Raw genomic sequence first — 137,500 nt, 5'->3', positions numbered from 1 at the left:
AGAAATGCAGACATATAACAACTAACATCTATTTTCTTAAAATGTTTTCTGTAAAAACAAAACAGAAAAATAAAGCATACTAACTAGTGTAATGTATAATCATTTCAGAATTAGGTAAGTAAAACATACAGTATCATTTAAAATCAATATAACAAGCACTTATATTATTTTTTAAATTTTATATATGTAGGCAAGTGCTTGAGGGAGGATGTTTGATCCAATTCAAACTCTCCTGTTTTTCCAGGAGTCTATACCCTCAATAGGCCTTCAACAAAATTGGATACTCACAGCACTAATATTTGCTGTGTTTTTAACCGTTAAAACAGATCTAGTAGATTATACCCTAGCCTAAGCAAGGTTTCATAACAATACTGTGTTTTTTAAAGGATGTGGCATGTAAGATCCGCCCAGAACTACAGAAGATTTTTACTTTCGATACTCCGCAGATGTTGAAAACAAGGATCGGCCAGTATATGAAGCTGCCCAAGAAGAAGTAGCGGAATAGACCACGTATGTGGTCTATATGATGGTAGTTGGGTGTCAGATTTTTCCCTTTTTTATTTTTTTTTCGAGATTATGCTTTAATAATGTAAACCGTTAAACGCAAAGCGGTGCTATGGATTTAAACGTCAGATGACGCCGAAGTGCTTCTTTTGCTTTGCTACAGTATGTGTACGACAGGTATTGCGCTAAATTTCTCTCTACAGTCTTCTGATTGAATGTATTTGATCGGTAACCAGCAATGTTTTGTAATAGTTTAAAGGAAACTGCAGTATTTTTTTTTTTTGGTAACCTTTAAGTTATAATGTGTTAGATTCTAGATATTGCACCTATAGCTTTAAATTGGTTGAAACGGTTTTGAACAGTTTCAACATAAGCAAAAATACAAATAAAAAAAAATAATTATAATAAAATAACCTATACATAATTTGGTCTGTAGTATTGGCTACCTTTGTAGCTGCTATTGACTACCTTGGTAGCTGCTGTATATCAGACCTATATTAGTCCTTATAAGTCCTTAACTAGCTAAAGTCCTTAAGTCCTTATATAGTCCTTAACTAGCTAAACATTTATTCTAGTTGACTATTTCTTCTCACTTGTCAGTTATTAATAATACATATGAAAACACGAGATATTTACCAGGAATTTTAACGAGCGCTTTACTGTTTAATTAAACTTACATTCGTAGCTGCATTCGAACTTATTTGGTGGTGAGAAAGATCTCGCGTTAGCTGCTTGGAACCAGTACTGACAGCTTGGTTTGATGATTATCAAATCCAGTTGTTCAAAATGCCCCCAAAAGCATGAAGCCCAAAACATTATGTGAAATTCAGCATTTTAATCGCAATATCGTAAATTAGATGTTGCATCCAAAATGAGAGTAACCGTTCACTTTTTTCCCCACTGAAAGACGTGTGAGACTGCACAGAATGCCTTATTCTAACGCCACTTTAAATTAACGTCTTCCACTTCAAAGGTCCTTGATAACTGTTTTTTTTTTCCAAATAAGTTTGATATATTTAATAAGAACTACCAAGTATCTATACCACTACAGACTAGAAGAAACATTCACACACTTGTGTACATATTATATACCATGCAAATAGCTTCGGTAATGTGTAGGCTACTTGTCCTCAACATGACAGATTAAAATGTTATTGTTTTGATGCTTTCTTGTGTTTTGAGAGACTCTACTATAGGTATGATTAAACATTTTTATGAATATTTTAAAACTCTGTCCAAGACCAAGCACATTTTTGTATAGCACAAGTCAATTTTATCTAGTCTAATCTAGAAACACTACTTGGACCAAGTGTAACTTTTTTATTTGTTCAAACCTTTTCTAGGGCATAGTCTTGCATCAGATAAATTTTGCAAGATTATTTTTTCAGTGTCAAGGCTGCTTTCGGCAATATGTAACCCATCTATGACACAGCCTTTTTTCCTTTACAGGGCTTATCAAGTTTCCTCAAACAAGCCCAGTATCTTTCCAAGGGCCCTCTTTGTGCCACTCCTGTCCATTCTTACCTTAATCCTCTACCTTATTAGCAAAATTGATCTCACAAGGGTTGCAAAGGTTTCACAACCCCAAAGATTTGCATAATTGAGCAGCTGTCAATAACATGCTGTATTTTATGTAATTTCCGAGACAATTTCATCTACAGCATTGTGTTTAAGACAACTTTTTTTAAATGCTTGACAGGGCTGAAGCAGTCTTCTAAGAAGCCGCAAAGGTGTGTGTGTGTGTTATGATTGGTATCAGCATTGTGGTCAGTTGCAGTCACAAACATCATAGAAAAGTATTTGTCTTATAGATGCTCCCCAAATGTCAAACATTTTACTAATGTTATATTTATTTATTACATTTGGTTTATGTAAACACAGATGGTACTCTCACTGGACAAACATGCCACTCAGGAATTGAAACTTTCTGTTCATGCACAAATAATGTGCATTTTACATATCTGCAAGGAGGTACAGAAATGCAGACATATAACAACTAACATCTATTTTCTTAAAATGTTTTCTGTAAAAACAAAACAGAAAAATAAAGCATACTAACTAGTGTAATGTATAATCATTTCAGAATTAGGTAAGTAAAACATACAGTATCATTTAAAATCAATATAACAAGCACTTATATTATTTTTTTAATTTTATATATGTAGGCAAGTGCTTGAGGGAGGATGTTTGATCCAATTCAAACTCTCCTGTTTTTCCAGGAGTCTATACCCTCAATAGGCCTTCAACAAAATTGGATACTCACAGCACTAATATTTGCTGTGTTTTTAACCGTTAAAACAGATCTAGTAGATTATACCCTAGCCTAAGCAAGGTTTCATAACAATACTGTGTTTTTTAAAGGATGTGGCATGTAAGATCCGCCCAGAACTACAGAAGATTTTTACTTTCGATACTCCGCAGATGTTGAAAACAAGGATCGGCCAGTATATGAAGCTGCCCAAGAAGAAGTAGCGGAATAGACCACGTATGTGGTCTATATGATGGTAGTTGGGTGTCAGATTTTTCCCTTTTTTATTTTTTTTTCGAGGTTATGCTTTAATAATGTAAACCGTTAAACGCAAAGCGGTGCTATGGATTTAAACGTCAGATGACGCCGAAGTGCTTCTTTTGCTGTGCTACAGTATGTGTACGACAGGTATTGCGCTAAATTTCTCTCTACAGTCTTCTGATTGAATGTATTTGATCGGTAACCAGCAATGTTTTGTAATAGTTTAAAGGAAACTGCAGTATTTTTTTTTTAGAACCTTTAAGTTATAATGTGTTAGATTCTAGATATTGCACCTATAGCTTTAAATTGGTTGAAAAGGTTTTGAACAGTTTCAACATAAGTAAAAATACAAATTAAAAAAAAATTATAATAAAATAACCTATACATAATTTGGTCTGTAGTATTGGCTACCTTTGTAGCTGCTATTGGCTACCTTGGTAGCTGCTGTATATCAGACTTATATTAGTCCTTATAAGTCCTTAACTAGCTAAAGTCCTTAAGTCCTTATATAGTCCTTAACTAGCTAAACATTTATTCTAGTTGACTATTTCTTCTCACTTGTCAGTTATTAATAATACATATGAAAACACGAGGTATTTACCAGGAATTTTAACGAGCGCTTTACTGTTTAATTAAACTTACATTCGTAGCTGCATTCGAACTTATTTGGTGGTGAGAAAGATCTCGCGTTAGCTGCTTGGAACCAGTACTGACAGCTTGATTTGATGATTATCAAATCCAGTTGTTCAAAATGCCCCCAAAAGCATGAAGCCCAAAACATTATGTGAAATTCAGCATTTTAATCGCAATATCGTAAATTAGATGTTGCATCCAAAATGAGAGTAACCGTTCACTTTTTTCCCCACTGAAAGACGTGTGAGACTGCAAAGAATGCCTTATTCTAACGCCACTTTAAATTAACGTCTTCCACTTCAAAGGTCCTTGATAACTGTTTTTTTTTCCCAAATAAGTTTGATATATTTAATAAGAACTACCAAGTATCTATACCACTACAGACTAAAAGAAACATTCACACACTTGTGTACATATTATATACCATGCAAATAGTTTCGGTAATGTGTAGGCTACTTGTCCTCAACATGACAGATTAAAATGTTATTATTTTGATGCTTTCTTGTGTTTTGAGAGACTCTACTATAGGTATGATTAAACATTTTTATGAATATTTTAAAATTCTGTCCAAGACCAAGCACATTTTTGTATAGCACAATTCAACCAAAAATAGTCAATTTTATCTAGTCTAATCTAGAAACACTACTTGGACCAAGTGTAACTTTTTTATTTGTTCAAACCTTTTCTAGGGCATAGTCTTGCATCAGATACATTTTGCAAGATTATTTTTTCAGTGTCAAGGCTGCTTTCGGCAATATGTAACCCATCTATGACACAGCCTTTTTTCCTTTACAGGGCTTATCAAGTTTCCTCAAACAAGCCCAGTATCTTTCCAAGGGCCCTGTAAAGACGTACAATTCCAAGGGCCCTCATTGTGCCACTCCTGTCCATTCTCACCATAATACCTTATTAAATTGATCTCATTATGGCTGCAAGGGTTTCACAACCCCAAAGATTTGCATAATTGAGCAGCTGTCAATAACATGCTGTATTTTATGTAATTTCAGAGACAGTTTCATCTACAACATTGTTTTTAAGACAACTTTTTTTAAATGCTTGACAGGGCTGAAGCAGTCTTCTAAGAAGACGCAAAGGACCTTTCAAAGGACCCATTTTCTGTGTCTCCTGTGTGCAGCTACCATCATTATCATCATTATTTGCGTATGTTTGAAAAATAACAAAACAGCACCAGCTAAGATTATTTACCCTAACATAAGAACTGATAAGAATACCAGAATTCCACAACACAATGATTATCTAAGCACAGGTAAACACTCAACCTTTAAAAATGGCATGAACAATAAGGTAAAAATAATTCAGCATCAGTATAACATAGCTAATAACATTACCACAACAGGGTCCAACGATTCTACCAACACAGATAAACCTTCAAATACTGAGCCACTATTAATGGTATGTGATGTGCCAGTGCAGAGTGGCCCAGTGATTAAAGTTGGTGAACACAAAACATATGTGATTGGCTCGTATGTGGAGCACCGCTTAGAGGTGAGAAAGATAAAAACAGTTGCAATAGTGCTTCGTAGTGAGAAATTGGATTATTACTGCTTGTTCTGCTGCGATGGGAAGAACATTTCTATACCTGCTGTATATGACATTCACTCTGATCACTTTAATTTTGAGTACGGCACAGCTGACATTGTCTGTGAAATGCCTACAACATGCAAAACACAATTGCATGTGGCTATTACTGCCAAATCGCAGGAAAAGTCTGAATCTGTTGATAATATACAATCCTTCCAACCGATTAGGAATCAACAGCCCAGGAAGATTTTTCCATACAACTTTACTGTTTGCATTTCTGTCATGTTTGACTGGAACAACGTGTTAGAGCTTGTTCAGACTATGGAGATGTTCAAAATACTTGATGTGCAGAAGGTGGCTGTTTACAAAACAAACTGCAGTTCTACTACACAGAAGATCCTGGATTACTATGTCAAAAAGGATTTTGTAGAGATCATCCCCTGGGCTGTGCCAGATCACATCAGAGTATCCAGAGGGTGGCAGAAGTGGGCCTCACCAGGGGAGCTGCATTATTTTGGGCAAATCGCTGCACTTAATGACTGTGTATATCGCTACATGTACCAGAGTGAGTATGTAGCTTTACAAGACTTGGATGAACTTATTATTCCTATGAATGGAATAACCTGGACAGAACTCCTGCCTCAACTCCAGAAAATATATAGTAATTATGCAGGTTTTGAGTTTGAGAGTAACGTGTTTCCTCTTTCGATCAAGCAGTGGGAACTGAACTTTCACCCAGATTTATGGAATAAAGTCCCGGGAGTTAACATATTACAACATGTCAAAAGGATGAGAAATGACCCCAGTAAGTTCAATGATTTCAAGATTATTGTGAATCCTCGATTAGTGTTCAAGGTTACAGTGCATGGCCTTCTGGAATCTTTGGGTGGTACTGTCAGGGTGGATCATAACATGACGCGTATGTACCACATGAGAAATGTTTCAAGTAGTGACTTGTCAGAGGGTTTACTCATAGAGGATACACATCTCTGGGACTTTGCAGACAGGTTGATTCCTGCTGTTTCTGAAGTGCTCCAACACGTGCTGAATATTCATTGAAGTGTCTATGCTTGAATGTTAGTATATGCTAGGCTAAGTTTATGAATGGTTCAGAATGGTTAGTGGTGAAATGAAAATAACATATTATTTTGAAAATATAACATCACATTTTCATTTTCTTTTCTTTCACAAATATAGATTGATTACATTAATAATACGGCATTCTTTTTACCATGCATGATTTAGCATGATGGTCCATTACTTGTGCGTCATAAGTAAAGATCACAAGTAGAGATGTCAAGACAATGAAGACTACATTTACCTGACAATTTTATCCAAAGCAACTTACAATTATGAATGAGAACAACTTGAGCAATTGAGGGTTAAGGGCCTTGTTCAGGGGCCCAACAGTTGTAGCTTAGCAGTGGGGGGGGGAGGCTAGCAACCATCCAATTACAAGTCAAGTACTCTAACTACTGAGTTACTAATGCCCTAGAGATACTCTCTCTCTCCCTCAAGACCAAGAATGTCTTAAGTTCTCATTGTGGTGGTGATGTACTTCAGGAAAGCCTCTCTCCCTTTGGAGCTCCTATTCTTATCTGACCAGGTGGAAGGTTAACCAGTACATGGTTAACCACCAAGGAAAAGAACAGATTTAAAGAACCGAAGGAGACCTGGTGTTTTCCCAGTAAGTACATGTTAAACTGCATCATATTAGAAAAACTGAAAGCTCAGAAAATTCCATAGTCAGAGCCTATGAACAGATATAGATAGCAGTAATTTCTCCATGGACATGCCCCAACATCAACTTGGTGTTTTCTTTAATTTATCTTACTGAACTTCACACGTTAACTGATAATCAAGCCAGAGTAGCAAAGCAGGGAATCCACTAGACTGCTTAACTGTGGATCGCCATGCTACTGACTCCACTCCACTTGCACCAAGAATGGTATTCTGTAATGGAACAGACAGTGGCAATGCCAAAATCATGTTATCTATGACAATCCAAGTCACTAGGCACTCACCATGAAGATGAAGATGGAAGCACAGCACCACAGCAGTGTGAGATAATATCCTGTCTTTCCAAACAGAAGCCCTGCCAGCACTCCTACTATCAACCTGAGGAAAAAGGAGGTAGGAATGACCCCATTAATAGAATAGATGTCCATTAAACACTTCAAGGACAGGTGCAAGAATAATCCCAAACCATGTGTCCTCAATTTCAGATTAATAATATGACAGTGCCAAACTCTGATCTAGAACTTGAACTTCCATTATGAAATTCTGAATGCAGAGCCCAATAATGATAGTTGCACATCCACAGGATTATAAACAATGATTATAATACTTGTTATAAAGGTTAATGTCCCTACTCTTTATAAAGCATAATGTGCCTTCCATCTTAGACTGCCCTGCTGAGGAGAAGAATTTCTGCTTGTACATTAACAATCTCTTATTATTTATTTAAATCAGTTGAAATGAGCATGATTTTAAGTGTATTTCCTTTACTATGTGCTCTTAAATTTTATTCTTATTTTTTAATATTATTCGTTATGCCTCTTTTTGATTGTTCTGCAATACTTCCTTTCCATAACTGCTATAATGCAGTATATCGAGTGCCTCTCCAAAATATGGTTCCAAATGTTTGTAGTGATTGCACTTTCTAAAAGTGATGTTTTGAGAAAGCAGAACATTCTTTCTTTAGTGATATGATAGAATATGTTATATTTTTCCCAGGGCCAAAGTAAACACTGCATTGGACACAGTGTTATCATTATGATTAGTGTCTAAAGTAGCCCTGTGGGTGGTCAGTTGAGGTCAAAAATGTAATGGAAAACTATTTATGGATTCCTCCCAGATGTCTAACATTTTATATGTTTCTTCTGAAACACCATACTATTTTAATGTATTTATTACATATGACTTAAACCAGATGGTGTGTTTTCATGCAGCTCAGGAAGTGAAAACTTCCTCTTCATGCACAAATAACTGTGACGTATCTGCTGGCCCGAGTGCCGAAGGGTGTGGAGTAGGACGCACAGACTCTCTCGATAATGTGAAACATTCATTAACACAACATACGAATAACAGTGCCAATAATGGCACTCACACACAACATTACCCACAGACATCATGTAAACATAGAACTAAACACCGACTACAATAACATGGAACAAAGACTACATACGTGTTTTTACATACAGTAGCAGACTAACAATAACCAACACAATACACACATTAACAGAGGTTTAATTAAACAATGAAACAGGACATTAAACCCTGTACAAGTGTGTGCAATCATGAAGTGCGTGGTTACACATGGGGTGAAACCCCCTGCACGTAGCAGGCCATACCACGTGACTTGTGGGAGGGGGGAACATCCTGTGAAAATAACATGCATTTTACATATCTGCAACGAAGAACAGAAATGCAGACATCTTTATACTAATGTCTCTGTTTTTCCTTAGAATATTTTTTGTAAAAACTAAACAGAAAAATTAAGTATGCTGGATATTGTAATGTATAATAATTTGAGCACTGTGTGAAAAAAAAAGCAACAGAAATTGTGTTTCTGTGGTTGCTGTAGTAAGACAGAAGTGCAGAGAGCTATGCTCAGTAAGTTAATGTATTTCTCAGTATAACAAGCACTGTTATTGTTTGTGTGTGTGTGTGTGTGTGTGTGTGTGTGTGTGTGTGTGTGTGTGTGTGTGTGCGCGCGTGCACGTGTGTGTGTGTGCGTGTGTGTGGTGGAAAGGACAGTTATTTGACTAAATACACCAACATGTTTTATGTTTGGTTTATACTAATGGTACAGGTTGTATCAGACTACTACATGAATAATTTAATTCTATATATGTAATGCTGTATGATAAATTGTAATTATATTAAAGTATATTGATTTATATGCATTTAGGCAATGAACAACAGTTCATTATAACCAAGGCAATGTCATAGTGATTAGAGCTACAGAAAAAATGCTCAATTTGCTGTTTCAGTACACTATACACTCATAGCAATCATGCAAGATTAGACATGTGCCATAGCTAAATTACACATTGTGGCACATGTTTATTTAAAGAAACCTGCCATAAACAATCACTAAAATTAAAGTTTCTGTAAGACCCAGAACCTCTGGCTTGGTATTATCATCCTACATCTGAGGTATCGGTTTTGGCATATTTAGATTCTTAATGGTTCCAGGATGATATTACACAGACAATGAAGATGATAAAGGCAAAATGTAGTGTTTACTATTAGTTTCCCTATGCATTTTACATCAGCTTCATTCTCTTCAGCCTTAGAAATTGTTTGTCTAGGCTACAAGAACTGTTAGAAGTTTGGTCTTTTTATTCCTCTCTCCACCTCTCTTGTAATCATTAAAAAAGATCTGATGGGCTGTACCCTAGCCTAAGCAAAGTTTCATAACTCTGATTCACCGTCTCCGTTGAGAAGACAATACTGTAGTTTATAGAAGAATGTCGAGCTTAAGATCCTCCTAGAGCTACAGAGAATACTCCTCGGGTGTTGAAAACAAGGCTTGGCCAGTATACAAAAAGCTGCCGAAAAGAAATAGAGGAAGTAAGCAGTCTATATACGATTGGTTTATATACGATTGGCTAGGTTAACCTTTTAGCCGCAATGGGATGTATGAGACCTATATTACATTTGTTATAGCTCTTAACTGCTATAAATTTTCTATTTAGCTGATCATTTCTTCGCTCTTGCCAGTAATTAATAGGACATTTCGCTAATGACAACACGATGTATTCACCAGGACTTTTAAGCTGTAACCAAATATGAATGATTTGGCACATGCGCTTTACCGAACTTACATTCGTATATACATAACTTTAGCTTATTTGGTGAGAAAGATCTCGCGTTTCAACCGTTCAAAATATGATCAGAGGCATAAAAACCGCCCAAACATTATGTATCAAGAACTGTCGAAATATAGCGTTTTAACCGTTATACTTTAAATGGCTTTTGCCTCAGAAAATGAAAGTAACCGTTCACTTTTTCTCTAAAGCAAAAGAATGCAGAAGAATGCAGTAGCAAAAGAATGCAGATAATGCCTTTTTCTAACACGATTAAATTTACCTCATCTAGTTACGAGTAAATTAACCTCTTCTACCGCATGTGGCTATTAACGTAACCAAGAAAACCCTGAATAGTAAGAATGACCTAGTTACACCGCAAAGTCCCAAACATCACCTTAGAGAGAGAGAGAGAGAGAGAGAGAGAGAGAGAGAGAGAGAGAGAGAGAGAGAGAGAGAGAGAGACTGACATGATTTCATATCACGAGAAAGCGAAATCAATTACTGTTGTTATAAACAGCGCCACAGAAGTTAATTTCTCAAACAGCGACAAACTGAAATAATAATAATATGAAAATAAAACATAGCATGGTACTGGCATTCATACCACAATGAAGGTTTAGCATGGTTCTGTCTGTAAATTAACAAATATACTAAAAAATCAAAAGTCCTCGACAAATGTTTTTTTTTCCCCAAAAAGTTTGACTTTGCCATTTTAATAAAAAAATGTCAAAGATCTGTCCAGAACAGGATGAAATAAAATACCAGTCATTGTTTTGAAAGACTCCATTATAGGTGAATGATTAAACAATTTAAGAATATTTTTAAAAATCTGCGTAAATCAACACATTTTTGTCATTAACACTCAAGGTCTTTAGGTAACCACAAGGGTTTTTACAGCCCCAAAGTTGTGCATCATAATATTTAGCATTTGAACAGATTTCAGTAGCATCCTGTATTTAAGCAATTTTGCAGACAGTTTCATCTATAGCTTTGTTTTTAAGACAACTTTTAAATACGTCACATGGCTTCAGCAATCTTCTTATAAGAAGACAATGATCTTCTTTGCATCCCCTCTGTGCAGTCATCATCATCTTCTTACATTTCAGCAATGACATGATCAATACATTCAAAACAGTTTTCCATGGGAGCATAACTGATAAGAATACCACAATAGAGTCCAACGATTATCCGAACACAGATAAACCTTCAAATCCTGAGCCACTCTTAAAGGTATGTGATGCGCCAGTGCAGAGCGGCCCAGTGATTAAAGTGGGTGATCACAAAACGTATGTGATTGGCTCGTATGTGGAGCACCGCTTAGAGGTGAGAAAGATAAAAACAGTTGCTATACTGCCTCGCAGTGAGGCATTGGATTATTACTGCTTGTTCTGCTGCGACGGCAAGAAGGTTTCTGTACCTGTTGTATGCAACATTCCCTCTGACCACTTTGATTTTGAGTACAGCACAGCTGACATTGTCCAAGAAGTCCGCAGAACATGCATAACGTAACTGTATGTGGCTGTTACTGCGAAATCACAAAGGTCTGAAGAATCCTTGCAGAATAACCAGTCCTTCCAACTGGTTGGGATTCAAGCACCCCCAAAAATCTTTCCATACAACTTTACAGTTTGCATTTCCGTCATATTTGACTCGAACAATGTGTTAGAGCTTGTGCAGACTATGGAGATGTTCAAAATGCTTGGTGTGCAGAAGGTGGCTGTTGACAAAACAAACTGCAGTTCTACAGCACAGAGGATCCTGGTTTATAATGTCAAAAAGGATTTTGTAGAGACATCTTACAACATGTCAAAAGGATAAGAAATGACTCCAGCAAGTTCAATAACCTCACGGTCACTGTGAATCCTGGATTAGTGTTCAATGTTACACTGCATAGTCTTCTGGATTCTATGGGTGGTACTGTCAGGGTCGACCCTAATGTGGTGTGCATGTACCACGTGAGAAATGCCGCAAGTAATGACTTGTCAGAGACTTTACTCATAGAGGATACATATATCTGGGACTATGCAAACAGGTTGATTCCTGCTGTTTCTGAAGTGCTCCAACAAATGTCGAATATGAAATGATGTGTTAATGCTTGATTGTTAGTATATGCTAGGCCTAGTTGATGGCTTAGTATTAGTTCAGAATGATTAGTGGTGAAATGAAAATAAAATGTAGCTAGATTTAGCCCTATTCCTCTGATTAAACAAATTGGTTGGGTGAGGCTGAGCTGTCTCACCTCCTGCCCATGGACAGGAACCAGGACTCCTGTGGCTCAAAATACCTAGCAACAGCCATCACAAAAAGGCACTACCTCAGGGCTTATCACCCCTGCCTGAACATATTACTTTTTGCTTTCTTTTACCAGGACATACTTGTTGTCATAATTCCACAAATTTAAATGCAGGAACCTTCTACCAGCCTGTTATATTGCTTGAACTCTAAATTCCATCTGACTTTCCAAGACAACCAAAATTTTCCATGCACATCCCTAGGAATAGGGACTTTCACATGGACTTTTGCAAGAGCTTGTACATTATTTTTTTCCCATTATTCATCACAATTATCGTCATTACATGTGAATCACAGAGCTACCACTGCCCACATAATAATGTGGTAATAAGGAAAATAAAGGGGGCAGTGGTGACTTAGTGGATAGGCCCCTTAGTGGATAGACCCCTTAGTGGATAGGCCCCTTAGTGGATAGGCCCTTGAGTGGATACATCCCTTAGTGGATAAGCCCTTGAGTGGATAGACCCCTTAGTGGATAGGCCCCTTAGTGGATAGGCCCTTGAGCTATCAGTCCGACGGTTGGAGATTTAAATACTGGTTCTGCCATGCCGCCACTTCAGCAAGGCTCATAACTCTCTCAGCTCCAGGGTTGCCGTGCACTCAGAGCCCAGCTCACAAAGAAGCTGGGATATCTAAAGCAAAATATTTTATTTCAGTGTATATGTAAATAAAGGCATTCCTAAATAAAGGCATTCCGTCTTAATCATAATTAATCAAATCTGATTCAAACATTCCATGCTACTTAACAAATTGAATAGGCTTTTATAAATAGGTTTGCTGTGTATCATGAGAAACAAGGAACTTTAACTCCTTTGATGATAATTCTATGCTTTTCCTTTTGGGGACAATTTCCAAAGGAAATCAAATCAGCAGACATAATGTAATCCTCTATATCTGAAAAATAACAGTTCTTTAAGCACTTCAAGAATGTGTTGAAAATGTGCTCAGGATGTTATGATGTGATAAGGTTTCACATTGTCATTGGTTTTTCCTGTGCAAATATACTGCTGTGATCCCCTAAAAATGTTAGAATCTGAAAAAAATTACTGTCACTTTATTTATTTACAGATACATACTGTATCCTAAACATCCTGTCACTTAAAACAGGATAATGTATAATTATGTTTTTGTTCTTCCTCCAATGACATTAAAATATGCACTGAAACAGACATACAGATAGAAGAGTAATTCTATGGTTAGATTCTATATTTTGTGTGGAGAATTCCTGCATCCACTGCAATTTAGTCTGATATCAATACATTATTTGCATGAGAAATGTTTGGCTTCAATGACAGTCTGACAATATAGTTCCAGACATCATGAAGTTTCAGCATGTTGCTACTGTGGGTTGGTGAGCCTTTATAAGTTCTGCTATAAATCATTTTTCCCTGGTGTGATGTGCTTTTCTCAGTGAGCAATCAAGTTCATCCAACTGGTGGAAGATCTGGTGACACTGGAGGCCAGACTAATTTCTGTTTCAGAGTGAAGTTCTATCCAGTTATTCTCGGTCTGGAATATCACTGCTTCTTTCCATAGATTTGGGATTTATAAATAGTTTAAAAGGGAAAACTAATATTTTTGTCTATATGTGAAATATAAAGATATAAAAATATAAAGATTGTGAGATTAAAAAAATGCATGCATGACTATGCTAATGCTTAATTCAAACTTTCCCAGATACATGGATGGAATATACTGCATACCAGAGAGAGAGAGAGAGAGAGAGAGAGAGTGAGAGAGAGAGAGAGAATTAAAATAGGTTGCATACATTGCATACGCTGTGCACAAATTGGCTGCTGCTACTCATCAGGTGTGTGTGAAAAAAAACAAAAAACAAAAAAAAACAATATTTGTAAAAAGCAACCTTGTTTGAGAAAGGTGCTATATAAATGCAACTAATAATAATAATAACAATAATAATAAAAATAATAATAATTTGTATTTAGATGATGAAACTACCTGGCAGAAAAATTAGGTTGTTTGCATTATTTATTAGACATTTAGGCCCATCTCTGTATGTTGAGTTCAGCAGTGTGGCACCCCTAATCCATTGGTTTTAAAATGCAAAAGCCAATCCTGTCCAAACTAATAAATTGTACTGGTAATTTCACAAGATAACACCATAGCAGTTTTCAAGCAATTACAATTCATTCTTCTTGATCATGTTTTCAATTAGGGATGACATGACTAATTATTGCTTTCACTGGTTTTAATAGCAAAGACAGGTCTTCTTTCACTTTCAGACTCCATTCTTAAAGCATTTAACAGAACAGGTACAAAACAAACATCTTGTTTAAAATCAGTTGTAGAGAAGAGTTTACATGTATACATATAGTCATGATACAGAGCCAGAAACAAAGTTATGGCAGGAATTTTGCATCAAACTAATTGGACACCATTCAGACTGGCTCAAAGACAGTTTGGGATATTAGACTTTTTTTAATACACATATTACACGTTCACATTGCTTTAAAATATTAAACAACTGCACTGTACATCATACAAAAACACAAATAGCAAATTGCCTTCTTGAGACATACATAAAAAAAAAAACAAGGTTTGCGATACAAAAGACAGCTTGGACAATTACATTTACTGCTGTGAGGCTTGCGATGCTTGTCCATTTTATTCTTTTATTACATTTGTGCAAATAGTTTCATCCCTCTCTCCCTCAAGACCAAGAGTGTCAAGTTCTCATTGTGGTGGTGATTTGCTTCAGGAAGGCCCCTCTCCCTTTGGAGCTCCTGTTCTTATCTGACCAGGTGGAAGGTTAACCAGTACATGAACACAGGCTGTGCAGCAGCGATGGCCATTGTTAGGTACATGCGTAGCTGATTCTTCGCTCCACGGACGATCATACCCTCCGCAGCTGCCTCAGACAGAATCTTTAACCTCAGTGTTCGGATCTACAGTGGGCAGGGGACATGCCAGTTAGGGTTTCGTTATCATGGAAGGTTGCTCAGGGTTCAGTACTCACTACACAGCTCAAATTGCTTCATTTGCTATAACCCAGCATTAAAACAGACTACCCTAATAATCATACTACAAATGCCATGTCCAACAGAAATTAAATTCCAAATTAACTTATTGCAGTAGTAAAAGGGAACCCAATTGGAATGTAAATCAAATTCATATACACTGTCTAAGGAAATGCATCATGATGTACTGCTGTGCTACATGTTCATGATTTTGTACAATGTGATAGGAAGTATGAAAAAACATTAATAAAATCTCAACCCCTCAGAATATGTATTCTGAAGAACAACACAAAATACCTTTGACTGAACATAATCAGAAGCAAATACATTTATAAATGAATATGTATAAAGGATCTACTGGAACAGAGGGCTTAACAATTCTCAGATTGCTACTTACTAAATAACCTCTACTGAACAGTCTGGGGGGAAAAAAAACCCTGACAGAGAATAGAAGGTTGAACCATAAATATTTTTGTTGTTCAGTGTAAATCCACCAAGGAAAAGAACAGATTTAACGAACTGAAAGGGACCTGGTCTTTTCCCAGTAAGTACATGTTAAACAGCATCATATTAGAAAAACTGAAAGCTCAGAAAATTCCATAGCCAGAGCCAGAGCCAAAGGCTGTAATTCCTCCATGAACAGGCCTCAACATCAACTTGGTGTTTTTTTTATTTTATTTATCCTACTGAACTTCGCATGTTAACTGATAAATCAAGCCAAAGTGGCAAAGCAGGGAATCCACTAATCTGCCTAACTGTGGCTCTCCATACTACTGACTCCACTGCCTTAAGAAAATGGCTTGCAGCAGGGTTGGTATCCTGTGATGGAACAAACAGTGGCAATGCCAAAATCCTATTATCTATGACAATCCAAGTCACTAAACACTCACCATGAAGACGAAGATAGAAGCACAGCACCACAGCAGTGCTAGATAATATCCCGTCTTTCCAAACAGAAGCCCTGCCAGCACTCCTACTATCATCCTGAGGGAAAAGGAATTAGGAATGACCTCATTAATGGAATAGGTGTTTATTAAATACTTCAAGGACAGGTGCAAGAATATTCCCCAAGCCACGTGTCCTTACTTTCAGATGAATACTGCAATGAATGTGCCAAACTCTGATGTACAACTTGCATTTCCATTCTGAAATTCTGAATGTAGAGCCCACTAATGATCTGAGGCCCCAAAAATCAAATAAAAAGTTTTGATTTTGTTTTAAAAGGAAAAGCCCTTTTACTTTCTATTAATGGTTGTGTACACAACATTCAAGCTTTCAGGAAGTAGTTGATAATTTTTTAACCATATGTAAACGAGGCTGAATGTGCTACCTTACCCAACATATTTGTATCCCGAGAATGCCACAAGGTCTATTGTGGTCAGGTCTGTGTTCACTGTGACCAGGTAAAGGCTCAGAAGTACAGCGAGCACTTCAATAATGAGCCAAACCAGAGCTGAGCTAGCCTGCATCCCCAAGAACTCTGGAGAAAACCTAGATGCACAGACAAACATACAGACAGAGAAACTGCAGATTCAATTGTATAACCTGCATTTCATTCAATTCAAAAAGCATGTGTGTTGCTCACTAGTTACACGGTTATACACTGCAAAGCTTCCCAGTTTTTCCATGGCTTATTAAACTATGGTACTAACCCACTGAGCCTATGAAGGTTAAACAGAGAACCACTGCATACAAAACTGGTACTGCTGTACTGCCAGGCCTTTACAAATACTACTTACATGAATGCTTTTTAAACACATAAATAAGATTATGCTTAAAAGGTTGGGTGTTGAATAAGAGTTTGAATTAAAAAGAAAGCTGTCTAAAAGAGGACCCAAGAACTAGAACAGTATAATAGTTCCCTAAAATAGAACCAACAGACTTAGAGTGTACAAAATCCTTTCATTTGGCTGTAAGAGCATACAGAGCACCCCTCTTACCGGTTCTGTGTGCCCAAGGCCAATCCTGCCACCAAAATATATGTGATAAATGCCATTGCTGAAAAGAAAATGAAAAGGGTTAAACAGCATAATGGGGCACATATCCTATGCATTACACTTGGTTAAGATAAATAAACTAATCTAAGCAATGCCAGAAAATAAAAAGTCAGTGTATGATGTTCACAGTTCACATCAAAAGGACTTACACAAACTGTTCTATTCTGACCACAAAGAATGTAATCCCAAATTAGCAGTAGCAGTCTCAAACTACAATTCTATTCACAATGAGAAATTACTTTGCATGTCATGATTTACCAGGAATGTACAGGTCTGGAGCATTGACATCAAAGCGTGGTGCTACTGGAGTATCCTGCTGGTAGCATACCTCCCAGTTCTGTGATGACGCATAAAAAAGTACAAATATAATACAAATATCAAACTGCCATTTTGTGAGGATTAAAACCATTTAGATATGTGTGTAACTTTTTTTTAAGGATTAGCATAGATTTAGTGTAAACATTAAAACACAACCAATAATTGATATTCACCACTAAAGCTTGTGTTGTTTCTAAAGCTGATTTTCAAAATCAAAATCAATTTTAAGTATAAACAGAGTATAAAGTATAAACAGAGTTCCCACCAAGTCAAATATCAAATTCCATGACTTTTCATTGACTAAAAAGATGTTGCCTTTGTTAAATGGGCATGTAAAGTAACCATAACAAACACTCACACAACATGGGAAACGCATGAAAACATAATATTTTGATATATGGCAAGTTAAAAGGTGTTACAAACAAAAGTTCCTGATATTCCATGACCTAACGAAATAACCAAATCCCCTGGCTTTCCATGTCTGGAAAAGACGTAGTAGGTGCAAGGATGACCTCAAGTTTGAATACCAGACATGTTACGGTATCTAGTAGAATATTCAGTCTTACCTCATGCATATAGGGGAATACAAGCAGTCCGAGCTTCTTGCCAACATAAAGGGTGTCCACAGCAAAATAATATTTCAGTTTGGAGACTGGGATAAAACGATCAAGCTGTGAATTAAACAAAAGAGATTTAGCACTGAGCAACCATGGGAAAAAAAAAAAAAAAAAAAAAAAAAAAAAAAAAGAATAATACATTATTTTGTGTCACTCTGTAATACATGAAAACTTGAATTGAAAAAGCAGAAAAATAAAGTGTGTTGTATCAGCAGCGCATGTGAACATTTGCAAACAAATATGCATAAAAAGCTTTTTCAAAGGAAGAGGTTATTTGACTAAGAAGCTTATAAAAACACATGTATTTGTGCCACAGTCTTGTGCATCCTAAAACGCACTAGTGTCTGCAGACGAGCCTTTCCTTATACATGATGTCACTTACATTTTTGTCCATCATTTCTTTACCCTGGCTGGCTAGACTACTCCCATAGGCCATGGCAAGGTTGGACATGGGGTCAGAGAGGACGGTCTGTCCTGTATAGGCCACTGGACCTTTGTCCAAGCCACTGTGTCCAGCGCCCTGTGGCCCAGCACTGGTACTGGTGTCATCAAAGAGCTGACCGGGCTCGCTGGAGTCCATGGCAGGGTTCCTCATCCTAACATTTGATTCTAAAATACAAATACCAAGCTAAAAGTCACAGCAAGAGTCATTCACTTTCTGTTAGAGTGTAGTTACTGAAGTCACAGTCTAGCAGAACAGGCTAACCTAACTAACAATCATCTACCTAGCCAGACCCTGTAACAATACTACATGAAAATATCAATCTAAACAACGTGAATAACATCAAGACTCCATAGTAACGTAACAGCTGAGCCATAAATAGATTGCTGCTGCTGCTATGTATTATTACATTCGCATACTACAGCTCTATTCTTAAGATGTTTATCGATAGCTAGCTAGGTAATTACATAGAGAAGTTATCAGAATATTGAGGTTTTTTTATTCTGACACTGGCCTACTCAGTCTATTTAAATTAGTGAGTTTTGGTGAGCAGTGCAGACAATTAACGGTACAAAATTTAAAAGGTTAGCTACCTAGCGTTAACTAGCTAACCTACGTATGCAGTATAAACTAGCTAACTAGCGAAATGGAATGCGTTTTCAAATACTTCAACAAGGTTAGCTTTAACCAACATAGTTAAAAAAGTAACGTCTTCTGCCTTGGTTATTACAACAAAAATACAACCGCAACCATCAGCTCAAAGACGCACACACGCAGCAATGAGCTAAAATAGCTAAGCTAGGTTAGCTAAACAGCTTGGCAGACAGCTATCCTATCCCTAGTAAGCTATTTCTGCACAACAGAAATCTTACCTAACTAGCTTCCTAGCTAGCCATTATTTAACACAGTAGGTTAGTTAATAACGTTAATACTTTAGGAATAATAATTTAAAACTGATGGCAATCTGCATCGTAATCACTGGCTAGGGACTGAAGAATGACTTCTGCTAGCAAGCTAGAAACTTAGCTATTTGGGATCAGTAGTACATATTCGGCATGGCTTTTGACAGGGTTTGGGTAGTTAGATACGCTGGCTGTTCAGTGCTAACTACCCAAACGTTACCTAGAATAGCGAGTTGCGTGCGTGGCTAATAGCTAGCTAGCTAATATATTAGCAGTAACTATAATGGATAATCAATTGGTTAGCAATGTGCTAGCTAGCTAGCTAGCGCTAGCTACATTTGCGAAAATGAAACTGTCCAAGGAACTCACAGTACAAATAACAATATGACGTACGTAACTTACGCTGTCTGAACCCAGTCTGGTTTATGTAATCCATCACTTCGAAATGTATGTGAAGTTCCTTGCTACTATCAATTGTATCAAACTTTAACTAACGCTAATACTGTAACACCAAATGTATGGGATTACTTTGATAAAGCCATTCATCTCCGAGCTACCGGCTTCGTTTACTCAAAGCAAAGGAGTTAGCTTTCGTATGGCTTACGTGAAGTAAACCATAAACGTAACCAAAAAGGGAGGTTCAAGTGAAATTCTAACCAATTAGAAAACGATACTTGAGGCTGAAGTAGCCGTGCAGCAGTGAAAACCCTTGTGCGCTATGGTGTGTCGGAGAAGTGGTTACACGCTTTTTGTTATCCCTTACAAACCACATTTGTGGCTATTATAAAATATACGATTATTGTCTCATATTAAGATCACTATAAATTTTCAAAACAATTAGAAAATGGTTTTGTGTCTAATTTGTTCATTCGTGGACATCGTTCCTGTCGGCTCAGACTGTGTGGGTGCCTTTCAAATTTGCTTTGGCTTAAACTGAGTGGGAGAACGAGTTTTCATTAATTTCTCTGGGCTTTTCTCCTCAGTTCTGTCTCTCACTGTGGTTATGCAAGTAACACGATTATATTTCTTGAGGTCTTTATTTACACTTTTCATTTTTACTATTAACAGAACTAATAATGCCCAGCATTTTTTATTATTCTATTTACTGAATATAAAACCCATTTCATGTTTGTTAGTATAATTAATTATAAACATCCAAAGAACACTTACAAAAAAATGTGTGTCATTCATGTGGCACTGCAAGTTGACCTTGGATACGGCTGACAAATTCCCTCAGCAAATTAATCATTGACAAACATCCAACTGTTTGACCACAGTTAGAGACTGATGAAAGGTACTTTGGAGGGTGGCTCCATAACCAAATTTTAACCAAATGTTGCGTTTAGTTTGTATAATCTTTCATAGATTTGTGAAATGAAAACTAAAAACCACAAACCTGTATAAATATTAGCTGACAGAGCTGTAGAACTGCTCTGTACTATATGCACATGAAGTATGTTCCAGAAGGTGAAAGATACATACAGACTTCACAGACAGTGATACAGGGCTCCTTGGCATACAGCTCTCTGTGTCTTATAGCCTTTCTCACATTAGGCCCTTTATGACCCCACCTGTTATTAGGTCACTATGTCAGGCAGGAGATAGTTTAACCATGTATGTTTCGGTAAAAAATGGTTGTTTTACAAATTGATCTAAAATGACAATCACTGTCAAAACTGAAACAACCTAGATTTAAATATTGTTAACATTTTGGGACCCTCTAAATATCTATAGGGTTTAAAAATCATCATGTGTGAAAATATATTTTATATACTGATCTTTAGGCTTTAACAAAAAAAAAACTAGTGTTGGATTATGGAAATAACTTCAAATAAAAATCATGTAGACCATTTCATTACACATTTTTAAGCATAAGAAACAAGTGATATGAGTGTGGAAAGTATATAAAGCATCCTTTGAGGCCTGTGTAAAGTTTACCAATGAATTTATGCCAGTGTGCAAAAAATGTTCTTTAATCTGCAGTGCCTACAAACCTATAGATATGTTATGTTATCTAAAGAGTTCAGAAGTGAAAAAGAACAACTTCCACTTGAAGACTGCCTTCTGAAAAAGCTAACTTACTTCAGTAAACCCAAAGTATTATACATCTGAGTATTATCTTAACCAGAGATGATCAACATCTCCTTTTAGAACTATGATCTAGAAATGTCTACCAAAAGCAATACTTGATTGTTATTCTTTATCATTATATCTCTCTTCAGTTAATTTAAATTACTTAAAAACTCAACACCTGTAACTTAACTCTGATCAAAGGCTAGTTTAACCTGAGATTGATGGCACTGAATTATTTCCCCAGTATGTTGTTATCTCTGCATCATAGATAAGTGAAGATTAACAAATTGACAGCAAAAATGGGCACTGACACATTTCTAATTCTGTCATTGTCCTCTGTTCTCCAGGCACGAAAAGATGGCTGGGGCAGAGTTGTCACTCCACACCATGCCCCCCGTAGCCGCACACAACCCCAACGTCCTCTGCGTGGGAGCAATTGTGTTTGCCTACTTTAGCATGTTTGCAGTGCAGCAGCGTCCTCTCCGTTCCTTCGCATTCGACATCATCCAGGAGGATGCTGAGATCACTGCCCCCCGAGCCAAGTTCAGCCCGTTTGACCACGCGCACAACCCTGGCAAAGCCCAATTGCCTGCACACCACTGCTGCGGCCTTGCTGTTGAAGAGGTCATCGCACACTGTTCCCCACTCACCTCGCACAAAGATTTCCACTCGTCCACGGTCTGGCCAGTTAATGGTGCTAACCAGCCTCACCTGCCCTTGCCGTAACCTCCTCTGACCTGCCTTGCCCTGGCGGTTCCTAATTTTTCTTCCCTTGCCCCTCTTATGAGGCTTGTTTGATGGCTGGTCAGACTTGCTCTTAGTGCCCTCCTGAGACTTCTCCTGAGGTTTAAGGAAGGTGAAGTTAGGTTGTGGTGTCTTTAGTGTGGGCTTAAAGGATGGAGACCAATATATTGGCATGGGAGTGGTCACAGAGGTGGTCCAATACTTCTTGGTATTGCTGCCAATGTGGGACCCTTGAGTGGATAAGCGTGATGCGTTTGGAGGTGCCCTGCGAGTTGTGGCTTGTGATACCAGGGGTCTGGCTGTGTGTGACCAAGCAGGAGCCTGGCCTGATCTCCCCACCAAAGTGGCAATATTTTCTGGCCTCACTGTAGTTACCTGGTCCAGAAAGGGATGCATGGTGACAGCTGGCATTTTCTGTGTTCTAAGAACATTAGGGTTTGTTGTTGCTGGCCTGAAGGTTGGCTTTGGAATTGGAATGTGGAAGTTTGGAGTGGGTGCTCTGGGCCTATGAGTCGGTGCAAGTGATTTTGACATTTGTGCAGGAATCCCTGGAGTTGCAGTGGGAGGTTTTTTTGTGGTTCTTGTCATGGTCCGAGATACGGTTAAACTGGCTTTAGGAGTTGCTTTGGTCTTAGGGGGAGCAGTTGTTTTAGGTTTTTTATTGATCACAAAATCTGTAAAAGGGAGGAAAGCAGATGAACTCCAGAGCATCCTCTATATTGTTAATTAAAGAAAAAAAGAGAGAAGCAGTGACATCAAGTTGCCTGTATGTAAAAGAAAATAGTTTGTGCTTGTCTCTTACCCTCCTTAGGGTGGAACTGGATCAGTTTGCCCTTTATATGAACTGGAGTGGGTTTAATGGTGCACTTGCCTGGAGGTGCCCTCCTAAAGGGTGTGAGATGAAAGCATCTAAGTCGGCTTACAAAATACACTTGTGGTTGCATCTCTGTAATGAAAAGAGGCTGAGAGCACCAAGGCACCACAGGGATGATCAGAGAAGATCAAATGGCTTGCTAATTAAAACTACTTCCACCCTCCTGGCTTTGGTGGAGCAGTAAGTGTCTGAAGTGAAGCACTAAGTGTTTGATGTAGTAAGTGTTTGAAATGCAAGTGCATGCTGCTGAGATACAGTTCACTGTTCTAAAGTTCATAGTGTTCTCTAAATGTGGATACCTGGATGGATCCACTATCTTATACACCAATCCTGCTCTGGCAGTTGCACTCGCCACTCCTGTTGCTAGAAAGTAGAGCTCACCTAAACAAAAGGGAAATAAATTAGGACAGAAAAGATGAAAAACTAAAGACAGGAAGTCAAACAGGAAAGAAACAAATGAGCCCGCCTCTTATTGTTTACAGGATCAAAAGTGTTCTCTCGCCACCCTGTCTTTCAGTTTATGACATTAAGCACAAGGGGATGTAACAACCAGTTAAGTGTCATGGCAACTTGATGCACATACCTGAAGCATAGTGGTATTTCTTTAAATCAACTCATCAGGAAAACAGCAGTATATACTTACATTTTTCATGACATTTTAAAAATAGTTTTAAAATAGACTCGAACTCACACTGACCAGTACAGATACAATGGAAATAACTATGTATGGTGAAATCTTCAGGATTTTCTCCAGTGGAAGTGGGAATGAGTCCCCCTCCCCATTGTGAAACTCATGTGTAACATTTCCACAAGGCAGTTCAGGGCAGCTCTTGTCAAATTCACAATAAAAGTCAGAGCAAGAGCATAATAAAGAGCTATGACAATAACTCCCTAAAGGTAAATTGCTGTAATAATGCTGCATCATTCAAGATGATATGAACCAAAGGTCATTAACTAACCTACGTGAGACAGAGAAGGTATAGAGAGACCTATTTTTCACCTTAAAAAGAAAAGTATAGTAGTAATTCAGTTGACGTGAGAATCCAGATCCTCTTAGCTCTTGTAATTATATAAGATGAGAAAACCCAGCTCTTGTTGGTTCCTATACACACTCAAACCTAGTGCTCAAGGTTACCTGCCTCATCTTCAGCAAAGGATATGATATACTTGTAGTAGCTGTTGATCAGTTTGGGAAAGCGACATGTCTTGTCTGTGCCCATACATAGCTCTGTGTAGTCCCATTTTCCAGTGCCTGGGTTCTCTTTTAGAGACATGAGCCGTCTAGGGTTATGAGGTCAGACAAAAGTTTTGATGTCAGTGCTTAAACATAAACATGATTAAACTGGTTCATAGTGATATTAAAATTATTTAGTATTGTTTGGAGAAGTGAATGTTTAAAATTTAGAAGCTTTTAGGGACCTTATACATGCTGTTAGATTTATTCTGCAGATAATGAAATGTAGTCATTTGTCAATTTGTTTATGAAGAAAATAGAAAACAAAAATAATAGCCACGGTACCCGCTCATAAAATCTCCAAAGATGTAGAGACCATTAAGATTTGGCATCTGACAGCCCCTGTAGATGTAGCCACCAGTTACTGATTTTCCCAGTTTATGTGGGTAAGCAAATATAGGGAGGATATCATCTGGAAAAATGGAGCAAAGAAATTATTTTCAAAATAATTTCTGAGCCACATAGAACCACACAAAATATAATTAAGGCAAATATGAAAATACATGCTTACCAAGGGAAGAGTTAAGACACAGTTTTTTGTCATAGCAGGAGAACCCCTCTTTTGCCCTCCATCCATAGTTGCCACCTTTTTCAATGAGATCCACTTCTTCAAATTTGTTCTGTCCAACATCTCCACAGAACATGCGGCCACGCCCCTTTCCTGTGATTTGGTCTCCTCTGTCAATGGAGCATCTCCACATGTTTCTCACTCCATAGGCATAGATCTCTGGTTTTGCATGTTTCTCTCTGATGAAAGGATTATCTGATGGGATACTGTAGGGGGCGCCATCATCATTGTTGTCTACATCAATTCGCAGAACCTTGCCTAGTAGAGTGGACCTGTAAAATATGCACAAGCTATACAACTCATCTTTGTTCCAGATGAAACTTTATACAACACTGAAAGGTTTTTCTCCCCCCTCTCCTTCTCTCTTGCTCACTCTCTCTTTCACACATATGCTTCCTTACATCAAACAGTGCCTGTCAGTATTAAATATGGCATGCATATGCACTCTCTCTCTCAAGATCTCCTTTAAACTCATATCTTGTGGCAGTTAGTAGCAACTACTACACTTATTGTAGTACTTATTCCTAATGATCTACTAATACAATTTCCTTTATATTCAACACCACACACCATAACAAACCTTAGAGGCAGAGTCTCTAAGACCCTGTAGCTATAATTTGCCAAAGGAAGACATTGTGACTTCAGTGCCTTGAAGTTCTCACTGTGCGCCACAATGAGACATTTAACATGTAGTCTCCATATTACAGCTTTGGATTTGATCCACTGTACTGGTTATTGACTTCTCAATCTTGGCACCGAGGTTCTAAAGCCATAGTCTACGCTGTATGGGTATGGAGGGGCTGTTACTAAAGGAAAACTATGGGCCATATTGTTGTTTCAGAGTGGTGCTATGCCACTGCAGACTCACTGGGTACTGCTAGGTTTGCCCCTGTCAGTACTGGAACAAAATGTGCTACAGCCAAGTCTAATATTTTGAGCCTGTGGGTAAATGTTTGCCAAACACCATGGAAGCTGAGGTAACATATAGCATTTTTCCCCTTCCAAAATCAAGGTCCGATTGACTTGCGCAGAGTATTTAGAGATGTTCTGATTGCATTTAAAATCGGTGAAGCTGCTTCGCACCTCAGCTTAACACATTAACTGAGATTATCATTATGTAGCAGCATCATTTTCTAAAACAATAAACAATGTGCTCTCTGCTTTATGGCAGCTGTTCACAGCTAATTTGTCTAATGAGTAATACAGATCTGTGTTAGATAACTGTGTGTGTGTGTGTGTGTGTGTGTGTGTGTGTGTGTGTGTGTGTGTGTGTGTGTGCTTAAGTACTTGTTTTGGGAATTTCCAAACTGGCCAAAGGGGTCTCCCGCTCTGCCTCCATCTCCTATGAAGATGTAAAGGTAGCCATCCAAACCAAACAGCAGCTGCCCTCCATTGTGGTTTGCTGCAGGTTCCACAACTTCCAAAAGAGTCCTGTCATCCAAAACAATCACCGAATTGCTGAACATCTCAGTGTACGACTATTCAGTGTAGATGCAGTTTGCTCCTAATTGGAATCATATCCCTGACAAATAGTATGGTGTCAGCAATGTTGCTGGGTAAAATATTGTATCATTAGTCACAAATCTGAATCTGACATTAATCTGCATGCATGCATGATAGATGCATTTATCTTGGTGCTTATTTTCACTACCAATCAAAAGTTTGAATACATCTCATTGCATTTTGTTTTTCATCACATTTTGTTCTAAAGACTTACATTTGATAAACTGTTGAATCTTATGGAATATGTGATTTTTTTCCAAAACAAAAATGTTACTATAAACATTTTTTCCCCAACCCCTCGCAAACAAATAGCTTTTGTTCTGTACTTCAGTCCCTTGGCTAACAAGTGTTCAACATATCTGGGAACAACTTCCAAAATTTGGAATACTGTGTGTCCAGACATTTGACTGTTAAGGCATGTGTCAAAATATGTGGCCACTGGAAACATTGTGAGCTGCACAGGACACTAGGGTCCCGTCTCATCACCTCTCAGACGAGTGATCCAGCATGTTCACATCCGTGTTGGACAGAGTGAACTCGCTGATCCGTATCCTCTCCTGCTTGTTCACAGACACTGAGTAGTAGACATATGCCTTTTTGACCACACTGAACCTGGGGTGAAAGGCGATACAGAGGAAGCCCCTCTCGTCTCCGGCCCAGGGCGACGTCAGCACGGCTTTGGTGAGATTCAGGAAGGGCCTGTCGAGCCTCGAGCCATCCGGCAGGTATGTCCACACGTAGCCCAGCTGTTCTGCTATGAAAAAGCGGTGCGTGCCGTCGTCGGCATGTACCATCGCCACCGGGTTGCGCAATCCGTTAGCCACTTCCTGCAGGCAAAGCTGAAGGCAGCCATTGGGCTCAGCCTTGACACTACCCAGGTTGGCATTCAGCTCGTCACTGGTGAGGACGTTCGGGTAGCAGTACTCTGGGTCCTTCAGCTCCAAGTAGTCGCAGAACTTTTTGCGGTCCTCCTCGATCGTGGCAGTGATGTTGTTGTTGGTCAGCAGGCTGAGAGTGTACCGGCACTGTAGCCAGAAATCAGTGCAGTAGCCACGGCACAGGCCTGGGAGGTCACGCATAGGGGTGTTTGCGTCCTCGGCATCATACAAATGCGCTGCATAAGGAGAACATTCCTATAGAACAGAAAAAAAAAACACAGTACTAGATGCTAATGGATATAATCAATATTAAAAGCAGCTTGAACGCAGGATCTATTTTGTCCTACCTTACTCACATACCTGGCCTCAGAGACTCAGCTGGTAAAAATACTTTATGAAATACATTTTCACCTCACAATGAAAAAAGTAGTGTTTAAGGTTTTATAAAGGTTGTGCTTTTGATATACTGGAAACTTTCCTACTTGCCTCATATCCCATATTTTATTCCCTCTCAATTTTTTCTCCCTCTCCCGTCTTCTTCCTAAAAGGCTTCAGTAAACGTGCTGTTCTGCACGTTCTCTTTTAAGTCAAGTTCCCAGCATTCAGTTCTGCTGATGGATACTTGTGCTATAAATATGTACAATCATACAGCAACTTATAGGCAAGTTGGCTGGCCCAGGCACTTATTACCTCTCATCCACAACTCTACATGCATCAGAGGGCTGTCCTTTACAACACCACATGCCTACAGCCCAAATGACTGCAATAACTTCAAACAAATAAAACAAATGAAGGCACTTTGGATTTGCTGTTACACAAAATTAGCAGTATTTCACAAAGTTGAATATATACGGACATAGCAGAATAGAGTTATTTGTTCTATTTTTGTTTGATTCTAATTCAAGCTAAGCATAAGCTTATCAAGAGGGTTATTTAAGGTGAAAGTAATGTTTTGTGCTTGTTAAAAGCAATGGAATTATAGAGTAACTTGGCTTTGGTATGCTTTAGTTAAAATCTTAAACAGCAGCCTGGTGTTAAAGTACACTGAAATAACAACTGTAATTCGCTTAACTGCAATAAACAGAAAAGAAGACTTAAAAGAAGGTGAAACGGGATCATTGTCCATTCCAACCAACATGCAAACCTCCACTTTTAAATTTGCCTCTGCTGTTTGGATGAGTAAACGTTTCATACTCTTGATGCCACATCTCTGTCTTTTCCTCTCCTCCTCTGTAGTCTCTGCCTGGCTTTGTGTCTCTTTGACCTTTCTGACCCCCGTATGGTTCCCCATCTACATATGATCCCCTCTCTCTTTGTGTTTGCCATTCCTAGGCAGTCTATAATTAGGAAACCAGCTCCGGATGTGATTGAGAGGTCCAATCTGTCACTTGGCTTTTGCTCAAATTGGAAACAGATGGTATCGAACTCTAAATTCTCTCCCACCAAGTTTGGTGCATTCCGCTGGGGTGCTTTAAACATCAGCCTCCCCATGTCACTGTGGGCTGACAGTGTTAATCATTCTGCCATGCTGACACGTGTAAAGCTGCATCAAAATATTAGCCTATGGGCATTAGACAAAAGAGGCACAGAGAGACATGGTTTGATGTTTTACACTTTATAGTCCGGCAAAATGCTATCATATTATTACACTCATAACTCCACAAGAAGGCATGTTAAATATAAACAAAACAATAGAGATATTTAACAATGATAACTGAATACATGTTTTCAGAACCTTTCATTAGGTAATCAGTTATGGTTAAGATAAGATAGGAAGTGATGATGAGGGTTTTTTTGTTGTTGTTCACTTGTTTGCTTGCTCAATTGCTTGTTATATTTCAAAATTAGCCTACAAGAAACTGCTTTGAAATTAAGGGAACATATAGCAAATTTAATATGTTGTAAAATCCTCAGTCATTTGCTAATTCCTTGGCTGAACTCACCTCCCCAGCCTGCTTCTCTCTCTCTCTTTCTCTCTCTCCATCCATAATCTCCATCCATAAAGTCCTTTGCCTCTGTCCCATCACTGCTCTTTCACCATCTCCATTGTCAATTTCTTAATACAACTAATTATTATATTCTTTTCTCCTCAGACTCTCCCTTTGGGAATATAAGAGATCCTGTGCCCTGGTCAGAGAGGAAACGGATGTTTTGCTTCTCCCTATGCCTCTGCTGTCACTGAAGCAGTTCCCTGAGCTCGTGGAGACATCCCGACAAAGGCCATCACTAAGCAAAGCTTTATCTTCAAATGCTCGAGTGAATCAGGCCTTTACTGTGTCACCTACACAATGTATGGCATTTCAGTGAATTTAAGTGAAATGGCATCATTTAAGTGGATTTGAAATCAAATGGATTTGAAATGACTGCAAATCTGATTTTCTTTTTCTCTGAAAGGAAATGATCACTGAAATGACTCTTGTGATCCTGCACAACTGGGGTCAAAGAAGTCTAACACCAGCAGACATGAAACATCTATGACTGAATTTAAAAAGAGCTTGCAATACTATAATGATATAGCAATATATCATTATGATATATTAGTGTTTCATTATAGTGTCACTTCTGTGCTATACTATTTACTCCCTTTGCCAACACAAAATGATTGCTGTAGAAACACTATCATGAGATTATAAGGGCAATGAAAAGAAATACTAGCAGCTATCCCATATCACAACTCTACTATGTATGCCTTCCTATTTAGTGTCTTTGTGTCTGAGGATTTTCTAATTTTCTAAAGTTACATCTCCTGGGACATTCTCTTCAGTTTTACACATGGCAGATTTTTGCTTTTGAGGAATAAGCCATAGGACTTGGTGTAAGACTCTTTCAGAGCCTGGCGGGATGAGTCATGTGCTGCTGTTTGGCACAGGCATGGGCGGCCCGGCTCCGAGCCTTACCTGGCACAGAACGCTGCGGATGTACTTCCCACACGCCATGAACCCGGACGAATCAAAATAGCCCATAATCTCATAGAATTGGCGGGAAATCTGGGTGTCTCTTTCCTGATCGCAGCAGCCAAACTTGGCATACTCCTTGCAGAAGGCTAGAGGTTCCTGAGGCTGGAAAGGCGGCTTGTAGTCGAGGCACTGTGGGTGGCCATGAGAATGCTGAAGCTGCATCATCAACAGCAGCAGCAGGCAGTGTGAGCACAGAGACCAGGCCCTCCAGATCCGCACTGTACTTATCACGGTGAAGAGAATGTGAGCAGGCGTCCCTGCCGGCCAAGGCCATCCCACGACATGTGTAAGGGGTGTCTTCAGGGCATGCATGCTCTGCCCTAGCCGCTTGGTCTGCAGGTGAGCTTGGATGGCGGTCAGCGTTTGCGGGTGTCGTACATGTGCTCCAATGTGGAGAAAGCAGACAGAATGAAGCTGGACAAGACCTTCTCATTCAACAGTCTGAGCAGCAGCCACACGTATACACACACACACACACACACACACTTACACAAACACACGTCACTTTGCCCTCCTCCTTGCTGCCTGTGTCTCCTCCTCTCTCCTCTTCTTGCACGCAACCTTTTCCCTGTCAGAGACATTCCTTCTTTCTGCGGCTGGCCTCTGTCACACACTTGCAGCCACCCTCCCCCATCGGCTGGACCTCTCTGTGCTCTCTTCCTCCTCACTTTCCTGCTTTCCCAGTCTCTCATTCATTCTCTGCCTCTTTCTCTCTAACTCTCGTTTATGCTCTTCATGCTGTTGACTTCTTCTTGACCAAACAAACAACACTGTGACCTATGCTTCTTCCCATAAATAATCATCAGTTTCAGTGTCAGCAAGTACATTTTTTAAAACCATGACAGTTACTAAACATTATGTTTTCTGAAATACTTCTCTGAACTCAACTTGTGGCTTTAATTTATATGCTGTGGTTTGAATTCAGCCACGTTTTGCTGGGGTGGATTGTACCACCACACTCAGAGGAGAACCATCTGCATCTCATTTCTGGGCTCATATGTATTAACACTTTCACTGCATGCTTATTCTTACACTCAGCCAATTCATTGTTTAGTGATGGAGTAAAGATTTAAGGGGGCACTATACCAGTCACTTTAAATAGAGCTAGCTAGGAAACCTAGAATTTGCTTTATGATATGTCATACAGGCAGCATCCTTAGATCAAGCTCTAAGACATAGAGACCACTACAGTAACTTGTGGCTAATGTCTGCAGTTTTTGTTGAGTAACTGAATACACATAAAACCCATCATTTATCTGAAATGTGGTGGTTTATGACAGAGGTTAGCAAAACACTGGTGAACACTAAATTTTAATGGATCTAGCAATAACCAGCTTTGTGTTCCATTAACAATATACTTACATTCAGAAATTTGTTTGCAATGTGCAAATTAATCTCAACCGAAATGGAGTTGGTAGATTCAAATCAAACTGCCAAAGAAAACAATTTCAGGCCCAACAAACATATTTTTTCTAAACTTGTACATATAATTTTTCATATTGTACATGTGGGTTAAATGTGCTTGAGCCACTCTGCACTTCTCATCGTAGCAGTGGTATTATAATCTGAGGCACAGCAAGAGAGCTTGAGAGACTCTTCTAGATACTTTCTAAGGAAGAACGCAGTGACTCACTGCTACACCATGTGGAGAACTTCTGGGAAAACTTTGAGTAATTTAATGAGTGCATTATAGGAGCCCATTTTTTTAAAAGTACTTCACACAGAGAGATAAAAATGCTGTTGGGCATATTGACAGAGTCTCAAAGGAACAGTTCTAATAGGAGGATCATTGGTGACAAGAGTTCAGTCATCTTAACTGCTTGCCTTACTCTTTTTTCATGTGCTGCCAGGGGCCTCAGTGAGAACACCAATTCTAAAAGCTTTTTGTAGCCACTGTCAAGTTTTGGGTTGTTTTTTTTTGGGGGGGGGGGGGGGGGGGGGTTGCATTTTTTATTTGGTCATTGTGTAGCAACATGGATTATCATAAATTTCGTATACAAAATGGTATGAACACTGTGTTAAAGAAAGCTTCAGGGATTAAATCAACCTCAGGAAAGACTGCCATGTCTTCTAGATGATTCAGAAGAAAGGTACGAGTTTAGCCCTGCTCTTATCACTCAGACTGGCAGGGATGGCTAAAGTTTAGAGACTGGCCATATATGTTAAACAAGAAGTAAAACTGCATCTGTTTGAGTCTATGGTTTGGATTATGGTCATGAATATGACTCGTGTATGAATAATCAAACTACAGCTGCTGATGAGATGTCAGCCATAAATGTAGCCTTGAGCAAAACAAAGAAGAATTGGGATAAGAAGAATACAGGGAAATTCCTATTTGCAGAGGAAGAATAGTACATTCTTGATTAATGAACTAAATATGCATATCCTTTTTTATGCATATTTTCAGAATTCTCCACAATTCGACTCCTTTTTTCTGTAAATAGTTCTCGTTCTCTCTCTCTCTCTCTCTCTCTCTCTCTCTTTAAGGTGATGTTTGGGACTTTGCGGTATAACTAGGTCATTCTTACTACTCTCTCTCTTGCTTTCATGGTGTCCTATGCTGTTTACTTTTAGATAGGTGCAAGGCTACGTAAAATGGTCTGGATTTTGTGTCTCATTCTAAACACCATGTTATATCATGGCTGAACATGTTGCATCTGCTATGTCATTTACATATTTCTGCTAACTCATCTGCTTTGCCATCTATATATTCTCGTGTATCTCTGAATGAGGTGTGCTTCTCAGCATCTCTGACTCTAGGTGTCCGAGAAACATGCCCCAGGTCCCTGAAGGTTGATCAGCCCCACACAAGGCGAGGCAGACGGTGGGACCACTAGGACAGAGTTAAGGAAAATAGAAAGATTTTCCTTGCTCATATGTACTTTATATTTTTCATGTATTTCATGCAACTACATATGCTTGAAAAAGGCTACATTTTTACTTCAGAGTCAGTGAACTGAATATGAATTTAAATAAATATTTTTATCTTGGTGTATATTGAATTTGTGTGTGTGTGTGTGTGTGTGTGTGTGTGTGTGTGTGTGTGTGTGTGGTTCAGCAACTGAATTTCATGAATCCATTCTCCTGCTTATTAGCAAATTCATGCAGCTGGATCAAAAGATATTCTGAAAAATATGGAAAAAAACAGTATTTCCAAAGTAATTGCTACTTACTTGTAACAAAACAAAGTGATGTATCCATACAAATGTAAGGAATACAAACATATTACCAACAAATCTATTTTTCTATACCACATGCTTAGAAATTAAATTAAAATAAAAATCATAAATAATCATTACATTTTATGCAATTCATATTATATAATATTCATGTGAGGGATATACAGAAACAATGGGCAATAGAATATTCAGTACAATTCTAAAAGAACAAATAAATACAAATGCTTAATGATATTAGCTCAAAACAGCTTTATATTTCACTTGTTTGCAATGAATATGAATCGTTAGCTTAAAAGAAATTGTTTCCAATAGAAAAAAAGAAAGAAAAACATGTCATATATCATATATCATCTAGCAGGACAGTGATCAACCTGCAACCTTCTCTAATTCCTTCCAAGTTTACTGCATATAAATCCTAAATATGAGAACAGGATAATAATCGTCTCATATCAGTTGTGCTTGTCATTAGATTTTATCAAACAAGATATTATTTTTATAAATCATTACAAATTTACCCCATATATGTTGTTACTACATACATATAATTCCAAGAACAACAGCTAAGGGGCTGTTTCTGGTAAACTAATTCTAGATGTGATCTTTCACTCATTTCAATCAGATTTACTGCCCTCAGTAAACCCAGTTCCTCTTTCAACATTACGACCTTCAAATATATATATATTGAACTTGTATTACCTTTGCATCTTATTTCTAATAGATAATAAGTGAATGATAAGGCAAATACTCCCAGTGTATTTCATTTCAAGAAGTGAAATCCTTTTAGCTTTGTGTCTTTGTCTCTTTTATGATGATGAAAAAATGAGCTACCAAAAAGTGTAATGGGTTTAAGGTGCAATAGGTGTGTTGTTTTCTTCATAAGTCATAGTCAAAGAAAACAAAGTCATGTGGTATTGTTGGCAGTCATCAAGCCCTACAACACTCACTTCCATCTGCCTTAGGCCTCCTCTCATTCACTGTGTTCCTCAGAGTCAACTCTTCAATCATCACAGAAGCTTCTTTAGTGATACTTTGCTTCAGGCTGTAGCATGCTCCTTGACAAGTATGACAAGTAGGTGTCTGCTAAGAAAAAAATCAATAGATAAAAATAAAAATATGTTAGAGACTGAAAACCTACTAAAGAATTCATGGTTCCAGGCACACAAACCCAAAAGTTCAGGTGTTTCAAATTAAGGATATCAAGTGTTTATACAAGTTTTGGCTTATACAAACGGCAGAAAAATCCCTGGATAATATAATTTTGGTCAGTGCTGAAACATGTTTTGTTGTCCTTTGGGTATGAAGCTTACTTCTGTATACAGACATTACTGAATGCTTCTCAGTTGTCTTAAAGGAATATATGCAGCATATAGTCAATTACTACATACCTATTGATCTCTTTCTCAACAATTGTTTTTTGTCAGTGGACGTTCCTAAGTGCTCAGAAACATGTAATAAATTGTCAGTTGTAAATGACCAAATACAACAGACATGTTAGTTGAAGATTAGGCTAAAAATATTGTACTAGTCTTTTAAATTAAGGTACTTGGATGTTGCCATGGCAGGCACCATGGTCCGGTGCCGTGGAAAGCAATGTGAGAATGGAACAACATTTCAGCTTTGTGTTGTGTGCTGAATTCGACATGCTGGGCCTAAATTCAATTCAAAAGAATTATCTTGCAGTTACTGTTGTCCATCAAGAGGAGAGCAGTCTGTGGGTGAGGCAAGAATGGAATCAAAATCAGTCAATAAATACAATCGGCTCACTACACATATCTTACCTGCACAGACAGATGAGGCTGTGGATATAAATTCCCACTGTGTTGCGACTCAGAGCTTCTGTGCCAGGCCAGTATAGGTTGGCAGCAATTTAAGGCACATTCTAAGGTATGTGTATGTAAGAGTTGTGAACTCTAGTGTGTGTGTATGTCGGAGTGATGGACACCTATGCCTCCATTGACTCTGGAGCCAAGCACACAGGCAAGCTAACGTGTGATGCAGGGCTCTGGCACACCTTTAAGGTGAAAGTGTTACCCAGAAAATGCCAGAACCCATTTTCCAACCCCCTGAAGGAACAACTGTGGAGAAGGTATAAAAGTATTCCATACCCCTTAGGCTTACCACAGAGTAAAGCTAAGGGAACAGTATTCCTACACACTTTGCAAGTGCTTACATACTTCATACATAAACAGACCCTAGATTTAATATACACTTAGTTTACTATGACAATTAAGTTTACTATGACAAAGCTAACAGTTTTACCAGTACCCAGACTATCGTAGTGCGACATTGCACAAACCTTTCCTGTCAGCTTGCCTGAATAAACTCCCAGTGTATTTCATTTCACAAAGTGAAATCTTTTCAGCTTTTGATTTTCTCTTTCTTGTCATGATGAAAAAAAAATGAACTAACAAAAGTGTAAGGGGTTTAAGGTGTAATAGGTATGTTTGTCTATTCAAAAGTCTTAGGTCTCGCCTCTATCAGTGTGCTACTCAGTGTCAGGTCTGCCTTTCCTCAGTCAGTGTGTTCCTCAGAGTCAGGTCTTCAAGCATCACAGAAGCTTCTTTAGTGACACTTTGCTTCAGTTTGTAGCATACTCCTTGTAATCTATAACAAGTAGAGCCCTTCACATAATAATTACAATTATGTGCCCTTCACATACTAATTACACCCTCCAAAAATAGCTTGGTTCAGCTTTGGAGTAGTCCTCATAACTGTTTTGATGGCCATTGCCAACAGGGAAACTAATACTAATATACTCTAATAGACTATTAAATAAATTATGTTAAAACACATATTTATTAAGACTAAAGGCAGCAGAAATGTAATCAAATCTTATCAAACAGAAAGCTTTAAAATGACAAAATTGCTGGATTCATTGTGTTAAGGATGTTTTCAGTTTAATTGTGCAAATTAAATTTACTTATTTAATTAAACTTATTTAATTAAACTGAACATTTTTAGTGACTGCAGTTCAGAAATGGGATGTAATATGCCTCCATCTATGAACAAAAATAAATAATTATGACTGTACTTCACCCTTGGAAAATAATATAAACTGTTAAACTGCGTAATATCACCTAAAACCCACTGAAGACGGTGACGTTTTGTTTATTTAAATGTACAATATCTATTTGAGACTCTGATGCTTCTATGAATGTGTATACTGAAAATTATTAAAAATATATTTCTAATATGTATTAAAAATGTAAATTTACAAAAATGGTCCTATTTAAAGTGAACAAAAGGTGTGCTATTGGAAAACCATGCAAAATGATGCAGTCTGAATGTCAAGGTCAAAAATAGCCAGAGAAATGGAGCTGGCTGTTAGAGCTTGGGCCAAGCAGAATCACCAGGAGGGGTTTGTCTGGAAGCCAGCTAACGCAGGGTGAATGTACAACCTCTCTGAACACACACCAACTGCCAACAATTTATTACACACACGCACACGCACACACACACAAACACACACACTAATGCACATACACACACTGCCAGGTTGGTCATGAAGCCATGTCACATTATTATGTCAGATATATGGTTTAGAAGTAGAAGGATCCATAATATGGGTACTTCATTTGGTTGACCTGCCCCGATATTACTTTTGTAAATGAGCTATCAGTTTATGTAAAATCTGCTTTTGTAAATGAATAAGCCTGTTTTTGATTACTACAGGTACAAAAATATATATATTCACATATTCACCTTTTCTGTTCTTTGCTTTTTCTACTTTTCATCATCAAGAAGATCAAAAGCTATGAATGAGATACACACAACAAATATGATGTTACAAACAGACCAGCCCATATTTTTCAGTTTCAATCAAATCCAATTCAGTTTAATCCAAAATGAAATGTATATGTATGTAAAATATCAAATGTATTAGGTGGACTAAGACCGCCCCATTTCCAATTTCCCATGCTTTACATTTAAAATAATGGACCCCAAATGGAATCTTTGGAAAAATAAAAAGATGTCCTCAGATGCTAATGGTCAGAATGATAAGAGAGAAAACTGTGAATTTAGGCTGTGTCCTTGCAGACTACAGAGTCTAAAAAGCACAGGCACACACCACTCCCACAACCACTATGTTGCCGATGGTTGCAATGACAGCCACCCACAGCCAGATGGCATCACTGGAGAATTTGCCTTCCTCCTCCTGTTCCTCAGGCTGGGAGAAGCTGGCACTGAGGTTAGAGGTAGAGGTCTGGAGGGATGTGTTTCCATTAGAGGGGGAATCCATGAAGGCTCCACTCACTGCAGGAAAATGCTATCAGAACACAGAAGAGAAAAGTTACCATCACTCCAAATAGCTACAGTGGCACCATGAAGCTAAAAATTCAAAACTTTAACATTTCTTTCAGCTTGAACTTGATTTGTGAAAAATTAATGAAGTAAAGAAGGTCTGCATCAGATATAATTTGTGTTAAATATGAATTAAACACATCAAAAGAGACAATAATTAACTAAAAATACATGATATTTTTAAAATAAAGCAAAGGTTTGGCTTAGAGTGATCTAGAATCATGTTCAAATTTAGTAGTACAAAGGCAGGATTTTTTATCTTTTACAAAACAAAACAAAAATTATAAAAATGTGTGCAGTACATGAATTTAGTCACTTCAAAATTGAGCAGTATTTCATCACTGTATCTTCAGCTGTTTCTTGTTTTTCTTTTCCTCTCAGGATCTGGGATAAGTTGACTTCTGTTTGCTACCAACACACTAATTACACAGTAAATGTAACTTTTATTACCAACAATAACTGTAGACTCTGAAGAAACCATTCACTGGGTTATTCTTGTTTACCACTATGGGAGAATGTTTCAGTTGGTGGTCAACTGTGAAACCAAGTGATACTTGAATCAGTCACACAGATGTACCTGACACTTGCACTTGGTGTATATAAAGTTATTTTTAACAATATAAAAATCTAAAAGTATCATGTTTTATTTATACGACAAACAAGGGAGATATCATAGTGCAGTCTTTCCACCCTCTTGCATGGGAGGTGAAGTGAGGCATGACTGGTCAAACTGCTCTGAGGGTAGCCAGGTTAATGAAGGAAACGTCTGGGCCTGAGCTGCTGCCTTCGCCCCTATACTCACACTCACACACACACACACACACACACACACACACACACACACCTACACCTTTCTTCAGAGAAGAATAGTGCTCACATAGTGACATAGTGCTCACCTAAATGATGTGAATATTCAGAAAAAGGTGTCTGCTTATGAAAATACATCTTGTCAGCAAACACCATTAGAGCTGTTTTAACTTTTAACTAAATATTAACTGGTTTAAGTAATCAGATTTTCATGCAGCATATATACATAGTTTCACTTCAGGAAATTATGGAGTGGCTAAATGGCTAAGAGTAGCTAAGTTGTTAAGATCAAGAAGGCAAAGATGCTGAGTAAGTTTTGCTGAATGCTTAATGAGAACATTGAACTGGAATAGAAATATGCTTAATGCAAAATATATGACAAAACATTTGTATTGAGGAAGGAAAGGTTTGACTTAAGTACGTATAAGTATAGCGATCCATGTTTAAGTAGGTTTATCACTCAATAGGCTACATTCTTTGCATATTTTTAGAAGTTAAATCATGCTGTCACAGGTATGTTGAAGCTCTTTATATGATTTTTTTAACCACAGTAATGGGCATGTTTACTTAAACATTTTCAAACACCATTATTGTTTTAGAGTTTGAGTAGTCAAGACTATGTATGGAAACACTAACAGGTATTTGAAGTATTACATATGCTATTCAAGGTGTTCAGGCCAGTCCTGGTTATGCTATGTATAGCATTCTGTTTAACAGAAATAGACGTTTAATGACTAAAACTAAAGCAGTAACCTACTTGATGCAGCGTCCCACTCCAGCATGCCTCTTTCTAGCTATAGAGATTTTGAAAGGCAAACAAACTTTTGAAAGGCAAACAAACTTTTCATTTCATGTGTTTCCATTCATCATTCAAATGTTGGATAGCTCCTGTTTGGGCCAAGCATAAGGTGACACCAGTTTTCAATTACAGGTGTGTTCTGGGTAATGCGGTCTGATTCACTTTGCTGCTTCTCTCCATCTCACTGCCTCCCTATTCCCACAGCAGGAGGTTCCATTCATCACACACAGACACACTCATGCTGGAATGTTCATCACCAAATTGCTCCTGGATCATTGGGAGAAGTTGCTCTTGGAGGATGTTTTGACACCATTCCTTATTCATGGCAGTGTTCTTAGTCACAATTTTGAGCAAACCCACTCCTTTGGATGAGAAGCAACCCCAAACATGAATGGATGCCTCACTGTTGGCATGTCACAGGACTCATGGTAGCACTCACCTAGGCAGTAAACTTTGTGAAACCCAAAATTTGTGTCAGTCTCAAAACGTTTGGCCACGACTGTACCATTACCAGGGAATACCAGTAAATTCACTATAATACCCATAATGTAATTATCTAAGACTAACACCGCTCCAGCACTCATATAAATGTTTAAGACCTCATGACTTTTTACTTACACATGTACATCGGATGCTACCCCTTTTTATTCTCAGAAAGGTATTTATTTATTGTCAGTTATGACTACACATAGCAAACAGTCCATACAGTCCATCTTTATGGCTCTAAATACATAGTAGTGAGTAGCACAGTGTTAGCAGAGTTGGTCCAAGGCCAAAAGGTCAATATTTCCAACACAGCAACCCTTCTATTATATGTTACTTCCTGGCTCAATTCCTTACATAGTCTCTGGCAACATTTTCACTTCTTAAATGTCTCAGGTCGCAACCATAAGGACCTCGCAGATTTTTAAACACTGCTAAGCAAAATTTTCTCTCCTATCTCTTTGGTATTTACAAAAGAACACTTATCTGAACAGCTTGAATGCTTTAATTCAGGTTCAAGTTATCTGTTCACAGTTCAAGAAACAATCCAGTCACCAACCCAGTCAGGCATTTTTTATATTTCTCAATCCATTATTGGCTTTCTGGTACTGTGCTACCCCCACTAGGCTGAAGTTCATCTGATGTTCCAAGACGCATGGAAACAGACATTGATGCATTAATAACATGACCTGCTCTGAAGAGACTGGATTGAGTTGAGAGTTATGGGACTTGACCTTGTGATGAACAACTTTTGCTTTCATTTTAGGATACTCTAACCAGTACACCAAATTACTCACTAGACCAAGGATGAAGTAAGGTCCCTCCTATGATGGGAGGAACTTTTTGATTTTGTTTCACACATGCTTTGTTCTTTTCACTAGGTGCCACTGCCACATCAACAATGTTGTAATGGGTCTTGGTGGCTTTCTTGTCATATTGTTTCTTTGCATGTTCCACAGACAGATCCAGTGCTTTTTTCATTACCTTGTGGGCAAGCTCCAATTTATCTTGAAGTTGTGTCACATACTCTGGAGAAGTTTTAGCAAGCTCATGGCATGAAATGTCTAGTGAACTCCACTATAGCGATTAGTTCTCTCCATGTAGTGAAATTATTCTGTTCAGTGGAGGATAATCATCAGCTGATATATGCTAGCACACACCCTGCATCATCTCACACTTGGGATGCTGGGACAGCACCGAGGGTAAAGTTGCTGGTGTCTGTACCAAGAATGAGATTTCCACTATTTCCACTATCATGTAGATAGCTTAGGATAGGTACTTTGATAACTTCCTGACATGCAGGTGTCCACCAGAAATGAACGTGCTTCTCAGTGAATTTGTGAAGTGGTTTTGGCACAGCGGCAAAATCCTTCATGATCCATGATAGTACTCCGGCAAGCTTACAAACTGAGAGACTTCTTACACAAAGGTGGGTTGGGAGATAGTTGGACCTTCTATACTTTTTGGGGATCTGTGAAGATACCTTGTGTGGAGATAATATGTCCCCAGTAAACTACCTTGTGATGGAAAAGGCCACATTTAGCTGCTTTTAGCTTTAGGTTGGATTGGTGTAGCCAGCTGAACACTGAAGAGTTCATTTTACCTGGCAATAGCCAGATACTAGGTCCATGTTGCTAAACCACCAGGAAAGTGTATGAGTGTGTTTCCTTTTCTGGTGCACCCTGGGGGAGGGAAATACAATTACAAGGGTTGCACATTTGGGTCCACTTGCAGTAATGTGGATTGACCTACAGTTCCCAGTGGCCTTACAAACTGCAATGTTGCATCCCTCCAAGTTTGAGGCCTCTTTCCAATAGCACCTGTTTGGACATAATATAACTAGATCACCACTCAGCTACCTACTGCTAAATACAGTTGCAAAGATGGATAAGCTATTTTACAATTTTAGTTCATCTAGTTAGATAGTCACTGATTTTAAAAATAAGGTATTAATGCAATTAGTTTTTTGAGTATTTTAATAGTGTTGGTAGTTATCACACACCCCTCTGTGGGATGATCAACAACTGCTGAGGTCACAGACAAGAATCATTTTGCATAGAGAAATAATTTGCACTTTTGCTTTTATTTACATTTTAATTGTTCTTTATTTTAGTTGCTTTGTAGTTTCCTGGCATTTTCTATAAAATTCTGTAGAGACTTTCTGGATTGTTTAAATTGGATAAACCTTATTTCTCTCATGCCAGCATATCTCAATCAGTTTATAAAGGACATAAACATGACTAGCAAGAAAAATTCAAGTTTCTTTCAATTGAAACATCATGAACATCTTATTCTAAACTTATTTGTTTATAATAAACTCTATTCTTATTTGTTGTGCAAAGCTCAAGGTTGGATGCCATAGCATCACCTCCATGTCTCACATGTTTCAGTTTCACTGAAATCTCTTTAAATAGGCTTGTGTGTCACCTAGCAGTGAAGACAATCTTATCACATGCATAAACACTTTGTGAAAGAAAAAAGATCCAGATCAAAGGTTTCCAACTTTGCAAACAAGCTGTTTCTAAATATAGCTTCATTCTTTGAGAGTTTGTAATGAGCCAGAATAAATAAATGGCACTGTAAGGCATTTATTCTCATGACCTTTTAGCTATGCGTGTTAGGTATTTCACCACTGTGCCATTGTTGTGGCTCAAGTGTCCATTGCAGTTAGGATCTGAGCACTGTGTAGGACACCACAGACTGCAAACATGGGAGATGAGTTGAATTTCAAAAAACATTTGAAATTCCTCATCAAACTGGTATGGCTAAACATCTGCTGTGGAATATAGGCTTTAAATGCACCTACAGCAATGGGATATTCTACTAATTTATACACATCAATCAATGAAAAACCCTGGCCAATTCAAATATTCAAATGAACAGCATACTTTATACATTCTAAAGCATTTTCAGAAACATTGATAAAGTGAATAAGTTATTGTGTGATAGAAGAGTGAAGTTATTAAAGCATGACATGCAGGCACACCACATGGGTAAATCTGACTGGATTTACTAGAGTTCATTGCAGATAGCGGGGAAACAGGAAAAAATGGCAGATACAGGATTTGTTGTGAGATTCAGGAAAGAATATCTAATGGTATATTAAAGCTGATTGGGTATATAGGAATTGATGGAAAAGGTTTTTAAAGTGTGTGAGAAAGATCTGTACCTCAGTTCCTGAGGAAAGTCATCTGTAGTGAGATTAGTGGCTTGATATATCAGTGTCTGGCTTTAGTAGAAGCACAGTGCAGCACACTGATTGGAGCAGTTTGTGTATTTGAGAGTATATGGCAATCTTGTTCTGGATGGATTGTCCCAAACAGATTAGAGTCAAGCTCTGATGATCTGCTGGCTTTTACTGGCTCTCAGAAACTGAGGCTTACAAACCACTCTCTCCCACTCCCACATACCTCTATCCCTTATCCTGTATATGTGTGTATGAGGGGGGTTGAGTTTGTGTGAGTATGTGTATTTGTGTGTGAAAGTGGGTGAGATAAAGACACACAAACATGACTTAGTCCATGGTGGCACATTTACTTACTAGACACATTTGTTTTAGACAGGTTGACAGTGAAAAAATCTTATGTAAGATGATGTGTCATAACACATGACATGTTATGATGTGAGACTGGGATATAAATATTAGACCTTGAGGTTTAAGATGTTTTTCTTCTTGTTTAGGTGAATTGGAGGGGTCTCTTTGGGAATCAAGTGTTTAAAGCTTAAGAGCAAAACTTTAAATACATAGCTGTCATTCAGGGAAAAAAGTATAGCAACCCTGTCTCCTATATCTTTCATCTTACTCAGCCGAAAGACATTCTACATAAGCAAACAGTGAAACTACCTCACTTGTATGAAAAGGACTAGCTAATGACAACAAATTACGAGGACAGGGACAACAAAGTTGACCGATCCTTAGTTTATAAAGATGCATATCTGATAAACATATTTAATCTGTCTTCCTGATAGTTTTTATGGTCCTCCAGAGAGTCAGTAGTCATACCACACAACAATGAAGAATCATCAGCCCATACACAAAGATAATTTCTTTGTATTTATTTAATATTAGTATTGGATTTTAATAAAATCATTTTTTTTAAACACCTCATTAACAAGACCTAGGCAACTAAGCTTTCTTTCCTGAGTTTATGTTTGTAAACTGATCATTCTCCTATCATTATAGATTAAGTTAGCACCTAAACATAGTCAATGTCATCAGATAATCATGCTTTATTATAATTGGACTGAGCATTCAAATAAAAAAGAACATTGAGTGCTGTTGGTCTTTGGAATTTTTTAAGGACTGCCAAGTCGTATTCCCATCATCTTAGTCCCATCATAAGAATAAATCTTAGTGCTCCCTCTGGGGAAAGGTTGTTTTTGGCTTCTGCCTCATCTGCCTCAGGATACACCAGCTGTCAGGCGGCAGCCCAACCTACGTTCTCGTCTAGCCCATACTGCTCCAGGTGAGAACCGCCCACTGAGTCTGGAGTAAGTTTAATGGCATGACAGTGCTTCTTATTGTCACTGCACTCAGAAGCTTACTGAATCCCTACCTTTGGAAAGCCTTGTACAAGCCCTGTATATAAGCCTCATCAAAATGCCATGCAGAACAAAAATCATTTTTATTCAAGGTAATTAAACGGTAGCTCAGACTATAACATGAGATAGCAAGAGAAGGTGCTTCCCTTGACAGAGGGTGCACCTGCCTCCAAAACATAAAAGAGTCTAATACATAAAAATATTTAAATACACAAATGCAGGCAAGATTTACATTGATATTAAACATGATCTGAAATATAATTAAAGTAAACTGAAAGTGGCATTACACATGTTCAACCTGATATAGGTCAAACATGTATGTATGTTTGTTTGTTTCTGAGGCATATTCATTCTTCTATCAGTGCAACACTGAAAAAGCAAAATGAATGTCATAAGCAATGTTGTTTTAAATGTCAAACCAAATGTGAATGGTTATTTTCTATGCTAGATATAAGTGTAAGTAGTCACCTCACTTTATCTCATTTTATTTATGGCTACAACAGTGCTGTCAAAGCAACAGATGTCAGCCAGGGCCCTACTTTAAGATCCTAATTAACATTCTGTTACTTCATAATGAAGCGGCTAAGAGAGGCTGGATTAAATAGCTGGTACCAGCTGCTTATCTCCAAGATTTACAGTCATCGTCATTCAGGTGTGGAATATTGAGCAAGAGAACTTACCAAATGGACTTACTTGGGTGTGAAATAGTAGTAAAAAAAATAAAATAAAATAAAATAAATAAATAAAAATAAATAAAACTCTCAATATCCCATAATTTCAACTTAATGTTTTTCCTCTAAAAAGATTATTAAAATACAACACCCAAAAGATCAGCAGTGCACTGGTGAGCCCGGTGATGGAGAGTACCAGTGACCAGTGACAATTCGACGGTAAACATTAGATAAATTAGAGTTCTAATTTATAAATGAGGGAAATAACTTTACTAAATAACCATCGAAGTAACCTGCGCTGTCTTCACGACAAATCATTTACTGCCACTGTAATGCTGTAAAACTTTCAAGAGAATGTCTGACCGTACCTTTTATCTTTATTGCAATCTTGCAGCACTCACAAATAACTGTTATTACACATGCACACGGACAATCATACACGTTATTTGATATACAATAGTAGTGTGTAATCCAGCAAGTATGCCAATATAATAAATATAATTTAAGGTTTTTCTCCTCCTAATCCCAGAAATCGGTAAGTGTTTTCAGTGCAGATATCCAGCACTAAAAGGTAAATAAAGGAACAGAGGTGATAAAGTAAAAGTCGTACCTGTGCCGCCATCAGCGATAATTCCATTAAGGCAATTTCAACCGCCCTGCGAACTTAAAGAAAATGCAGATCGATACACTTTCCAGAAGAAGCATGGAATGTGCGTGCAGAATAAGTAAAGGTATTCGGAGCTAATTCACTGTTAACGTTAGACGCTTGGTTGGTTGAAAGCAGAAGTGTTGGATCGTTTCATTCCAAATGGAGCTTCAGCGAGAACGTCTCTCTCGCATACCGCGGAAATTGAGCTCAGGTGCAGTTGAGAAAGTCAGCGTTACTGATGGTGTCTTTTGACAGTGAAACTCCTTGACATCTAAACAAGCTCTTCCCTCTTATTCTCAACAGGGAATTATTTTTGCTGTAATTAAGATTAGTCACAATAATACAGTAACTAACTCAAAGTATACTCACATTTTGAAAAAAAATAAAAATCAGTCAAGCTTTTCAGCACTGGTGGCTGGAACAGTGAATTTAAAATTATGGCAGCAAAGTTAGGAAGCTCAGAGAAAAAGGACTGATATTTAGTTTTTGTAATATAAACTGGTTCCTCCTTCTAGAACCTCACTACTCTAGGAGGTTCTAGGAGGAGGAACCAGTTTATAGTACATTATATTACAAATATAAACTATAAACTATAAACTCTATAATATATTTATATTGTAATATAAATTGGTTCCCTGGTTCCTCCTCCTAGAACCTCACTGCAATTATATATTACATTTATTTATATATTTATATATATGAACATCCTGTAGAGATTTTGGTCCATATTGACATGATAGCATCAGCTGCACGCCTGATGTGAATCTCCTATTCCACCACATCCCAATGGTGCTCTATCAGATTGTTATCTGGTGGCTGTGGAGGCCATTTGAAAACAGTGTCATCTTCAAGAAACCAGTTTGAGATTATCTGAGCTGTGTGACAAGGTGCATTATCATGCAATTCTCAGTTGGTATTAAGGGGCCCAAAGTGTGCCAAGAAAATTTCCCCCACACAATTATTACAGGAAAGGCATATGGGAGAAGGAGGCATCACGCAACAACAATGATCAGTGGTTAGAGAACCTGAGAGCAGACTCCAGCAACCTCCCTGAACAGAATCCAGTAATCATCATGCTAGCAGATATCCAAGAAGAAGAACCCTGACATGGTTCATGCCAACTGGCTGAAGAAGCTGACTGCATTCCATGAGCACCTAGCAGCGCAAATAAACCATCTTCTAATGGATGGAACCTAGCCTGAATGGTTAACTGAAGACCTGACAATCCTGATCCAGAAGGACCCCCAAAAAGGGATAGTTCCATCCAATTACCATCTGATAACCTGCCTCTGCACAACATTGAAGCTCCTGTCAGGCATCACTGCAGCTAAGATGAGTAGGCACATGGCTCAATACTGTGGAATACCTGCTGTTCTGCATAGGTCTGAACCCACTCAGTGAGATACTCACCAAGAGCAGCTACACATACCAGCTACATGTCAACCTTGATATAGCTTGTTGTCATCCTATACATGGATGACATCAAGCTGTAAGCCAGAAGTGAAAGAGAAATCAACTCACTAATCCATCTCATCAAGATATACATTGGAATGTCATGTGATTGTATGACATTCAATTCATGTGATTGGTTACAAGGAGAGGGAAGGTAGCTAGAACAGAGAGGATTGCACAACCAGAAGGCAACAGAACACAGTTCAGGGCAGCTACAAGTACCTTGGAATTCCACAGGCAAATAGGAGTCATGAAGAGGCCACATTGACAGCAACTACAGCCAAATACCTACAAAGAGTGAAGCAAGTTTTGAGAAGTCAGCTGAATGGGGGAAACAAGATCTGAGTTATCAACACCTATGCCCTGCCAGTCATCAGGTACCTCGCTGGTATAATAACATGGCCTAAGAGGGAGATACAATCCACTGACATTAAGACAAGGAAACTCCTCACAATGCATGTATTTCATCCCCAATCCAGCACTCACACACTGTACACTAAGTGGATGTGGGGGGGCTGAGGATTGGTGAGCATCAGAGCCACTATCCTGTATGAAACAACCAAGATCCAGGAGTACACCAGAATGATGACGCCCCAAGTGATGAAGTGCTTAGTTAGTACCTCAGACAGCATGGAAATAAGAAGGAACAGGGACCATCATGGGAGGATAAACCCGTGCATGGTATATACCACCGGCAAACAGGGAACGCCATAACCAAGTGGCTGGCATAGTATAGAGAAACATCTGTGTCGAGTATGGACTTCCACGCTCTAAGTGGGATACACCCACAAAGGTGGTTGGGAAAATTACCATGCTAATATCCTGTGGGACTTCCAGATACAGACAAACAAGATGATAATTGCTAACCATCCATATAAACAGCAGAAGAGGGCAGACGATCCTGAGGGAGCACAACATCAGGAACAAGGTACACAAAAAGCTTGAGATATACCAAGGGCTGAGAGAAGAGCTAGAAAAGGCAACTGTGGTTTCCATGGTAATCGCAGCACTAGAAGCTGTGACCACCAAACTGGGAGAATGGCTCCAACAGATCCCAAGATATTTAAGTGCTCATTGTCTCTGTGAAGATGCGTCTTGTATTTGTTTATAGGCTGCCAGTGTCTAAGAGGTTTCAGCCCTTGTCATTTGGAGTGCCCCTGGAATTCTCTAGTGTGACCCAACATCCTAACTTGGGGAAACATCACCCGTGATATATAGCACCTCTTTCTGAGATTTAGCTTCAGGCGATGAGCTGCCTTCCTTTATAAGATGTCTGCTGGCATGCCAATATATGAGCAGAAACGCAAATGCCAAAAGGTGGAAAGTAGAAAATCAGCTATCACCAACATAGTGGTGGTATGAATAATCATATAAGGATATGACCTTACCAAGAGAGTGAGTATAGAGGGAGAGCAAGCACGGTCTAAGCACTAAACCCAGTGGATGGTCTACATGGAGCAGGTGTGGATCCCCTGCATGTCTCCTGCCATGACCATTCCTCAAGGTGTGAAGCCTACCACCACCATGCTGTGCCACTAATTCCATGACTGTGCTCAGCAGAGATCATGTGTAGTACCCAATTGTCCAGTATTAGACAGAATGTAACTGAGTGCACTCAAATCTAATCTAATCTAAAAATGCCATCACAATTTTCCTTTATTAGTGCACTCCTGTTCATAACCCATACACTTAGTCATTCACTCATCCATAAGAAGCACGCCAAATCCAAAGCCGGCAACAACAGCCTGACGATTCACCATCACAGTGGATTTCATGGCAGTCTTGGCAGAGATAAAAGTGCTGTCATAAAAAGCCTTACATCCAAGTGAAGACAGACCCTTGGCTGATCTGATCGGCGTGTGATTATTTGTGGCCGAGGCAGTGTGTTTGATGGATGGAAAGGGGCCTGCCTCTTCCTGCTTCCCCATCTCCCTTTTATCTCTCCCTGTCTCAGATCACTGTGATTAGAGTTAATTAAAGATCACTCGTGTGTCTCTGCCTCTAGGGTCACAATTAGCTGTACTGATCAGATTTCCCAAATTTTGCCATTAGGTTCATGTGTCCTCTTGTGTTCTTTAGTCATGCTGATTATTTTCTCCCTTTTATTCTCAAGCTCTTTCATTTCTCTGGCTTTTCCTCACCTGTAGAAAGAGAAAGAGAGAGAGACACAGAGAGAGAAAGCAATGAGAACTGTGGAGTGCTGTGGTGTATACCAGGTGCATGTGTGGTCTTATTGGCAGTGTGCAGTGTGGATGTTCTGACAGATGTTTAAGCTTTCTCCTGTCAGCCATTCAATCCCTTCATATGTCCGCCGCACATCACCAGTCTTTTTGCATTACCATGGAGATCTCTGCCCTTCACAAACTACATTTTACACACACACAAATACACACAGACACATACACAAATACAGCAAACACAAGTACTGAACATTTTCTTTAGTAATGGACACTCTCTATCTCCAGGATGCAATCTAATCAATTACATTCCATCCCACAAAATGTGCCCAAATAGCTGTACAAACCTAGAACATTCCCTGAACTTGTGATGCTGAGTTCATGCATTATGTTATGCATGTCATGATGCGGAAAAAACTCCGCTCGGCAGGCCCAGCAGAGTGAAACTATCCTCTCGATGTGCACACTCCATCCACTAGGCGCAGTTAAGTACGGAGCAGCGGGATTCAAGCAATTACTTACTTTAATGCTTAGCAAAGAAGAAGCCCATGACTGCCAAACAGTTTAGCTCACCAGGGAGAATAGTATACCTCGGAGCTGACCTCTAACAACTGCTACAGACTGCCCGATGGGCAGCACTACACCACCAGGCCGTGCTGCTCATAGCACACACCAGCAACAGGGTGTACGTGATAATGCTCAAGGATATTGTTCGCTTTAGGAAAATAGATATTAAATTGTGTATTTTGGGTGAAATACTCCTCTACAAAATGTTGCAGTGGCATATGGATGGAATTACTGAGTGAATTCAGTTAGCTCAAAATGCATAAATATGATGTAATTTTTATGCTCAGATGAACATAATGCTACCATGATTTCTTCAAAATGCTATGCCTCATTTTTGTTTAACATGGCACATTACCATATTAGATTCTATGGAATTTATTGATAAATTGTAAGGATTTCATTTTAACACCACTGTAGTCAAGTGTTAAAAAAAAACAAAAAAAAAAAACATTCAGGTGAGACTTGGCAAAACTGTAGGTTGCCAGAATAAGACTTACAATGTTATAGTGAGAGTAGACTGATTTCTTATTTCACAGGTGAAATAAGAAATCAGTATACTCTCACTATACTCCTCTCACTCTCACTCTGCTCAATGAGGTGAAAGGAGAAATAGAAGTCTATTCTCACTATAACACTGTAGATTTGTACTTTTGTAGATTTATAAATCTGTTATTTCTGAAGCTTGTATTAAAATCTGACCCTGGAGCATTGGCTGCCCAGATACTATAAGCAAGAATAACTGACCTGACTTGAAAAATAAAGACACAGAGAGAGAAAGAGAGAGAACAAGACCAGAACTGTCTACATAGTTTTATCTATGGTGACAAGAGGAACTGGACCTGTGTGCTAACATAATACAGGCAATGCAGTTAGTCCTGAGGAGAAACAAATGTTCATTCCTCTTGTTTGTGATCTGTTCTAATTAAATGTATTCCTGTATGACAGTCCAATCTGAGGTTAAACAACCCACCTGTTCCTAGCTCTTCACTGTGGGGTGTGTGGGTCTTGTAGTCCCAAGGGAGTCAGAGATCTGCAGAACTGCAGTATTCACATGGGAAACCTATTTCTCCACAGCTGATCCCTGTAATGGCTACAGTGCTAATGTGATGTAATTAATAGCGCAGACATGATGATGAAGAGCACTTCTGCTCATTGGCTCGTCCATTCCTCTTCAAGTTTTCATTCTTCCATACACATTCCTTAACTTTGTATTAGATGGTGTGCCAGTAGAGGGTGCTGTGGTTAGTCTCAGCAGTCTCGATCATTACCAGTGCTGATTATCAGAGCTCAATCAGACAAATGCACAGTTAATCCACAGCTATACCAAGAGCATGTCTCACTCTAATACTGCAAGTTCACTACTGAAGCCTTAGTCTTCTGAAGCTGTGGTGTGACTGAGTGGATGTACTATGTCAGTGAACGGCAACCTTACTTCTGGAGATCTACCTGTCTACACTAATGTGTCTTACTAATGTGCCACTTTTAATCCAGACAGTTAGTGTCATTAGCAAAGCTTGATCAACTGTTTCAGATGGATTAAACTCTACATAAAGGAGGACTAGTTACCATGCTTCAATTTACATGGAAACAAGTTGATGGTGTGTACTAGTTATTTAGTTGAATATGTTTAATTAAGGTAATTTTAATACTAGATAAATCTGTTAGTATTTCACATGAATGAGAAGCAAACTCATTCATGTTTAGTTTCAATATTTAGAAAATATGATTATAGACATATATCACAGAAAAGCACCACAGAAAGATGACCATGCTTGCTTGGAATTTTATTTCCCTTCAACAGTTTATCTATGATTTTACTAATCTGATGCTTATTTTGACTGTTTTATTTGAGTATATTGATTAGGGAACAACACTCTCCTTGTGAAGGCTGTATGGGCTCTTGTTTAGCTTATTTTTAGCCTTTTCTTAATGCATTGTCATACATGAAGGAAAAGCATTTTTCGTTCTGAACAATAGAGGGGGCTAGACTATCACCTTAATGGACGTTGCAGTCATGTCTAGTCTATAATTATGCAAGTGCTGATTCTGAGGTTTCTAACCAGACTCCTAACCATGTAATCAAAACATCAAACATGCGCATCTACAGCTCTGCTGGAGGGTTACTGATGTGCTCCAGATAAATGATTGACTCAGTCATTTTTAGATTTTTGAGGGCTAAAACACAGGAAATGCACACAGGTAGTTTCTTTTCTCTTTGCACCATCTAAGATCTCAAGATGAAAAAAAAACCTCAATATATTATTCTATGATTCTAATGAAACTTAAAATCCTCATGTAAGTCACATGACATGGTGGTAGCATGTTGGTGGACTTTTGCTTATTTTCAGAGAGCCCAATAAACCATTAATAATGATCGATTATTACAAAGAGTTATTGAAACAATGTATTAATTGAATAGCCTATTAATGCAGCGTTTCTCTCTCTCTCTCACACACACACACACACACACACACACACAGAGAGAGAGAGAGAGAGAGAGAGAGAGAGAGAGAGAGAGAGAGAGAGAGAGACCAGTCTGTACATGGGCTTGACTCTGTTGTCTTACTTAATTACAGTTCCTCTACCAACCACAGGCTTTTCCTAGACCTCCGTGTAAGTCTGTTAGCTCACTAGCTGTACCCCAGTAGGACACTTGTATAGAGATATGTGCTGTCCATAGAGTACTGTGTGTGTGTATATTTCATAAGTCTCTCCTCAGTAGCTGTCCTGCCTTCACTGGTGCTCATCTCTAGCCTCTTACATGCCAGCAAGTCCTGACAGTACACGAACCCCTGTACAGGACGTGTTGGTTCTCTTCCAGGATGTTTACTAGCAAAGTGAAGAAATGTTTAAGGGTGCACTCCATTAAGGTCTTTTCCTGTGCGTGTGTGTGTGTCTATGTGTGTGTATGTGTGTGCATGTAAGTGTGTGTGTGTGTGTGTGTGTGTGAGTGTGTGTGCTGGACTGTGTGTGTGCGCGCGTGCGCCCATGTGTGTGTGAGCACATTCACATATTTTTCTTTGGCTTCTGAGGTTCTGAAAATTCTCCCACAAATGAATGCGAATCACCAGTGGTGTCAGAGAGAGCACTGTCTTCTCCCACACATACACACTTCCATTCCCTTCTACTTTGTTAGCCATGTTCTGTGGTTTACAAGGATTTTGACCAACTCCAAAAGAAATGAGCACAAACACATGTACTCTTAGCATCGTTACTCTTCCAAATCATGTGGCATCACCAATATCATGATACCAAAGAGAGCATTCCTTATTTAGGGTTCCTAACAATGCCAGTATGCAAACCAATTGTATCTACCTCAGAATAAAGTGGAATATACTCTTCATCACCCATGCAGTCACCTGACCATCTTAATAGAAGAATCTTTGCCAAAGCACACATTTTCTTTCTTTCATCATGGCTGAAGGGAGCACCTGCAACAGCAAAGGACTCAGCTGCTGTCACAGGCACCACATTAATGCCCCCAGCACATCCTGTTCTGCATTGCAGGAACTCTGAACACCTGGGACTTTTTCCTTTTCATAGTATAATCTGTATACTGTATAGTCCATGTTTCCTCATTGCATTTGCACGGTCTGGGCATTCTCTTTGATGTCCTAATGGTCCTTCTGGTTTCCTGTTTACTGTCCCCAATGTTTTGTTGCATTCGTTGCCATTGTTTTTTCCGTGGTCACATTAAATAAGGTCAGTTCAATCTGAATGCTTTTTGTTACATCAGTATAAAATATTTTTGCCTCAAATTCTTGTGTCTGTGGTAACATGGTCAACTTCTGCTTGTCAGTTTCCTCAGACTTTCCCACTGAGTCATTATGACTTTTGAAGAAAACCACAAGAAAAATTGTACTGCTCTTTATAAATGAGCTGAGGCTGCTTCACCTGCCATTATCAAGATAATTACAAAAGTTTCACAAACACCAAGTATGCCTCTGGACCTAGTTCACTCGTCATTATCAATTGTTACACCATGCCAACACAGGGATAAACCCTCAGCTAGATGACATTTAAATTCCCAAGAATGCTCACTCCTATTGGCCCAACATCACAGGTATGCCTCCAACAAATTAATGCATGCATCTCCCAACCACAGACACTAAGTTTCCCCTGAGTACTAACATGCAATACCTGTGACCACGTTCTCTGCACACATATAATCTCCACACACATATATCTACATACATTTTGTTCTTTCCATTCTAATGGTGTTCATTTGTTCAGTTTGTTAAATAAAGATCTCTTTTGATTAGGACTCACACTTTGCCTGTGATTCCTTGGAGATGTTACAGAACAGGTAGCTGACTGTAAGAAGTACAGCATGTCCAGGCATGCTGGAAGGGGTTCTCATGTTACAGGGCCAATACAGGGCAATAGGAACAGCTGTCTCAACAACAGGAGATAAAAGCTATGCAGTCCTCCTCAGATCACCTTGCTACCTGCTTGGTGGCCCTCACGGCACCATATTCTTCATGGTCATGATAGCCATTTGACAGGTTATGCAAAGCCAAGGGGAATTGCCCTTGTCACCACCCAGTCATACTTGACGTGGGATTACTGATCTTTCATAAATCAATAGTGCAAGGTGTTCACCCATCATAGGTGTGGTCGAGCCTTCCTCATGCTAAAACAGAACAGAATGGCTATGGACTATGACATTGAGTTCCATGTACTGGCCAATGCCAGCCAGTGAAATGAGGAGGCGCTGGTGGCGGTATCCATGGCGAAACTCAAGAAGGAGGTTCAGGCTGAACTAGCCTATGATGAGGAGCAGTAAAACTTGGATGAGGTGATTGACCAAGCCATAGCCTATGACCATCGACCACATTCTGGAGGAGAATACACACATCATATGTTCCCCAGCAGCTATGAAGCACAGTTTTCAGGATTTGACCATCTCCCTGAATACTACCAAACCCATGCACTTGGACAAACTGAGATCGTTTCCAGTCCCAGTTTGAAGCCAGTTTCTTCTTTCTTACAGAAGAAGGGCAATGAGCTGAGAGAGAAAAGGTAACTTTGGTCACTGAATGGTAGACTCCTGCTATACCCAAAGAGTTAAAGAGGTTACTGAGCTTTGCTAACCTCTATAGGCATTTTCTTCAGTTTGATGGATAAACCCATCAAAGATCTATTGTGTGGCAATTGCAATTGCTTTACTTGGACCAGCTCAGCTGTGCATGCATTCCAAGCCCCAAAACGCACATTAACCACCACACCAGTTTTTTTCACACTCAAAACAGCTTTGCTATTTGTGGTGGAGATGGATGTTTCAGATCTTATCACAGCATACTGGACAACTGCCCAAACTCCATCCTGTTCCCAACTTTGGCCAAAACCTTACCCCACTGAAGCTAATTATGGGATCTGACACAAAGGACTCCTGGTCATGAAATTGCCATTTGAGGAGTGACAGCATTAAGGTGCTTGAGGGGTCTTGATGCCAATTTGTTTAAATACAAAAACCTTCAGTACATGCACATGGCTGAAGTCTCATCAAGAATGAACTCTCAACAAGTCTGCTGGTCCCTCTTCTTTAACAGATCCAATTGCAGCACCTGCCATTCTCAGTGTCTTCCTGACAAGCTCTTCATCCTGCTCCAGGAGCATATCTGTGCACACACAGCCCTTGTCACTGGCCAACCTGGCTTCTCTAAAACCAATCAGCTCCTAACCATAGGGCACTTGTGGCATTCCATGCACATGGTCTCTTAGATAAACTCTTATTTGGTCTCTGCCACCAACAAAGTGCCTTATACACCACCTTCAAGGAAGTTGCTAGCATTATCCACTACCAAATACCCATGGTGCCATATAGCTATAGACTTTATTACCATTCTGCTGTCTGAGCGTAAAACTACAGTATTCACTGCGGTTGATCGTTTTTCTAAAATTATCTGCTTCATATTTCTAACTGCAATGCCCACAGCATTCTAAATGGCGGAGGAGTTGTTCCATCCACTTCCTGCAGTCTGATCTAGCCGAGGATATTGTTTTGATTGGAGAACACAGCTCAGTACAAAGGCTTCATGGACAAACTCAACATCACACTGAGCCTAATGTGAGGATGCCAACCACAAGCTCACAGACAAGTGTAGAGAGTAAAGCAGGAACCCAGAAAATTCCTGAGGTTTTGCCAGTAAATCCCTGAAACCTGGTGCCTGTGTTTGCCATGAACAGAATATGCGCAGAACTCACCCTGTCACTTCACTGATCTCACCCCCTTTGAGCGTGGCCTAGGGTTCCAACTGTGGAATTTTGTGGAATTCACTTGTCTCAGAGTGACTGTCGCTGCAGATCTGGTTCTGTACCAGCAAATGTGTCTGGGAAGCCACCCATCAGCACCTCTGGACCACACTAGGTGTCTTAAAAAGCAGGCAGACACATGCAGATCAGCTACAATGATACAATATAACACACACCTCTCCTCAATGCCAACTGGGTCCCAACTGCAGAGGTTCATACACAATGGGGATGCAGATTAAGGATCTCACATATAATGTTATCCTTCCTCAGGGTTATACTCATTCTCCTTCTTTCCATGTCTCCCATCTTAATGCTGCAGTTGGTGGGAGAGAAAGGATAGTGGACTTAACTTGAAAATTTGAACATCCAGGCCCCTCACCCTCCTTCTCTGCCCACAGTGGAGGCTGCTGTGCACATTGTGAAATGTCAACATTGCTGGCCAACAAACAAGCAGAAATAAATATTTTAGACATCATTAGAAAAGTAATCTATTGCAATATCTATCCAGTAACATACTCTTATTTCAGTGTTTGTTTGGTAACTATCATAAATAATGCTAAATGAGCAGTAAACCAGTTATGAGAACAATTCGCTGTAAGGGCAAATGCACACAAATATCATGACAAGCATCAAACTGAACAACTGCCTGGTCACTTCACAAAGACATTTTCAGCAATTTTCCAACAAAACAACACTAACCAGTGGCTTTAGCACTGGAAACAATCTGCAACATCATAGTAAAATTAGAAATGTGCTATGGATCATTTCTGCATTGTGCATGCACAAGCAATGACTGACATTCTGACAGACACTGCTCCAGGCTCTGATTGCTTGGTCTAATTTGGGCACAGTGAAGTCTTATAAATGGAATTAGGAGGACTAGGTGGAGCCAGGAGAGCCTGATTTTCCCACAGATTATCTGTCTCATGTACTCATTTTAGTAAATCTGACAAAAGGTTATACAGGTTATCTACTGCTGCTTCAGAGTCCGTTGCTCTGGGGCTGCTGTAAGACGTATTCCCTCCAGACTCACCTCCTTCTCCACTTGATATAGACAACAAGCCCAGCATATGCAGTCCATGCATAAGAAGAAAGAAAAGACCTGTACCTACATCTAGACAAAACTCCAAGAGCCCCCACACACTTCATCTATGTATACCTCCACGTTTTGTCTAGATGTAGCACCTCCCAATCAAACAGACACTACTCACCTTCCCCTGACTATTAACTGACTATACCTGTTACCACTTTGTCTGCATACATATAAACCTCACCTACATGCACTTTCAGTGCTTCATGTTAGCCTTAGATCTTGCCTTCTCAAAGCCAAGTATTTGCCATCGACGACTGTTACATTTTTCAGGACTTTGGCTCTGGTGTTCTTTGTTAAGTTAAGAGCCCTTATGATTTATACTCTTGCTTCACCTGTGATTCCTTGAAGATGTCACATCACCACAGACTCTGAAAAGCAAGGAGATCCACAAAGCTAATGAAGAGAATAAAGTTCTGAACTAGTCTCTCTTGTCCTTCCCTCTAGTGAAGTCCCTCTTCCAATTTACTTCCCAGCATTACTTTAAAAAAAAAATTATATTTATTTTAATTTCAGGAGCCTTCTCAGCAAGAATGACCTGAAAATGGTTTCAGATGCTGGAGAATCATCTCAAAGGAATATCAGAAGAATGCTGCAATGTTATGGAGTCTTGAGCTTAGTGAGGTTTTACACAGCATGAGGCAAAGGAGTCCAGAGCCTGTTTTTATTAGCTTAAAAAAGCCAAAATTACCTATTATCTTAAAAAATTACCAAAATTAAAAATGGTTGTAAATGAAAAAAGTTTTGTTTTGTTTTTTTTGTTTTTTTTTGGGGGGGGGGGGGGTTCACAGTGGGGGTAAGCCTTTACTGCTTAACACTGTGCTAATATGTATACAGGCATTCAGATATACAAAACTTTCTGTCACAAGTACATATTTCTCATTGTAAGGCACAGACAAATACACATTTATAAGGATTTAACAGGTTTACATCCTAGGCAATGCTCAGATAATGTGATGAAAGCATTAGAGATAGTGTTAGTATCAAGCATCCTCCTAGTTTAAAGTATTTCCTAGCACTTGCAAAGAGTTTTTTATCTTAAAGTTTTTATATAAGGCTTCACATGAACAGAGCACTTCAGGAAACTGGGATTACCTTCAAATAAAACTGTAAAATGTATTCAAGCACAGTAATATGGCCAGGCTGCACCGAGTGCAGAGGAAAGTGTGTTTTTGTATGCAGACAGGAAGAGTTCAGGGAGTATATGAGTAAGCTTCTGTCTGCCTGTTGTTGAGGAAACGCCAAGAAGAACAGTTTGAATATTTCATCAGCCTTCTCTCTAAAAATAAAAATAAAAGAGAATTAATAAAAATTGGACTGAATTTGGTTTGACCCCACCTCCTGTCTCACAGCTACCTTTTTACTGTTCCACTGTTCCCTCACTCATTTTTGTTCTGTCACTCCTGCACCATCCCTCACTCCATCTATTTTTCTTTCTGTCTCATCTCTCTTGTCTCTCTGTATCTCCCTGTTTCTCCTCTGCTCTTCACTCTGTCTGGCTCACATGTCTTCAGCAGGCTTGCTTGTGATGCAGCAAAGGTCTCCCTGGAGGCAGTTGCTAAGCAACTGGCTGCTGTTGGATTATGAGTTAGAGAAGGCAAAGAAATGCGACCATGCTAGATGGGGGGTGGGGAGAGGCTGTTGTTAGACAAAGGAGAGAGAGAGAGAGAGAGAGAGAGAGAGAGAGAGAGAGAGGGAGAGAGAGAGAGAGAGAGAGAGAGAGATACATAGAAGTAATGTTTGTGTGTGTTATGTGTGTCTGTGAGTCTGTACATATACAGCTATAAGTACTGTATATGCTTTACAGTAAAAGGAAACTACATCAAATTGTTTTGTGAAATGGAGGAAATTTATGAAAATTGCCTAACCAAATGCTTCATACCCTTCAAAACAGTGCCCACCCCACCTCCCAACACCTTTTCACACTGTTCCTAGGAGACAGCTGTCATGTCTGGTATAGATATAAATATAAAGTATAACTATATAAAAATCTAAACTAATATATTTTTTAAATTTTGTGTTAAAATGAAAATAAAGAGTGACTTCTGTTGTACCGGAGATCTTGCAAGAGACAGAGAGAGAGAGAGAGAAACTAAGAGACAGAGGCAAGCACATTTCTAACTGCGTAGTTCCCATCTAGTGGGTTGTATAGAAGCTATGCTCTTTCTCTTAGAGAAAAGGGTAGCAGTATGGCCAGCGCTGGAGGCTCAGGTCCTCCTGACATCTCCCCTTTCTCTGGAGGACTGTGGCTCCCTCAGGCTTGGGAGGGGGAGGTACAATGGTGCCACAGTACACAAATGACCTATTACCTACCTACCATACAAACAAGATCTCTGATTGCAAGGACCCCATACAGTCTCTGTTTAGAGTCAAGTGATGACAACACAAGATTAACACAGCAAGCTTCTATTAAAGACCACCTCTGATTGTCCCTAAAAGTGGTCTTTTGAAAGCGGTCCGGAGCCAGTAATATGAAAGAATTTTGCTGTCAGTCCTTAACTGCCTGCTGTTCTGGGAGCTTCCACATGGAGAAGAAGGGAGGGAGGGGGAAGCAAGAGAGAAGAATGGAGAGAGTGGGAGAGCAACACAGAGGAGGGAGGGAGAGGGCAACAACCAAAGAAGAGAGAGGGAAAGAGTGAGAGAGAGAAAAGGGGAGAAGAGCTCAGAGCTGTACTGAGCTGAGAGATAGGACCAGGAAAAGAAGAGCCAGATGAGAGAAGTGCAGAGGAAGAAGGGCTGAGAAGAGACGCACTTTGTTAAAAACCTGATGAATTTTAGCCATAACTAACTTACTCTTCTACCTGAAATCCTTTGGCAAAAGAAATCACACAGTAAAACAAGAGGAAGGAGAAAAGAACAAGAGAGGTGCTGTAGAGGAAAGTATATGGGGAATTCAAGCCATTGACAGAGACCACCATGGATCAACGTTATGGGAGGTGGTTGTGCTTGGTGTGTATGCAAGAGTCCACACTTCTGCTGGCACCTGCCTCCTCCTGGATCTCCACCTACTGCCACTGAAAGCCTCTCTCTCTGCTCAGGCCCTGTTGCTCGGATTCACCACCACCTGAGTTTTCTCTCAGCCTAAGCTTCTGGAAGTTTCTGCTGAGAGAGAAACAGAATGGGAGAGAGCTTCTGAGAGAGCACTCTTTACCTTAAGCCTCTAAATCTGCTCCACAGGCTCTGTATGAGTCTGGATTTGTAGGGTTCTGTGGAATATACACAAGACAGCATCAGCAATGTGGCCAAGGCAGTGGGATGGCGTGGGACGGAGTGGGACTGACTCTTGATGACGACAAAAAGACATTTTCTGACAGTGAGAACTTCATGAAGTGAGGACTGAAGTTTTGCGAGAGAACATGCTGTTCAGTGCCTCCCAATGCCACAGCTATAAACTATAACCCACTTCCAATGCAGACATCCTCTCATCCTCAGCTCACACACACACATCCATACACCCCCAACACACCAGCACGAAGGAGAGCAAAGGGGAGAGGATCACGATGTCTTTGAATGGACCTAAATGATTTAACTTGACTTTTGGCTGAATCTCAGGAAGGTACAATTTCTCAGAATCTTCAAAATCCTGAAACCACCTACTTGTAAACAAGCAGAGGAGTGTGCTGTGTGGGGAAAGGCTTTCACAGTACTGGGAACATCTCAAAGTCGTCTGGGAGCAGAAGGAAAACCGAGGGAACCAGCGACGGGGGCAGACAGTCAGAGCTGGCCCTGGCTGAAAGAGGGGCAGTGGGGGTACAGGCCCTAGAAGGATGGGGCTTCGCAGGCTTGTGTGAGGGGTTCAAGAAATGGATCCATCTCAGCTGCACTAAAGAGCAGCACAGGGAGTCTCTGCAGCCCCCCTGGTACAATGTGTGGTGAGTAAAATAATGGGCTTCTGAAGCATTAAGAAGAAAGACAAAATAAGAGTGTGTATGATCTCTGAAAATGAGAGGTACAGTTTTCATGTTTTGGATAGACAGAGACAGATAGTTTTATGCTTTTATGCTTTTCATAACCCACTGACCTTTTAAGTTCTTGATGGTGTTTTGTATATTCTGATTATCCACTTTCACATGGGCACAATATCCCATTTCCAGGTTGCCTACATACTATTTTTGATCCACTACCAAAATCTGACATTATTAACGTTTCCAAGATGGCTTCCTCTGCAATGGGTTAGACAAGAGGTCATAGTGGTCAAAGGTTATGTATTAAGCACACCATATAACCCTGACAGTTATTGACCAAGTACATAACAAAGAACAGGATGAGTGCAATAAATAATGTTTATCTTATGCATCATGTCCTGCAGTTTTTGTATCAAATGCTCAGGGTGTATAGCTATGTTCAGTCTGTATACTTTATGCCTCTAATACTAAAGACTGTAATACCAATTTATTATGTCTAATTTAATGGCTTCATCTTCATTTCTTAATTTTTTATTCATGTTATGTGTGTATATTTACTGCATGCCTGCAATTAGTGAGGAAAAAAAGTATACTTTAATTCTTCTGATATTGTTTGGGACTATTACCAAAGAACTCTCACAATATGGTAAGACATGCTGCTATGAAACCCAGTGTGAAGATGATAGTAGGAAGAGTATATGCTGTTGTTCTCATGTTGCTTTTGAATGAGATCAGCATCAGTGTTCAGAATTTGATACTGTTCATTTACAGATACATAATCAATTTATGAACTCCACGATACATCCATGTGACTTTCCAACTGAAATCATTCAAAAGAGCTAAATGGTTGTTTCTCCTATATTATCTACACTTACTACAGTCACTGTGACATGTAGGTTCTTTATTTTTAAATAATGTTACTATATTATCCCCTGCTCTAATTCCAGTGGCATCTGAGCACTGGCTCTTGTATGATTTGCCTTCTTTTGTCTAACAGTACTGGATGATTGTGTTCAAATATTAATGCTGTTCAATTGGTCTTTGGGGAACCAAAAAGAGATGTTTTACAAGTGTTACAATATGTTATCAGTTGACACCAGTCCTGCAACTTAAGGCTGCTCCCGATGGGACAGACTCCTCCTAATTTAAAAGAATGCCATTATTTTGATGCTTGAGTGGTAGTATACAGGTGTTAAGTCTATTTTGTCTTGCACCATTGCAAGGTGTCTGTTAGTTTAAAAGTTGGAAGTTTGATCCTTTCTAGCTCTGAACATGATGCCTTGTGACCTGGTTCTGTCAAATCAATCACTGCAAATTTGTTTAAAATTTATTTTTAAACTCATATCAAAGGTTATGAACCATTTAGAGGTAAGGTCAGAGATCATTCCTGCAAATTCATTGTCAGATCAGCTTGGTCCAAAAATGCTTGGGGCTAAAAGCAGCTCAGAGATGTTTTCCACATAAATTCCACTAGGAGCCTTCATAACATTACTGATATGTAGACACGCACACACACACACACACACACACACACACACACACACACACACACACACACACACACACACACACACACACACAATACAGGCATTTATTAGCTCTTCTTCTGCATGTTAGGTTAAGGGATGTACATTTACACATTCTCTTTGATTACTGTGGCCATCATGTTTGAAGAAAATTTTGTTTAATGGCTATTTGATAGATTTAGGACAAAACTGTACAATTGAGCTGAGAGAGAGAGGGCGAGAGAGAGATTCACCAGAAATGTGTCTGATAGGATTTGATTTGTATTGTACCACAGCTTCCTCCGTATAAACCAAACCATGACAGCCACCTCGGTCACTCTACAGTGACTCTGCCTCACTGAATCTTATATCTATCCCAGTCTAACAGCGCTAGCAGAAGCAGGCAGCGTTGGCAGGGTGAGTGGGTAGTCAGTACAGGCAGAGCTCACTACACACACGATCCCTCTCCCAGCCTGGTTGGATAGGAGAGCCAGGGGAGAGAGGGAATCTGACAAACTGGAGGTCCCATGCATCGCTGATGGCCCTTAAGTGAGACACGTCCTCTGCTATCCATCCAAATCCCTAAAGAGCCCCATTGTGTCTCTGTGTGTGGGTGTGTGTGTGTGTGTGTGTGTGTGTGTGCTTGAAAATGAATATGTACCCAGATGTGCATGTGTGTGTGAAGTTGGAATGTAAACAGGGCTCTAATAGCCAGTGTGTGTTGTCAGTAAAAGTTTTATTTCATGAATTTTGTATTGTTATTACTCTATGGTTAGCATACTCTATGTACTCTATGGTTAATGTACATATTGTACTCTATAGTTAACATACTCTATGTACTATGGTTAACATACTCTATGGTTAATGTATTATATGTTTTCTTAAAGTTGCTGTTCTTGTTAAGATCACAGGGGGGCTGGGATTTGACGGTCAACTCTTGAAATACATGCAAAAACATAAATTGCAAATACAGCATGTAAAACCTTTAATCTGTAATATGTAATAACTTTAAAACCTAATGAGCTGTGAGCTACAGTAACCATACAATACATAGAGTGCGTTAACCATAGAGTGCACAGAGTACATAGAGTGAGCTTTTTACTCAGGGAGCATCTCTGTAGACTTTTCTTGAAGTCTCTCTACCTACATTCTCTCCTTTCCTTTCCCCTCTCTCTCTCTCTCTCTCTCTCTCTCTCTCTCTATCTCTCTCTCTCATTTCTCAGCTCATCAAACCAAAAGTAATATCATTATTTACTATGTAATGTAATCATTTCCCCAACATCCCTCCTCAGTCAGTGACATTGTAGGTCTTCCTATATTACACAGCAATGCTGGCAGGACAAAGGCACTAGGCAGTACCATGTAAGGGGAAGCCAGCCATCCCTCTTCCCCAGAGAGAGCAGAGCCTTTTGCATGCCTGAGCTTTCTCCCTGGGGAGAATCCATACCCATTTTTAAGATCTGTGTCTGAGGACTGATGACATATTCTGAGCTACTTTGGGTGGCTTAACACCTGACACAAGACTTTTTAGCCTTGAATACCGATTGAACATCAATAGATTTAAATTGTCATTCAATACAATCTATGATCTAATACAGCTTGCAATAGGTCTTATATGCTTGCTTTCTCTAACCTAAACAAAACATGATGTATTTAATTATGCAACGCCTCACTCTCTATTCAGCTCTGAACTCAGTTCAGCACAATCACATTTAGTCACATTTAACACTATAGCTGAGAGGAAAGTGAAGAACTGAGTTGAGAATGTGTGGCCCATGTCTCTCTGTCCTTCCAGTATGCCATGGCTGAGGTGATGCTGGAGGCAGACAGAACTGAGCTGTAGACAGTCCATTAGGGAGCATGGTCGGCTATTTTCAGTGTTCATAGGCTGAAAGGTCTGCCTCCCAGACTAATAGCCTTTGCCGGCCCTCCAGGGGGAGATGCCACACAATCCTGAACAGGTAGCATGGTTTATCATGATGGACATTTACGCCTAACTTTGAGCAACATTTGCTAGCATGGTTGTTCAATTAAAACATTGTCATAAATGTAGGTTCAGCTCCTCTGACACTGCATACTTAACAATATTAGAGCTAAGATAGAATAAATTTTAAGTCAATATCAAATTTACCTATATAGAACTTTTTACAACATACGTTGTCACAAAGTAGCCTTATTAATGTCTGGGACCAGATCCCTAATGAGCGAGCCAGTGGCAACAGTGGCAATGAAAAACTCCCTGGGTGGAATTAAGGAAGGAACCTTGAGAGGACCAAGACCCAAGAGGGAGCCTATCCTGATCCTCCTTGGGCAGCCCATCTTACAACCAGTCTACGCTGTAATACATCATATATAGTACATGTAGCTAGTTCAGCATAGGTGTGAGCTTTTTCAATGGACACTTCAGACCCTTTAGACTGTTTTCACTTGCTTTTGTTGGGTTTTTTTTTTTTTTACATCAGTGGATTACAGTCCCACCCCTGGGGATCCTATGCACTGCAGATTTCTTAGAGCTCTGCTTGCTATAAAACAAGACTGATTCAACTCATCAGCTAATTATCAAGCTCTCCTCGAACTGAGCTGAGTCAGGTATGTTGGAGCAGGCAAGACATAAAATATATTGGAGTCATGAGACTTGTCATAAAACCACAGAGATTTGGGTTAATCTTGAATATCTGAGTTCCAGAGAGTTCTGGCTATTCAAACCCATGCCTTTGTCCCAGTATCTTTGCTATGCTATTTTTACTTTAGTGGTGGAAACTCACACAATCTCTGTGTAACTGGCCAGATAATGATACGTTTTCAGTATGTATAGACTGGTGGGGATTATTTCTAGAATGGATCATAATTCCACTAATTAGTTTGATTGATTAATGTGCTAACAAGTGTCTCTGAGTGCTCAGCAGCTTTCTAATTCACAATAACCTGAACTGATTGTTCATTGACACTGTTCCTCCAGTAATATAAATAAAGACATTGCAACGGGTTCCCTTAGGAACAGAGGTAGAATGCATGCGCAGGAAGGCAGTTTATTGAATTTAAACACAAAAGAACAAACCAGACTTACCAAAATAACTGACAACCTGGGAGCCAAAAGTACAGGGCTTAAATAACCAGGACCACTAGGCACTAAACAGCCTCGGGTGAACACAGTAACTGGGAGAACCAAAATACGGACTGGAATGACGGAACAGATGAAGGAAACTAAGCAGTGGTACTAGGGAGTACAGGAAAACAGACGACAGGGAAACCATGACAACAGGGATGCCAGGAGGGTGACCATTCGTGACAGATATGTGGAGTTATATTACTATAAATTAAGGTATATATTAGTGTAAAACTATTCTATTCTCTGTTTTTATTAAGTGAGACTACAGGTTTAGGATGCTTCCACACTAAAGCTTTTTTTCCGAAGCCAGGTCTGCTTGCTCCGTGACTTCATTATGTTTGTTCAAGTGTGAAGGTTGGTTTCGAGCTCAGGAGTGATCCAGAGCATCGATCTCTGGTCCTTCTGTAATCAGTGGTCTGCAGTTCGCTTCTGGTGCTGTCCATGGGAGAGTCTGAAAAGCTTAATATTGCTTAATGTGCTAAAACATCAACATAGGAATGCCAAACTTCTCTCATTTAATACTGATAATAAATACTCTCTACTGCTGAAATGAACCTGTGATCCAAAATGAAAGTAATCATTTTTACATTATGCTTTTTTTTCCTCCCCATTTCCCCACATAACCCATTATAAGAAAAAAAAGCTTAACATGGGTTCATGTACTAAAACAATGACCTAGGAACAGCAAACTTCACTCAATTATTACTGCTCATAAGTCTCTCTACAGCGGCTGTTGGTTTAGTTGTTGAAAAGTTGTTCTGCTCTGACAAACTTATAATCCATTGCTGACTGTCATTTTATTTCAGTATGACTTTTACGCAGATGAATATTTACTGTTGACAATGATGCTTTATTATTGTTTAAAAATTAAAAATGTGCCATTATATATTTAATTTAAGATCTAATTAGTTCCAAGTATGCATAATATACATTGTCTATAATGTAATGTTCACTTTAGCATTTTAAGTACTATTTATGATGTGTAATTGTATTTTTTTTTGCTTAGTATATTCTGTGTACTAAATAAAAACCATATTGATATGGTTAAGTGTTAATTGGCTGTGGGGGAATTTAATGTGTAATTAACAAGTAAGTGTTAACTGGCTGTTGGGGTATTTAGTGTGGAATTACAAGGTAAGTGATAATTGGTTGTGGGGGTATTTAGTTTATAAATAACAGGTGTTAATTGGCTGTGAGGGTATTTAGTGTTTAATTAAAGGGTAACTGAGATTGGTAACATCTTTATGTTTATTAAAGGGTAACATGCAGTAACTAAGATTAAATTATTATTATCATTATTATTACTATTATAAAGGAGTTAATAAAGTATAACTATAACCATAATCATATAAACAAAAATGTTTGCATTGTTATATGAAGATAAATCCAAATATTGTGACTGAGGTACAGGGAATAGATATTTTTATTTACTTACTTACTTTTATTTACTTTGGGTGGACATGAGAGACATCTGCTCTGCACTTCTCTCATTTTTTCCTCTTGTCACATCTTTCCTCTCAAACCCTCTCTCCTCCCCATCTCTGGTGCTATATTCTAATCTCCTTTCCAGTCAAAGCTTATTCTTCTCCCCTGCTCTCCAGTCATCTCTTCTCTCCTTTCTGTTACTCAGCTCTTCTCTTCTCTGTTCTCCAATCATCTTCACTCTGCACGTGGCGGGCTGTACCATGTGAGCAGTGAGAGAAGAGTGTTTCGTGACACTGTATTAGTCTTTGGTTGTTTCTTTTTTTCAGATTAGGGCTTTTCTTTACTATTCATATTTTTTTTTCAGCTATGTATTATTATTATTATTATTATTATTATTATTATTATTATTATTATTATTAGAGGGATATGTTATATTTAAATGTCTTAAATTACAAATATAAAGGCTAACAGGAATCTGTACATTAGGGTGACTGTTGTTATTATTTGGTCTTAACTATCAATATTTGCTCCTTTCCTCACTCACCTCCAAGCCAACTGCTCACTCTGACCTATCAGAATTCTGAATGAACTAGAGTGAACGTGAAAGAAATGCTATCAGTAATCAACTGGTATTTCTTGCCATGATGTTCAGGAATGAATTATTGACAATTACTTAATTATTACGAGAGGATACACTGACCTAACTCTTGTACAACTCTTTTCTATATATTATCTGACTAGTACTCATTTTCTCACAGCTTGCTTTTTTCTGATTGCCTCAAAAAACTGCCGTATGTCATTGCCATCCTTCCTCTTGCTCATGACTTACTCTGAATGAAAGCTGACTAATAAAAATCTGCTTTCATTTTAATCAAACACTAATCATTCCATTTATCATAAGCAAGTACAGAACAAGATACTGTACGAATATATAATAAATTAAAGCTGCTACACTACATGTTCCCATGCATCATCACAAAGCTTGACATCATACCAAGACTTCATGTGGGATTTCTAAAATAACAAAAGATAAAAACGCTAACGTTTGTTGAATATGCCCATGACCAGTGTTGGCTGCTGCATGAATGTGCTAATAAACTTTCCATTAATAAACTTTATTTCTACAATTACAGTTTGATGTCTTGACATTAACGCTACCATGTCCAGCAAGTCAGAGACGTTTGCTAGTGAGACGTTATCTAATATGGTGGTATGGTGTTAGAGTAATGATTATTACATCAACAACAGATGGGATTACTGGCAGATCCTAACAATGCGCAAAGATAGGGAGTGGAATATTTTAATTTTTTTTACCTCAGCATATTGGGGGGACATTTTGAGCATATCTGAATATTGGGTGTGTCCCTCCCAATATGAATTGTGGCAATGCTTTGACATATATACACACATATCTAGACTACCAAACTATAGGCAGATTTATGGATTTGATTTTGCTCCGGCCTGGAGCTCATTAACTCAGGTCAAGGTGAGTGGTAAGATAGCCAGACTCTTTGTCACACTACCTTACTGTGAATCTCTTGGCTGGAACCCAGTCATGACCTCTGAAGGTGCCTTCTTCTATTCAGGCAACTCCAGTCTCCAGTCCTCTTCTGCTTCCATAAGAGGACACTGTAATGAGAAGCCAAACACAGACTCCAAGATTTGTCTCCTCTACATATATATATATATATATATATTTTTTTTTTTTTTTTTTTTGGGGGGGGGGGGGGGGGGTATTTATTCTTTTTCTTTTTTTTTACATTTTTTTATATTTTTACCCAAGTGAAAAGTGAAAATTCTTGGGAATTTCCAGCCTTCAGAAGTACACAACTGCCACTTTGAGTAGATCATCTCATAAAACAATAAAATTATTCTCCTTCAGTCTGAGATGTCATGTCTGTTACATCTCTAATAAAGGCTAAAATTAGCCTCAGTGAACCCACTGCCTTGTTCTTTGAGCTCCCTTATGATATTAATCTTACAGAGTGAGTTTGTGTAACATCGGTTATGCTTGAAGGGCATGTCTAATGCATGCTTTGTAGACTGAATGGATTGAGCACCTTTAAGATTTCATTCATTTGAAAGTTTGCTTTTAGAGCAGCCTTCTGTCTTTGTAAGTTCCAGTTCAGTGTCTGCTCATAGCCCTATGATGTGGTTTTGATCTTCAAGAGCTTTTCTCAGAGCATTACTTATCGATCACAGTTATCGGTGCATCTCTTGGAAAGCTAAATGTCTAATAAGTGATATCATGTGACCAACCTATTTGTGTCAATGCACAGGATGAAAACATTCCAAAGCTAGCAAAATGCATAAACATTACATATCTTCTCATGTGTGCCCTGAGTACAGCCCCACAAATCCAGTATGTGTGTTGCTGTCATATGGCTAAGTATTATCAGACAAGGCTACTGCTTAGACTATAGGCAAATAAAGTGAAAAGATATGCCACCCACAGCTGTTTGGCATGATAGTGATTTTTATTCAATATTCTAAGAGAACGACACATTTGTGTGTTAGAATTATTCGACCTCTGTGAAGTGATTCTATATTTCTGAAACATTTGAATGGAAAATCAGGACAGGAAACAATTAATACAGCATTTATAACGTGATGCTACATCTTTGAACATTACAACTAATGGAATAAAAGAGAGAACATTCTTGTAGCAATAAATTATTATATTCGACTCAATTTATGTCTGTTGGCATTTTGTTCTGGGGGGGGGTCACATAGCTGTTTTGGATGTGAAGATGGTGAAGTTATTTTTGCTATTTCTGTTTTTTTTTGGATGGTTATCTCTGACATTGGTTTTAGGCTTTTAGTCTTACATACTTTGACTCAGAGCCCAATGTCTCTCTCTCTCTCTCTCTCTCTCTCTCTCTCTCTCTCTCTCTCTCTCTCTCTCTCTTTCTCTCTCTTCTTCTTCTTCTTCTTCTTGACTCTACTGACTCTACTTCACACACATTTTGTTATTTTTTGTCCCTCAGTCATTCTAAAACTGTTCAATAGCTCCAGATTTTTTGGGACTCATCAGGAGAAGTTTGTCAACTGCCTAGTATGATTTTTCAAATTGCTGTTTGTATTTGAGCTGTCAAACAAAGCAATTTGTCATGCCATTTGTCATTTGTCAGAATGTTAATGTTAGTGTATGAAAATGTGTACATGCACCAGAAATATTCTCTCATAATGCGTTCTGCAAAGAACACAGACAAAAATTGGATTTAAAATAATTGACATTTTGTGGTTCTTTTGTATATAGAAAAATAAGTGGACTCTTAAATGGGTCATAATTTATGTTGGATGTTAGAATTAAGGAGCCTTTAAAACCCGTTTACCTTAGCTTCATTTTATGAACCTTTATGTCATTCTAGAGGGTGCATGTGCTTATTTAAGAACATGGCCTCCAGTTAACAGTCCTTCCCTATATTCAGCACATGCTGACATGCTTTGAAAGCTAAAAGTAACTTTGAGTACCCTCACTAAGCTTTTAGCTTTAATATTCGGATGTTTAAAGAATATAAATAATTAAATCCATTTAAATTCCAAAATAATTTTCTTCAGAATTTTGAAAGATGAAGCCTAGATTGGACCTAGATTGGTGCTTAAGATGAGCTGATTCAACAGGTGCTGGGGTTGTTTCATACACTCTGTACTATATACAGATATATTCATATCAGCATACATGTCAGCAAATACAGAACACTAATGTTTACCCCTCCCACCCCCCTTTCTGCTCCCTCCCTCTGTAGCAGCTATAGCGCCCCCTGGAGGTGGGGATCAGTGATGTTAAACATGCTCCCCCATGGCCATCAGCATGGGTGCCAGGCCATCGTGGAGGAGCCAGAGGACGACAGAGAGGAGAGGATCCTGGCCGTGCTGGGGATTATCGGGACTGTTCTCAACCTGCTTGTGGTCATCTTCGTTTACATTTACACGACCATCTGAAGAGCAGAGCGGGACAGGAAGGCCAACCTGACCTACAACCTAGAGACCATGCATGAGAGGTGTGGATAGCTCAGACTTCTCCGGATTATGTCAGGAGGGGCAATGAGAGAATAACAGACAAACATTGCTTTTGTTTGCCAAGAAATAAATCCATTATGCAGTGCCTGGACCCACTACTATGTTACAAAATCCCATCAACATTTTTGTGGAGAAAATCTGAGTACTGTTTGAGTGCCTCTCATTTTAAGAGTTAAGCAAAAACTTAGAAATTGGATATTTCACTCACAGTTCAAAGTAGTTCATTTTTACCTATATGTTATTTACCCACCAAGTTATGTTGTATATACTTAACCATGAGTGCATGTTCTCCTATAATTCCCATATATAATATTTGTTGATTAAAGGATTACATTAATCTTACTTGCTATTGAAAAGTTTAGTTTTTGCCATCTTTAGCTGTAATACTTGCAACATGTAGCACAGCAGATAAAAGAGTCATGGGCTCATGAGAAAAAGGCATTTCCCAAAATTGTCTAAACCATGCACAAAGGACAACAGTCAGCTCCAACTGTTGTATTTACATTACCAGATGCTTAATCAAACACATCATATTCAAAATGTTTTTTTCAGATAGCATTTTAAAACCTGAGAAAACATGATAATGATTCCACACAGGTGAAGAGGTGGGCCAAGCATTGAAACAAAACAGCAGTCTTTGGTTTAGAATCAGCACTTAGTCCAAAATATGTGGCAAGAGTAACACAAAAATGAAAAACTCCATCTGTAGCAGCATAGTCTGCTTTGCCTCTGCAATGAGGATGGTTTCGTAACATATGGGTTTCCATGTAGCTCTAGCACTGAAATTAAGTTTACACACCTAAACTATTATAAGCAACTGGAATAAATTGAATGTATCAAAATATTTACATATTGTTTCAATGACTGTATTTCACAGACTACATTTCCTTAATTTCAGTAGTTTCTAATAAAGAGAAAGGTTTACATTCTAGTCTCAGATAAAAGAGATCATCTTTTCCTACTAAAGAAAGAAAATTAATAAATGAATCAAGCCCCAGTGCTCATTTAAGGGGTTTTTAGCATTACTCTGATAAAGCATTGAGGTTAGCATTTCCTGCATGTTTTCTTTTCTAGCTAAAAGACGCTGTCTTCCGCTCACAAGGAACATATTGCACAACCAAGACACCATCTGAAAGAATGAGAGCAGACGAAATGCAATTTCTCTTCCTCTCGTCTGCTTGTTCACAAACGAGGATGACAAGGAGGGGGACGGAAATGAGCAGAGTGGTGGAGATGAGACACCAAAAGGGATAAGAGAGCGTGGCACCATCTGCTCTCCTTGTAAAAGCTGACACCCCCACCACACACACACACACACACACACACACACACACACACACACACACACACACACACACAAAGCCCCTTGTTTGTGTGAAGCACATGTTTGTCTATAGTACTGCTCCATTTTATTCATACTTATCTTAGAACAGGTCTGTGGCCTTTATTATTGCGCTCTTCTTACTGATAAATGAGAGGGGACTATAGGGGCCTGATCAAAATAACCAGTTCGCACCTAGTGGGACACGTTTGACATTAACATGTTTCATTAGTATAATAATTAGAATAATTTGCGTCTGGTCACAATGCCAGAGCAATTCTTGCTTTTCCTTTTCCCTTTGATTCATCAAAGCCATAGTCTGATTAATTTTACTTTCTTTCTTTTTTAAATGGAATACTAATGTCTAGCTTTTGATTATAGCACTACATCTTTCAATAGAGGAGATGTGGAAAAATGCCATTGTCTTTCCTACACCCAGAAACTACATAACTGGATTACATCACACTGATGCGTCTGGTGCATGTTCACTTCGCAGCTTCTTAGAGGAGCGATGGGCTCAGAGTAAAATCAAAAACAGCACAGTCTGTTTGATGTCCCCAATAAATAAAAGTGATCCTGTGCTTTGAGACATCATTTCAGTAATATGGAACCTTGGAAAAACTAATGTGTTTGCTAGAAAACAGTGAGATGGAGACAAGACAAAAATAGATATGAGATTTAATTTAACCATATGAGAAAGATAGAGAGAGGGTCAGCATCTCCTCATGTCCTTAATTTGCATGTAAGCATGTTTCATTTAAATTCAATGGTTATGCCCCAAATTCTACAATGAAATTTAAATTGTGGTAAAACTGTTTCTGTGATGGAAAACATTAAAGTATGATGAATAAATTCAACAAAACCGAAAACTTTGACATAACAGTATCTATTATAGTAGAAAGGATGTGTTTTCCCTTACTTTTTAAAGATGTAATAAAATGAGTAAAAAATCTGAATAATTTCACTGCAGGATTTGACAGAATTCAATCCACCATATACAAAGGAGAATTATTTTGCTGAATCACAATAATTTTTCTCATTGTTCCACTCTTGCAGTCCTCGAACCTCAGCAATATCTGAGCCTATCAGATAGGTCCAAACAGCTGCTTTTTATTAACCACAGATACAAGGCCTTGGGAGCCAGGGTTTGTTGTTGTTGTTCTTGTTGTTGTTTTTGGTCGGGGGTGAGGTCTGAGAGACACGGTGACCCATGAACGGCCAACGCATCAGCTCTCCAGTCTTGAACTAGAGTCTTTAAGCTCACTTTGGTGCTTTTTTTCTAAAGGGCAGCTTAAGTATTAATGAAGCTTTATATATGTGTATACCAGTCTAGATTAATAGCTAATTATTTTTTCAAGTAAGAATTGGTACATGTCTGGAATTAAGGTCTTATTAGAAATTTGTAAAGTGTTCCACTGCATAGTATGGGAAGTCATTGTTTCTCATCCACAAAAGAACAGTTGACAGTGCTGTGATTCCTCAATCCATCCATTTAGACCTTTAGATACAAATGATCTGTGGATTTTAGTAGGATAGACTTTATTAAAGGGGCTGAAAAGATAATCTGTTGGGCCATGTGTGTACATAATATCAGAAAAGTGGCCTGTTTCTTCCCTTCGGTCCATTTCTCGCAACACCGTCTCCCTCCAGCTGTCTAGCACTCACGCTGACATGGGTACATTTGCACACAGATATGCAACCATGCACTCTTTATATGTCTTTCTTTCCCTCGCCGGTATATGCACACACAATCACCCACACCCACTCTTGCTGAGCACTTGGGGCCTCCTTTATTATAAAGGCAGGAACTTCCCAGAAGCCCAATGGCAATTCCTTTTGTGACTACACTATAAAAAGCACATTGAGGGAAAAAAAAGTCCAGGAGACAGCAAGGGGAAGGAATACAGGGAGAGAGTAAATAAGCCCTTCACTCAGAACAGAATCCGTGCATAATGCCAATGCTACATGTGTGCTATATACATTCATTCTAAAGATTCTAACCTATTTCCAGATGAGTTCAGTACTGTTTGAACAGATAGGGATGTTGTGATTCAGATTTAGAGTAAACAATTTATTTTGATGAGGATTCAATAAAAAAGCTGTTAGAAAGTGCTATTAATAATGATAAATAATAAGGTACAAATTGCGCAATTCATTTTACTTTCAGAGCAACATTAATGACAGTCTTCCTTAAGGTAGATGCCTTTGTGGATACTATTATTTGAAATGTAATATGTGATCAAGAAATTAATATTATGTAGTGAAAACATATAGTCTTCACTGGTGCCAAGCAGAGCCACATTACCTCCATCCAGAAGTATGAGAAGTGCCAAAATATTGTGTGTGACAATGGAAAGTTTGCTATAGATGGGGTAGAGATTAAGGTACAATTAGCCTTGAATATCCTTCTGATGCCACTCAGCCCTGTGCAGTCCATGTTTGCAGTTCTAACTTCTGCCAAACTTAGGAACACCTTCTATCCAAACGTCTTTCCAAATCATCTTTTTTTCAGTGATGACTAGCAGTATGTAAAGATATAAAGTGCAGTTTTCAAAATTTATATCAGCTTTGAATAATTTCCTATGAGAGAATGTCTATAGCTAAATTCAAGAAATGGTTTGCAGTACATTTATTAAGTGGTCTGACACTTTTTTTTTTCACTTTTTATTACTTTTATCCAAAGAGCCAGGTGAACTAAGAAGCATGTGATAGAAAGGGTGTGCTTTTTTTCCTAATGCAAAAAATGAAAAGGGCACAAACCACTTTAATTAACAATGTTAATTCGCCTAATTAATGACACTAACTATAAATATCCTTTAGTGTATGAGTGTTTAAAAGCATTCTCTAACCCTCCCACCATCTGCCCTCCCTCATTCAGTGAATATGGATTAATGTGATTATATGGGACCACTTGGCTTGGAAGCAGAGGCTTTCATAGTATGCAATTTGCCCTCTATAGACCTCTTGGGATTGTAGGTATAATCCCTAAAAAGGGGTGATGTGGTGTCATGATGTCAGCAGTTATGTGTCAACACATCCTTTATATTCCTATCTGCAACTTCTGTTCAAACCAAGAGCCAGAGATGGCCAAATAATAAACTGAGCAGCAACTCCTTGCAGGAGAGTGATGGAAAAGTGATGGAAGAAAACAAGAATCCTGAGTGCAGGGAAGGGTAATGCTTCCATTAGGGCTGACATACAGAGAAAAGAATGAGACGGTCAGTGAAGAAGGCCAATCATGGTGAAATAGGGCAATGACACATGAGGCTACTGGCCAGGTACAATTCTTAGATACAATTACAGCACATGTTAACTTTCACATGCTCATCTGACTCTTAAGGGTTTATGCAAGGATTTTCCCAATTATAAGTTAGCATGGGAAAACAAACATACCTGACTCAGGAAATTGTTGAGGTTCAGGACCAAATATATGGTACTTTATACCATATATTTATAAATATGTGTGGTGTATGTTTTTAATGTTTCATTATTATGTTATGTTGGAGATGTTATGTTGACATTATGTTGTTAAGTGAAGGCAGTTGAGAGATTGAGATTGAACCATACATCATAGGGAGTGCCTCTTGAACCTGGATATGAGAATTCCAAGAGCGTGCAAAGTTGTCAAGTAAGTGGTGGCTTTGAAGTACTTTGAAGAATCTAAAATCTAAGGCGGTCAATTTTAGTTTAAAATAGCATAATCACGTGTGATTTCATTATTTTAATACCTTGTAAATAGTGAAATAAAAGAAAGATTAGGTGTATACACACACACACACACCCACACACACACACACAGTTTGAGGGGTTGATTAACTGTTGTTTTGTGAGAAAACAAAATGGTGCATTTCTTCTGGTCTAAGCACTACTGCCATCTACTGATCAAAAAGGTTCATAAATAAGAAGTTATTGGAGAGTCATTTTTTTCCCATAGAGAGACACCTATTCAAGGTTCAAACACCTATTCTCATTCACACTGCTATTTCCACAAACACCAGAATGAAGATAAATGTTTTTCATGGTCTTCCTAATCATCTAATTCACTAAACCTCTTTGTACCTTTGTGTTAAGTTCTGAAGCACAAAGTATTGACGCACATGTAGCCCTTCATTCCTTAAAGATCTAGAATTTTTACACGTTGAAAACTAGTCCATTTAGTCTTGCACATTTCAGTCACTTTTGTAAACTATAGCTAACCTAAAAGTTTGGTCCTACTATTTATTAGATACATATTATGAATGGTTTCATTTTTTGTCCACCCCCAGCAAATGCTATGGTTGTACATTACCACACTCAACTGCAGTCCTGGTGAAAACACAGTACAGTGCAAAGCATCCAGGTCACAATTTTATCCCTGTTTGGGAAGGGGGCGTTAATAAACCTCCTACCCCTGGTTAAGAAGGGGGTGTTAATAAAACCTCCTACCTCTGGTTATTAAAGGGGGGCATTAATAAAACCTCCTACCTCATAGGGGGTCTGAATAAATGGTCCTACCCCTGGTTGAGAAAGCTGAGACTGGTCTAGTTTTAATAAATAGTGCACATATAACATCACTAAAGTAGGCTTCCTTAATCTTCTAAATGCTGCACAACTAAGAATCACAACATCCATACATCAGAGGTGGGGAAAGTAACCAAAAACTGTTCTCACACAAAGTCCTTAAAAATAACAATTACATAAACTTCTTAAATTAGTTCCTAAGAAAGTATCTAGTAAAAAAGACTACTCAGGTAATGAGTTACTTCATTGGATCTCATTTAATAACACTAGGCAACAAGTTTGTTTGTTTTTTGTGTGTGTGTGTTGATCCACAAACTAAAATAGGTTGACCTCACAGTACCTTTTAAGATGTATTACAATCTATATTTAGAATGTTTCTAAAGTTGGCAAAGCTTAAGTGACAGAGCAATTCTATTTATAAGTATATATCACATCATAAGGCTGTCATTACACTTAAACTATGTAGTATCATATTTCTAAAATGAACAAGCAAGGCTTAATTTAAGGGGGGGATGAGGGGAGGTGAGGGGATGTCATCCCCCCAGTAAAAAAAAAATTACAAAAACCATTGCCCTTGTAAATCTGCCATCGCCCCTTTGCATCTCCTTTTGATCAATTTTTAATATATGATGTAATTGTTTATTATCAGTATTATAATTCTATCTACAGGTGCTACATCCATTTTTGAATCCTGCCAACCATTACTGTATTATGTGTTTTCATACAAATGTTTTTCACCAAGCCAAACTGTTTCTGCTTTATGAGAATGTATTCCATTGGATACCACTTCAAAAATTGTCCTCCCTCCTTTGTCAAAACCTGCATGGGAATTACACATCAGAAAAAAAAAAAAAATGAAAATGAAAAGCTATCTTAATAGCCAGCACTTTTTTTCAGATCACAAAAGAAACAGAAAAGTGTTACCACAACTGGAAGGGAATTTTAAAGATTTTTTGATTACCTTTGTTACATTTGTGTAAGGTTAATGTTAAATAATGTCAAAATTCACATTATTCACATTATTTATTCACATTATTCATGCTTAAATGCAAAAATGGTAAAAATGGAATTATTAACGATACAAAAATTAAACATGACAATGAGCTCAATAATAAGCAGACATGTTCTCATATGGTAACTACTGAAGATGGCAGATGTTCTACATATGTGGAGGCTTTGGACTACTGTTAGGGAACAGTCAAGGAATGCTAATGTATAGTGAAGTTAGCTGTTAACTGCTTTCCTGTTTTGCCGTTTCTTTTATATATTAGCTCTGTCTTCAATGTTTAATTAAAGTTGTGCAAAGCTTAAATTCTCTAGTTAAGGATTTTTTAATTTTTTTTTTGCAACTCACAAAGCTCATCTGTTTTAGCTTTCAAAGACAACATGGTTCTACTGGCTTAGCACTAATGTCTGCATTTGGTGTGCTTTTGATTTTGAAAACCATAATCTTGGAGAGCTTCAAGCATTCCTTCCATATTCCTTTGGAACACAGCCGGTGTATTTGTAAGGCCAAATGGGATCTGCACAAACTCGTGCAGGCCCCATAGCTTGATGAAGGCTGTCAAATGACACAACCCCTCAGCCACGAACTCCTGGAGGTATGCTTTTCCCTGGTCGATAAATGAGAACCATAAATATTCCCCTAGAGGCTGGAAAACATCTTGACTCAATGGAAGAGGGTGTCAATCAGGTATGTTTTTTTTTATTCAGCAGATGGTATTCAATGCACAATCTAAGAGTGCCCTCTTTCTTCCCCCATACACAACAGGTGCAGAATACAGGGACTTAGATTTCACAGTCCAGCCATGTGCTAGCAGGTCTTGAATGCACTGTTTCACTTCCTGATGAAGTGGCTTTGGGATAGATGTGTATGAATGCTGGACACTGCATGGCATTCTTTAGTATGGAGTGCTATAAACTGGGAATGCACCCCATATCATTATCATCGCAAGTGAAAGCAAGAGACTCTAGAACATTTTCCTTACTACATTTAGCTATTCCTTGGTGAGAAGGCTAATGTCAATGGAAGGATTCCATCAACTCCTTTTGGTCAACTTGGGGAACCGGCTCAAATCTTAGTCTGCTCACCTCAGTAATTAGAAACTATTTGAATGTCTCTGGCTGGTCTGTGTGTATTATTCCAGCTAATGGCTGGATATATCCTAGTGCCGCTTGGCAGGGCAGGGTAACATCATATTTATTGTGAGCGCTCTATGTCACCCCATTAACCCATCTCTTATATCCAACTCTCTTGAGTTGGCTCAAACAGCATGACAGAGACAGAAGATTGAAGGATGTCTGGTAATTTACATTTGACATGTGCTACTTGGCCTGGCCAAATGACGTTCTGCTGACCCACTTTCACCAGGCCAGTGTCTACCCTGTCAACTCTCTGTGACTGAACAAAGTTCAGCAGTAATATGATCATAGTCCTTAGCCCGCATCAGTAGCCTGGCTGCTGAATTTTGTATGTGCTTAATTTTCCCGATTAGTTTATCTGGAAGACCAAACAAAAGACCATTACAATAATGGAGACAAAAAAGAATGCACAAGCATTTAAGCTTCTGGGGTACTTTTTAATTCAAGAAATGCTGTTTTGACAATATTATTTATATCTGTTGTTGAAAGAAGAGAACAGGATCAAGTATGACCCAGAGATTCCTAACCACACTAGCAGCACATAGAATGTATCCATCAAAGGACATACTGAATGGACTGACCTCAGAGAAGTAGCAGAGTCAAACAGCATTACCTCAGTCTTATCACTACTAAACTTGAGTAAGTTTTGAAGGCATGCTGACACCACTGGAGGTGAATGTTTTTCAGTAGGCTTTCAGTGGACATAAATGTAGGTATCATCTGGAAAGAAATTATAATTAAGGCTATGTTTACAAAGCATCTGTCTAAGAGGCAGCATATAGATGGAAAAAAGTATAGGTCCCAGCATTGATTACTGAGGGACACCTTGTGTTGTTGGAGCTCGGGCAAAACAGAATGAACCAACAGTAACATAATGCTGCCTGACTGAGAGGTGTTAATAAAACCACTTCAGAGCCATTTCCCTAACACCCACATATTTTTTAACATGAGCTAAAATAATATGTTAACATACTGTATCAAATGCTTTAGATAAATCCAATAAAATTAATTATATTTGTCTCAAGTCGGCAGCATTGAGTAAGTCATTTACAAATCCCCATCAATGCAGTCTCAGTATAAGGCCAAAAGCCAGACTGGAAAGGTTCAGACAGGTTGTTGGTCAACATATGCTGTTTAAGTTGCTATTGCTCATTCAAGGACTTTGGTCAAGAATTGTAACTTATATACTTTGCATTCTCATTTTCTTCATAATGAAAGGAGATCACTTCCTAAAAGTCATGTGACTCAAGACAACTGATTATGATTTCTGGGATTTTTTTCCCACTTGTAACAGGGTTGACAAGAAATTAAGAACAAGTTTACAATGGTACTTTTTGCACTGTTTATTTTTTCACTGTTTATGTATAAAACATGCTTAAAACACACACACACACACACACACACACACACGTGTATGTGTGTGTGTGTGTGTGTGTGTGTGTGTGTGTGTGTGTGTGTGTGTGTGTGTGTGTGTGTGTGTGTGTGTTTCTCTGCAAACTTTGTGTACTTCACTACAAACATTACAGACGTGGTTTGCACTACTAGGCCACCGTAGGTAATTTATTTTCATTTTTTTGTATTTGTTTTCACTCACTTTTATCTACCTAGCTAACGATTAACAGTAAAGCATGTAAGCATGTAATATTAACTTTTGTGAGTACATAATTTATAAGTTAGAGCTGCATTTTGAAGCATTCCGGGTTTTATCGTTAGATTGTGTGAGCTATGCTCATGCTATTTTAGAAAGCATCCACAGGCACTAATTCCATCCATTGCCAAGAGTTACGCTATGCTAGTTATGCTAAACTAGCTATGCTCTGTGACACATTGGATTCTATTTTAGTGGACAATGAAGGAATGAAATTACACTTATGTAGGAAGTAATATCGCCAGACCAAAATATATTGCACTCGAAATATTGTTGTTGTTGTTCACTATGAGGAGAATTAAACTGATTTTACATGATTGTGATATGACTAATCGTATAAATTATTGATTATATAATGTTCAATGCGTAATGACACGCGACCTGTCTGATTCACAATGAATAGTCACAATAGAATTGTTTTTCCTTACGAAAAAAATAATTAAATCACTTGTATTTAGTGAGTAATTGGGAGATGTAGTTTAGTGGGGTGATGTCAAATGGGATGGTCAAAATCCGTTAAGAAAAACTGGACACGTCTTTTTGTGACTGGTTGAAACGAGGAAAATAGCGTGTTTCACTTGAATTGGCGCTAAGAGCAGGATAGAAGAAGCAGTAGCTGCATCTCCTGAGACAGGAGATGTTTTCCGTCAATATATCTAAATGGACATTGAAATGCGCGTGCGCCGTACGAAATTATTCGGATTTAACGCCCCAGCGCAGTCACGAAATGTGAGCCGATTAAATGGACAGCGAAGGCTTGCTAGTGTACAAAACGTTTTACAAACGTCTACACCTTAAACATAATAATAATAATAATAATAATAATAATAATAATAATAATAATAATAATAATAAAAAACCAGGTACACAGTTTGTCAGGGAGCAGACCCATTGTACTGCCACCTAGTGGCTATTGTTTCCTGAGGAACATTTAGAATAGAGTTAGTTGTGGCAAAAGTATTTTTAATGCAACAAATGGAAAACATGAACATGTGGAGAGATCATTCACTTAATTAAGGAATAATTATTAATACTTAAAAAATAATTATACTTTGCTGTTTGAATACTACCATCAAATGCAGGTATAAGTGTAGATGAAGTGAAGCATAGGTATCCATGCATTTAGTTATGCGTATGTCCATAACAGAGTTCTAAAGTATATCTCCATTAAGGGGCTGCATGGAAGCTTCACATGTAAGTTTTCTTAAGGGGTGGGGAAGGTTGAATTGCTTTCCAATGAACTAGTGAAGGTCCGCAATTCTACAGTCTCTGGCAAACAAAATAAATTAGAGTTAGAAGATAATGGTACAGCATCTAGGTAAAGAGGCACAACATGACCACTCCTTCCTGTGTTTTGCAATTATACGGGAAGTGAATTGCATACTAAAGTTACTGTAAAGTTACATAGAAAAAGAGGACCTGAAAATATCCATGTAACCAGGGCAACAAGTAGGTCTGAATAATCACTCAGACAACATCAGCAATAAATAACAAATAAAACCCAGCTAACATGAACTTAGGATCCTGCAGTTGTCTTCCTGTTTTTATTGTTTGTTTGTTTAATTATTTTGCAAACTCCTCCTTCTCACATCCCATGGGCCTGAGCTCAAATGCTATACACATTCACAAGGCCCATTAATAGTATTGCCTTGTCGTGTTCTAATTTTTGCTGAAGAACAATGTTACACTGGTAACATGTGAACTGTGTAGTGTGCAATGTGTGAGACAATCTTCCACAGACAGATATGTATGCTTAGGTTTTAGCCAAAGCTTTATTACAGTTGCAGGGATTGTTTTTGTTGTTTTGATTTGTTTTGTTTTGTCTGTTTCATTTTGTTTTAGTGAGACTTTTACCACACACATCATTAGACCATTATGAAAGTCACTTGCTTTTGCTTTTCTTTTTTGAAGGGGGAGAGGCGGCATAGGTCCCATTAATAAAAGCCAGGATAAAGGAAAGTGTTTTAAAATAATAACTACTCTATGCAGTGAATGAGCTGCTAGATCTGTGGGTTTATTTCTCTGCTTTAAAGTTAAAATAATGAAATTCAAATTAGCTCATTTTTTCTTAAAGAAAGTAACGCCAAAGCATTGGAGGGAGCTGAACAGCCCTTAGACAGTGAAAATAAAAGCTACATTTAAACCGAATTGACATGCGGGACGCAGTTCAGAGAAGCAGCGGTGGATACATGCCCTCTCACATCTGAACGAACAGAGGCCCTGCACCAGTCCGGGTGAGCCTCCCACCTGTGTGTGAACACACATACACAAACACAAACACGCACACACACACACACACACACATACACACACAGAGACGCACGCACACACACACACATACACACACACACATACACACACACACACACACAGACACACACACACACACAAGCTGAGCCAGGGCCACAGGTTCCCACAGCATTCACGTGCACAGCCACACCAGGCCCTCCTATCAGCTCCTGTGTCCTCGCCTTTGGAACAAGGAAGCCTTTCAGCCAGCCATACAGCTGCACAAGACCCCGGCACACTGGCTCACTGTTAGCAGGGGGGATAAGGAAGGGACTAGGGGAGATGGGGGTGGAAAAGGGGTCCAAAAAAGAGACAAGGTGGAGTGCAAGAGAGGGGAAGCCCTGCAAGACAGCGCATGTATGAGGAGGCGCGGGGGGAGCGTGTGCCGGCAAGCCATGAGCTGCTCAAGGTGCCGAGGCAGTGCCGCTTGGAAACGGGCCGCATGGCTCTGCTCATCTACCTCTGTCCTCAGGGCAGGGAAAAAACCCAGCACACATTTGCTTAATCTAACCCATTCCCAGGAAGCGGACATGTGAGTGCCTCTCTTTCAGCACTGTCCCCTTCCTCTCCCCTCTACACTCTCCTATCCACGTCTTATTGTCATTTTTCAATGACGCTTAATTTGTATTGCTCACTCTCACGCGGTGTTGCACAAGAGCCCTCTCTCGCCTGCTCCCTTTTGTTGCTCTCACAGTCATGCCCTCCCTCTTTCACACACACATTCGCACACATGCATGCACACGAGCACACACACAAACACACACAGATGACAGTTCCCCTATCTCTCTGAGCCAGTGCCTCTGTTTCAAATAGGGACTTGTTTGTATTGACTGGTTTTGGTTTGCTGCTCATGCTAAAGAGCCCTTTTTCGCTACAACCAACATTTACTTTTTAATTTTTTTAATCACTTTTAACTTGTCTCTGTTGACAGGGAGGTTTCTTTCTCCCTTTTCTTGTGGTTAGTTTGTTTTCGTTGAGCTGGATACTTAATCAGGTGGAGGTGGAGGTGTGGCAGAAAGAGAGAGAGAGAGAGAGAGAGAGAGAGAGAGAGAGAGAGAGAGAGAGAGAGAAAGAGAGTGAGTGAGTGCGAGAGATCTGCAGTTGCTGATCAACAGGTCTTTCACTCTGGGCGTTGCTGGTGGTAAGCAGTGAACAGAGTGAATCCTTTCAGCTGGCGAGAGGCTGCTCTCCTTCGTTGCCTCACTTGTGGGGCAGGTGCTCAGCTCCAGGGGCGTGGGCGTCAGAGGAGCGACCACGCGCACAGCCCCATGGGACGCTAGGGCTCGGGGACTCCCACACGTGCAGATGCCCCTACGCATCCAGAGGGCCAACGGAGGAGGCCAGAAAGGAGGAGACCTTTCTTACGGCATGATCCGGAAAGAGGCCAAGAGGTACTGCCGCCGTGACGCGTGGGGCTTCCACCCTCCCCCCTCTGCACAATTAGCTTCTCTTTTGCTCTTCTGCTAGCTAACAGGGTTTCAAACTGGGTTATGTGTGAATGCATGAGCAGAGCATTATATGTGGTGCATGCTCACAAGGTCCGTTAGGGCTGTGAAAAGCAGCCTTTTGCAGTGCAATGCAAAGAAGCATGATAATTGTGGTTACATGACAAGGCTGTGGCTTCCCTTCGTGTTCTTTAGAACTTGCAGTTTAGTTTTCAATTCCCTGCAGCAGACGCAGCACCTCTGTTTCACAGATTGCTTACTACTTGTCCAGATGAGAACTGGAGGCCATTCAGGGGCCCAAAAGATGTCGGTTTGTTTTGGGTTTTCATACGTCTGCAGGTTTTGCTTTGAATCATCGGCACTGTTATCTTTGATCTCAGTGAGGGGATTTCTTGCCAGGCTGAAGAGACACTTTTGACCTTAAAATCTTGCTTCATTCACCTGCCGTGGAGAGCACAGCGTGCCCCAGGGCTCGATTTTGCCTTAGGGGAACATGTCATTTCGCGAGGACCTCCACAAAGCGAGGCAGAGAGCGTCATGCTACATCGCACGGCGGGCAGCCTCGTCTTGCGGACGGAGCAGCGTCGGCAAGGGCACCTCACAGTGAGTGACTCAAACGCTCAGTGACCGAAATGTCTTAGAAATCGCATGCAGAGAGAGGCCAGAGAGGTCGCTGATAGAGAAGCAGCACCTCAGTCTGTTATGATAGAAGTATGTGGGTCTTCTGGGGGGTTTTTTGTTTGTATTTTTTTTATGTTAACACCAAGGTCCTTATCTGATTGCTGGGAAATGACAACCAGAAGGATGATAATATCAACATCGGCCTGAGAGCAGCTGAGAGAAATTATTAGTATGGGCTGTCACTTGTACTGTCACTTGCCATGAGATAGATTACTCATGTTGTTGACTTTGGTTTAAGTGCAGTGTGTTTCCATGAAGCGGCTTCTTCCTAATCAACACAGTGATGGGACTGAGACTGGGAATAAATTACCTGCCTACTTTGAGAGTCCTTGTTCTTTCCTTCTTTCTCTCTTTCTCTTTCTTTCTTTTTTCTCCCTAAGAAATCAATTTATTATTTGTTATATTTGTCAAAGTTATGGGTCTTCTCTTGTGTAAAAACAATTATTTCAGCTTTTTACAACATTATTGGGGGACATAACTACAGTATTTTTATTTTTACTAAGGCTTTTTGTTTTGCATCAGAGTCCTGTAACCAGAGTGCTGTAACCAGATTCCGAAGTTGCATATAAATGGCATACTGGTTATGAGAGGCAAGAACTCCAGGGCCCCACAAACAAGGCCTCCAAACCTTTCTGCCATCAATTAATCAGTTAATGAGAGAAAGAGAGGAATTTGCATGTTCCCTGACTCTGTGTGTGTGCATGGAAATAGACAGACAGACAGAAAGAGAGATAGAGAGAGAGAGAGAGAGAGAGAGAGAGAGAGAGAGAGAGAGAGAGAGCAGAGGGTTGCTGGAGCCGGAGCCGGAGCCAGGAACTAGGACTAAAACACGGGTCACTGTGGCAGGGAAAGGATGGGGAGTGGGGGGGGGGGGGGGTTTCCAAAGAAAAAGGAGAAGTTGTTTTCTGAATGACCTGAATAGAACAAGGGAGCTGAAGGAGAGGAAGAGAGAGTGTGAGCGAGTAGATAACATGTAAGCCTGAAGCAGGCATGCGCGCGCACATGCACGTGCATGCGCATACAACCAGTTGCATCTAAAAAATATTTAAAAATACCTTAGTAATGTCAAATGGTACACCAAGTAAACAGAAGCAAGATGAAGTGAAACCATCACTGGGCTTACCGGGAAAGAATTATCGGATTCTATGACATTTTCATTTGCCTAAACATGTTTACAAATATGAATATATTTACATTTACAACACTCTGTGTGTGTGTGTGCGTGTGCACTTAAACACAATGTAGATTTATTACCTGTACCTTTGTTCTTTTATGCAATGAAACATGCCAATGCAAATAAGGGACATAAACATGCAAGAATGTATTTGCATGGTTTTTAGCTTATTCCCATTTTCATTTGATTGAAGACTAGTAAAGATAGTGTTAAAGAGTGTGTGTGTTGCTGAAAGAGGTTTTGGGATGTGAGAGTCTTTTGGTCTAAGCAGTGTCTAGTGACTGAAGGAGAATTGAAAATGAGCAACAGCTAATGGCCAGTGTGGGGCGGGGTGGGGGGTGTGCGTGTGTGTGTGGGGGGGAGGTTGGTCATTCTAAGAACTTGTCACCACTTCTTTGCAAACACATGCAAGCTTCCTGTTCATGTCATTTGTGTCATCACTTCAGCCAGGCAGCCTGACCACACTCATACTTGCTACCACTTGCAAAAAGACCCTGATGTTATATATGCCATAGCAAACAGCCAAGATTTCACATGGGTTTTACAGTTGAAGTGGTCAGTTTACTACTAGGAGAGTGAGCAAGAGAGACATGCATATCTGCCGGTGACATTGACAACATTGGCAAATGACATTGACAGCATAACAACCATAGAATTGTCGGTTTGCTGTGCCGACAGGCAGGTAATGGGACATGAAAGAGAACAACAAACAGTGGAGTGCTATGACCAAAACAGCCCTGCTGATATGTTCAGAACAAACACAGGACACTGCATAGTACATAAACACAAATGCACATTCCCTACCGGTACCTTTACTGGAACATGCTTACTGATAGGTCTTCCCTTTTCTCACTTTCTCACACACACACACACACACACACTCATACGTGCACACCCTTGCCGAGTGCAGACCCAGGAGGTGAACCCACAGCCATCAGATAGCTGAACGCTGCAAGCAGGCTTGTGTGTTTTAACTTGTGCAGGTCAGCACAGTTTCATCCTGCCGCACTGGCTCCCCCACTGCAGGAACCAGCGCCCCTCCTGGTTAAAAGAGTGTGGTGCAGGTCCATCACACCACAGCAAAGGCCAGCCTCAAACTGACCACACCCGCTGACCGCTGACCTCTACAGCATTAGTTATGCACCAATGACAAACAACAACAAAAAAGAAAAAAAATGCTGATTCATCTATTACTTTCCTTTGTTTCATTCTTTTGCTTTCATTCTTTTTTCATTCGGTGAAGTGTCACTAGTATGTAACATTGGTTTCCATGGTCACCTCTTTGTGAGGTGCCGGTGATGAGGGTTTTAATGGGAACATACCTGAATATCCAGCAGAGCTGTTTTTTCATCTTTATTTTTTTTTTTAAATCTTTTAGTCTTTCACAGCAATCGTGTTCTGCTAATATAGTGAACCCTGTGTTCTCTGTAAATAAGACTTCAATGCAGCAACAAAATAACACCCCTCACCACTCTCACTTTTGCATTTTCTTCACTCTTTCTACTTTTTCTTTTTCACCCTCTCTCTCTCTCTCTCTCTCTCTCGCTCTCTCTCTCGCTCTCTTGTTCCTGAAGCAGGAAGTCCCGTCAGGAAGGGGGCAGTGTGATGAAGAACCGGCGGGTAGTGCAGAGGAGGATGACCTGCCCAAGCCCACAGGAGATCAGCCGGGCACTGCAGAGCCCCACAGCTCCCCTGGTCACCCGCGCCGCCAGTCTAGATGAGCTCGTCCATCGCTGCCTGCACTACTTCGGTGTGCTCATCCATCTTCCTATCTGTCTCTCTCAAACACAGTCACATTCACTTTCTGCCAAACTGCATCTCTCAACCTCCACCTTTGCATGTCTTCGGACCCATTTTTAGATCCTACTTTAATGCATTCAACCTTATTGTCACAATGCATGTGCATTTAGACTGGATGGTCCTTGTGTTTTTAAATTGCACCGTCCATGTATAACCTATTTCTCTATCCCATGATACTCGAGGTATATATATCTGCCATGCATTCTATATATGGTAGAGGTCCATTCTTCCTTTCCTTCTCAATACCAGCACGGTGTTGCAGCTCCTAGCTCACTATAGTGCTGGCCATAGCTGTCTCACTCACACAATTCACACTAACACGTCAGCTCTGTGTGAGTAACACTGGGTGTGTTGGAGTAAAAAAGAATTGCGCATGGACCAGAGTACTGCATAGCTTGGCCTTCTGGGCCAGAATCTGCCCCTCCGTGGGCCTGCTGCCCAGGCTTTTGGGTATTCTCTTGTGCCAGCTGGATTATGTAAGTTTATAGAAGTGATGGATGAGGAGAAATAATGTAGTGCATGAAAAAGAGAGAAATGTGCAGAGGCCCTGGGAGAGAAATCTTTTTTGTTGTTGTTCTTCTGCAGTTTTTTTAGATCCTGCAAATGTCTTTGTTCTCTATTGCTAATGGCATAATGCCTGTTTATGTTCCCCCCACCTCCCCTTCATCTTCCCACTTATAAAATTATGCTAATGTATTTCTCCCTGTGTGCTGTCTGTATTGCACAGACTCTGATGGGAAGCTGGTCAGAGGGACGCAGCTGGTTAACATGATATTGATGATGCACAACTGGGTTGTTCCATCCCACACATTCGCCAAAAAACTGCTTTCTCTATATCCTCCACTCACTTATTTGTCCTGTGCTGGTTGCAATTTTGCAGAGAGTGCATTTGCCCCATTCCACTGCCTCTGTGTCAAATATTATCATTCTGCTTATTTTCATTCATGCATATTAGTGGATAAAGAGATCTCAGAAGATCCAAAAGTTCGGATGCAGATCAGATCAGATGCAACCAGACATCACTTGGTACCTAATTCCCACAACAGTGAAATAAGAGCTGCCCTGTTTTGGCTGAGGATATGTACCACACTGTGGGTAGACTGGTTTTTTCATGCAAGTGGGGGAGGAGGGATGTATGGGTGTGTGGAGGTGTGTGCGTGTGTTTCAGTTATTCTATAACTCTTCCTTAATGGGGGATTACCTACAAGGACTGTCCTGTGGAGAAGAGGCACCAGAAGCGGCCACAGATCTGCCACTTTATCAGGTTGGTGTGTAAAGTGCTCTGAGATATTCATAAAGCTGTGTAAAAGGTATGAGTAATAAAATGACATGCTATGTGGGATTAAACTCTTTCCCTTCTCCTTTCCCAGACATTGGATAACTCAGTTCCCTCTTGTGTTTGAGACTGACCCTTTGTTAGAGGAGGTGATGGGAGACCTGTGGGCCCTGGTGCAAGTGGAGAAGGATGAGCACCGCCAGCTTATCGACATTCCCTACCTGTGAGTGAGCACAGGGCTATAGCTGCACACCTTTACATTGTGTTAATATATGATTAGGTCAATCTTAGAGCAGTGGTAGATGTTTAGGTCTAGAACGTTCAGGAAGACTACAACACCCCCTAGGTCTCACTTTAAATGTCAGATCATGACAGGGAGTGTCTCTCCCCACAGAAATATGACCCACTTTCAACTTTGTTTTTTTTTTTTGTTTTACTCACTAAAGGTGTGGTACATTCTTTGGTTAAGGTGTGTTAATTTTATAACTCGTTCACTTAAAGTGTGAAAATGTTCAAACAAAATTGCCTTGGTCCATAATAATCACACACAGCTTTCGACCATTTCTTTAAGAACATCTTAACTCTGTTCAAATCAACTCGCTCCAGTCTCAGGGTGATCCACGATGAAGTTAAGATACTTTAATATTTTTGCATGTCCTTTTCCTTTGTCTTGAAACCAGCAATCTCCCAGTGAGCATCTCCCAAGCTCCCTCACCCCAGGTGAAGAAGAGGAAGGTGTCGCTGCTCTTTGACCATATGGAGGCCGACGAGATGGCAGAACACCTCAGCTACCTGGAGTTCAAGAACTTCTGCAGTGTTTCGGTGAGTCAGCAGACCTCAAGCATTCACCACACCTGGTCATGGCTCCCGAATTTCCTCCAGACACAGACTGCTACACACCACAAAATAAACACGTTGCCACATTGCCCTGGTAGGATGTAGCTTTTTCATTACTTACTCCCCTTTTAATCTAAAGGCATGAACATTGACTGCAAACTCATTTGTTGCGGTATGACTGGCTTCTTTCAGACAATGTTTCACTCAGTGGGCATTTAGCCGAGTTCATGCTTACTAAGTGTGCGCTCTTTACTTTGCTAGTTCCTGGACTACCACAGTTACGTGGTGCACGGATCTGTGAGGAACAACCCTGCACTGGAGCGCTCTGTGCTACTGTGTAACGGCGTCTCCCAGTGGGTCCAGCTTATGATCCTTAATAGACACACTCCACAGCAGAGAGCAGAGGTCTTCACAAAATTCATCCATGTAGCACAGGTATACCACACAAACACACACACACATACACACAATCTTTGAAATACCAGTGTTACAATAATGTAGAGGACACAATGTTGAAACAGTCTAATGCGTTTTCACCAGAAGATTGACGCAAAAAATGATGTTACACCCATGTGTCATCAGCACACTGAAGCCATTCTTAAGTGTACTGTAACTGGGTCTCAAAGCTATCACTGTGTTATATCACATGATTTCAGGGTGAGATATAAAATAATCCATTATATCATTTTGGGTTGTGTATTTTCTGATAGTGTTGAAACAAGTACTTATGATTCAGCAGCCAACACCCATTAAATTAATGCATACCTTAAGATGTTGTTGACTATGGCAGTGGTGTACTAAATCACAGGAAGTGATGTCATATTCTGCCCTTGAGCACTGTCTGTGCTTTACCACCCCAGCACAAGCTTGCAAACTTGAGTAAACATGTAGGAAATGGGCTAATGTGTCTCATGATGTGAGGGTTTAGTAGCTCTAATCATAGAGAGCCTTGTTAGGAAAGGATGTGGGAGAGCTCTTACATAACCTTCCTTAAAATGTTATGAACAGTTAGAGGAATCAGAATCTAGGGCAGCCCAAAGGAGAAGAATAGCTGACATACAGTGCATCTGGAAAGTATTCACAGTGCTTCACTTTTTCCACATTTTGTAATGTTATAGCCTCATTCCAAAATGGATAAAAATTCTTTTTTCCCCTCAAAATTTTACACACAATACCCCATAATGTCAAAGTGGAAAACGTTGTTTGGAATTGTTTCAAATGTATTAAAAATAAAAAACCCAGAAAAATCACATGTACATAACTATTCACAGCCTTTGCTAAATACTTTGTTGAAGCACCTTGGGCACCAATTACAGCCTCAAGTCTGTATTTTAGGGCAGTTTCTCCCATTCTTCTTTGCAGAACCTCTCACGCTCCATCAGGTTAGATGGGGAGCATCAGGACACAGCCATTTTCAGATCTCTCCAGAAATGTTTAATCGGGTTCAAGTCTGGGCTCTGGCTGGGCCACTCAAGAACATTCACAGAGTTGTTCCGAAGCCACTCCTTTGTTATCTTAGCTGTGTGCTTAGAGTCGATGTCCTGTTGGAAGAAGAACCTTTGCCCCAGTCTGAGGTCCAGAGTGCTCTGGAGCAGGCTTTCTTCATGGATGTCTCTGTACATTGCTGCATTTCTCTTTCCCTCGACCCTGACTAGTCTCCCAGTTCCTGCTGTGGAAAAACAACCCCACAGCATGATGCTGCCACCACCATGCTTCACTGTAGGGATGGTATTGGCCAGGTGATGAGTGATGCCTGGTTTCCTCCAGACATGACACTTAGCATTTAGGCCAAAGAGTTCAATCTTTATTTCATCAAACCAGAGAATTTTGTTTCTCATGGCCTGAGTGCAATTCAGGTGCCTTTTGGCAAACTCCAAGTGGGCTGTCTTGTGCCTGTTATTAAGGAGTGGCTTCTGTCTGGCCACTCTACCATACAGGCCTGATTGGTGGAGTGCTGCAGAAATGGTTGTCCTTCTGGAAGGTTTTCCTCTCTCCACAGAGCAATGCTGAACCTCTGTCAGAGTGACCCTTGGGTTCTTGGTCACCTCCCTGACTAAGGCCCTTCTAAGACCCGATCACTCAGCTTGGCCAGGCGGCCAGCTCTAGGAAGAGTCCTGTTGGTTCCAAACTTCTTCTATTTACAGATGATGGAGGCCACTGTGCTCATTGGGACCTTCAATGCTGCAGAGGTTTTTCTGTACCCTTCCCCTGATCTGTGCCTTGATACAATTTTGTCTCGGAGGTCTACAGACAATTCCTTGGAGTTTGGGCTCTGACATGTACTGTCAACTATGGGACCTTATATAGACAGGTGTGTACCTTTCCAAATCATGTCCAATCAACTGGATTTACCAAAGGTGGACTCCAATCAAGTTGTCGAAACAACTGAAGGATGATCAGTGGAAACAGGATGCACCTGAGCTCAAATTTGAGTATCATGGCAAAGGCTGTGAATATTTATGTACATGTGATTTTTTTGTTTTTTTTATTTTTAATAAATTTGAAAAAAATTCCAAACAAACTTTTTTCACTTTGTCATTATGGGGTATTGTGTGAAGAATTTTGAGGGAAAAAATTAATCTAATCATTTTCTCATACTCTCCCCCTTCATCTCTTCCTGCATGTGTGATTTTGCACCTGTTTGTCTTTGTGTGTGTGAACAGAAACTGAGATCTTTGCAGAATTTTAACACCCTCATGGCAGTGATTGGGGGTCTGTGTCACAGTTCCATCTCCAGACTCAAAGACACAGCCAGCCTGCTCTCCTCAGACGTCACAAAGGTTAGTACAATCTCACCCGATTACCCACAGATTATCCACCAGTGCTGAATCTCCCTGGCTGCTTCATCCACGTGGACCATGCCTCCTTTCTCCAGGCCTCAACTTGCCAGAGCAACCACCTGTTCATGTTTATTTGTTTATAGTCTTTTGTTATAAATTTTTTCTTATGGTTTTTAATAGAATTGAAATATCTGCGAAATACAGCTATTGCTGTTATTGTTGTGATCGTTGGCGTCTTTGACATGAGTGAAGACCCTTTGCCTTTTTCCGTCCATTTGCAGACGTTGAGTGAGCTGACAGAGCTACTCTCCTCCTACAGCAACTACACTAACTACCGCCGCGTGTACAGTGAGTGCAGTGGCTTCAAGGTGCCTATCCTGGGCGTCCACCTCAAGGACCTGGTTTCGCTCAACGAGGCCCTGCCTGACTACCTGGAGGACGACAAGATCAACCTGGGCAAGCTGCAGCATCTGTACAGCAACATCAGCGACCTGCTGGCCGTCCACAAGAGCAAGCCACCATTCGAGGCCAACAAGGACCTGCTGCACCTGCTCACGGTGAGGGTGGAGGGGAGTGGGGGGGGGGCCCATGAGAGCTGGCACTGGAGTGGGCAAACCAGAGGCTGGCGTGAGTCGGAATGGATTTGCAAGGCTTGTTTCGCTCGGAACGTTGTTTCTTGGAAGCGTTTGTTTTGAATCAGTCGGTGAACACTGGTGTTGTTATGAACACACCCGTCCGTTTGATGTCGCCGTCCATGGAATAACGACAGAAAACACGGGCGTGGCCTTGCTCACACACCTGCTCGTTTCGTTGCCCCAACAACACGTGAGCTTTATTTCTGCACCGTCGTGGCCCTTTCGCAGCTTGGTACGGCACTCTCTGAGCAGGGGTGCATCCACTACTCTATAATGTAAGACAAAACAGAGTGACACAAGCCTCCATTAATCCTACTTAAGTTGCAGCAGGGGTGTTGTACTCCATCCAAACCCTGGGGGCCGTGTGCACTGAATGCACTCGTTTCCCTGTGCCAGCATGCCAGCTAATCATTAAGCCCATCAGCGAAACATTCATGAGCTGGTATATTAGAACAGGCAGAACAGAGAAATGTGCAGGGCATGGGGATTCCCAGGACCACAGTTGAGAATTAAAGAATCAGAGAATGCAATTAAAATAAAAAGAATATTTCAACATACTTGTAAATACGTGTACTTCTTACCCAGCCAGGCTTGAGGGCCTAAAGTCTTGCTAACTTGAGTGTTTTTTTTTTTGTCTTTCCTGCAGCTCTCCCTGGACCTGTACTACACTGAGGATCAAATCTATGAGCTCTCTTATGCCAAGGAGCCCAAGAACCCCAAAATACAGGTACAACTACATGTTTATAAACAGTGCACTGATAACGTCTGTCGTTGGTGCTCAGGAGAGATCAGCAGCAGTGGTGTTAGAAGTGTCCATCTCTCTTTCTTTTGACTTAAGTGTACAGCCAAGTGTCCATGACCTGAGCTCAAGGGATTAATGCATATTCTTTTTGGCTACAAAGAGACTCAGAGGGTACTCCCAATGACAATTGTTCTGGTTGTGTTATGAATATGTTATTTTGTGTGTATACATTCTGTTTTACTGTAAACGGTTTGACCTTGTGTGTGGCCTGTTTATTGAAGGGGAGTATCCCTCTATGCTCTATGCATACAGGGAGCTGAGCATTCTTCTGAGTGCATGCATACTTCAAACAAAACCACAAAAAAGCCAGAACACTTACAGATGACAGATCGTTATCTGCTTCACTTTGATGATGGGCGTTATTACGTACAAAGTTTCTTATACCATCTTATGATGACTAACCTATGCGGCTTTTTTATGTAAACGAATAGCACATTTTGTTTGTCTGTGTGTGCTTTCCCCCACCAACTTTCACAAGTCATCTGATTTTGATGTTACAAAGAAGTTGCTGCTGGGGTCAAAATGAAACTCATTCCATCATTCCAAGTTCTAAACTTAACTCTCTCTCACTACCCACCCCCATCCCCCCGCTACCTAGCCTGTAGCTCCAATGAAGCCCCCTGTGATTGCAGAATGGGGATCAGGTGTGGCTCCCCGCCTTGATCCCGCTACCATCTCCAAACATGTCAAACAGATGGTGGATGTAAGTAAAAAGCATCCCCCCATCGACCCCATGGCAGCCAGTTCCTATCTGTTGTTTCACTTCCTTCATATACTCTAGAAGCCCTTCCGACCCAACATGAAACTGCCTGTGGAAACCTATTTGTGCATTTACATATACTCTATTACCCCCTGCAGTCTATAATGAAGAACTATGATCTGAACATGGATGGCTACATCTCTCTGGAGGACTTTGAAAAGATAGCTGCAAACTTTCCCTTTTCGTTCTGCACTCATGACAGCGACAGGTAAAAAGCAAAATGAAGATGATGATGAGGAGGACAAACATGAGGTTGTTAAGAATATTGGTTCTTAATAAATACATTTTAGTGCACAGTTTGTTACATTTTAATTCTTCTGTCTTCCAGAGAAGGAGAGATTAGTAGGGAGGAGATCACGTCCTATTTCATGCGAGGGATGTCCGTATGTGCTAAGCTTGGTTTCAATCTCCACAATCTGCACAACTTCCATGAAACCACATACAAAAGACCCACATTCTGTGACACATGTGGAGGTTTTGTGAGTACTTATAACTTCACTTTGAATTTTTTAATGTTTTTTTTTTAGTGATTACTTTTATACAGCAATCTGAGCTGCTGTTGACACTATAAAGTACTACATAGGTTTTACATAAATGCATTTTAGTAATAGTAACATTTTCACTACCACTTCTGCAATTGCTTAGTAGTACCCATCAAGAATAAAATATGTGATATTTGAGTGACTGTATACTTGTTTGTGTCCTTGTTTCGCTTCCCAGCTGTGGGGAGTCATAAAGCAAGGCTACCACTGTAAAGGTGAGACAATATACTTACAAATTTCTACACAAGGACACAATCATACACTCACACTCAATCTCAATCGCTCTCTCTCTCAATTTCAATCTCTCTCTCAATCTCTCTCTCTCTCAATCTCAATTTCAATCTCTCTCTCTCTCAATCTCAATTTCAATCTCTCTCTCTCTCAATCTCAATTTCAATCTCTCTCTCTTTCTCAATCTCTCTCTCTCTCTCAATCTCAATTTCAATCTCTCTCTCTCTCTCAGACTGTGGGGTGAATTGTCATAAGCACTGTAAAGACCTGGTGACAATGGAATGTATGAAGAGGTTCCAAGTCTCGGGAGGCTCCTGTCCCTGCACCCCAGGCCCAGGCTCTGGCCTCAGGGCAAAGGGTAACAGCTGGAGTGAGTCTCCTCTTCCAGTCAGACAGGGTGGATGCAGTTTAAAGTGTCCAGGTCACCTCAATGAAGATAGCTGTGAAGGTGATACTTGCTGGCAAAATTGCAGCCTTTAGTTTCCATGTCAGCAAAATGACATGCCCAACTACAAGCACATGCGTAGAAATAAAATTTAAAAAAATGCTGAATTACTTTTAAAAAGAAGTCTGACGTCATGAACTTATTAGTAGTTCAAAAAGGGAGAAAACCATCATTGTTATATGTAAGCTACATATAAGAAAAAAACAGCTAAACAGGTACCTGAATAAATATCCCATCCATGCAGTTATAAAGCCCATTCGTAACGTGCTAGTGTAGTCCATGAGCACCTATTATTTCCCCTCGTTTCTTTCATCCCACTCGATAAGGTTCAGAGGAAGACACATTTGTGTTTCCTCATGGAAACGGGTCAGAGCCCCTGAAGGGTCGCAGCACCCCAGACAGCGATGCGGAGGGGGCTATACTGTCAGACCGGTCCACTCAGACAGAGCCAGGTGTGTGGACACCTGAGACGGTGAATCGGAAAGAGCATCACCCATACAAACCACATTCACCTCTGGAAAAGGTATGGATAGAGAAGACCCAGCTTTGATAACATGGATTCTTCCTTTACTCACAGCTGTAGTTCTTTGACATTCTACAGATGGGATACACTGAGTGAAAGGAAAGAGCCATGATCCACCAGCATTACATAACAATAATTTAGTAATTAATGTAGATTCATATTAAGACAAAGCTGCAGGCCTGTTAATCAACACATTTATACCTAAAAAAGTAGAACTGCCAGGAGAAGTGAATTCTTACTAAAACCACCTTCCTTTCTTCATTGTCCTAGAGTGCCACCCTGCCAGCAAGAATGAGGGGTTCCTCTGCACCCAGTTCTTTCCTTCAAGAGAAAATGGAGGAGCTACAACTGAACAAAGACAAACGCAGAGAGCCAGACTGAATCCTGCTGTACAAGGCGCCTAAACAAACTTGACACAGATAATGACTGCAACTGGGATGAGGGAAGCACATTTTTTCTATTTAAGCACACTGGAATTACACATCAAACACACATTTCCTTACATTTTATATGGAACCATCATGTCCAAACTTCACCAGGTGACTCTTTACATGCATTAATGTAAAAATATCCTGAGTGCGTCAAACCACAATCATCTATTGTGATTTTGGCCATCCTGTCTTCAGAGCTTTATTGGATGTCAGGAGAATGTTATGATAAGCACCGGATTTATGATCACCAGCATGAATTCTCAAGGCACTAGCACATATTGATGGACTCCACATTTCTACAGGAACATCCAAGGGCAGACTACTATAGCACTGATCTCACCACTACTCCTGCTGTCTGTGAGAAAGACAAAACCTTCCTACATGCATTTACATGGATAGTTTCTGACTTCATCATGAAATCATTGAGAAAGGTTCTTACTGCCAAGCCTCTATTTATCAGTGAGTGAAAAGAAAAAAAAAAAAAAGTTTGGACCTGCCTATAGCATTTAATGTTCACACTGATGCTATGTGTGTTGTACTGTGAAATTCATTGTGAGATATGCGATGTCCACTGTACCTTTTGGGGCTGCTTGTGTGATTATGAATGTATATGTTCCAGCTTGCTAACAGATTAGAGGCCATGTTGTCCAATGGTGCCTCTTGGAGGACTTGATAATCCCATAAACCATCACTGTGCCTTATGCAATGAACAATTCACTCAGAGCAGGGAAGAAGGGTACTAAATATACACTGATTGACTGATGTAGAATGATAAAGATGAACACTGTGCACCTACAGGTGAATATTTTGATTTTTTTTGTTTTGTTTTGTTTTCCGACTTGAATGTCTGTCTTACTACATTCTGAACTTAGGCTGTAGATTTTTTTATTTATTGAAAATTCATGGATCTACAGTATTTTCCATCTTACAGCACTGCCTGAAGGCCATGACCTTGTTTTAAAAAATAAACTCTTCTGCTGAAGAGTTGTTTTTTTTGTGCATGTTGTTGTTGCAATGAATGCTGAGAGTTAACACAAGTCATGTTTAATGGAATACTAACTTGGAACTCAAACATGCTAGTTCACATTAGTTCATAGCAGTAACAGATAGTGAGAGGTGTTATGACAATTTATTTTCACTGGGAAACAAAGGATCCAAGACTGAACAAAGAGAGCCTGAAACATTTTTAAACAAAAAAAACAAAAAAAACAAAACAAAAAAAAACCCTCTCTCTCTCTCATATTTTATTTATATTTATATATATATATATATATATATATATATATATATATATATATATATATATATATATATATATATAGATTATATATATATATATAGATTATATATATATATATATATATATATATATATATATATATATATATATATATATATATATATATATATATATATATATATATATAAAAAGCAAGTCAGTCAGGATTATCAACATTTCTTAAAATCTGTTCCATTACATTCTATTACTGATCAACAAGGAGCACAATTAAAACCTGTGAAATCTACTCAAAAATAGATGTCATTTTGACTGCAGTTATAGAACATCTCTAGTAGTATGTGATAGGTAGTAACAAACTGAGAACACATGTTAAGGTGGGAGTAAAAACATACTTTTGGCTATGTCCTTTGTGAAGGAAGGCAGGACCCTGTCAGAGCAGTCACAATTATTGTCTTGCTAAATCAACATTTTATCCTGTAAAATTAAAATATCCATTTTCTGCAGCATTCTGCAGTGCATTCACTGAAACAGGCAAGGCCTACACCAACAGTACCAGAGTGGCATATGCCACTGCTGTTACTTTTCACATTCTTAAAGCCCGATTCAAAATAAAATACAACAGGAAGCTTCTCTGATCTTCTGACTGGAAATTAATTTCAGAAATGGAGCACTCGATCCGACTACAAAAGAATTTCAATGGCAGTGTGAGGACAGCTTGGCAGGCAAGCATGACTACATAAGAGGACCTGATATAAAGGGGAGACGTGACGGAGAATGAGGTGTGCAATAAAGCGCATAGTTGTGTGGGTGTGCGACTAGAGACGACTGTGATGGGGCGACACCTGTGTCTTCACTGGGAGCCCTGGGAGCCCTGGCTATTGCCCTGTTGGCCAGAGTAGTTACCATACTGGCTGTAATACTGGCTCCACTGACTCTGGTTTTGATAGTATTGCTGCCACTGCTGGGCATACTGGTGAGAGGGAGAGAGAAAGAGAGACAGCTCGTCAACGGTGGCACTGACAAACATTTTTAAAAATAAATAACGTTTTTGGGGGTTACCTGCTGGTACTGCTGATTGTAGCTCTGTTGCTGGTTGTATGACTGCCCAGAAGCCTGGGTATCACTGTATCCTTGTCCATATCCTGGATATTGGCTGTAGTTGCCGTAGTTGTAGCCTTGGTTATAACTACCTTGGTTATAGTTGCCCTGGCTGTAGCCTTGGTTATATCCCTGGTTGTATCCCTAGATAAACATAAACATATAAAACATATAAAAGAGATTTACGAGATACCATACATCAGACTCCGAAATCCTGGTTCACATGTTCATTGCCTCTAGATTAGGTTATTGCAATTCATTTCTCTATGGTTTACCTTCTAAATCTCTCCACTCCCCTTCAGCCTATACAAAATGCAGAAGCTAGAGTCTTGTTCCCCACAAAGAGCTAAGCACATATCACCCCCATCCTTCCAACAGTTAAACTGGTTACCAATAGATAAATAAAATTACTAAATTCTTCTGCTAACCTTCAAAGCACTCCATGGCCTTGCACCCTCTTATATTGCTAACTCGATCCACCCGTACATTCCATCCCGCTCAATAAGGTCCTCTGATTCACGTCTCCTCACAGGTTTGGGCTATTCACGATGGATGGCCGGTTGTTTTGTGCTGCAGCACCTTCCCTCTGAAACTCCTTTCCTACACCTATTCATCCCTGTTCCTCTCTCTCTAACTTTAAAACTCAGCTCAAACCTCTTTTCTCAGTATTTCCATTCACCATGTTTGTAAAGCCACCTTGAGTTTTTGTGAAAGGTGCTACATAAATTATTATTAATATTATTATTATTATTATTATTATTACCAATATCATTATTGTTGTAATAATCATCATCATCATCATCATCATCATCATACAAGCACATCATTTATAACCACTGACAGATATAATACTTGCCTGGCTGTATCCATCCTTGTTGTAGGAACCTTGGTGGTTACCATTGTAGCCCCCTCCGTAATGCTGGTTACGGTTGTATCCACCCCTTGAACTGTTGTCTCTGTAATTTCCACCCCAACGATTCTGATTGTAGCCACCACGGTTGTAACCTAGCCAAGAGACGCAGGAGTCCCCAGCTCCAATAAATACTGACATACAATTCCATATATTTAGCCTGTAATGCCTTCTTTGTTAAGAATCTCTTCACTAATGGCACATTTTAAAAACTCATGGGCACATTATCCCATGGACAACTTACACCAGGTGAAATATCTTACTTGGTGTTGGAATTACTGATCCATGTGTATGTGATTATCATTACTCAACTTCTTAAAACATAAAAAGAGTGATTAGTTACAAGTTTTTTACAAACCGTGGACATGGCCATTTTAATAAGAATTATCCAGGTTCCTTTGTATCCATGTTAACCACTAGATTTAAACTAAGGCCATTTGCTACACAGTGCTATGCACAGCACAGAGTATCCATCATCAAGCACACTATAGTGTCTAAGGACCTCTGTATCCTCCTCCTGAGCCACTGCGGTTCTGATAGCCTCCACGTGCGCCTCCACGGTTGTCATAGCGCTGGTAGCCACCACCGCTGCTGCTGCCACTGTGCCCACGGTAGCCCGACTGACGGTTGTCGAAGCGCTTTTCAGACACTGGCCCCGCCCTGCGGCCCTCCTCGTTGTACTGTTTCACCAATCTGTCTGCTTCGTCATGCTGCAGCTCCACGAAGATCACCTCATCCAGGAAGTCTCCAGGCTCGGGCAGCACAAAGTTAGCTTCAAGAACAAAAGATGCAGAAGAAGACAGAGACAAAGAGGGAGAAAAAAAAGAAGAGTAGAAGAGAGGGGAGGGAATGTGGTGGGACAGGTAGTCACACCAACAGAAGACAAATGAAGAAGCTTAATTAATGACATATACGAGACATTTCACACCACTAAAAACCACAAGAAACCCCAAGCAAAAAAAAAAAAAAAAAAGATGACATAGAACCATGTTGAGTAGATGAGTCAAAAACAATAATGCCTGGAGCAAACATGGCCTCCCAGATGACAGGGATTCGATATTTGCTCTAGTTCATTCTGCCAAGAAAAAGTGGAAACATTTGAATGATCCAGACAGGCAACTGTTTTAGCTTTTAAGGGGTAAGGGAAACGAACATTGCCGCTGCAAACCAAGTGCTGCCCCGATGTCGCAAACCACCTCCAAATATACTGAATTAGACCACATTCAAATCTGCTTAAGCTTTTACTTGCAATTTCAGTAAATGTCCCAGGCCAATGAACAGGGCTGACTAGGCTGCATTAAGTTTTTTTTCCCATGTTTATACTGCTCAGTTTGCAGTGCTTGGGTAGAATGGGGGAGATGGGGAGGTGGAAAGAAAAAATTAATCAAAAACCCAAACAAACTCGGTCCAAGGGCCGAACAGACAGAACTCCTATTTCAGGTACTCAACAATGGGGGGTGGATTGACGGGGGGGGGGGGGGACATCGTCCGAGTTTGAATACAAATTTTATATATATATATGTGAGAAATAATAGAATCATATAACTAGTTGAGCAGAGATCTTGAATCTGTTTTAAAGTGGTTTGCTTTTATCCACAGCATTCCTACCTTTCATTTCTAACACTGCATGATCGGGCACATCCTTCCCTTCCTCATCAGTTTGCTTTAACGTTCGATCTTTTAAATCCTCGTCCGTGGGACAAATTACAATAGCCTTGCGTTGAAACCCTTCAAAAGGACGCATTTTTCGTCTCTGGGCTGATCCATATACATTTGTCTAGCAATGGTGACAAGAAAGAAGTAGAAGCTGTTTGTTATTGTTACTTTGTGTTTTGGCTTGGCCGACTCGAAGCCTGCAATGATGAAGCAAGAGAGGTTCTCCCCTCCAGACCTACGGACAGCCTCTCAACCACACTTACCTTCAGCACCTGCCCGACCTCACCTACAACAAAGGGGTTAATGGGGACCCTTTCACACTAGCAGCCGGCTACTGCTAGGATCAATTATGAAATTGTAACCATGACCTCAGGATGGGATTTGTATATGCTTTTAATCATCTTAAAATGAAAAATGTAAGTACTTCCATTAAATATGACATACTTTCTTATAGAAGTTAAATGGTAAAATTATTCAAATTTTATTTATATGTGGTGTTCATTATCCTCATAAAACTTTTAAACACATTGAACAGCCATCATTTACACAAGCTCTTTAAAAGTCTTAATCTGTCTTTTGCGTTACCAAACATCAGCATCAGACTCTAGGATCAGAAACTGCACTTATTTGTGTTAAATAAAGTCACCAAAAACGTTAGCAAATCAAAATCTGACCAATATCCTGAAAGGGTCCCATAACTTACCTTTAATGACCTGTTTAGTATTGGAGCTTCAATTCCATAGACGTGGACACACACACACACACACACACACACACACACACACACACACACACACACATTACTTACCTGAGAGTACTCACAGTTTCCAAGGTTACATTGTGTCCATCTGACCTTACTTACCTTGCAAACCAGATGAGAAGGCCCTACAAAACTAAAAACATTAGTTCTCACTTACCTTGATGTTTTATTACATTAACACTCAACATTTCCACCTCTGTACATAATACTAAGGTCTCTTTAAAAGATACTATCAAGGTTACTTCTGTTATAACTACCATAGCAACAAAAGTTGTTTTTCTTACTCACCAAGTAGAGATTACTTGTCTCTCAACATCTTAACACTGTAACGGACTATGTGTACAATATTGGAGAGGTTCAGAAGACAATATACAATATATGAGAAATAATGGGACGCTCAAGATACTGACGAGAACAGCAGTGATAAGCACTTTCCTCTCATTTTACAAAATTAAAAAAAATACAACATTTCTTTAGAATACATGACAACAAAGCTCAAGAGAGAGGCTGATGCTTCTTCTACTCTATTATATTTTGGTTTCCTGAAAGATAAATAAATAATTCATTAGCGAAAGAGCACAAGAGGGCATCTGCAGATTTGTTCTTGTAGAGAATTATGTGAGTTGTAGGCTTCACCTGGTCAAGAATGTAGTTGCGTTTCTTGCGCGCGGCAATCTGGATCAGCCTGTTCAGACACTGTGTCGCCTGCTGAATCAGTATGTCCCAGCGACCTGCATAGTTCCTCTGACGACGCAGTCCCATCACCTATGGCCAACATAGGAAATCTTCCATATGTCCACACTTTAAAACAGAATAATGCCTATAATGCCCAGTTAAAATGACAAGCATTCTCAGAAGGGTCAAAAGGATCCTCAGATTATTGTGCTGGTTCTTGGCCATATTATTTATTTAGTAGCTGGCTTGGATCTTCAATTTCTTTCAGTTTTAAGAGGTTTATACATTGTATAACTCTATATGTAGAAAGAAACATAAAAAAGAATTCAATTTTTACCTCATATAGCTGTTAACACCATGTTAAAAACCTCAGATAACATTTGTGCAATACTTTAAAATATTACACTAGTGTTAATCTTTCATTCCTTAAAGAAATCCTGCTTAACTTTATTTATGCACACATTCTAACCCGACTGTAGCACAAATCCAAAATCAGCTACATCTTTAAACTTATTTCTGAATGTTAAATCAATAATGATCAGGTTTTGCTTTCCTGGTTTCAGTTTTGCTGAGAAATGCAGGTACCAATGCACAACTTTCAAACGAGAAAGTGGATCAAGAGTCATGCACAGTATTAAAAAAACCATTTTGCCATGAAATATTGAATTAATGTCTTGGAATAATTATAGAGCTGCTGCTGTGGTACTGACCAACTAGGTAAAATTTTTAAAAGTGCAGTAAACCTTTAAAAGTTCCTCTACATGCAAACAGATGGACTCATTTAATGTTTTTTTTTGTTTGTTTTGTTTTAATTACAGCCATATTTAGAGCTTTTACGCAACATGGCAAGACCATTTCACCATTTCTGAATGTCAGATGTGCTCTATAACTCAAATGCACTCATGTCACACATTACAAATTATATTTAAAAACAAAAACAAACAAACCAAAAAAGACCCATACATAAATGTATCGTTTACTCAGATATGGAATTGGAACAACTGACTTCTGGTGTGCCCTTAAGCACTCATTAACATGCTCTTTATCTGCGTGAGACATTAGGAAATCCGTCCTTTATGATCTTTTTCACAAAGTCTTGCACATTGCAGGGCACTCCCCATTTGCCCCATGAGCCATCCTAGTTGGTATGCATCATCTACTCCTCAGAGTTCCAGAGAAGTAATATTTCTGAAAAGCAGGGCCCCATAGCAGTCTGGCCTGTTCTTGCTCATCCACATTAGGATTTTATCGTTGATGGAAGTGATTTGCTGTAAAGTTACATCAGGAAGAATAGAAACCTCTCTAATCCAGCATCACCCCATTTCAAGCAAGGCAGAGAAGTCGGCCGTCTTTGCTCCATTCTGAAGTGGACAGGGTCGGCTTGTTACTCGTGAAAACTGTGACAGGGTCATTAGGAGTGGTTAAGGAAGCTGTTGTGCAGCACCCTGACTGTAGTTTCCCACTGCCATTTAAGCTCCTCCCTCATCCACTGACACGCCGCCTCCTTTTCTTCCAGCTGGGCCTTAAGCGCCTCTATTTGAGTCTCTTGCTCCTTCACCTGATATTTCATCACTGGCTTTTCCACATCTCATTGTGGAGGGTAATTTTCAGACATATCAGGTGGCTGAAATGTAAAGAACATGCATAACTACAATTGTGGACGGAGCGGTGATGCTTTTATGTTAAATGCTGATTTGTAAAGCATGCAGTCTGCTTCTTTTAAATTCTGCAGGTGTTTACCTCTTCTTTTATCACAGTGATAGGTTTTGGTCCCACAACTGGTTGTTGCAAACACTGAAAATTAAATTTTATACATATTAATTTATTTCTTTTTTATTTTACTTTATTTTATTAAAAAATTAAATGTAAAAAGGAAAGAAATTCATAAACACCTACTAACAGTCCTCTTTGATGGCAGAACAAGGATCTGGAAGCACAGTCTAAAAATACTGCTGTGTGTCAATCGCTGTTTCAGTGGAATGAGGAGTCTCGTTTAGCTAAAAGGCTCTATTTAAAAAGAATGCAACATCATGTAATCGCAGCCAGACAGTTCTTAAGTTAAAAGATTTACTGAACAAACTGAGACTGGGATCCACTTTTGGACATGGTGAAGCCCGTCACAAATCTCCATCTTCCAGGATACCAACCACACCTAACCTCTCATCATGAGGTCCGAGGTTAAAACACTGCTGGAATCACACCTACCAGCCATCCTGCTATATCAGAGGTATTCAAATCACAGTCATCAGGGTCCAAGTCCTACAGATTTTCTACCCTCCCTTATTTAAGAGTCAGGTGTGATGACAAAGTGGTCAACCAGTTACATGAATCATTTAATACCAATGTTCTAGGTCCACAAATGCCTTACAAAAGCCAAAAAACATTAGGAATTATTCTGCTCTTCATGTATTAATCCTGCAAGCAGAATGTGAGCTGCAAGATCCATGAGGTAAGGTCCAAAATTCCTTAAGCTAAAATTTGTAAGGTCCTCTTCACCCTCCATGCAAATTTAGTTTGAGCTGCAGTGTCTCATTACAGGAAGAACAAGTACAACATTTCCAGGGTTGTTTGTTAATTTATTTACATACATTTCCATCCCAAAAGTATCAAACAGGTAAAAGTAAACAGTAGAATAGAAACCAGTAGATATGGGGAAAAACATAAAAATCACCAGTTATGTTGATGTAGCACGAACATGTTGACCTTTGTACATCTTTTTACTTTGCAAACCTTATTCAGTAAGAAGTTATTAATTTCCCATAATCAGGACGCAATCGATATGGCAATTTTTCTAGTGTTAAATGAGCCCATTTGTATGGCATGATTATTAAGGGATTTTTACTTATAAACATAAAGCTGCTCAACCACTATATTGGTGTGATGCTTACCTTCATCTTCTCCATGATGGCATTGGTACCAAGGATGTTGTATTTCTTCTCAGGGTTCATCTCTGCATGCTTGGTGGCCCATGTGGTTTTTCCACATGCAGGCAGACCAACCATCATCAAGATCTGAGACAAAGGCACAGTGACTTTAAAAACGCACTCATGGCACTTTTTGTATTTAATGGTTGTGTTTTGCAAGTGAATACATGGCATCTAAAACAAATTCAGCTTTTTGCACCTTTATTTAACACTTCTTTAAAAAAATATATATGCAAGTCCGCTACTGCAACCCTGCAGTTTCATCTGGGATTAATTAATTAATGTATGAGCAAATGTATGCATTTATGTATGTGTGCTCACACAGGTTGCAAATGTGTAGAGGCAGTAAAAATGTGTGTAGTACAGAAGGTTTCCAGAGAAATAGGCAGTATTAGGCAGAAGTCCTTCATCAGCTGTGCCAGCAAAATTTTGCTGAATCCAAAAGGTAAAACGGGTTCAACCAGTGAAACCTTGCACAACCTATAAATGATTTCTGTCTGAAACATCCTGCTTCTCTGGAAAGATGTGTGCTACTTATTTGCAATTACATCAACCTAAAACAGTTTACCAAGTAGGCAAATTCATACAAAGAGGGATTTTGTAGTAATACTGACCTCACAATCAGCCTTGTTAGCTGGGCCTATGGTGCCTCTGGTCCTGTCCTCAATTCCCACAGCCTGGATGAATGTGTATTCCTCTGGTGAAGGGAAGTAGGACTCCCCCTTCTGGCCAAAGTTAAATTCCACAGCACAATTCTTGACCAGGACATGAGGAAAAAGCGTTCCACCTGCCAGCTCCTCTTTAGAGGCTTGGAACGCCACGCCAAGCCACTTCCCATTCTTGGAGAATGCAATTTCTACAGCCTCATTGCTGTCAAAATCCTAAAAGAAAAACTTTTTAGCTGCAGTTACTGAATGATATCTTGGACTGCAAATCACGAATTGACTTTAGTGCCAGTGCTACTCACAACGTAGCATCCAATGACATCATTTTCACCAAACTTCTCTCCATAGTCTTCAAATTTGCAGCTGGAAGATTTTTTGCCAGTTCCACCATATCCATAGGAGAAAGGCTCTTCTCCTATAGCACAAAAAAAAACACATCATGTAACGAAGGCAGTGGGTAAAAGTGATACAGTTCCATCTTTGTAAGATAGCTGTCATGCTGATCAAAGCTGTTTCGTCTGTGTCAAAAGTTCAGAACCTTTCAGTGCAATGTACAGCTGTGCGAAAAAACATTTCATTTACATACAACATTCTTACATACTCCTGGTGGTGAAAAACTGCAGTCTTGCTGGAGTAAGAAATTCTTTACACTACTTTACACTAATTCTTTACACATTGACAAAAACTGAATCCACACATCTTCCCCCCATTTTACACTATTAAGATATAGAAGTGCATGCATGGGTGTGCGTTTATTTTACCTAGCTGTGTACTGCAGGAATCCAGAGACCAGCCCACTCTTACCACATGAGGGTCAGGTTCACTGCTGGGAAGATGCTTAACTGAGATCTCTTCAGTTATCTGCCACAAAGTTCACATACAAAACATTTCATTGTTGAGGTTTTTTGGTCCCAACCCAAACCTGATGTAGTCCAATTTCAGCAAAAGCTCCAGCTGTATTGTCTTAATCTTAATTAGTCATAAATTATTACCTTCATCTCATAACAGACTCGGCCCTTGCTTACACCATAAGTGGCACGTGCTCCAGACCACAAGTAAGCAAAACCTTCAATGGTGAGAGGGTAGCCACTGTACCGGTCACGAGAGACTTTGAAGTGCAGGTCACAATTATCTATAAAAGTGTGAGTACACAGAGCCTTATATATTTTATTTTTTATTATAGACACATATAGCTATGCCCGTGATGGATAAATAGTATCATAATCAGACATGTGATAATTCATCTGATTGCCTTCTAATTAAGAAAGAGAGAACTGCACTGACAAGTATCGATGGCTACCAGCCTGTCATCAAAGTCCTCCTCTTCTTCCTCAGCTGGGGGCTGAGGTGAGCGAGACCTACAACACAAACAACGTCATAACTAACAAAAATGACAAACAATACCCAAACACAGCACATCATACGCTCATATTAACTAAACTGAACAACAACCACAATCCTCATGTTTCTGTAAAACAGGTTTTCCAAAAACATTGCCCATTTTACAGTCTTCCCTGCTCTACAACTGCAAAATACCAAAAGCCCTTGCTGATTAGCTTTCAGACAGAATTAGGTGTGCACAAGCTGACAGCCGTATTACGGGACTGCTCAGCTCCACTGTGCCATTACCTCTTGTCCTCTCGATGCTCATAATAGCCATAGCTGTGTCCCTCGTCGTAGTGTCTCTTGCGGCCATAGGTTGTGTGGCTGTCCTGCTGGTACTTGTAGTATACAGTCTGCTGAGCCTCCATCTCCTCCCACTCACTAATTGATTCCGTCTCTTCCTGCTCTGACTTTACGACAGCCTCCTTCTTCACCTCCACTTCTCCTTGTACATCTTGCTCTGTGGAAGCACTGCATTTTATCTCGTTTCATCACCCAGTGCACATTTTTATTATTCTTGCCAAGGAAAAGTTGTGTGAAGAAATGTGTTGTGTTTTAGTATATATGCTAAGCATTTATAACAACGTCACAATGATAGTTAAATCTATATTTCACATGCGTCATTGTACTCAATGCAACCTGACCTTCTTTGTAAAGAGGCTGTCTCTCAACTTCAGGTTTGACTTCATGTTCTTCTGCCATTTTGGTCATGTTAACCTCTGCAGAGCAGTCAGCAATACTGTGATCCACATCAGGGGTGGATTCTGCCTTATATTCCTCAGTCTGAGGGTTCTCATCTTCCTGCTGTCCATGTTGAGCCGCCTCTTCAGCACCTGTCATTGTACCGTATAATGATGTGTTAGGGTCCATCAAGCAATTGTCCTCACAAGGACACACAAAACAAGTGTCATTTAGCTCAAAGTAATAGGAAACCCATGTCGAAAATTGAATGGTTCATTAACTTACCCGCTTCAGCCTGCTGTAAGTCATCAGATGTAAACTCCTCACCAGCGCTTTCAGGTAGACTAGCTCTCGCTTCTGGAGCCTCGGTTTCCAGTGCAGCTCTCAGCCTATCAACCAGATCCGCCTTGAGCCCACGGGTGTCCAACCCTCTCTTTTGCAATTCCTCTTTCAACTCGTTGACTTTCAGTTTCTTTACGTCAATATCCATTGTGGGTAAAAGTATGTGCTCCGCTAGTCTTCCAAATCTGTGAAAGCATACGTGTAAGCCAAACACGGCGCCAAAAGGACTCGAGCACCAACAAGCAAGCCTGTTGCTGTCAAGCGTTTAGCTCGCCAGCTAAGGTTAGCTAGCTAGCATCCAGCTTGGCTCTACTTGTTAGGCAGCTGTCCACAAACTAATGTTACTCATCTACTCCAATACATAAAATACGACATAAACCGCGGGAAAAACATGCTAAGCTATACATTACTCAAATAATGATAATGATAATGATAATAAATGAGACAGCCAGTGTGAACCACCCTAGCGGATAGATAGCGGTAGATAGCGAGTAGCCCGTAGCTCGGCTATTTACCGATACATAGCTAACAACTAGCTAATAGCTGTTATGAGTCAATATATTCTGCGCATGCTGAGTCACTGGTATACCGACTACAAACAAAACTGCATTAACAGCACATACCTTTGCAGACCTCCTTCAAATTAAAGACTTTGTCCTCCAAAACAGGTGAAAAATCGCACTAGAGTGCAGCCACCGCCTGACAACAACTAGCTAACCAGCTAGCTAATATAGTAATGTCAACAAGCCTCGCAATACCCTCGATAATTCTGTACTGCCACCTACTGGACGGTAAGATACTACTATTTAAATGTGTGACTACTTAACGCTGCTCCTCTGCTGTGTTCCTTTGTCAATTGCAGTAATCCCATAATTCCACAGGTATGTTTTATCAATTCTAACGACCGAGAAATTGATTATACCAGTTATAGAACCACGTTACATTAATCTAGAACCACAAAATTATTCATACACAAACGCAATTAAAATACAAAACACCTTTATGTAGAATATTTTATTTTACAATAATAATATACATCACTATGCACAGGACATCCTGGAAGTGTTTAAAATCTTTTTATTTATGTAATATCGAGCTGTTTATTTTATGTAATTTACCATCATTATGATCAATGGAGCCAGCTCTTGTCCTAAGGTCCCACTGCTCTAACAAATCTGAGTTGTTAGCTAATTATCAAGCTCTTTGTAACCTGAAACAGGTTTGATCAAGCATAACCTTATTAACATATCTACAGAACTGCTGTACATCTAGTCACACTCCTCACCATGCAGAGACCTATTTTTTACATTCACAATGCAAAACATCACCATGGATCTAAAACAGCATCTGGAGGTTTTGGGAACTTATTTGTTTTGGAAGTTGGAAGTTTAAGGGAACTTATTTTTGTTCTTGTTCAAAAAGCTAACATTCCTTCAGAAAGAAACTCCAGGCACAGGCTGGAAAGCTAATTTGTTCCATTAAATGTAGTCTTAAGATGAATCTCAAGTACCTTTGGTTAAACCAGTTAGTTCAGAAATCTATGAAAGCTTTATATAAGGCTTCTCCCTATTAAAATGTCAAAGCTTTGAATTAAACATCTTGTTTTCAATCTGAAACATTTCCATGTCAACTGCAAACTGAAGTAATATGGAGAAACCTATTTAGACAGGGTTCTGATGTCCAGCATGACCAAGAGACACGGCTTGCTCTTCACATATACACTCACACGAGGGTTTTTGGCATGTACCACTCACAGTGTGAAACACAAATACTATTGTATTCTTAAATAGGACCAAAACACAGTGCGTGTGTGTGTGTGTGTGTGGTTGAAGTTCCACTAGCTTGTGTGTTCATATTTGCATGGCACTGCTAGTCTGTATTGTGGTACATTTACAGACTTAGTCCCTCAGTCCCATTCAGAGCCACACATCAATATTTAGTGTTATTTGTTGATGGGGCAGATGGAAAAGACAGTAGCAATCTATTTATCTCTCGGATCTGAGCATCTAGAGTCTCTGTGGCCAGAGTGAGCTCCCCGAGTTGTGTCTGAAGACTGCTGATGGTCTCTGTTAGCTCCTCTTCCTTACGCCTGGCATTTGCAGACTGCCGACTGTACTCAAGAACCATGCAGCCCCCGCCAACCAGGAAGATGATGGCCTCTCCTAGCAGCTCTGCCCCAAGTTCCGCAGCTGCCTCCTCGTTAAGTGGCTTGATGGTAGAACCGCGAAATCCCATGATCCTCATCTTCGCTCGCATTTCAACCCAGTGGTACACTTTGAATGGGGAAAGAAAACATCACAGGTGTCTTGCTCTTACAATAAGTAACTAATCTCGTCTTAGTACTGCAAGAATCAACTGTTGTACCCTGGTATGAAGTGAGTATAACTTAATATCTCAAGTAATATACAACAAAGTTACAAGGTCTACTAAAATCTTCAAGCATGTTGGGTTGAATAGACTACTTATTTTTAAATTATTTTACTATTCAGGGATTTACTATTCAGCATAGATTGTCCATAGCCTTCCAATTGTTGCGTGAATAAAACAATAATTCCACAATTTGATAACGCGTCACTTAACACAATATTATAACGATCAGAAAATTGCACGGTGGTTGTTAAACCGACATGAACGACTAATTTTTTTTTAAATGGAAAACTGAGCGATGTCAGTATTTGGTAGAAGGCACTTTCAAATGCTTACTGCACGCTCAATGACAGCGTGCTACCGCCCCCTCCAAATGAAAACTCGTATTGGTCTGTTTTGAACTTAAAGGGCACATCTATTGGTCTACTGGTAAATCTATCATTAGAAACGTTCAACAGTAATGGCTTGCCACTCAACCCATGTTCACGATTGGTTAAACAATGCTATGTGTAAAACACATGCTAAACCTTGTACTTCCATCAAGTGCTACTTCCGCCTATTGGCAGTCCTTGGCATACACATTTTATACTGTAGCAAATACAACTTACCTTGTGCCGGGGGAAGGCATATGTAATTTTTGAAGAATTCGCTTCTCCGTGCTCCTGCTTTCATTCTGTTAGCTATTGGTTTGCTTAATTGACGAACGCCCAAATAGAGCAGCTTTGCAATGGGAAAAGCACCTACAACCATCTTGACGGAAGCGCCTCAGTGAAGGGGGTTGGACAAAATGAGGTCAAATTACATGCGTCTAAGTACATGTGCTCTGCGTTTGCAAAGCGCAGGATTGGTGTGAACAATTTGAGCAACTGATCCAGTAATGATCTGCACAAAATTTGGGAAATTCTAATTATTCGTGACATTATTCCTTAAAAATGTGCGCTGATCCAGTAATGATCTGCACAAAATTTGGGAAATTCTAATTATTCGTGACATTATTCCTTAAAAATGTGCGCTGAGCATAAACGTAAACAAACAGGTATTTAAACGCAATATCTAAGGTCATGTAATACTTATGCAAATCAACTGTCAAAAAGATTCCAATTAAATAATCTTTCCCGGAAAATTTTGCATGCATGTCCTCAGAATAGTTCCTGCTCTAAGGCTTACTTCATATTCATGACATCCTGGAATATTTATTATCGTAATGTTCATATGACACGAAACAGGTCATTGAGATCCAATTCCCTAGACTATAAAATATTAACTCCACAAGCTATTGTTTTCTAGAGTGCAAAATGCATCTTTAAGTCTTCGAGATATTAAACGTTTAGCCGACATAAAATGTGCACTATAAACAGTTCATCTCATGATGTTTTAAAGCACAAACAGGCAGGCCAGTGTTCCTAACACAAGACTAAAACGTACCTACACCAGCTGTAATCTCAACACCTAGCTCAGGTTTCAGAGCGGAGCAGTGGGCTGGACTGAGAGCGAGCCATCAGAACTTCAGAAGCCAACGCCACTGTAGGCTGTTTTATTTTCATTTTCCCGAGAAGACATGCAAGAAAACAATTTAGCTCGACGGAATAACTATAGCTGTTAACAACGCCCAAGATTTATTGTAATTTCCGTCTGAAGGAAACAGCTGCTTGGGGTAAGATAATTTGATCGGCTCTGTTTAACCAGCCTCTGTTCGCATAAATTGTATGTTGAGGCTCATACGCAGCCTGGACAACCTTCGGAAATAAGAAAACTTCGTTGTGCCTAAACAATAATGTTCAGACATTCCTTTGAGCCTTTTGTGTAAGACGTGTAGGCTAAGGAGGAGTTGGTGCAGGCAGTTCTTGAAAGTTAATAGGAATCAGATGTTCTCAAACCTAAACCTTCAGTTAGAATGGGAGCAAGTACGGACGGAGTGGATGCGTTGGGAGCGCAGACTTACTCCACTTCCCACAAGAAAACTGAAAACGCTTATTTTAGATACCAGTTTTCTAGAACGAATTTGTTTTGTGGTTATGGATAGTTTTAGGATCAAAGGATAGCGGTTGGCGGTGATTGTAATTGCTTACAAATGTTCGAATTCACGCAATTCTTCATTCCCAGTCTCCACTTTGGTATCATCTTTATTGTCTGGGTACAATTATTATTATTATTGCCAATTTAGGTTTTACATCTTTGGAATGTGCAACAGATGCTACGCTTCTTTACGGTTGCCCCAGTTCCCGAAGGCTCTTGTACCCCTCCCAGTCGTCTTTGCATACTATATGTAGGTTTATCATCTTGTGAACAGTATGCTTTAGGATTCCAGAATAATGTTGATTATAGAGATGTGTATTCAAACTCACCAGTGTGACGCTCAGTGATCATTCACTTGCTGATATGAGTAAGAATATGTTGATGGGTATTGCCATTATGTCAGCGGCATGATTACAACCACAAGATTTCAGAAGAAAATGAGGACAGAGCAAAGGGCAGCTTTAACTTCCAAAATTCATAAACCCCAGAATGTCCAGCCTGTGTTATAAAGAACCACATTTAAAAGTTTGAAATGTTTGTGAACAATGGGAAACAAACAAACTTCTGTTTGGAAAATTGGCTATATGAGCTGTAAACTTTGAAAATTAACAGAAAGAAAACTTTCTGTGAAGGCCATGATTTTGAAGGCAAATGTGCACTGTAAGAATGTACCAAAAGGACACAGGTGTGAGATCCAGGCCGACAGCATAGCTGTGTTGCATCTCACCTGCTCAAACACGCTCATAACAATCATAATCACTGTAATCTCACACACACATTCACACACTAAGTCTAATGTCAAAATATTTTAGGTGTTCTAAATTGATTTTGATGAAAGAGATGCAAGAAAGTATAACAAGGTTGTTTAGAAAAGTTTTTTGTATGTTGTTATTTTATATAAAGTTATTTGTGGGGTTTTGTTTTGTTTTGTTTTTTGTGAAATTTTATTTATAATTTATTATGTCCAGTCAGTTGCTGTGGTCTGAAAAAAAGATGTTCCATTATCATGCCTACATCTTAAATCCAGGAAACTGTTTGGCATGCTACATTTTAAGAACATTGTTTCAAAAGAATCATTAGGAATTGGTTAATAGGTTAGAGAGCCTTGTTAGTGTGAGGTTATTGTGTGAGAGGATTGGATATCTCTTTGTATAACACAGCATTGCAGCATTGTCAGTACAGCAGCACAGAATTGTGTGGAATATCAGCATTTTCTGTTCTGCATTGCCATGCCGAGGCACCCGAATTCATAATGTGTTGGATAAAAGGAATGGCCTGCAATTGTGTGTTGATTCCTGCATTACAGCTGTGGTTGTGCAATACTGAAATCATGGTCAGCATTTCTGCCAAAATAAACTATGATGATTTAAATCAGTGATTCACACTTAAGGCTACTAGGAAAAAAGCTTTTCCTCTTCATAGACTAGTTTTGGGGTTAGTAGTTGTCCTGTTTAATAAGATTGTCATGTGAGGGCTAGTGATTGAAGTGAATGGACATACCTCATATGCATGAGAAAGCCACCAGTGAACTTTGAGTTCAGGTCACACAAACACTGACAAATAGCAAGTTCACAAACCATTAGCTTTTAGAAGTCTTGCACAATGATTGTTATGTAATATCACTTACAATAGAGGGTGACATAGAAATACACTACCTGATTGTGGAGCTTTGCTTATTGTGTTAGCTTTTCAGGTTGTCAGTAATGATTTACACAGTGTCTCTGCATGCCTCTAAATATTTTAAAGTGTTTGTTTTTATTAAAAGTACTTTTACATCTGTGGGGAAATAAAAATCAGAAATAAGGTCAGTAAGAGGCTAAATATCTCAAGGATTAAATGGAAAAATGTTGACAATCTTGTAAAATTAATATAAGATACTGTTAATCTTTTTAGGGGGTATCATTTGATTGGTTCAACTTGGAATTAACATTGATATGGTAGTGACATAACTGTGTTTGAGACACAAGTTTATGAGGCACACAATTATTGCTAGGGTTTTTGCATGTGTCAATATCACTGCTGGATTGAGAGTGGTCTGCTACCCAAACATTTCTAGCCAGCAGTGGTTCTGTGATAAGAAACTGATAATTGATCATGGAAGGTGGTTAGTACACATTGTACATGTTAACAGATGGCCTAATTCAACACCTGCAGTTTTGTTTTTTTGTAAAGTGGCTTGAGCCTTAATAATAAGAAGTAACCAGCCGGTGCTGTATATTTTGTCTCTGCTGCCTTTGTGTCCTGACTCCCTGACTTTGTGACTGCCTCTGAGCTTTGTTTATATGGGAGCTTCTCTGCTTTGTGTGTGCTCGTACATGGTTGTTAGATTGGTTCACGTTCCTGTGCTTTTGCATTTGCAGTGCACAGTGAGTTCCAGTTCCACTGGCAATTCAGCATGCTGAGTGGCTGTAGAGGAATGTCTGGCACTCTTCATTGTGAACACTTGAGAGATTCCTGAATCACAAGTTGCTCACAAGAACTTTGAGGGGACTTGGGGTGACAGTGCTATAATGTCACTCAGAGCCACTTATTGTGGTAGAGTGCCGCCAACGACAAAAAAGCAGATAGTTAAGCTAACGGAGCACTGTCATATTAAGAACGTTTAATTTAGTTATATACTCTGTATATAGTTTAGTTATATGCTTTTATTCTTATTACCCTTGCAGGCAAGTATAGCAGAATTACATCTATTACTCCTCCTATTGTTATGATGCTAGCTTGATCAGTGTTATGGAATGGTATTTGGTATCATGACTGTGTGACAAATCTAATGAGCAAACCGAACAATTTGCCAGGACAATACGAGTAAATATCTGATAGAAGGTCAAAGTGCATATATGTATGTGCTTATGTCTGTGCACACACGTATGGTTAATATGTTTGTATGTATGTATGTATGTCTGTCTGTCTCTGCCTGTCTATAGGTAGATTGATACATTACAATACAACAGGGTGTAAATAATTAGGCAAATGACAGTTTCTGTGTACTGTATTAACAAGTGTATCATGTTGTTACTGTTCATTTAATAACCAGTAGAAAGCCGCAGACTGTTGTTGTTGTTTTGTTTTGTTTTTTTGGTCAACTTTTAGTTTAGTATACTGTCAGGCAATTAAGCAAGTATGACCACAGGATGATTCCTAGTTGTGCAGACTGTATCGGTGGCCTAGTGGGTGGAGGATGGTGATATCAGGAGGAAAGCTAGACAGAACATCATCGCTGCTGCTGTAGTCATGAGCAACATGTTTTTATCAAAGCTGAAATAAAATGTGGTTTTGTTAATTATTATAAAGACTTTACAATATGTACATGAGCCTTAAAAAATAGGTTTTTGTTTTGTTTTTTCCATGTGCTATGAGCATTGTCACCAATCTCAGATCTTCACACTAGTGTTCCGTGAGAGTTTTGGTAACTTCACAGTCCAAACAAATTTTAATAATTTGGTTTAAAATGACAAAAGCCACTATATGTCATAACTGCAATACAGCAGTACTAATGTACTAATAGGGCAGTAGTAGCTCAGTGGTTAAGGTTCTTGACTTGTAATCGGGTGGTTGTTGGTTCAAGCCCCACCACTGCCAAGTTGCCACTGTTGGGCCCCTGAGCAAGGCTCTTAACTCTCAATTGCTCACGTTGTACTCAGTCATAATTGTAAGTTGCTTTGGATAAAAACGTCAGATAATTGCTGTAAATGTAAAATGGTAATAGTTACAAATCTTGTTGGCTGATTCCCTGGATTTCTTGCTTTTTTTCTTTCCTTCCCATCCTGTTCTTGTTCTCTTTCACACATTTATAAATAAATTCTTTGTCCTGGCGTGACCCAGATTCCCAGTCTCTTACAGTACCACTGAAATTAGGACACTTCTTCCACACCTTTGTCTTTCTGAGTATTTTGTAGATAAAAATAGTATCCACTTACTTTTTATTTTTATTTTCTTATGTGTTCTTGTATGAGCAGATAATCATGGGTGAGTTGTATCCATAATTTCATTTATAGTGTGAAAATGGAAATCAATAAAATGGTCGCCAAGGTAAGGAAATGTCAATTTTAGTATTTAGTAGGAAGACATCAGGTGATTTTTCTGTAAATTCTATTTATAAAATTAACTATATTGTCAAGTGAGTGCTGAACAGTTCCGAGAGTCGAGGATCTTTCCAGGATTTGCTTATTAGCTCAAGCAGCAGATAATAAATTAGTGAAATCAACTTGAAATCATCATGCCGAGGCTATTACATTTGGAATGTATTCACACCTCCCCAAAATGGCAGACTTTTTGTGATGTGAAACACAAACATATCCCATTCAAGCTAGACAACTGTCTGGGAAATTGCATTTCGTAACAATTACCTAACTTTGCAGACTTCCATCTGTACCTTACATGCAATAAATTCTGTGCCCTTAAATAGTCTATTATTGCCAAGCAGTGAAATAAAATAGTTTCACTTCTGAAAGGCAAGACAAGACAAGGCAAGTTTATTTGTATAGTAAGTAAAGAAAACCCAGGGTTTTGTTCCAGCCAAACAGACTTGCTATTTAGCTCAAGTTAGCAAGTAGATATAATCAGTGAAATTAACCTTGTGACACAAAGTCATGGCAGAACATTTATTTTTTTTAAACCTGAACTTGGATGCCTCTGATGCAATTACAGCTTTTCAGAGAATAAACAACCATACAGATATGGGGAGTGTGAGAGTGCTGCAGGTCTGTATTGCTACAAACCTGGAACAGGTCATAATTCACCAGACTTGCACTCTCTTGTGGGTGAGAACCCTGACTGAATTAGCACTTAAAAAATTAAACTGAAGTTCCCAGTTGGAAACTTAGTAGTGCCATTAACAGCACCGGCACGGGAATTCCAAAAGCAATGAGAAGCACTGCTAAAGTCTGATATGCTGCATATTGCTTGATGTGTCACATTATTACATAATGTCACCTCCTTAAGTGGCAACATGATTTTGGCTTGATTTAATAACAATTCCTGATTAGTTGGTGGAGGCAAGTATAGTAACCAGGATTACTTCAATGGAGGTTGACACTACAAAGTTCAGAATGGTGCAGTCAGTAATGTGGAGCTGTTAAAATCAGGCTCTCCACTGAAGCAGGACCAGGTCTTGCTGTTCATGGGAGGTGCTTTGGGATCTGTAAGCATGGGAGAGGCTTTGGAAAGAATACACCACCTCTGAGCCTGTTATAAAGGAATTGAATGACGGGGCTTTCTCACAAACCACTTATTTCATGTAAAAGAAAAAAAATGTAAAAAAAAAAAAAAAACCAGAGAGAATCTGAGAACGGGAATGAGAGGGAGACTGATTGAATAACAGTCTACTGAGTAAAGGTTGTCACACCCTGAACATATAATCTCCTTTAATCCAGTTTTGCTTTCCACAGTAAACATGGAACGAGGCAGCTCTCCATCTCAGTGTAGCAGAGAGCTGTGATTAACCTGTCACCCCTGCATGGGGCGGCATCATTGGTGTATAATGGCAGCACATTGACGTTATTTAAATTTCGCTGCCTGTTTCCAAATAAGTGAGCTCAGGGTGAGTAGAATAGTGGTGAGAGACAAAAGACATGGTGCAATATGAGCCATCAGATACAGGATGGAAACAAAGAGAAAAGATCCTAGATGAAAGCGTGATGAGGACTGTTGAAAGGAGGTACTGTTACTGAATACTGGTGGCTGGATGACCTGGGTGATTCACTGTGGGTGGGTGTGCGTTTGCACAAATGCTATTGGTGTTATATTTGACAAACAGGAAAGGGCGAGAGGTCTGACTCAGGTTGGTGTGGCATGGAATGTACCCAACAGCAGGGCATGTGTGAACACCAGCAGCCATGTTGACAATTGGAGGTTCATTTTAATATTAAACCAGCTCACCGATGTTGGGTCATATTACGGTCTCTATATACCCAAATCTTTCCCAAAATGTAAAATATTTGCAATGATGTTTGCAATAGTGATCAAACATCTTATCATGTTCCCTACTGACATTACACCCATTCGGAGTTCACTGTATGTTAGCTCAGTGTCTGAGACAAAGCCTGCAGCTATTCAGAAAGAGTGGTATGTCTAAGCAGAGGGAAGTTCTTTTGACAAATAATAGACAATGTGTTTGATATCAACGAAGCACTTACCCCACTTATCCCTGACTCATAACTATTCAACTACTCATCAATGACATGATGTACTGAGGACAGTTGTTTATGTAGATTCTATACAGCGATTCATCCACTGAACTGCAGTTCGGTTTTAATTAAGGCATACTAACAGATGGGAGTTCACGTTGCAGTTTTCACAGGTGGTGTGCACGGGTGTTGCTGGTTTTGGCTGGTAAACCTGTTTATTGTGGTGTTACATGTATCTGTGTGTGAGGAGGTGTGGAAAGTGATATCAATGAAGCAAAGGCATGTTTAAACTTGTGTGTTCTCATGTTTCTAAAACCGCAAAATTAGTGGCTGCCCAAGACTAGCTTTGAGAGTTCTGTCAGGCCCTGGGGGGGGGGGGGGGGGGGAGAGAGAGAGAGAGAGAGAGAGAGAGAGAGAGAGAGAGAGAGAGAGAGAGAGAGAGAACCAATGCAGAGCTAATGTGTACATCAAACGCTGGACCTACGGGATTATAGAATACTGGAAGAGGTCCAACAGAGTCCTGAATAGGAAAATCCTTAAACTAAATCAGGAGTAATAAAATGATTCATAGAACACTTGTCAGTTTTTTTGGGGGGGGCGGGGGTGCTCCTATTAGAACAATAGCCTGTTGTATCTAAACTGTATCTAATGTAATTTTAAGTATAATCTAACTATTTATTCTGCTCCTTATTGTTACTATTGTGGTGACTGTTGTCGGCCAGAGGAGGATGGGGGGGGGCCCCCTTTGAGTCCTGGTTCGTCTCAAGGTTTCTTCCTCTAGGGAGTTTTTCCTTGCCACTGTCGCACTTGTCTTGCTCACTGGGGGGCTTGGACCTGGACATTTGTAAAGCTAGCTGCTTTGTGACGTCTGTTGTAAAAAGTGCTGTATAAATGAATTTGATTTGATATAATGATGTCATGATATGCCAAACTTGTATTGGCAAGACTGTTACATTCACACTGGTCTGTGACATGAGTTGCATGCCATATCCTGTAAACATAAACTGTTCTTGCTAATAGCTAACAGAATATAATTCGTTTGCACTGAATTAGTCAGTAAAGTGTAATTTGTACATTGCATATGCATGTACTGTAGCTGGTGTTTTCTCAGTCTTTTATTTTTAACTTTTTAATTCTTCCTGTTGTGTGCATCAAGATATTTATTTATTTTAGATATTGTTAGTATGCCTAGTGTATGCAGTACTTTTGTGACAGTTTGGTTGTTAGAGAAATTTATAGCTCTGTCTCTAGCTTGGGTCTTTATGCTGTAAAAATTCTGATGCAACTTTATAGTCCTGAGATGCAGCCTGACGGTATTAAATGAAATATTTGGTGCTTAACCATCAAACTTTCCATGGAATTAATGTATAAATTAAGATATTCCGATATGGCATTATGGAGTAATAATACTGAAGTTGCAGTTTCTGGACTCATTGTACTTTATTTCGGGTGTGTAGGCAAGTGAAACCCAGTTCCCCATGAGAGGAGGCAGTGTTGTTGCCCACTATACTATACTACACCAACCACAATGATGTGACTTCATACTGCTGTTTAAAGAGACCATCCCATGTACTTTACCATTATGTTTTAGACAAGGTTGTCTGAACTGCACGGGAGCCATGACTGGCTTTTCTTTTGACTACCCAGGAAGAACCTCAAAGTCCAACACGGTGTGATAAGTGTCTCCAGAGAACCCGGAAGACATGAGCTGCCACAGTGGTAGCAACATGCTGTGTGAGTGTTGAACATGACTTGCCACTTCATCTCTGCTGAAGCCTGTTTACCAGTGTGACAGACACACCACAACAATAATTTCAGGACATTTATTTCCATGGAAATCATGTGGTTTCATGATCAAGCTGTTTTTATTCCCTGCGTTTTGGTTAAATATTTTGTAACGGCAGGCACTCCTCTCTATTGTGCACTGTGTGTGCATGCGTGTGCGCATGCGTGCATGCGTGCGTGCGTGCCTATGTTGTCTGTCTATAGTCCAGACCATCACAGAGGACTTGAATGCATCCTTGGCCACAGCGGACAAGCTGTCCCAAGAGTTCAACTCGCTCCTGCAGGAGATCTCTAGCACGGAGATTTCTCCAGCACCGGTAACACAAACTCGTTCAGTCAACCAGTCCTCTGTGTTCTGCCCTCTCACTGTTGCTCTCTTTTCATCCATTTTGTTATGACTGGAATCACAGGAATCTCTAAACAGCATACACTTGTCAGAACACTTCCATAAGGTCAAATAAGTAAGAATGTGTTCTCTACTATTCTGCTCTGTACTGCTCTGTAGTTATAAGCCATCACACTGTGACCACAGAAAAATACTCATTTCTGATTCTTATATTTATTCAGGAACCCTCCAACCTATTTGTATGTAGGGGACTAAAAAGTTAGCTAAATGAAATGTCAATGAGTTAGCTATTTTATATAATTAATTTATGACTATGAGTAAGCAAAACAATGCCTTCTATTACAAAGCTTTTTCTGTTGTTACTCTCCGATGTGGGGATGTCTCATTGGCCATTATTCCTTACATGTTCCCTATGTCCCCCAGAGCTCCAGGTCCCAAGCCCCCAACAATGCCAGCAATGCCACCAGCAGCATTATGGTGTCTGAGGGCAGTTTCTCCAGCTCCTCAGGCAGGAATGGAGCTGAAGGCATCAGCAACAGGGACACCATGTCCATCTTCACACCTACAGAATATAGCACCTTATCAGTGGATTCCATCATCACAGGCAGGAGGACTGCCACCTCCCCCAAGCCCCAGTACACCCCCCCCCTGGCCCGCAGAGCTGACCCAGAGTCTGGGTACTCTCGTGGGCAGCTGACCTCGCCCAATGTGCCCCCATGCATCAAGCCGCAAGCCATTCTATTCAGCTACGCCGAGCCCTGCCCTTTGCCCGTTCCCAAGTACAACCACCAGTCGCTTCCAAGCAAGCTGCAGCTCCCAACCAGTCCCGTTGCTCCAATATCCCAGACGGGGCGCAGGTCTCCGAGGATGGACCGGGTCCCCTCTCCCAACATCTTCAGCCAGTCAGCAGGCCCACGGAACTTCATGCCTTTCAAACCTTCAGGTTGGTATAACTGCAACCAGGTCTGTATCATGGGCCTTCTCTTTCATTATTTTTAAGGCCTTTCTTTCTGATATTTGGCTGTGTATGTGTGTATCTTATTGTGATACATAGCCCTGAGGAAAGTGTCAAGTTGTGTTAATGAGCTTTGCTATGCCTTGAGTTACCATCTTTCCAACTCAGATGAGAGTATACAGAAACAGAGAAGCCCTTCAAAGTGGAATGAGACAGACCTGGACATTTCGTATGAGAGAAAACCACACCAAACATATGATAGTGAGTCCCCAGCACCATATCTCCATACTATAATCTGTCTTTGGCCCAGCCTAAGATAAACTAAGTAAAGCTCTGGCTCACTAAGGTCAGGGAGAGGGCAGACTGTACAAATCACTACTCAATCTTCCCTCCTCCCATTCCAGATAACGAGTGGATCAGGCCATCTATACCCAACAGCAACTGGAAGGAGTCCAACCTTGACTCACCCACACTGCCCAGAAAGGTTGGTGTGGATGTGCAGGGGTGTGTGTCAGTGTGGTATCAGTTTATGTGCAGATATCTTTTTAAGGACAATGTCATGTGTTGTGTTTGTGTGTGTGTGTGTGTGTGTGTGTGTGTGTGTGTGTGTGTGTGTGTGTGTGTGTGTGTGTGTGTGTGTGTGTGTGTGTGTGTGTTTTTTACCCTAGTTAGTTTGAAAAATTAAGCCTGGTAGTATGAAGATGATTCAGATTAGTTCCACAAAGCACCATTTGCCTTTATTTTCCTCCCCTTCTCACCTTTTCATTCTCTATTCTTCTCAATCTAACTTCTTGTCACTCTCTCTTGCTCTCTAGGACCCTATGACCGACCGTCATCCCCGATCAGCTCAGGGATCGTTGCCCAGGGCAATTCGTGTCTCCATGACTCTTGAACGTGCCCCTCCTGCCCAAGTGCCCTATGGCTCTCAGCCAGTTATTTCCCGCATTTCTATCCCGCCTTCCTCCCCCAGGACCTACCAACACAGGCCCATACCACTGTCTGTTATCATGAGGCTCCAGAACCCCTACTATGCTATGGCTGCTCCCCGCTATCCACTCAGCCCGGAAGGGGAGTTGGACCTTGGGAGGCAGCGCCAGCCTTTTCCTTTGCCCCGAGACTACTTCTACCATTTTCAATCCCCTCCACCTGAGCAGAGACAACCTGTCTACTACGGGGAAGGTACTGAATACTGAGATACTGAAGAGAAATACTGACTTGGGTGATCAGCTAATTTTTAAAACCTTTACGGTCCTTGGTCCCAATCTGGATTTCATAATGTAACATTCCAAAAATAGACTGATTCTGATAAATTATCTTACTGAATGAAACCCAGAAGTTAACCTTTCTAAAAACAAAACAAAAAAAGTAATGTTTTGTTAAATAATATTTGGTGACTAAATTGTGTGCTTGTCTGTTCATCCTGATTGTGTGTGTGGATGTATCAGTACTCAGCTCAAGTGATGTGGATGCAGAAGTGGAGAGGCTAAACGCAGCAAAGTTGCCTGCAATCGCCGACAGCCTGACGCGCGTCTCGGAACAGGGCAAAGAGCCCAAGGTTGAGGGTAGTGCAGAGAAGCCAGAACCAGTGCTGGAACCGCGGCCCCTAAGCCCCACACGCCTGCAGCCTGTAGTAGCCCCAGAGGCACCAGTGGTGCCCGACGTGGAGGCCGTGCTCCGGCTACGGGCAGAGATCCCACGCGCCCTGAAGAGGCGCAGTTCTACTAACCAATCGCAGAGCCTGAAGAAGTTGCACAAGATGCAGCCCAACCAGTACAAACAGATGATCAAGAAGCTGTTTGGCAGGAAGGGCCCTCAGGCCAAGGGCGAGGTGGGCAGTGAGGGCAGCTCATCCGACGGTGAGGAGAGTGCCACACTGTCCCTTGTAAGCTCACAGCCACTCGCTGACAGGACACCTGGCTTCATCCAGCAGAGGGTGAGGGCAAGCAGAGAAACCTGCATCCATGGCTCAGAAAAACAAAGTATCTGAGGGGAATTTATGAATCGGAAATAACTTACAGAATTCCTGAAATGTTCTGTTTGCTTTGGATGTGTGCACAGCTCGGACAAGGGCTTCAGTCTATCCTACGAAAGTCCAAGGGGAGCAGTGTGAAGACGCAGAGCCCCCGGGCTCGACTCAGTCCCCTTGTGCTACTGCTGGACGGTGCCCTGGTCGGTGAGCTGGACACAGTGCAGAGAGCAGTGCAGGAGGTATGCTTGTTGGGGCTAACACACCCATCACTCTGACAAAGAGCAGGTGGGTGTTCAGGTATACAGGTAAATAGTCATGTGTTATATATGCATGTTTCCCTGGACAGATGAGTGACCCAAGCCAGCCGAACGATGAGGGCATCACTGCCCTCCACAATGCTATATGTGGGGGGCACTACGCCGTGGTGGAGTTTCTCGTACGGATAGGTGCCAACATCAGCGCCCCGGACAGCCATGGCTGGTGAGGCATCCTGTGTGTCTATGTGTGTTTGTCTGTGACTCTGCATATCTGAATGGCATGTTTGTGTGTGTGTGTGTGTGTGTGTAGGACCCCCCTGCACTGTGCAGCCTCCTGTAATGACCAGGCAATGTGTGAGTTTCTTGTGCGTAATGGCGCTGCCGTTATGGCTGTGACGGAGAGTGACGGTGCGACGGCAGCGCAGAAGTGCGATCCGTTCGCACCCAACTATGACGAATGCAATAGTTTCCTCAGAGGTGAGGGCGGAATCATCAGACACAGTACATACAACTTTACATCTGCATGTAGATGCTTATTTATGTTAAGTAAATGTAACTTAATTTCTGTTTTCATTTCTTTGTGGGGATTTCTATTTTTGATTGTTTGGTTTATATTCTATGTGCAAAATGCAAGTTTGAATCAAACTGAAACAGTGAACAGATTTCTTTATGTTAAGGCCATGGTTAGAGTGTAGGCATAGCTGTATCCATTTTGGGTAATGGATAGTTCAGAGGAAAATAACTGTTAAGTAGTAAGATAAGGGTGTGTGTGTGTGTGTGTGATGTCAGGAGTGGAGCAGGCGATGGGAGTGGAAAACAGCGGGGTGTTGTATGCCCTTTGGAGTTATCCAGCTCAAGCTCCCGATGAGCTGAGCTTCAAAGAGGGCGACATGGTGACCATCCTGCAGAGGCCAGACGGAGTGGACTGGTGGTGGGCTTCCCTCTGTGGCAGAGAAGGCTTTGTCCCAAACAACTACTTTGGGGTAAGAGGTAGCACGAGTGTTCTCAGACTTAAAAGGTGGTGTACAGCACTGCCTGCATGCTTAGGTCTTAAATTAGAATCTGTAGTTTATAGTTATTTACTTACTGCTGTGAAACAACACTTGTTTTACATGCATAGTTGTGGTCTTAAATAGTGTAGTATGAAATATGACTTGACAGATCATGTTCAACAGCATTTCATTCAAACACACAAGCACTCAAACACAGTAGCATTACATTTTAAAGTACAATTTTGCAGCGCACAGTGGCTCAGAGTCAAATCTAAACCACTCTGAATGTTTTCTTTAATTTAATTAGAAATGGCTGTCTGACCTTTTCACTTTTTACTACCATAGCTTTTCCCCAAGGTGCGGCCTAAGTCACTCTGCTAGAGGACAGCACCCTCTACAGTCTTGAGTGCTTCCTGTTGCAACGCAACAGCTGCTGAACTGTCGAATCACAAATAAATAATCTCTGGCCTGTATGTGACTAACTTGCAATCAACGATTGTTTACTTTGATATTGTTCGATATTGTTAAACTGTTATGCAATTTATGTCACCAGAGATGGTTTTTCTTTATTAATTACATGGACAAATCAAGTTCTGGCTATAGATCTGCTGAGTAGTTCAGCTTGTTCACCAACTTGATAGAAGCTATTTCAGCAACTTTCTTTCATTTCATTATATCACAAATGGTCTGAGATAAACTCCCTTTTACCAGGTCTATGTGACTTACATATTATGGTCAGAACAAATATTTGGAAAATCATTAGACATAGTTTAGAAGTATTCATTTGGTTTTGACATTAATTTAGGTACATTTTAAGACCAAACCCCACCACAAGATGAAAACTATTCATGAAGTTGGATTTTTCAATGAGGAAGATTAAATACCTTGTTCTTTCTGTGGTGGCCAGTCTTTTATGAATTCATCCATTCAGTATTGTTTTTGTGTGTGCATATTATTTTTGGTTTTGAGTCCATGTTATTATTTTGGCTTTGTATACCTTGGGTATGAGTTTCACATATTTCCCATAGTCTTTCTTTTTGTCTTATATAGTCTTCGCTGTGAAACATTTGAACATTTTTAAAGGAAACAATAATCATATACAGTGTTTGACAAAGAATGCCTTTCAAGTGGTATGCATGAATGCATAGTGCTTCTTGGTACTCTGCTGATTTATGTTTTATGATTATGTAACCCATTTTGTGTGAAGAATTAGTTATTTTATAGCTAAATAATTAGCTGTGAATCAATATGTAATATGGCTTTAGCATTTGGTGTGACGTGTGCCTGTTCTACCATTTGGGGAATTCCAAAGCGCTTCTCTGTTCTTGCATACACTTGCATGTATATGCATGTGCGTGCGTCTGGTCTGGACTGTTACAGAACAAAAATAAAGAAACTGTTTTTCTCTGATGTAAAAGTAACAAAATTCATAGTAGTAGCATGTGTTCAATTCGACACTTTAAACTAAAAAAAGAAAATGCTCAGTTAGGCAGCTTTAACCCAGACCATAGTGAATGTATAGATTGTTCATTTTTTAAGGGTGAAGTCCCCAACGACACTCGTCCTCTGCACTTTTAGTCAGGCTGCTGAAAAAGGTAAACATTGTGAATCCACTTTCCATGGGATTCCATGTGGTTTAGAAATGCTAATTTCGCTTATCACTGTGCTATTAGCGAACGTGGTAAACACCCCAGCTTTATCACTCGGGGGTTGCAGGAAAATCGCAGTTTTCGAAAGGCTGTTGTGCTGTAGTACCGAGCACTGTGGTCCCGGTTATGAGATTTCCAGGTTTACTTCTTTATCCCTGATTTCAATTCAGTTGTTACTCCTGGTTACTTCCAGGAGTATTTTGCTACTAATAAAAAATAACATATCTGTTACGGCTCTTTCGCCTAGACAAGGTAGTGATAAAACGAAGGACGATTCTGTGTTTTCACCTGCAGAGGGCAGCATTGAGTCAGTACTAATCCCACACTGTTCAGTCCATGGGGGCACCGTCTTGTGCTCCATAAACACTGCTGGTTAATATTGCTGTTTTATTTAGTAAAGTTTTGTTTTCTCTAACAAAGTCTGACTGGCTTCGTTTATGACCATCGGAGTCTGACAAAGGCAGTTACCGCCGTTTAAAGGTTTGTGGTATTGATACTGACAGCAACGTTTCCAGGAAAGCATCCTCCATTGTAACATCTGACATTGCAACATTAGATGTCATGAAACTTTATTATTGTTGTTGTCATTTTATCTTGACCATCTTCCCACTTAAAACCTCTTCCCGTTCATTTGTTTATTTCGGCTATTCAGTTAGTTTTTTGTTTGTTTGTTTGTTTGTTTTAAAAAATTTTTTTTATCAATCCATATCTTCCTTCTGTGGCAATACATACCTTATATCACAACGCGAACGCCTAAAGTAATTTTTTCCTTTTTTATTCTCTGCTTTAAAAGTTTTTCAATGCGCTACTGATCTTGTGGTGATAGTGATCTCTAAAAGCAGCGAAGTTGCTCTCTTTGCCTACAGACTGCATTTTGGGCAGATCTCATCTAGAACAGCTATTCACGTGGGTCGTTTGCAACAATTTGGTGTCCTGAATATAACGTTGCCCAGTCGAACGAACTAGCTTTTCGCCAGATGACTAAAATGTAAGTTAAAAATGCACATAAACTATAAAAGTAGGCCTATACATACACGTGTTTCTGTGCTCTATAAACTGATGTTTATTAACCGTAAAACGTATTCACATAAGATTAATTAGCTTAATTCACTTGACACTCAGGGTCAGTGGATGCCTTTTAGATAATATAAATCTAATATTACATTTTCTGTTTTGATTAATGGCTTTCCTTTAAGCTATTTACTGTTGTGTAAAGGAACATATTTTATCCATACTTAATTAATCACTTCTTCATTATATTTTTGTGTGTGTCTGCGCATGTACAATAAATGCATTCGTGGGCATGTGATTAATCTTTTCTAATGAAGTTGCTATGGACTCGTTTGATCTGCTGGCTATCTCCCTCTAGCTGCAGGGGAAACGTTCAGACGTGTTTGCGTCGTTGCAGCCTATCCTCCACAACACAAACGATGAGTTACTGAGTTACTATATATATCCACACGCACCATTTTACATTATCTGCTTACGCACACACGCCCGCATAGGAGGATAATTATTACAGTACGTATAATAAAGATATGCTTTAAAATCCTAAAGAGGGAGGGCTTTGAGGCCAAAGCCTAACTTTTAGTGGTCTGATATTCAGACAACGTAACGTGGTGAGGTAGAGCTGCAGATGTATTTCTGTGTCTGTTGTTCCGTGCTGGACTTGGGGAAAGGCGGTGCATGGATATACCTCTGACCCTTAGATGTAGCTAAGCGCTAATGTTCGTGGTGAATCTACTCTGCCACAGCTTTGCCAGATGTTCTTAGTGCATAGTGTTTCATTAAGCATGTAATCGTAACTTATTTTAACATTTTAATAGACTATTTTTCTGACGATATTTCACTGCATCATGACCTGGTATCTGAGTATGGATTGTGGATCATGACCTTACGCAAACCTAACCATCCTTCCCACACTGAGACACAGTCTGCTGGATCCTGGCCATGGATGGTGCATGGCACAACTGAGATTGGAAACTGAATCACACCACTGCTGTGTTAAGCGTTTAGATTGAGAGATATTGGTTAAACCGACAAATAAGTATGTAAAATATGTAAACACACCAAAATGGCATTGCTAGGTAGATTCGCAGTATGTATCAACATTATTGACATTATTTCCTGTTGACTCAGATTCGATAAGGGCCACGGTTTGGAGTGATGAGCAGGAGCGGGCGGATTTATTCAGAACGGTGATATATTGAAGCCTGAGTTCATGTGAAGCCTCGATGTAGCCCAGTTACAAGTTACAGCAGGGAGCAGCGAGGGTTTTTTTAGGTCTCTCTTAGGTCAGCAATACAATTAATGTCGGACAATAGTCCTCCTGCTGTCCGTGTTCAACTGCGTTTATAAAACGGCCTCCAACTGTTGGCTGTTTTAATGCCCCTTTAGTGAGGCTGGATTTATCTGAAAGAAAAAAAAAAGACTGCATGCAACCCAAATGGAAGGTTGCAAAGATTCAGTGATTGAGTCCTCTGTATTTTTCTCCCTCTGGCTCTGCTGGGTGGAGGATAAGCTACCTGTTATATCAAAGTGAGGGTAACCTGGGCATATTCTGTGCCCATGTTTTATATATTCTTCAAAATCAGTGTCAAGGATGCCTACAGCCACAGAGCATGGGTCACTGGGGTCAACATTATATATTCCACACTAATAATTTACAGAAGGAAGAAGGAAAGAAGCACCAGAGGATGACCGAACAAAAAACAGGCCACAGCAAAAACATCATACCAATATGAATGTGTATAGCTTCGTGTGCACCCCCATTCCGGCTCTGAGCCAAGGTCATAAAAGTTGAATGTTTGCTTTAAAGAATTAAAAGGCTTTCAAGGCCGTGTTAGGAGTAATCGCTGCTAAGGAGATTCTGTCGAATCAACACTGGGGAAGTCCCACCAAACATAAGCACAGCCTTTAATTATTTAAGGGCAGTGAAGCAGCATGAGGGAGAGCGCAAGTCTAGTGGCAGGACCTAGCAATAGCAGCACAGAGTGAACCACAATATACACTCATCCACGGGACCATCGCAGGATCACAAATGACTACTTAAGGGGTTTGTCTCAGTTCATAAACATATTTTAAGAGACTGAAGGTGGAGAAGCAAAATTTGTGTTTACAAGTATTAGGGGAGGGGAGAAGTAATTTAGTTTACTAATCCATTTATCTTTTAGTTTCCCAAAGAATAAATTATGTGCCTCATTCACCCTATTATGTAATATTTTGCATCCTCCCACCACTGCCGCCCCCTCTCTATGTCACATATATTATCTATATCCCAGACCCAGATCTATAGGTTATACATACTCACACTGTTGTACACACACACACACACACACACACACACACACACACATGATCAAAGCACATATCACTTAATGGGACACTCTAAAATGGCCAGTGAAACAGAGCATGCTATATAAAAATATCTCCCCTGCTCTCCCCTCTCCTCCGCTCTGTCTGTCTCCCCTGGCTGCGCTCCCTCTCCTCCTCTGGAGTGATGAATAATAGAGGGATGCTTGTCCTCTCTCCCTCCCCCGGTTAATCAGGCCTCGCCTGGCTGCCCTCTACTCTCAGCCGCTCATCTCTCACTCCCTGCTTTAATAAATCATTCAGGGCTCCACAACGGCAGTACAGTCAGTGGCAACCAGGAGAGAAGAGCAAGCCTAAAGAAATCCGCCCAGCACCTCTCACAAACAACCCCGTCTCACTTCTTCTCTCTCTCTCTCTCTCTCTCTCTCTCTCTCTCTCTCTCTCTCTATTGTCTTTTCTCTCTTTGTCTGTGGCCTTCTCTTTTAGCCTCTCTTTTTTTTGGTTTCTGGCAATGAAGGAAAAAAACAACAACTTTCAAACGGCCCTTGAATGGGTTAAACAGCCGGAGTATTGCCGGGGTAATGTGTATAACAGCAGATTTGACCCAAACCGAGGAGCAGTAGGTCCCATCTTTGCATCGGTCCAGGCTTGTGCGTGTGATATCATCTGTTTGTCCGCTTTCGCCTTTCAGCCCAGACATCCCTCTGCAGTCATCGAGCACGTCTTCTTTATGGTCATTGCTGTCTGTCTCTCTTGTCCTCCGTGGGAACTTTTCCATTAGGCCTCCAGCCCTGCCCTCGTCTGTTCTGCCTCCATCTTAATCAACGCTCTCGGGATCGTCTCCTTCTCTCCTGCTTTTCTCTTCTGTAGCCTCTCTCTGCTCGCTCTTCCCTGGCTCACACACAGAATTTGAACAGTGACGTCAGCCCCTATCTGGTTTGTGCACACACACACACACACACACACACACACACACACACACACACACACACATACTGGTGATTGTGGAGGCATTCTAAAATGCCAGCATAACCCTTATTCTCTTCGACAGGATGGAATTGACAAATGTGACAGTCTATCTCAGAGAGGGGAAGACCGAAGCGGCACAAGAAAGAGGGTGAGGACTTTCCTGTGCTGAGGAAGCACATAAAAGCCCTGCTCCTCCTCCACCCTTAAAATGCTTGCACCTTTTCCACCCTTTCTCTTGTCATTCTGCTCTCTTTGTCTCTTCTGTGTTCTCTGTCCCTCCACCCCCACCTTGTCTTTCAGTGTCTCTCCCTTCTGCAATTTGCTTAGTAGCAATGACTCTTAATCTGCCTCAGTTAAGAGCTTCCATCCCCTCCTCTGCTCACACTGTTAATCACTTTAACTGCTAAAGAGACTCTCTCCTTCTTTCTCTTTCTCTCGCTCTCTCTCTCTCTCTCTCTCTCTCTCTCTCTCTGAGCTTAGGCTCAGGAACAGTCTTCATCTAAGAGCTGTTCGCTTTGTGTCTCTAATCCCCCTAAATGGCTACTTCAGCACTTATTTCATTATTTATCATCTAGCTCACACTCATCAAAATTCCAGTGGGACTCACAAAATCCACTATGAGCTTGGGTGTGTATGGCTGTGTGCGGGTAGTTGTGTAGGTTTTTTTTTGTGTGTCTGTACAGGTGTGTGTGTGTGTGTGTGAGAGAGAGAGAGAGAGAGAGAGAGAGAGAGAGAGATACCAAGGTGATTGCAATTCTTTACTCTTATCATTTCTGTCTGACATGGTTAGAATTTGTTTTCTCTCACACTCATTTATAATGAGGCATTATGTCAGTTCACACTGAGGTTAATGAAAGAAGAAGCAGAGAGCAGGAAATCCACCTACAAAAAGAGAGGGAGAGGGAGAAGAGAGAGAGAGAGAAAAACAGGTATAGAAAAGGTATAAAGAGAGAGACTGCTGAGGGAGTGAGATAGGTCATCTTGTGTAATGACGCAGTTGGCCCATTGCTCTGGGCTTACAACGTCCTGGTGTTTTCTTGCCAGCAATGTTACGTCACCAAAAGCACGTCTGGCCTGGTGTGTTTCGTTCAGACTCGTTTGTAGTAATACTCAGCATGAGAATCTCAGCGTGTGTTCAGTTCACTGCCAAGGGTTTATGTTGGTGTGTGTGTGTGTGTGTGTGTGTGTGCGTGCGTGCGTGCGTGCGTGCGTGCGTGCGTGCGTGTGTCCATGGGGATGTGTGTGCATGCCTGCTTGCCTATGGGTGAATAGTGTCCTGTTTGTCAGTTTAGTCAGTTTTGTTTCTTGCTGCTAGCCTATGGCTAGTGTACAAGACACTTCATTCAATTATGGTAATTTAAATGTCTCCAGGCCATACTTTTCTGTGAAACGTTTCAGTAAGCTCAGCTAATTGAATTTTTCGATGTTACGGAATTAGTATATTTCATTACAGTACATGCTTGCCTTTCAAAATGTCCTGTTAGCCAACTGTAGACAGACTTCTACAGACATGGCCCGCACCATATGGAAATAACACTCACCGGATAACATTATGCTATTCTAGATTGTTCTGTTACAGATTTGTTATATGTTATATGTTCATTATGCTGCTGCCTGTCTATCAGTTACAGGATCCACTGCATTTCAACACAACAAACTCACACTGATGTCAAAAATAATTTCTGGATTGCATTTGGATGGGTGTGTGTGCATTCCGGTATGTATGTATGTATGTTTGTGTATAGGGACCAAACTGTCCTTATAATGTAAGTAAACCAGAGAAGAACATAGGTATCCTACCTTATCGGGAGTTGTAAAATGGTCCATAAGGGTGAAGGGCTTTGCTAAAGTTATATGTTTCATATATGTTTCATATTTTTAAATTATTTTAAAACTATTTTTGGTTACTGAGGATAAGCTTATGGTTAGTTTTTGGATTAAGCGATTGTAGGTGGTTTCACATATATAATAGAGATGACATATGTATGTCATAACATCTTGACAAATTATAGGAACAAATGATGGTTGTGTGTGTGTGTGTGTGTGTGTGTGTGTATGTGTGTGTGCATGTGTGTGCACGCACATAGGCCTTCTTTGGTATTTGCTTTGTAATGTTTTTCACTACATTGTCATTCTCTAAAGTTGTCTAAAGTGATTATTTGTTGCCGCTAAAACAGAGAGGACAGTAGAAAGAGAGTTGAGTGTAGGAAGCCAACAGAGTAAGCAATCATTAACAAACAAATATTCCTGGCTTAACTTTAATTTAGGCTGAAACTCCTGAGGCAGCTAAAACAACTCACCACTTAGTCCCCAGAGTACCATGAACTGCCCCCCCCCCCAATCTCTCTCTCTCTAATAATTCTCCTCCATTATGTTTTTCTATTGCCTTTCAGATTTTTGTTAGTTAATCTCTCTCTCTCTCTCTCTCTCTCTCTCTCTCTCTCTCTCTCTCTCTCTCTCGCTCTCTCTCCTATGTCCATGTATGTGTATAGGATGGGGGGAGGAGGATTGTTCCAAGTTTCACCACGGCCAACAAGTGTTTTATATGGTCATGTTCCATATAATATTATAAACAGCTTCATAGAAGAATCTAAGGGCCAGGCAAGCAGTTTCTGAACTAAATATAGGTAATCTCTTCTCAGACTGTAGACCAATTTAAGACATATCAGTGGATAATTATGACTTAAATAATCCTCACTTCTTGTTCAGAATGAACAAATCAAGATTGAATGAATGAACTGGAAGCTTTGTCCTTCCCTCACTTACATATCTCCAAAACGTTCACAACAGACATTTAAATTGGGCTTCCCACAATGTGTTCTGAGTCAGCCTCTTCACACTGGCACATCTGAGACCCTGTGCATTGGTCTAATTATTGAGTACAGAAAAAGACCTACATGCAGGGCTAATTGGACCATTGCAGCTGGTTGTCTGTAATATAGCTGTGTGCGCAATTATTTCTTCCCTTTGATATTTCCTTTGTTTGTGCAGTAGTGTGGAGGTGATCAGATGTGTGGATTTGTAAAATACATTGTAAAATACATACATATAAAGTAAGAGACCAGCTCATCCAGTTTACTTTACTTTTACTTTATTTCATTTGTTTGCAAAGTTCTCAGGGGATTCCCTTAGTTCAGCTAAATATTACAGAGATACATTACACAAATGTAATTCATACTCATAGTGTTGAAAGAAATAAAGCATTCTAAAATGAATTATTCCGAGATATTTTCTTTGAAAAAACAGTGACCAACGTGCAACTGCTAATTTATTTAAATATTTATTATTTTTAAAAAGTCGGATGTTTATGGGATGTCTCAACAGTATCAGATGAACAGCAGTACGGCAATTATAGATTGAAGGCTGCATAATATCTCTCAGCATGCTATATATCGAAAAATGCCATCTTTTCTAAAGCGATGAGATGCCTAGGTAACAATATACATGTCCACAAGCAGTCTCTATCTTGACATGTGCTACATGCCATGAGCCATGAGTGAACATGTCAGAAGACACCCTGCTGTGGAAATTAAGCCATTTCTAAACACCACAGGCTATTCTATTCCCTCTCTAAATGAATTTGGGTTGCTAGGGCCTTTCCAAATATTGACCATAAGAAAAGCATGGATTGGCATGCAAGATTGAAAATTTCATGGATGAGGTGGTAAACAAATGGGATGGTAATGAGATTGAGCATGACTGAGACGCAGCTGAATGCTGAGCAATGCCTAAAAAGGTTTGAGATTCATGACCATCTGGTGCCATTATACAACTAAAAGATGGCACATAGGGGAAAACAGCTGTTAACGTAAAAGTATACAGAGACATGATATGTGTTTGTGTGTGTGTGTGTGTGTGTGTGTGTGTGTGTGTGCATGTATGTGTGTCTGTGGGGGTGTGTTAGTGAGGGACAGCTCGACCACACTTCACTCTTAGCCATGTCAATGGAGCATAAAAAGGCATAGAAAGTAAAAGAAAGAGAGAAAGACAGGAAAAGAAAGTGAGCGAGGCACAGGGAGAAACAAAATGACATGACAGAAAGACAGAGAAACAGGACAAAGGAGAGGGGGAGAGAGAAAATAAAAGACAAAAAGAAGGAGAGCGAGAGAGATGCACAATGCTGCAGGATATAGACGGGCTGAGGGATTATTGCAGGTCTTCCTTTCCCCTCCACTCTTTATATTCTGATTATCCTTTTAACCAATGTCACTCCCCCTGTCTCCATGGGAGATAAATCATTTAGGGCTCTGGAGGCTGGAAACAGCCCAAAAACAGAGGAAACATGACTGCACGTGTGATGAGAGCTGATTCCGACAGTTGAAACCACTGAGTAATGGAAAATAGAATAAAGACACCAAGTTCTCAATGGTGATGTTCACCTTGCAGGCCATGCAGAGGTTCTACACTTCTCACACACACACACACACACACACACACACACACACACACACACACAACGGTCCTAACTCACTGCATACGCTTGCAATGTGAAGAGTGCTGTTAACCACAGTCCAGTGCACAGACTATGACTTCAGACTATGACTGCCATCATGAGAGAACAAAAGCAATTTAATCTACTATTTGGTAATGTGCTGATGTTTTTGCAGTACTGGCTATGTATAAATGGGATATTTTAATGCATATCAGAAATTCCTTATTAGTTACAGCAAACTGTTATCATTAGCAGAGCTGAACAGTAAAAATGCCTCTAAAAAATCTAATACTAACAGTAATACTCTGGTTTCCATTATGTAAGCACAGAGTGTTAGTGTGTTACACATTGTTACTCAGTATGTTACCCTATGATTAATGGAATAATTACACTGTAATTATGACTATA

General features: G+C 39.9%; 8 protein-coding genes across 16 annotated transcripts; 3 read left to right on the top strand and 5 right to left on the bottom strand.

Annotated features, from left to right (window-relative positions):
• The first annotated feature begins 213 nt into the window (after window positions 1-213).
• On the top strand, window positions 214-6,348 carry si:zfos-464b6.2 (beta-1,4-galactosyltransferase galt-1). Of its 3 annotated transcripts, none has more exons than XM_035525674.1 (2): window positions 214-681; window positions 4,710-6,348. In XM_035525674.1, the coding sequence occupies exons 1-2, from the start codon at window positions 669-671 to the stop codon at window positions 6,245-6,247; spliced, it is 1,551 nt and encodes a 516-aa protein (XP_035381567.1). In that variant the 5' UTR covers window positions 214-668; the 3' UTR covers window positions 6,248-6,348. The 3 variants fall into 3 exon arrangements, with proteins under 3 accessions (XP_035381567.1, XP_026863778.2, XP_035381568.1); XM_027007977.2 differs by lacking the exon at window positions 214-681 and adding an exon at window positions 2,404-3,160; XM_035525675.1 differs by lacking the exon at window positions 214-681 and adding an exon at window positions 2,404-3,160 and having other exon boundaries at window positions 4,442-6,348.
• An 8,143-nt stretch (window positions 6,349-14,491) lies between these two features.
• Window positions 14,492-20,143, bottom strand: yif1b (Yip1 interacting factor homolog B (S. cerevisiae)). 3 transcript variants are annotated; one of them, XM_027029317.2, is made up of 8 exons: window positions 19,945-20,143; window positions 18,590-18,816; window positions 18,157-18,261; window positions 17,531-17,609; window positions 17,216-17,273; window positions 16,611-16,766; window positions 16,166-16,259; window positions 14,492-15,203 (listed from the first exon to the last, which is right to left on the bottom strand). In XM_027029317.2, the coding sequence occupies exons 1-8, from the start codon at window positions 19,985-19,987 to the stop codon at window positions 15,048-15,050; spliced, it is 918 nt and encodes a 305-aa protein (XP_026885118.2). In that variant the 5' UTR covers window positions 19,988-20,143; the 3' UTR covers window positions 14,492-15,047. The 3 variants fall into 3 exon arrangements, with proteins under 3 accessions (XP_026885118.2, XP_026885119.2, XP_026885120.2); XM_027029318.2 differs by having other exon boundaries at window positions 19,954-20,143; XM_027029319.2 differs by lacking the exon at window positions 19,945-20,143 and adding an exon at window positions 19,522-19,910.
• Window positions 20,144-21,941: 1,798 nt separating this feature from the next.
• On the bottom strand, window positions 21,942-30,694 carry si:ch211-136a13.1 (HHIP-like protein 1). The gene is made up of 9 exons (XM_027029308.2): window positions 30,323-30,694; window positions 27,034-27,680; window positions 26,332-26,475; window positions 24,988-25,316; window positions 24,762-24,888; window positions 24,378-24,523; window positions 23,542-23,623; window positions 23,171-23,253; window positions 21,942-23,042 (listed from the first exon to the last, which is right to left on the bottom strand). Exons 1-9 carry the CDS (start codon window positions 30,692-30,694, stop codon window positions 22,000-22,002), a joined length of 2,973 nt encoding a protein of 990 aa, XP_026885109.2. The 3' UTR covers window positions 21,942-21,999.
• Window positions 30,695-37,366: 6,672 nt separating this feature from the next.
• Window positions 37,367-45,975, bottom strand: LOC113589589 (uncharacterized protein C14orf132). Its single transcript, XM_027029316.2, has 2 exons — window positions 45,776-45,975; window positions 37,367-37,828 (listed from the first exon to the last, which is right to left on the bottom strand). The coding sequence occupies exons 1-2, from the start codon at window positions 45,800-45,802 to the stop codon at window positions 37,610-37,612; spliced, it is 246 nt and encodes an 81-aa protein (XP_026885117.2). The 5' UTR covers window positions 45,803-45,975; the 3' UTR covers window positions 37,367-37,609.
• A 38,004-nt stretch (window positions 45,976-83,979) lies between these two features.
• On the top strand, window positions 83,980-98,784 carry rasgrp4 (RAS guanyl releasing protein 4). Of its 5 annotated transcripts, none has more exons than XM_035524943.1 (17): window positions 83,980-84,613; window positions 88,100-88,272; window positions 89,050-89,155; window positions 89,524-89,586; window positions 89,693-89,821; window positions 90,279-90,420; window positions 90,697-90,870; window positions 93,099-93,215; window positions 93,497-93,772; window positions 94,497-94,577; window positions 95,251-95,355; window positions 95,511-95,620; window positions 95,741-95,891; window positions 96,133-96,169; window positions 96,418-96,633; window positions 96,957-97,153; window positions 97,424-98,784. In XM_035524943.1, the coding sequence occupies exons 1-17, from the start codon at window positions 84,528-84,530 to the stop codon at window positions 97,532-97,534; spliced, it is 2,274 nt and encodes a 757-aa protein (XP_035380836.1). In that variant the 5' UTR covers window positions 83,980-84,527; the 3' UTR covers window positions 97,535-98,784. The 5 variants fall into 5 exon arrangements, with proteins under 5 accessions (XP_035380836.1, XP_035380835.1, XP_035380834.1 ...); XM_035524942.1 differs by having other exon boundaries at window positions 88,097-88,272; XM_035524941.1 differs by lacking the exon at window positions 83,980-84,613 and adding an exon at window positions 84,641-85,270.
• Window positions 98,785-98,987: 203 nt separating this feature from the next.
• On the bottom strand, window positions 98,988-110,640 carry hnrnpul1 (heterogeneous nuclear ribonucleoprotein U-like 1). The gene is made up of 16 exons (XM_035524939.1): window positions 110,542-110,640; window positions 109,862-110,103; window positions 109,540-109,728; window positions 109,142-109,355; window positions 108,797-108,870; window positions 108,505-108,644; window positions 108,274-108,373; window positions 107,815-107,927; window positions 107,462-107,728; window positions 106,812-106,934; window positions 103,885-104,013; window positions 102,441-102,609; window positions 101,335-101,604; window positions 100,779-100,927; window positions 99,884-100,066; window positions 98,988-99,794 (listed from the first exon to the last, which is right to left on the bottom strand). Exons 2-16 carry the CDS (start codon window positions 110,064-110,066, stop codon window positions 99,675-99,677), a joined length of 2,445 nt encoding a protein of 814 aa, XP_035380832.1. The 5' UTR covers window positions 110,067-110,103; window positions 110,542-110,640; the 3' UTR covers window positions 98,988-99,674.
• A 277-nt stretch (window positions 110,641-110,917) lies between these two features.
• opa3 (outer mitochondrial membrane lipid metabolism regulator OPA3) lies at window positions 110,918-113,776 on the bottom strand. The gene is made up of 3 exons (XM_027029310.2): window positions 113,711-113,776; window positions 112,894-113,167; window positions 110,918-112,191 (listed from the first exon to the last, which is right to left on the bottom strand). The coding sequence occupies exons 2-3, from the start codon at window positions 113,033-113,035 to the stop codon at window positions 111,848-111,850; spliced, it is 486 nt and encodes a 161-aa protein (XP_026885111.1). The 5' UTR covers window positions 113,036-113,167; window positions 113,711-113,776; the 3' UTR covers window positions 110,918-111,847.
• On the top strand, window positions 113,742-129,123 carry ppp1r13l (protein phosphatase 1, regulatory subunit 13 like). The gene is made up of 13 exons (XM_027029309.2): window positions 113,742-113,939; window positions 122,074-122,160; window positions 122,416-122,528; window positions 122,981-123,500; window positions 123,681-123,773; window positions 123,917-123,996; window positions 124,328-124,691; window positions 124,958-125,445; window positions 125,571-125,720; window positions 125,828-125,961; window positions 126,049-126,215; window positions 126,528-126,721; window positions 127,076-129,123. The coding sequence occupies exons 2-13, from the start codon at window positions 122,130-122,132 to the stop codon at window positions 127,109-127,111; spliced, it is 2,370 nt and encodes a 789-aa protein (XP_026885110.2). The 5' UTR covers window positions 113,742-113,939; window positions 122,074-122,129; the 3' UTR covers window positions 127,112-129,123.
• Window positions 129,124-137,500: the final 8,377 nt, after the last annotated feature.

Source organism: Electrophorus electricus, chromosome 4, assembly GCF_013358815.1.
Source record: "Electrophorus electricus isolate fEleEle1 chromosome 4, fEleEle1.pri, whole genome shotgun sequence".
Classification (NCBI taxonomy): Eukaryota; Metazoa; Chordata; class Actinopteri; order Gymnotiformes; family Gymnotidae; genus Electrophorus; species Electrophorus electricus.
This window is presented reverse-complemented; position numbering and strand designations above follow the sequence as displayed.

Coding starts and splice junctions, on each gene's coding strand:
- yif1b (XM_027029317.2), bottom strand. CDS start 19,987: ATGGATTACATAAACCAGACTGGGTTCAGACAGCGTAAGTTAC. Junction 18,817..19,944: donor GTTCAGACAGCGTAAGTTAC/GTACGTCATATT, acceptor TTTGTATTTTAG/AATCAAATGTTAGGATGAGG. Junction 16,260..16,610: donor TCGGGATACAAATATGTTGG/GTAAGGTAGCAC, acceptor CTTTTCCCTCAG/GATGATAGTAGGAGTGCTGG.
- si:ch211-136a13.1 (XM_027029308.2), bottom strand. CDS start 30,694: ATGCATGCCCTGAAGACACCCCTTACACATGTCGTGGGATGGCCTTGG. Junction 24,889..24,987: donor GTGTCTTAACTCTTCCCTTG/GTAAGCATGTAT, acceptor CCATTTTTCCAG/ATGATATCCTCCCTATATTT. Junction 23,624..24,377: donor CTTTGCTGAAGATGAGGCAG/GTAACCTTGAGC, acceptor CCTTTTGTTTAG/GTGAGCTCTACTTTCTAGCA.
- LOC113589589 (XM_027029316.2), bottom strand. CDS start 45,802: ATGGAATTATCGCTGATGGCGGCACAG. Junction 37,829..45,775: donor TATCGCTGATGGCGGCACAG/GTACGACTTTTA, acceptor GTGTTCTGATAG/CATTTTCCTGCAGTGAGTGG.
- rasgrp4 (XM_035524940.1), top strand. CDS start 85,161: ATGTCATTTCGCGAGGACCTCCACAAAGCGAGGCAGAGAGCGTCATGC. Junction 85,271..88,096: donor GTCGGCAAGGGCACCTCACA/GTGAGTGACTCA, acceptor TTGTTCCTGAAG/CAGGAAGTCCCGTCAGGAAG. Junction 95,892..96,132: donor GTGACACATGTGGAGGTTTT/GTGAGTACTTAT, acceptor TTCGCTTCCCAG/CTGTGGGGAGTCATAAAGCA.
- hnrnpul1 (XM_035524939.1), bottom strand. CDS start 110,066: ATGGATATTGACGTAAAGAAACTGAAAGTCAACGAGTTGAAAGAGGAA. Junction 104,014..106,811: donor CCATCATGGAGAAGATGAAG/GTAAGCATCACA, acceptor TGTTGGCCATAG/GTGATGGGACTGCGTCGTCA. Junction 102,610..103,884: donor GCAACTACATTCTTGACCAG/GTGAAGCCTACA, acceptor CACCATTGCTAG/ACAAATGTATATGGATCAGC.
- opa3 (XM_027029310.2), bottom strand. CDS start 113,035: ATGGTTGTAGGTGCTTTTCCCATTGCAAAGCTGCTCTATTTGGGCGTT. Junction 112,192..112,893: donor ATGCCTTCCCCCGGCACAAG/GTAAGTTGTATT, acceptor CCCCATTCAAAG/TGTACCACTGGGTTGAAATG.
- ppp1r13l (XM_027029309.2), top strand. CDS start 122,130: ATGAGCTGCCACAGTGGTAGCAACATGCTGT. Junction 123,997..124,327: donor CACCCACACTGCCCAGAAAG/GTTGGTGTGGAT, acceptor CTTGCTCTCTAG/GACCCTATGACCGACCGTCA. Junction 125,962..126,048: donor GCCCCGGACAGCCATGGCTG/GTGAGGCATCCT, acceptor GTGTGTGTGTAG/GACCCCCCTGCACTGTGCAG.